At 37.7% G+C, this 144,179-nt stretch overlaps 8 protein-coding genes and 1 pseudogene across 16 annotated transcripts; 3 read left to right on the forward strand and 6 right to left on the reverse strand.

The window, feature by feature from the left end:
- Positions 1 to 24,938: 24,938 nt before the first annotated feature.
- LOC306885389 (KH domain-containing, RNA-binding, signal transduction-associated protein 1-like) lies at positions 24,939 to 39,069 on the reverse strand. Of its 2 annotated transcripts, XR_013785528.1 has the most exons (11): positions 38,637 to 38,927; positions 37,065 to 37,186; positions 33,525 to 33,641; positions 33,142 to 33,288; positions 31,150 to 31,286; positions 30,835 to 31,033; positions 30,657 to 30,724; positions 30,345 to 30,403; positions 29,523 to 29,711; positions 27,421 to 27,482; positions 24,939 to 27,106 (listed from the first exon to the last, which is right to left on the reverse strand). XR_013785528.1 is itself a non-coding variant. In XM_079441858.1 (9 exons), exons 1-9 carry the CDS (start codon positions 38,728 to 38,730, stop codon positions 29,605 to 29,607), a joined length of 1,050 nt encoding a protein of 349 aa, XP_079297984.1. In that variant the 5' UTR covers positions 38,731 to 39,069; the 3' UTR covers positions 28,457 to 29,604. The 2 variants fall into 2 exon arrangements, 1 of the variants encoding a protein (XP_079297984.1); XM_079441858.1 differs by lacking the exons at positions 24,939 to 27,106; positions 27,421 to 27,482 and having other exon boundaries at positions 28,457 to 29,711; positions 38,637 to 39,069.
- Positions 39,070 to 51,021: 11,952 nt separating this feature from the next.
- On the forward strand, positions 51,022 to 56,739 carry LOC306884994 (tetraspanin-13-like). Its single transcript, XM_079441293.1, has 6 exons — positions 51,022 to 51,297; positions 52,513 to 52,680; positions 53,680 to 53,760; positions 54,484 to 54,597; positions 54,816 to 54,926; positions 55,834 to 56,739. Exons 1-6 carry the CDS (start codon positions 51,235 to 51,237, stop codon positions 55,906 to 55,908), a joined length of 612 nt encoding a protein of 203 aa, XP_079297419.1. The 5' UTR covers positions 51,022 to 51,234; the 3' UTR covers positions 55,909 to 56,739.
- A 550-nt stretch (positions 56,740 to 57,289) lies between these two features.
- Positions 57,290 to 59,126, reverse strand: LOC306885864 (anterior gradient protein 2 homolog). Its single transcript, XM_079442657.1, has 8 exons — positions 59,079 to 59,126; positions 58,786 to 58,912; positions 58,472 to 58,535; positions 58,322 to 58,374; positions 58,130 to 58,206; positions 57,800 to 57,863; positions 57,628 to 57,711; positions 57,290 to 57,542 (listed from the first exon to the last, which is right to left on the reverse strand). Exons 2-8 carry the CDS (start codon positions 58,901 to 58,903, stop codon positions 57,493 to 57,495), a joined length of 510 nt encoding a protein of 169 aa, XP_079298783.1. The 5' UTR covers positions 58,904 to 58,912; positions 59,079 to 59,126; the 3' UTR covers positions 57,290 to 57,492.
- Positions 59,127 to 62,709: 3,583 nt separating this feature from the next.
- On the reverse strand, positions 62,710 to 74,921 carry LOC306885461 (serine/threonine-protein phosphatase 1 regulatory subunit 10-like). The gene is made up of 19 exons (XM_079441985.1): positions 74,754 to 74,921; positions 74,273 to 74,583; positions 69,750 to 69,865; positions 69,563 to 69,649; positions 69,346 to 69,481; positions 69,201 to 69,252; positions 69,024 to 69,110; positions 68,761 to 68,889; positions 68,093 to 68,198; positions 67,829 to 67,932; positions 67,614 to 67,717; positions 67,349 to 67,508; positions 67,121 to 67,264; positions 66,692 to 66,938; positions 66,016 to 66,091; positions 65,690 to 65,905; positions 65,471 to 65,606; positions 64,257 to 64,640; positions 62,710 to 64,175 (listed from the first exon to the last, which is right to left on the reverse strand). Exons 3-19 carry the CDS (start codon positions 69,854 to 69,856, stop codon positions 64,051 to 64,053), a joined length of 2,400 nt encoding a protein of 799 aa, XP_079298111.1. The 5' UTR covers positions 69,857 to 69,865; positions 74,273 to 74,583; positions 74,754 to 74,921; the 3' UTR covers positions 62,710 to 64,050.
- Positions 74,922 to 75,289: 368 nt separating this feature from the next.
- Positions 75,290 to 79,132, forward strand: LOC306885776 (small ribosomal subunit protein mS40-like; annotated as a pseudogene). The gene is made up of 8 exons (XR_013785933.1): positions 75,290 to 75,374; positions 75,654 to 75,707; positions 75,760 to 75,857; positions 75,956 to 76,024; positions 76,103 to 76,169; positions 76,251 to 76,319; positions 76,438 to 76,567; positions 78,944 to 79,132. The product of XR_013785933.1 is annotated as a small ribosomal subunit protein mS40-like (transcript).
- LOC306885460 (ATP-binding cassette sub-family F member 1-like) lies at positions 79,012 to 91,042 on the reverse strand. The gene is made up of 28 exons (XM_079441984.1): positions 91,008 to 91,042; positions 90,845 to 90,920; positions 90,294 to 90,340; positions 89,893 to 89,970; positions 89,396 to 89,528; positions 89,279 to 89,313; positions 89,023 to 89,133; positions 87,901 to 87,960; positions 87,550 to 87,651; positions 87,393 to 87,461; positions 86,768 to 86,851; positions 86,552 to 86,653; positions 86,036 to 86,158; positions 85,859 to 85,959; positions 85,664 to 85,749; positions 84,137 to 84,276; positions 83,901 to 84,049; positions 83,703 to 83,786; positions 83,304 to 83,428; positions 83,098 to 83,210; positions 81,492 to 81,663; positions 81,317 to 81,391; positions 81,153 to 81,223; positions 80,994 to 81,026; positions 80,741 to 80,909; positions 80,572 to 80,636; positions 80,421 to 80,493; positions 79,012 to 80,233 (listed from the first exon to the last, which is right to left on the reverse strand). The coding sequence occupies exons 2-28, from the start codon at positions 90,900 to 90,902 to the stop codon at positions 80,067 to 80,069; spliced, it is 2,625 nt and encodes an 874-aa protein (XP_079298110.1). The 5' UTR covers positions 90,903 to 90,920; positions 91,008 to 91,042; the 3' UTR covers positions 79,012 to 80,066.
- Positions 91,043 to 92,532: 1,490 nt separating this feature from the next.
- LOC306885231 (uncharacterized protein) lies at positions 92,533 to 101,614 on the forward strand. The gene is made up of 7 exons (XM_079441631.1): positions 92,533 to 92,763; positions 94,213 to 94,463; positions 96,040 to 96,714; positions 96,927 to 97,015; positions 97,539 to 97,739; positions 97,818 to 97,887; positions 100,198 to 101,614. Exons 2-7 carry the CDS (start codon positions 94,365 to 94,367, stop codon positions 100,339 to 100,341), a joined length of 1,278 nt encoding a protein of 425 aa, XP_079297757.1. The 5' UTR covers positions 92,533 to 92,763; positions 94,213 to 94,364; the 3' UTR covers positions 100,342 to 101,614.
- An 897-nt stretch (positions 101,615 to 102,511) lies between these two features.
- LOC306885757 (large proline-rich protein BAG6) lies at positions 102,512 to 115,154 on the reverse strand. 6 transcript variants are annotated; one of them, XM_079442528.1, is made up of 25 exons: positions 115,023 to 115,154; positions 114,379 to 114,469; positions 114,041 to 114,158; positions 112,747 to 112,976; positions 112,542 to 112,613; positions 112,240 to 112,362; positions 111,967 to 112,118; positions 110,756 to 110,885; positions 110,462 to 110,665; positions 110,149 to 110,377; positions 109,857 to 109,916; positions 108,725 to 109,032; positions 108,332 to 108,410; positions 107,924 to 108,249; positions 107,568 to 107,850; positions 107,315 to 107,484; positions 106,702 to 106,755; positions 106,513 to 106,615; positions 106,033 to 106,157; positions 105,809 to 105,943; positions 105,651 to 105,719; positions 104,748 to 104,942; positions 104,476 to 104,583; positions 104,230 to 104,376; positions 102,512 to 103,276 (listed from the first exon to the last, which is right to left on the reverse strand). In XM_079442528.1, the coding sequence occupies exons 2-25, from the start codon at positions 114,454 to 114,456 to the stop codon at positions 103,181 to 103,183; spliced, it is 3,594 nt and encodes a 1,197-aa protein (XP_079298654.1). In that variant the 5' UTR covers positions 114,457 to 114,469; positions 115,023 to 115,154; the 3' UTR covers positions 102,512 to 103,180. The 6 variants fall into 6 exon arrangements, with proteins under 6 accessions (XP_079298654.1, XP_079298656.1, XP_079298655.1 ...); XM_079442530.1 differs by having other exon boundaries at positions 107,924 to 108,192; positions 115,023 to 115,152; XM_079442529.1 differs by having other exon boundaries at positions 107,924 to 108,192; positions 109,857 to 109,919; positions 115,023 to 115,134.
- Positions 115,155 to 122,006: 6,852 nt separating this feature from the next.
- On the reverse strand, positions 122,007 to 123,308 carry LOC306885222 (visinin-like protein 1; the record flags this gene model as incomplete). Of its 2 annotated transcripts, XM_079441620.1 has the most annotated exons (3): positions 122,007 to 122,204; positions 122,290 to 122,505; positions 123,147 to 123,308. In XM_079441620.1, 3 exons carry the CDS (start codon positions 123,306 to 123,308, stop codon positions 122,007 to 122,009), a joined length of 576 nt encoding a protein of 191 aa, XP_079297746.1. The 2 variants fall into 2 exon arrangements, with proteins under 2 accessions (XP_079297746.1, XP_079297747.1); XM_079441621.1 differs by lacking the exon at positions 122,290 to 122,505.
- Positions 123,309 to 144,179: the final 20,871 nt, after the last annotated feature.

Raw genomic sequence — 144,179 nt, forward strand, 5'->3', positions numbered from 1 at the left:
AAAGATATAATAAAATATTCACAAAAATGTGAGGGGTGTACTCACTTCTGTGAGATACTGTATATTACAATAAAAAAAACTTTGTTAATTATTCTAAAACTTTGTTTATTATCTAGTTTTCTATTTTGAATAAATTTTTTCAGGATTCTTTGATGAACAGAAAATTCTAAATAACGCATTTATTAGAAATATAACTCATTTGTCTTTAGCGAAGACGGAGAGCCAGGGTGACACAGAGGATCCGGAGGGCCAAGGCAGAACTGACGGCTCATGGGACTGGAGCAGAGGCGGGAATCCAGAAAACCGTGGTGGATCCGGAATGATAGAGGACCAAGGCAGAGCCTGACAGAGCCAGAGGAACGGAGGGACGAGGCGAAGCCTGGGGGTTAGGTCCTGAAGCAGAGGCAGGTCGACAACTGACCAAGGTGGAGTCAAAGAGAGGAGGGATCCCAGGAGACTTGGAGTCATGACGGGCCACGGTTGAGACAAGGGAGTATTGCGCCAAGGTGAATGAGTCGAAGGGGTGAGGTGGAGTCCAGGGCTCGGGAGGCTGGGGACAGAGACAGGGGATCCTTCAATTAATAGGTAGCTGGTTACTGGTACCAGCGGGGTCTCAGAGTGTTCATGGCTGGATGGAACTAGTGAGGATAGGAGAAGCAGAAGATCCTCATTTAAATAGTCAAAAACAACCGAGGCCAGCGGCAGTTCACCTAGCAGCTGGTGTGTGGGCGTGGCGCTTATCAGCTCACTCGATTTCAAAAAGGACTCCCACGGCTACACATTGCTGGTCAGACCTCTCGACATGCTCTGGCTCAGAGGCAAAATATGGCTCAGTCACTCTATCTGGCGATGAGTCCTTTGACGCGGCAGGCTCTGGCTCTCCATCTATGGTGGGTGAGCATGATGGCTGGCTGGGTTCTGGAACTGGAGCGGGGCTGGCTGGGTCTTCATCCACATATCTGACAGTGAAAGGCAATCTGAAAAAAGCTAGCACCCACTCAGCAAAACTCCCTTGAGGACCATCAACGGGCAGGCATGCATTCAGCCGCTTACTGAATCATAAAAATGCAAAGCGGGAAGTGGGTAAGACACGCCAGATTCAAAAAGTCCCTTGTGTGGTCATCGAGGGAGTGAGTTGGACGGCTGGTAAGTCCATACCTAATTATAATTTTGAGCGTCCTGTATTCTGTTATGGGTTGTTGTAAAATCAAAGCACATGACGAAGGAGTAGAGACCAAAACAAAGTCCTTTAATCAATATTTCATAAAGAGAACCCTGGAGAACACAGGAGCAAACAAACGCAACCGCTAAACTTCAAATCACAACAATACAGGACAAAGAACCAGGGGAGAACTAAGGACTTAAATACAAGAGGGAACATAATCAACAGAAACAGAAACAGGTGTGTAACAAATAGTAACTAAGGACACCAATAAGGGAACTAAGGCAGGAAATCATATCAGTCAACATAGAAATCTATTGGAGGGAAAATAGTAACAAAGGAAAACTAGAACCAAACAGGAACAGACATATATGTGACAGTATTATATTGTTAGCTTAGCAACATTCCAACATCGCTATTTTAAGAGACTCCTGTACATGAGATGCACTCTTTGTGTTTTTGTGGCTCTAAATCAAACAAAAGGTTTTATTTCAGTTAGGATGCTGCTTTAGAAGGCAGCTGCCTATGTAGGCAGCACACATCAAGGCAGGCTTTGGCACATAGCTAGAGACATCAGTGTCACCAGAATCAGGCCTGGAGGGAGACATGAGGACTCCACACCAAAGCTGGCTTCATTACAGTACATCTGTCACCGTGGCAACAGGGGGCTGTTGCCAGCAGTGATGAAGTAAGGACTTGAGGAAGGCAGTTTAAATACTTCAACATGCCTGTCATAGTACCGCAAGCCAAGGGAACACAAGAAGTCCATTATCACACACATTCTCCTGCTCTCTGTTTCTCTGGTACAGGGTGCTAAACATGACTATATAGAAATGTTCTCAAGATTACACAATGGAAACATTCTCACCGGGTAAAACATTTAACAACACAGTCATTTGGCTTTTATAAATAATGCCATGTTTCATTTTCTCCCGGATTTTTCCAGTTCTTATATTGAGCCATCAAACAGCGCTGTAAAATTCACAGTACATGACACATTCCCATCAAGCAGCAGTTCTGAAATGCGTGAAGTAACCCTCCAAAAATGACTTGTTTTCACTTAAAAAGGCTATAAACGAATGAGACAATGACAATTATTATGAGAATAAGTTTTGCCCAAAAGAAAATTCTGCCATCATTTACTCACCCTCATGTCATGCTGTTCCAAACTGCAATGATCTTTCTTTTTCCTTGTAAAAGAAGAAATTTAGCAGAATGTTCATACCACTCTTGTCTATTAAAATGAAAATAAAAACATATCATTATGTATTTTCATCATGAATGAGATTTGAGAATCTAGGAAGATCTTCAGAATAAGGCCTTAAAGGGACACTTCACCCTAAAATAACAATTTTGTCATAATTTCATCACATGGAAGTATATCCGCCACACAAGAAAAAAAAATAATGTTTTGGTAAATAATTTTACTACATAAAAAGTCTAAACTGACAAAGGCATCATTATTAGTTACAAATTTTAAATGAACATAAAAAGTAAAATGAGACAAAAATAATATGTATTATAAAAATGTGATCATTCTGATATAAAAAGTTAATTTAAACTTTTATGTCATAACTGACTTTATAATCAAATAATTTTGAATTTTTGTCAGTTTCGACATTTTGTGTCCACTTTGTCATAACTGACTTTTTATCTCATAATTTGACCTTATATTCAGTTCAATTCAAGTTTATTTGTATAGTGCTTTTTACGATACAAATTGTTGCAAAGCAGATTTATAGAAAATTTAAGCTTCTGCATTATATTTAGGAGTAGCTTATCAGTGATGATTGTCAAGTTGATGTCCATATCACACAGTTAGTTAATCAAACAGACGGTGAACACAATTAACAGCAATGATTATATGTTGTGAAGTTTAGCAGTTTTGTATGGTGTTTTAGGTTCGACATCAGCTGAGGTCCTCTGGAAGATTGGCCATATCTCGTTTCAGGTCATCTCAGATCTTCGTATGGGCTGGATCCAGACTGAAGCTTCTGTAATTCCTAGTTACCTCGGGATGCCAATTCCGTGGCAGAAACAGAGAAGCAAATAGAGACAACATTAGTGTAGCTGCTGTACCAACCAAGCAAAAAAAATGATAATGTACATTTGATCAGACATAACTGAAGTACAAGGTTATGAGATACATAATGTGAATGCTTGGCTAAAGAGATGTGTCTTTAGTATATATTTAAACAGAGGGAGTGTGCCTGAACCCCAAACATTATCAGAAAGGCTTTTCCAGAGTTTGGAAACCAAATGTGAAAAAGCTCTACCTCCTTAAGTGGACTTTAGTGAGTTTTGCGACCATAGGGAGCATGATGGATTGTAGCATGATATAAGACTAGTTAGGCACGCAGGAGCTATTAAACTAAATTAAAACATTAAGGGCCTTATATGTAAGGAGTAATATTTTGTAACTGATATGGAACTTAATAGGTAGTCAGTGTAGAGCAGGGATCTCCATCCCTGCTCCTGGAGAGCTGCCGTCCTGCAGACTTCAGCTCCAACACACCTGTCTGTAATTATCAAGTAGCCCTGAACACCTTGATTAGCTGGTTCAGGCGTGTTTGATTGGGGTTGGAGCTGAAATCTGCAGGATGGTAGCTCTCCAGGAGCAGGGTTGGAGACCACTGGTGTAGAGACTGTATGATCATATTTTCTTGACCTGGTAAGGACTCTAGCAGCTGCATTTTGGACTACCTGTAGCTTATTTATTGAAGATGTAAGACAACCACCTAGCAGGGCATTACAATAGTCCAGTCTTGAGGTCATGAATGCATGAACTAGCTTTTTTGCATCAGAAACAGGTAACATGTTCTGTAGCTTAGCAATGATTCTAAGATGGAAGAAGTAATTAAGTAATATCTCTGTCTTATCCTAGTTTAATAGGAGAAAATTATTGGTCACACTCTGTTAGTTTAGATAATTTAGAAGTTTAATCTGGTCTTGTTGAAATATATAGTTGAGGATCATCAACATAACAATGGAAACTAATCCCATATTTTCTAATAACAACATGTATACTGAAAATAGCAGAGGGCCTAAGACAGATCATTGTGGCACTCCATACTTTACTGGCGTTAATTGAGATGATTCCCTGTTTAAATAAACAAAGTGATTACAGTCGGACTGGTAGGATCTAAACCATCTTATAGCCTTGTAGTGCCTAGTAGACCAGGACACACACACACAATAATTTCAAGACGGCACATTCCTTAGCAGGAGTTAAGACTTCCACTCCCAGCATCTGCATTTGACTGGCTGGCCGATTTCCTGCTCTAAATCTCCTTATCTCAGGAGACCTCTAAAACCCAGGATAAATTTGAGGGAACATCTGAAATGGATTTAGAACAGAACCTTCGATGTTGTTCCTGACCGGTTTACCATAAATAAAAGTCACATAATCAACAGTACAAAGCATGTGGCATCTGCAAAGGCTCCAGTACAGACCCTCCCTGACATCTCCTGATCGTTTAATGCAGTAATTCATTGATGGTATCAAAAAAGATGATGGTTTTACAACAGATGCCCGAGCTAATAAAATCACCAGATCTCCATCCGGAGTGACATTCCCATGACCTCCCGTTTCTCCCCAGCAGAGAAACGCGCCTTTTCTTCTTATTGGCAGAACCAAGAAGATCCAACCTTTATAAGTGTTCCCAAAAGGACAAATAATAATCGCTACTGCTATTAAAGAAATATACTCAAAAGCAATATATACAATATATTTACAATATATATTCAGGTTGTATTTTATGAAATTAAATTAAGCTTGCTGTGTTATTGGAATCTATGTTAGTGTTGTAATCTCTTGATGTCTAATTTTTCCCGATCGCTATTGTTTAGTTTCACATGCTTGGTGTGATTATTTAGGATTTAGGATCGTTTAATCTATGCCTTAACCACGTAATAGATAAAATTGATATATTTACTTTGGGTATGCAAAATACTTGGTGTTTGATTTTGAATGAAAGCTATTTGCATCAGCAATAATTTAGTGTGGAGGAAAGTTGACTTTTCTCATCGTAATGTATGATTAAAACACTTATAGGAATCTGCTAGGATATGTTCTTCATTTTATGAAATAACTCAGCAAAGGATTTACGCACAGAAAACTGAGCCGTGCGGGGCGGGGCTCCGCCCTACAGAAACACTTGTGATTGGATCAAACAGAAAAAGGGGCAGACTGAAATCAGCCCAATAAAGCCAGACACCCAACTTCGGTGTGCTGTTGCTTGCTGCTTGCTCGCGCGCTTTTTGCAAACCTTGGCTTCGTCTCATTGAGTCGCGCCAAAGCGCTCTCAGCCATTAACATCTGGCCGAGCATTGAACAACTATTAATACTTAGTCAAACTTCTGAAGAAACCCTTGAAAGTCTGAAGCTACGCGAAAGGAACTCAAGGAAGAACTTTGAGCGTCATCACATCACAAAGAAGCCAACCAACCACCAAAGGGCATTCCTTGAAATGCGACACATCAGCAGCCAATCAGTCGGAGGTTCCCTCCGACCCCATGGAGACCACGTGGAAACACCCAGCTGTCAAACTCAACTAAAAGCAAGTAATCAAATAATTCTTCATAATTCTGCTGGAAACTGGTTGAAGTAATTTTAAGAGTAAAGATAGACAAGTTATCTGCTTGAAACTCCCTCAGGGCGAGGTTTCAGTAACTAGCAAAAGAGTGCTGGTTTAAGTTTTCTTCAAGTTCATTTCCTGCAATGTGTGTTTGTGTATATATTCTGTTTTGTGTTATTTTGGCTTAGTAGTGTTGTAGAGTAGCAAATAAATTTTTTGTCTGGTGCTATTAACTATTTGCCAAAGATCGTGTTACCTATGCTCATGAATTTTGATAAACTATTTGGTTTGTTTTATCGTGGGTCACGAATAAGATAAATGAAATTGTTAAAGATATACTGAATTTAACGACTTGCTGGACGAGTCGTTAAAACCTTAGAAATGATACGTTTTGATTAATATCATATCAAGATCGAATCTTAAGAATAGATGCCCTAAAAGCTAAATTAAAATAATAGTTCTAAAGTTACTACAGCCTGCCCTTGAATACCTGTATAGTTTTGTAATCGATCTATGAGTATGTCATGATCTATGGTCCTGTCCCAAATGGCACCCTAAACCCTCATGGTCTTCCACTGAGTCCGCACCTTCGTGACATAATGCCAGTGTTGGGGAGTAGTTAACTACAAGTAGCGACGCTACTAACTTAACTACATTTTTCAGTAGCTTGGCAGTAGCTCAGTTGCTTTTTAAACAGTGTAGCTTTTCCAGTAGCTAACTACTTTTTGCAGCAAGTAGCGGTGTAGCGCGAGCAAAAGCTACATTGCGTTTTGTCGAGCCTGCGCGAATCAGCGCGATGCAAGGATATTCTTCTTGTTTGATTACAAACTAATTTTTTGCCATTACCGCCACCTGTTGTTTAATCACGCATCTTGCGGCTAACGGTTCACTGACGTACAGAAGTGGGTTGACACTTGACACACCCATATTATCCATGATGGAGCAAGATGTGGCGGCAGATTTGGAGGATGGAGAAACAACTAACGTTAATTACCCATGGCCTTATTTGTCCAAGTTCATGTCTCTCAAAGAAACGTCAAGTAAAGGTTACACTTTTTGTAACAGTCTGAGATATTTGAGTGTTGTGTGTAATAAAACAATACTCTTTGAAATCATAATTGTATTGCATTGTTTTAAACACTAAATATTTTACTTAAAACATTCCTCAGACACTTATTCAGTTATTTATAATATACGTTGTTAAAAAAAATCTAAAGTAGTTTCAATGTAGCTAGCTACTTTTTGACAGTAACTTGTAGTGTAGCTAACTACTTTTCCAAAAGGGTAGCTTGACTGTTGTTTAACTACTTTAACTTACGAGTAGCTTGTAGCTTGTCAAACTACAGTTTCAGAGTAGCTTCCCCAACACTGCATAATGCCGCTTTGACTGCAAAGGGGACGCTCGCGAGCACCCTTTTGAACGCAAAAATGACAAATGGGACACCCTACAGTCTCGTGGATTTAACGGACGCACACGCGTCAGCCATTGTAAGTCTGCAAGGCTGAAAGTGCGCATGAAGTGTTCCATTTGGGAAAAAACTAGCAATGAGATGCATGCATAATTTACCAAAGCTTGTCATTTCAATCCTGTATAAGTTTCTTTCTTCGAAGACAAAGAATGATACTTTTAGAAATGTCTGTTTTGTTTTGTTTTTGTTTTGTTTTCTTTTGTTTCATTTAGTTTTGTACAGTTGAAGAACATTGTCTCAACTTTTTGGTTACCAACATTTTTCATTCTTCAAAATATTATCTTTTGTGTTTCGCAGAAGAAAATCATACTGGTTGGAACGACATGAGGGTAGTGAATACAATTTTCAAAAGACTCCGTTGTCAGTCTTTTTAACAATGTAAATGAAAAAAACATATGGATTAGGAACAAAATGAAAGCAAGTAAATGATGACAGAATTTTAATTTTTGGGTGAAGTACACATTTAAGGTCACTCTTGACAGCCTTCCCATTTACATGATAAATACTCATTTTATTCTTTAATTCAGTCCAGCTGGAATAAAACATGATAGCAGACAGTGAATTATTTCATTACTGGTGTGTCCTTTAGTGGGATGGAGGTCTTTCTTTGAGAGTGTGTAACATAATGGCTGGACTCAATCAAGTGCCTATAGACTCAGGTGCACTGAGTCAGCACTTCACAAGGAGAGCTCTTTGTGATGGAGCCAACCAATCGCCTTTGATACCTCTGCACTCTCCGAGTGTGATAACTGCTCAGATGGAGAGTTTAAAGGATGCTCCTTTAAGTAGGTGGGAAATGAATATCCAATCTGGAGAGTGAGGAGTGTCAGGTGGAATGTGAGTGGGGACCAGAAATGCTGCATGTTTGCTGCCTAAGGATAGACAGGTGCCAGAATGCATAGATCGCTTTTATTAACATGATATATCTTCATGAAGTCTCACCGTTTCGCATTGACAGTTCTGATTATATGCGAAAGGGATTACGCAAGATAAAAGCTATCAAAATCAAATAGCACCTGAAAGAAAGGCACTGACCCTAATCTCATCTGCTATAACATCCACTTACTGCTCAGTATGCACAGTCACACTACATGGATTCTGTCACACAGTGAACACGCATTTTCAAAAGAAAAGGTTAGAACTGTTACGTCAATCTGCATAATGATAAAATTACCATTATTCTTGGCATGACACATTAATGTGACTGAAGGACTGATTTTAACTGTGATCATAAAAGTGTCACAATAAGGTTAGCCTTAGCCTATGCATTAGCAGTAGGGATTTTTCATTGATTCTTTCTGCAGGTTACAGTACAGGTGGTGACAAAGGGGTTCCTGAATGAGTCAGAATTCTATTTAATTTTTTCCCCAAAGGAATTGGTTGAGTGAATGATTCAATAGTCATCTTAATGAGTGAGTCACTGAATCATTCATTCTACTGATTTGTTAAAAAACAATTAGACTGCATCTGAAATCACACACTAAAACACAACTGTTTTTTTTTCAGTTGAGTGAATGATCATCTTACAGTAATGAGTGAATCATTGAATTATTCATTATACTGATTCATTCCACTGCATTCGAAATCGCATACATCCCTATATCTTACCAGAAAATGACTTTGGTAGAAGTTGAAGTCACTGTTTAGTGTATTACTTGAGTAAAAGTCTTAAAGTATGTGATATTTATTGTACTTAAGTACAAAAAGTATTTTTTAAATCTTAAAAAATTAATTCAGGAATTCCTCTAATGTGTGTTGCTCGAAGATAAATCACTTCCTGCATTGGCTTTGTTTGGAAACACATTCACTGGCAAAGTGAAAGTACAGTTAGTAACTGGAAATATTATGTCTACAATATACTTTAATCAATACTAAGTTCTTTTTTTACTAAAATGCTGTATAAAAGCAATAATCACACTCGCAACCGTATTGTTGGTCTAAGTATCATCATTGTGACTGTTGACCAACACTGACAATAATTTTCTGAATATCAACATACCTCTATTTGCATCTGTGAATACATAATTACCAATACCTGAAGATGGTAATTGATGCGTTGAGGGAGTGATTAACTGTTCTCTTTGATGACACACTTGAACGTTTCATGAAACACACAAAACACGTTTTCCCTTGTGCTTCATTACACTATAGCTCTACTGTCTATGTATTACCAGCACATAAAGCCTTCTCTCTGCCTCTTCTCAGTTCACAATAACAATCCCTTTAGTTTGTTTCCACACGCCATCACCATCTTTATCTTGTGTTATGTCTGTGCATCTACCATGACTTGTAGCTTTTAAAATACCATAGGGATCTCCTCCCAGGCTCTCCACGCTCAATCAGCAGAGCAAATATGCCGTGATACTCATCGGGCTAAAACTAACCCCACCGCTGTCACTGATGATTCACTAACAAAAGCGTACTTGTGAAATGCAGGTTTTCACCTTGTGCATATATTTATGTGAATACAGCATGAGGGGTGGGGTGTCCAAGCAATGCTTTTTTTTTTTAAGTGGAGAACGTCAACAGGCCACAGACAAAAGGAAGAATTTTTTTGTGCATGAAGTGATTCAGCATATTGAAAGGTAGAGAAGAATAGTAAAGTAAACTAGGTACTTGTATTTTTCCTATACTCTATTTTTCATTCTGGTTCTCTCAGTTCTGTCAAGCTTGCACAAACACAGGTGCTGCTTAAATAATATGCAGAGAGCAATTGCCAAGGTGCATGTGGCATTTACAGGATCTCAGATGTTGGCAAAGAAAATGATGCAGGGTGTTTCTCTTAACGAGGCAATAAATAAACAGAAAAATCATCACAATTTTAATGTTTTGAAAAATTATGTTTTAATTTATATAATAAATATAAAATATTAATAAACTGCATTTTTACAATTCCTTAGAGAAAAAAAAAAATATATATATATATATATATATATATATATATATATATATATATAATATAACCAAAAATATTCTCTCTTTTTCATAAGGGGAGTTCAGAATGGCTCGTGTCATGTGATGCAACTCCCCAGAAACTCTCCAAATATTTATGAATTAATGATTCATGGCAATTGTTAATAAATAAATGCTACCTTGCAAAATATATGTAAATGTTATGGAATTTTTAATGTTTCCTTCAAATGTTTCCTTAAAGGGTCCAGTATGGAACAGCATGAAGGTGAATAAATCATGACAATTCTATTTTCGGGGTAAACTGAATTGTCCTTTTAAGGACAAGTAGAAGACTGTCTCAAAGTGGTCCTGTTACAGTGACTGAAATGTGAATTTTATGAATCCTGGATCTAATTCATTTATTAAGACCATTAGAGTTTATAGGGCTGCGGAATGTAACTTACAGTTTATTACTTTCCAATCCCGGATAATAAAAATGCCATATTCAGTTACAGTGCATTTCAGATAACTTAATGGCAGAAAATTGGAACATAAATCTACAAAAAAAGAAGTCTGAATAGTTTTATTCTGTATTTAATGGTTTATCAGAGCCTATATATTATTTAATAACAGATACCTACCGTCAAGCATACTCTCAAATACGGGAGAACTAAAAGGAGCAGGACTCCAAACTGTAAGAAATGCTTCCAAATGCCTCTATAACAAGACTATCATGAAAAAAGAAATGCCCCAGAGTGAAAGCAGACATCCTTGGTTTAACTGTCCATTCAGCCTTAAACGCTTCTCCAGATGCCCATTTATAGTGTTATGCTTTTCACAACCTTGTTCTAGATGTGTCTTAAACCCATTTAGAAGTGTATAATCATATTCCTCTGCTTTCAAATTAAAATTCACCGCCAGTACATGCTGCTTGGCGTTAATTTTCACTGGCTTTTACATTCCCATGGCTCGGCCTGCTGCTGGTTTTCCCAACCCAGTTGTGCTGAGAGAGTGATTCAAGAGAATAGGGAGTCTAATACTAATGTGTTAAATCCTTCAGTTCAGCCAAGCCTGGACTCACGACAACCGCGGCGTCTTGACACAAGTCGGATTAGGCCCAGGGATTAAGACAATATAAGTCTTGAAGAAAAAGCATCCCCTCTGTGGCAGACCACTCTTGAGGAGATGAAAAGACGCTCTACTGTAGCGTTAACTGTTAAGCACTCACAGTCTCTTTGAATAAAGGCAGTCTTAGGATAATGTACGTGTTCACAGAAGGTCACACAGCCCTGCAGGCAGGCCCAGATGCACTCTACTGAGTTTTTTTTCACAGTTCCAATGTTAAATTAGCCAATGTAGTTAATATTTACATGCACATGGAAGGGCTTGGTGATATAGGGCCATGTGAATAATGAGCTCAGTTCAGATCTCATCCAGCGGTGTCTATGCAGTCAAGTCAATAATACTGCCAAATATAAAGTGTCCCAACTAAGCAAGCCAAAGGGCATTATACACATTTTCTAAAGGCAAAATGCACACAAATACAAACAATGCACTGTTTAAATTCACCTAAATCATAAAAAAATAAAGTAATGTCATACTTAAGCAATGATACGAGCAAAGGTATTGTTCTGAATGACACTCTAATATCCAGACTAAAACCATGACCACAAGTGTGATATTCCTTTTATATAACAGTAACAATCTTTATACTTCTGTTCAAAAGTTTGAAGTCAGTCAGTCATTTTTTAAAAAGAAATGTATACTTTTATTTAACAAGGATGCATTACTTTGACCAAAAGTGACAGTAAAGACATTTGAATTGTTATAATACCGGTAATTGCTGGTCTTTTCATCAAAGAATCCTGAAAAAAAATCTATCCACAAAAATATTAAGCAGCACAACTATTTTCAACTTTAATGTTTCCTGAGCAGCAAATCAGTATATTAGAATGATTTCTGAAGGATCATGTGACACTGAAGACTGGAGTATTGATGCTGAAAATTCTGCTTTACCATCACAGGAATAAATTACATTTGAAAATATATTCAATCCGAAAACAGTTTAAAAATGTCATAAGTTCTTTCAAAAACATTAAAACATCTTACCAACCACAAACTTTTTAACAGTAGTGTATGTTTTAGATCATATTCAGCCAGTTTGTATATTTTTTTTTAAGTGAAAATATTTCCAAAAGCAACATTCAACAGATCGTACACAGTCTGGTCTGAAATGCCACATATACTGACAAGCGAAGAGAAACAACCAGTAAAAAGTCACTGTGCTGTTGGACTGTATATTAGCACACTTGGAACGCCTAGCAGTCAAACAAGTTTGCAATCAAAAATAACCGTTGAATAATTCATAAAGTTGACAAGGAATGATTGATCACAACTTATTTTGTATCTGTAACATGATACATTTCCAGGTGAAACAACTTATGCAACGGCTGAAAAAATAACAAAAACTAATTGATCTATCAAGATTTGATTGTATGGTGAAACTTGTTGAAAGGGAGAGGTTCAAAAAGGGCTTGGTGATGTTAGCTGAGAATGAAACTCATATTGAAATGTACAGAATCAAAGAAACGACAAAAAACCTGGAATAGTCAAGTCAAGTCACCTTTATTTATATAGCACTTTTAACAATACAGATTGTGTCAAAGCACTTAACAGTATCAAACCCGGAGGACAGAGTGTCAGTAATGTATAATAATAAGATTAAACACTCAATTTTCAGTTAAAGGCATTTCATTATTGAATTCAGTGATGTCATTGTCTAGCTCAGTTTAGTTTAAATAGTATCTGAAATCAAATTGACGATAATCGCTAGAAATCAAGTGTCCCCAACTGAGCAAGCCAGAGGCGACAGCGGCAAGGAACCAAAACTCCCTCTGTGACAGAATAGAGAAAAAAATCTTGGGAGAAACCAGGCTCAGTCGGGGGGCCAGTTCTCCTCTGGCCAGGATATTATTGTTTATTTATTGTTTTAATTAAAATTTTGAATGTATTATATTTCTATTTTTATATTGTTGCAATTTCTAACAATAATAGTATTATGTAGTTAGGTATTTTATTATATTTTTAGTTATTTTGTTTTATTTTTAGTTTTATTGTATTTTTAGTCGAGGTCTTCACTGGGGATATGGCTCATCCAGGTGTCTGGCCTCCACCGACGATCAAGGGCGCAGACATCATCTCCCGGCGCCAATCCACCATCTGATCCGGACACGGACTGAGAAACAGAATAAGAAAGAAACAGACAAATATTAGCGTAGATGCCATTCTTTTTACGATGTAATGAGTACATTGTGTGTTATGAGGAGTGTTCCCGGTTCCAGTTGATCTAATTAATGCAGCCTAACAATCCTTTTATTAATAGAAGTGTATTAGTGTGTTATGTGTAAGCCAGGTTAAAGAAATGTGTCTTTAATCTAGATTTAAACTGGCAGAGTGTGTCTGCCTCCCGAACAGTGTTAGGTAGAGTTTGGGTGCTAAATAGGAAAAGGATCTGCCGCCCGCAGTCGATTTTGATATTCTAGGTATTATCAAACGGCCAGAGTTTTGAGAACGAAGCGGCCGTTCAGGACTATAATGTGATAAGAGCTCGCTCAAGTACTGAGGAGCTAAGCCATTCAGGGCTTGATAAGTAATTAACAAGATTTTAAAATCTATACGATGTTTAATAGGGAGCCAGTGCAGTGTTGACAGAACCGGGCTAATATGGTCATACTTCCTGGTTCTAGTAAGGACTCGAGCTGCTGCATTTTAACACTGTAAAAAAAAAGTTGAGCCAACTTAAAATTTTAAGGCAACAAACTTCAGCAGATTTTTGAGTTTTCTCAACTTGTTGTTTTAAGTTTATACAACAAAAAGTTGAGAATCTCCTACAAAAATAAGTTGAGAGAACTCAAAAATCTGCAAAAAGCTGGTTGCCTTAAAATTTTAAGTTGGCTCAACTTTCTTTTTTTTTCCTTTTTTACAGTGAAGGTGTATTAAAATAAATACTGTCTCAATTTTGATTTCAATTAATGAGGGTGTCATTAGAGCTCTGCTTAAGACACGTTACCGTAGCATCTAGATGAGTAGCCATTTCTAAAGCTGCGTTGGACAAGAGAGAACAAGCAAGTGAAATTAGGCCTCACTGTGACTCAATCTTCCCTCGAGCTCCTCACACCACCCTACCTAAACACTTGCAAGGCGTCCCCACCTATTATTAGACAATACAATTGTACAACATCTAATTGTAATGTTGTGAAATAACATCCAGAGGTGCTTATAACACATCCACTGATGAGAAACAGACAAAGCGGGGAGGCCTAGAGAGACAGAGAGAGAGAGAGAGACGCTCATTAAAAGCACGTGTTGCTGGGGTGTGCAGCAGGGCCTTGGAACAGAATCCAATTATCACCTGCCTTTTTCTCAGCACCGCTGCATCAATACTTCATTACAAAAAAAAGCATCCACAGAGATTCACACTCAAACAGAACCGAGTCTCCAGCCTAGCAGTACCCCTACCTGTTCAACTCCAGATCCTGGATGTGTCCCTCAGATCGCCTCATCTGAAAGAACCACTCACAGCTGCCACTCTCTTCTGAGTGTTTGAGGACCCTAAATATTGACATTTTCTTTAAAACAGCTAGATAACAAGGACAGACATAGACATGCCTTTAAAGTTCTGAAAGTGCCTCTCCTATATGCTAAAACTGTAATCTGTAATGCTTTTTCACACAGATTAAAAGGTGCACTTTAACATTGAGTGGATTCTTGGCAGTCAATGTTTCTGTCGTATTATTTGTTTTAAAAATGTTCAAATACTAAAACTTTATTTTCAGGTGAAAATGTGATTTCAGATTTTTCAAACAAAGTATATATAGACCAGCATCATCAAGAAGCAAGATGGTTTATGCGCAGTACTAAATCAAAGCGAGAAAGCCCAGAGTGTTGTTAGCTGTGCTAATTGGCTGCAAAATACATTTCATTTCATACTAAAACACCTATTCTTATATTATAGCAGACTGCCAGTGAAACACTAAGAGCAGCTGTGCTTGTCGCAGAATTGCATCACCTGGAATCTCAGTATTTAAGCTACACAAAGATGAATTCAAGCTTTCAGTGTTGCTTAAAAATAACCTAGAGCATCCAATAAAAAGCAATAGAAAATGTCAGAGTTCAAAGGTCAAAAGCGGCCACATCAACTGTGAGGTCAAGCAAAACGGTTCACAAATTGGATGTTTGCTTTTCAAAACATACACGCTACATAATTGAGGGGCAGCAATTTCAAACTGATCGATTGTGCAAGCAGCTGCTAAAAGGTGGAGGGAGAGAGAGAAAATCTCAGGCACAGAGCTTTTTTCTTTTCTAAGTCTATATTCAAGAGTTTATATCAATTTCTATATAAAAATGTGTGGAGAGCTTGAAACGATGAAAACTGTTGTTGCATTGATTTCTTACAATGTAAGTTGGTGCGTTCGTAAAATGACAAACTGTGAATCTCAGAAGGACTATTTTGATGGTGCTACAGACATGACCCTGCAGACCGGCTCGACTACATCATGCAGTATTGCTTTCTCAAGAGGTAAATTGAAGCCCGACAAGATTATTGTGTCATGTTACTAGTACTGACAAGTTCTAACATTGACAAGTGATAATTACCATGTGGTGCTAATATCTTCTTGGTAATATTTGATAATTCAGTATTCTAACTGTCAAATTAATAGAGCGTATGATGAAGGGTAGACAACGATTAATATGCTCAAAGTATATATTATATACACAGCTCTCAGGAATACTTGAATCTGATTGGTCAGTCACAGCATACTGCAATCATGATTGCTAAAATACCTAACAAAATAAATACATACATAAAATAAATACATAACGACTGATTAGATTTTTATTTTTTATTTTTTTATCTCTTATGCTCATGCACCAGGGCTGCATTTATTTGATCGAAAATACTGTAAAACAGTAATATTGTGAAATTTTACAAAAATGTAGCTGTTTTCTGTTTGAATGTATTTTAAAATGTAATTTATTCCTGCAACGCAAAGCTGAATTTTTAGCATCTTTACTCAAGTCTTCAATGTCACATGAGAACTTCAGAAATCATTCTAATATGCTGATTTGCTGCAAACATTTCTTATTATTATCAACATTGACAACAGTTGTGCTGCATAATATTTATGTGGAAACTGTGATACAAAGCTGTTCTTTGATGAATAGAAAAACATTTTGTAACATTTTGTCTTTAACTGTCACTTTTGATCTATTTAATGCATCCTTGCATCTTTCAAAACAAAAATGAAAACCTCCAACTACATTGGCACAATAATAATGAATTATTGACTGTTAGGAAAACCAACTTCATACTTATAAATCTAACTATAAATCTAAAAAACTAGTCTAGAATATCTAGATGTATACTGGTAATGTGGTAAATTTCCCACAAATTTGGGATCTGAAGTGAAACCTGTAGAAACTAGTTACTTAACAAAACCAGGGATGGGAGTGTATTTTGGTTATGACAGTGAAATATATTGCACACCCAATTACAGAAACTCCACAAACTGCCAAGTGGCTACAATACAAAGGTGCTGATGCCAAGATTCCTTTACAAACGATTAAAACAAAGCCTGGAGGGGTTCAGAGGGAAGGACACAAGAGAGATAGAGAGAACCATCTCATTAGTAGGCAAGTAAGCGAAGACCTCCACCCTTAGTGCGGCGTATCGCCTTGTCATCCTGTCAGACAGTCTGAACGAGAAAAAATGAGAAGAAACAAAACACACAGACATCCAATGTATGTGTTTATTTCCATGGTTGGTCTTGTCAGGAGTTTGAGTGCAAAGTGCCAGCTGTGCCAGTGCTGGTGCAGAGTGTGTGTTCAGCTCAGCGGGAATGTTAATGCCACTATGGGCCACAGAACAGACTCAGCCTGAGGCCCACACAGACAGCGACGCTGGAAGACATAGCACGACAGCATGCTGCTGCACTATTTATGAAGGACAGGGAAAGTAGAGGACAAAAAGAGAAAAGAAACGGCGAAAAAGAGTGAACAGATAGTGATAAGTCAAGTATACACAACTCATGAACACTGTCAAAGAAATATCCTGGCTATATTGAAACCCCAAAAACAAAAAAAAGTTCAAAGAAATCATGTTTTGAGTAAAATAAATAAATAAATACTGTTAAAAGGACAGGGTTAGTGCACCCAAAAATAATCAAATAAAAAAGAATATAAAAAGCACGTGTAAGAAATCAACTTGTGTGCAATTCAAAATCTTCTGAAGCTAGCTTTAAATTCATAATTCACTAAAAGTATTGAGATTCATCCTAGGACTTGTGTAGTTCATGGGATAAGTACTGCTATTTCAGTGAACTGGAATGATTCAGTTAAAAGAAAACAGTCTGAATGATTCATTCATGAATCAGACTGATCCAGTTCCATTCACTGACTCAGTGATAATAGTCACAATAGTTAAAGATTCAGTTTTTCATCATAAAAAATATAAAAAAATGTCATTTCAATGGAAAAGTGTCATTTAATTGATGTGACTAATAGAAATCAATATTTCATAAGTGAATCTTAAATACTATTAATTATATTTTTATATTGTCATGAAAATAACGTCAATGCAAAAAAGGCTTAATTTTGTATATGCTAATTTTGTAAAATTGTATATGCTATTTTTTTTTTTACATTCATGTAGTATAGTATAGCACTTCTATGTGAGCTTCATCTTCCTAATTATTTTATTCAGATGGGGAATAAGAGAGAATTCAAAGTCCAGCTCTTCGCAAACTAGCGATGCTCTTCCCCTTTTGAATCACACCCTCCATTCAGGTCACTGCACAATCGTGGCGGACCTCCCTCCGGTCAAGCCCGTTTCAGACACATGACCCGTGGAACATGTGGCAGAATCCCTACAGAGGCAAAAGCCTGGCCTTCTGCTCACAAGCCCGGCAGCCATTTTATCATCAAAGGAGCTTTATCTTCCACAATAGCCCACTTTATCTGACGAACCGACTGTTACGCAGGCAAGAGAAACAGCAAAACGGTTTTAACTCTACAACATCCCCGCACCCGAATCTTGAATGAAACCCTTGGGCAGGGGTACCTACTCATTGAACGCCGGCAGAAGCACTGAGATCATCAATCACGACTTGGACTGGATTCTCAACCAGCAAAAGAGAAGCCTGCGGTACTACAGCATAGAGCCCCCGACCAGCTCTCTCTCACTAACGAGGACAGAAAAGACTTGAGAGAGATCAATAAAATGAGCGGGCCCACGGGAGCGTGAGCCTGGCCATGCTGCGACTCAGAAATGGGCAGCCTGTCAGACAGGCGCTGCACAAAGAGAGATAGAGAGGGCTAAATGGAGACAAAACAGATAGAGACAGCAGAGCCAGCAAAAGAGCTTAAAACAGAGAGCGGGACGCCGAGAATGATGGGTCAGGTATCCGCGGTGAGCTAGACGAGTGAGGAACGCTACGGATGGAGGCTGAGATGCAGACAGGATAGTCTAGTCGGTGGCTAATGACATCCCTCGTGACAGGTGCTGGCTTTCCCTACAGGCAGCTGGTTGATTTGCCAAACTCATCTCTTCGTCTTCAAAGGAATGAAGAGAGCAGATGTGACTCAATTCGGTTTGACAGCTCGAGAGGGTGGGAGAAAGCCAGGCAGCAACAGTCGACACATTCTATTACCTAAAGTAGGAATATTTCCAAGAGTACATTCTTCAAACCTCTTTCTCGCTGGCCTTGGCGGTGGAGGAGGACGATGCTTTGAGGTGTTTTAGCACGCTCCAAGCATTGATTAAAAGGGTCGCCGCAGCCAAGTCATGTGAAAGCAGGGCACTGCTTCCATGCGCAGTCTTCCAGGGGAATGTATGCGGTTAAATTAAGGTGAAACAACACATTAGCTGTGTCCAAAGTATTGAAGTATTGCAGCATCCATATACAAGTTCTCATTGTGAAAGGCAAATAAACTGAAGGCTTTCAATTTTCATGCTTGCTTCAAAGGAAGAGTTCACTCAAAAATAAGTCATAACTAAATGTACTTTAGTACTACATTTTCAGTAGTGTTACAGTAGTTCAGCTATTTTCATAATAGTCTAGCATTTTCAGTACTACTTTATTAAGCAGTGTAGCACAACCAAAAGCTGATGATAATGTTTTGAGCATCTAAGGGATAATCTAATGCACTTACTTCAGTGGTCCATTCTTACACTCTCTTATATGAAGCATTGAAAACTCGTGAATCAGTTCACTCGGATGATTCATCTAAATGAACAGAGTCACTTTTTTTACATTATGTATTTGGCAGATGCCTTTATCCAAAGTGATGTACATTGCATTCAAGGCATACATTTTTAGCATTTGAATTGCTCCCTGTATATCGAACCCAAGACCTTGGCATTTCTAGCACTACGCTCTACTTGTCTGACTTCATCCATCAATTTGTGTCCTTAGGTGCATCCACAATTGATTCAAGATTCAAGATTTTTATTTGTCACATACACAATTATACAGAGTATAACCAGCAGTGAAATGTAGGTCAGGTCCGCTCCAAGGACAGTGCAATTATATAGAATACAAAACACAGAATGTACATAAATATTAAGAAAAGGAAAAGTAGAAAAAATTAAAAATAATAAAATAAAATAAAAAAAATATAAGTAAGGCCAGTATGTTGTTGACTTAAATAATAATATAAGAAGGAATGTGCAAAAACGTTGTACAGGGTATTCACATAGCAGCAATACGAGGTAGGAAAAAATTATGAATAACTTATTTAACTTGATATTTACATGGAGTCATGTGATGTTATGACACAGAGTTAGAGTTTAGGAGCCTGATGGCCTGGGGGAAGAAGCTCCTCCTAAGTCTCTCAGTTTTTGCCATCAGGCTACGGAAGCGCTTACCAGATGGAAGCAAAGTGAATAGTCGGTTAGCAGGGTGATTAGAGTCCTTGAAGATTTTGACAGCTCTACTTTTGCAGAGTTTGAGGTAGATGTCCTGCATAGAGGGGAGAGCAGACCCTGAGATGCGTTCAGCTAAGCGCACAACTCTCTGTAGTGCTTTGCAGTCCTGATTGGAGCTGTTTCCATACCACACTGAGATGCACTGAGTCAATACACTTTCTATGGTCCCTGAATAGAAAGTTTTCAGGATTGTTGGTGAGACCCTGAATTTCCTCAGCTGTCGCAGGTGGTACAGTCTTTGCCTGTCTTTCTTAACCTGTGTCTGGATGCGTGTTGTCCAAGTCAGGTTCTCAGAGATGTTTACACCGAGGTACTTGAAGCTACTCACCCTCTCCACAGGGGTCCCACTGATCATAAGAGGAGTGTAGGGCTGCTGCTGTCTCTTCCTAAAGTCCATGATCAGCTCTTTGGTTTTTCTCACATTCAGAGAGAGACAGTCGTCCTAGCACCATGATGTGAGTCTCTCTACCTCATCCAAGTATGCGGTCTCATCATTGTTGGAAATGAGGCCCAGAACCACAGTATTATCAGCGAATTTGATAATAGATGTGGAGCTGTGAGAGGACACGCAGTCATGCGTGTAGAGAGAGTAGAGCAGGGGACTCAGGACACAGCCCTGTCTAAGTGCAGCAGCAGTATGAATTACTGGATGTACTACATCTGGCATGCTGGCTTTGTAATGTTACCTTCATCATGGCATAGTGTATTGTAAAGTGTCCATCAGATGCATACTTCAGAATCGCTAGAAGTAGTAAGTTATCTGGGTACTTTTCAAATACTATTAATTTTGACATAGTATTCATCTCACATACTGTTTTCCTCCTGCTACAGTATGAACGTAGACACTCAGCTTGTATATAAATTGTTATTATTTTATCAAATTATTATTAATTTATCAAACACTGGATTTAGCTAGTTGGCTAGTTACCTTTTTTAAAAACGTTCCAATCAAAATATTTCACACCACCAAACCTGAATATGGGTGTAGATATTGCAGACCATATTCTTGTCAATTCAACCATAGTGATCACTGATGTGAATGAGCACAGATTTGCCTCCAATTTTGGGCTTTTGACATGATCTCCATTAATTCTGTCTGCAAAAGGAAAATCAGAGCTAAAATAGGCGCCATTACAAACATACACCTCTCATCACCAAGTCTAACAGTTACGGACCAATGTTTAATACTTCATTGGAATACTTATTGGTTCAAATCCCAAGCTCAAAGTATGAGCAATAGTAATGCTTATCTTAGAGAGCATCATTAAAAAGCACACTGTGGATGATTCCAGACTAAAATGAAATAAAGTTGCAGCTACCTACTGTATTAATGCAAATTACTCAAATTAGCAGCTCTCTTGTCAGTTTTGAACTCAAAGCCCCCAGACATAAACCATTTAACCACTAGTGCTGCTCATCTAGATTAACGGGAATGATAAATTCTGTATTCAAAAGCTTACTGCAGTATCCTGGTTCTCCTTAGGCAAAAGGGAAAATAAGGCTAAAATTGCTAGACCAATAGTCTCCCTGATGACAAATTGAGTATAATATGGTATAAGGTTTAGTGACTGACTGATATACCGACCATTGTTTGATTAATGAGCTATTCAAATCTAATGTAACATTTTTGCCCTTTGCAGATGCTTTTATTCAAAGCAATGTACGCTACATTCAAGCTATACATATATAATTTGAATCGAACCCATGACCTTGGTTTTGCTGGCGTCATTCTATACTGTTGCGGGTATGTAACATTGCTGCATCAAGCACAGTCACTATTGCACGTCGCCTCAGATTGGTAGCTCTTATTGGAATGTATTTTCTGTCACTACAAATTGCTGTCATTGTGACGCCAATTATGCATATAGATCGCTGTTCTCTTGAATGCATCTAAAATACATCTATTCACTTTCTATTTGTCTCCTTTTAAATTTTTGATGGGTATGCAATAAAATATCCATCATACCTCCAATTTACGCTTTCAATTGACGCTCCAATACCAAAATGGCAATGGAATCCGACCCTTATTCTCAGTGAAAAGCTCTGATCTATGGAGAGGTGACTGAGTCACCGCTGCGTCCGCTGGCTGGGTTTGCTGCAGGGAGGCTGATACTGAGGTAACAGGATGGGTAATTAGGTTGGAAGTCTGAGTCTTGCAGAAAGACCCCTCGCCCTCCCCCTGCTAGACTTTCTTCAATCCTACTAAAATTAGAGCTGAGCCAAAGGCAAGGCACAACAACTGCAGAGGGTCAAACATGAGACCAGAGAGAGGAAGAGGAAGAAAACTGCAGGTTGGCAGGAGAGTATGAGCAAGCGAGGTGAATTACTAAGACCTGTAGAGAGCGAGAGAGAGGAAGGCAGAGACAGCCTGCGGTGGTCAGCATTGTGACTAAAGCACAAGGGACGTGTAGGAAGCCTACGGCTCAGTAAAACGCACACTTCCCCACCCCTACACCTCCTTCCAAGGCAACTATTTAACATAAAAATTGATTTATATCGAGCCCTAAATTGCTTCCGAGGGATTCACTCCCGTAGAAGCGCAGACAAGGGTCTGGAGTCAAGTGCGTGAGCTAATGAGGCCCAGGGTTTCCATGTGAACAGGAAAGAAGAGAAGCAGCGTGCACGGACATGTCAGCATAGTCCACAGCAGTGACCTGTGACAGACCGTTTAAACTACATTCCCAACAAGAAATGATCGTTAAAAGGTAATTCCGGGGTTAGCTTGAGGAGGCTGATTCACTTGGAAGCACTAACGATAAAAAACATAAACTGCATCAACTTTCCACATGAAAATGCTCCTGAGGCTTTGCTGCCATTTCAGTCTCACTCAGAGCAAACATATTGGCAGCAGACCAGTGAAGAGGAAGGATGAGAGCGGGCGGATTTGTACCGTCGGCGTGGGTTGTAGGTCAAAATGAGAACAGTTTCCTTTTTAGTCATTTAGATTTGCCAAACTATGCTCTGAAAACACAAGGATGGAAGCAATTACTCATCTATAAATACATGAAGACTCGATGCAAAGGTTCTTCTGAAACACCAAGTTTATCACCAATAATGCCAAATTTACAGTGCAAATGTGGCATAGAAGGGTTTCTGAAGTGGCATTTTGGTAGTTTTATACAGACTGTTTAATATAGCTCACAGATGGCATGAATGCATTTACATGAGAAATTACAATTGAATACTTTGATACTAAGGGATGAGGTGGGTTGAAGAAGGCCTAATTTAGTCTGGATTTTATGCAGCACGGCATCTTTATACTGAGCAGGCACAGAGCATTCATAACTTGACTGTGTGAAGACACCTTAAGACATGATACTTCCTCTAGAACTTAATGCTTGTTGAGCACAGCCGAAAGGCAGACCGGCGCCTACTTCCCTTCAAGCTGTGTAGTGCCCTGCATGTCTCATTGATTCTTATCTGTTGCACCAGATATCAGAGCGCACTCATATTAAACACACATTCCATTAAAAACACCACAATTGCTCAACAGACCCTGCTTACATCAAGGTTTGATCTAAACATAGTTTTCTAAGTGCCCAGCTCATGAAAGCCCATCCTTGTTGTGCATTAAAAGTATTCAAGTCTAAACGGTAGTCTTCAGTTATTCATGAGGGCCGCATGATGCACATCTTATTCATCCTTATTGGTTTCAAAACATGCTCAGCACAGCAACCAGCAGGACAAGTAGTTATTACACAGACTGTCTGAATGTTGCTTGCACTTACAATGGAAGTCTATAGGGAATCCATACAACAGCTGCCTCACATACATCCACTGCAAACACATTTCTGCTGATTTTACAGTCAGAGGTATGAGCCAGCATGATTTTCTGTGGTAATCGGCATGTAACAGATGTTATTCATAGAGCTTAACCATAAAGGTTCTTTTTACTCAGAAGTCTTCAACCCTGCTCCTCGTCAACATTTTATAGTGAACTAGTTAAGGGTTAACTACATCTATTTATAGTGATGTCAAAAACATTGTGGACATTATAGAGTGTACTCATTCAATCCCATAATGCACCTCATGTACAAGTGTACAACCGACGTACAATCAATGGCTGGCCAATTGAGAACACCCATGAACTCTTATTGTATTCCCAGAAGGTTAAATTACCCAACTCACTCGTTTTCATTCGATGGACTATATTAGTGTTGTAATCTAGGGAACTCTTAATGAGGGTATAGGGAAGGGGGTGTTAAAACTCAGTCCTGGGCTACTGCCCTGCAGATTTTAGCTCCAACTTGCCTCAACACACCTACCTGGAAGTTTCTAATATGCCTAGTAAGACATTGATTAACTGGTTCAGGTGTGTTTAACTGAGGTTGGAGCTAAAATTTGGATTGGAATAGCAGGTGGATTTGGATACATCCCAACCATCCTGCAAAGTATATTTGCAACCTGCTTCAACACACCTGCCTATAGATTTTCAAACGATCCTGAAGACCTTGATTAGCTGGTTCAGGTGTGTTTGAATAGGATTGAAGCTAAATTCTGCAGACCAGTAAGTCTCCAGAAACAGAGTTGAAGACCTTTGCTTTAAAGCACAAAGGTTTCATGGCTAAAAACAAAAAACAGGAGACATGCGAGCCACTGACACCTACAATGAAAATGAAGTCAAATTACAGTAATATTTGATAAAGACGGTAGCTGATTGAGTCCATTGCTTCTTTCTTTAGCATTCAAGAAGTTAGACCACTGCATATTTTATACCGATATATTTTACTGTAAACCATTGTTGAGAGTCCATTCTGAAACCCTGAGGAGAACAAGCTATCAAGAGACATGAAGACAAACTTTGAAAGAGACACTTAGGAGCCAATTCTTGAATTCAGTTTCTTTTTATTTTTGACATTGCAAAACGGGTAAAAACATCTGTGAAGTTAAGTATTCTCTTTGTAGTCAAACGTAATATGCAGGCTGTGCGCGAGTGCTCTTGGATGCATCAACTACCAAACAAAGTTTGAATGACTTTCAAATGTAAAGAAAAAGTCTGTCCGCTCCCAAGTCACCAAACGGTTTCTCTGACCCCAAAAGCTTTAGTTTGCGAATACTGAGATAAGGCCAACAGCTAGGTACTTCAATAAGCTCAAATCCAGTTTAGCTGCACTGTGAATACAGGCTCAATCTCCTTAGGAAAACAAAAGAACACAGACTCATGGCACTTATATTTCATCACTAATCCCAAGCAATTCCCATGGTTTCCTGACATTGTGTTAGGTGCGTCTGCTTATGTGGATGTTGGAAAACATGCAATGGAATGTTACTTCAGCGACAGCCAAGGTGGAGGTGTCCAACTTTTAGTCCTAGAGGGCTACGGATTACTCAAGCCAGATTCCACATGGATGGATTCAATTCATTTTCATCACAGCACACTGAGAGAGACCTTTAGGAGGCTTAGTTATTACCAGCATTTCACACTAACGGAGGTGGCCAGCGGCCACGGTTCTCCAGGATGCGAGCCAGAAACCATCACAACTCCTCCCCGTGCACTCAAAACCCTGACTCCCTGGAGTGTGTGTACTAGTTAGGTGTGACACTAGCAAAATAGCCATGCAGGAAGACAGTCAGTGGTGTAAGAGTTTTGAATTTCATTTGCATTCGCAAAGCCATGCTTCCTGTTTTCAGCATGCACAATGTGTGTTAAGAGGAAAGAGCTACCAAGCCACAATCCCCCAGTTTCAGATGGCCACACATGCCTTGCACATTATCCCAGAGGCATTCTCCCAGCAGCTGTAGGCCACGTCCGACGCAAACACATATGACTGAGTAAACAAAGACCCATTAAGTGCACACAGTAGGTTTGAACATTTCCCCCTCCTGGAGAGTAGTTTTCTTTACCCCCTAAGCATCTGTCTGGAAAATTTAATATTTCCATTATCTGCTTTTGCGATTTCTCATTACGGTGAAGCCTGCATACAAACTGGTCAAACTCGTACCCACACGCACCCATTTCAAACTGTTCAATGGCACTTGAGCGGTGGCTAATTCTTATTAAAATCTGTGCCGAGGACTGATTTGCCTCTAATGCAATAAAGAATTAGTCCTGTTAGCCAGTCAGCAACCAGTGGCTGCTCTGCGGGGGGACAGACACACTGTCAGCGGCGGTAATTGGTCAGAATGACGGGCTCGAATCCTATGTGTGCTGGAGGGGAGGGGGAATGAGCAAGAGATGGCAGCTACAGCGATATACACTGACAAACACATACATATGCACAGTGCGAAACACAGCGAGGATTAGAAAACAAAGCAGAATTTACGGAAAGCTCTCAATTAGGGCAAGAAAGACCTTTATCCAGAAGGTAAAAAAACGTTAGTATGATTTAATTTACGTTACGTTAAGTTACGTTACGCTGCAAAACCCTGGAGCTTTTTGTGCTTGGTTCATCAGATGCAAGATTAATTTGTGATTCATACAAACTGCAAGAGAGCTCCGCCAGCATAAACCCATTCAAACACATCTACTCAAGAGCAAGATGAAAATTACCATGGCAATTAACGGACAAAGTCTGTGCTAAGAGATAGGGGCCAGACCGCTCCAAATTAGCATGTACGTTCCTCCAAGCAAGGAACCGGGGAAGACATGCTTGTCTTGCAGAATAAAGCACTGGAGTATTGTCTGAGGTAGATGTCTGGAGAGCCCGGACAGAATTTTTCGAGCTTGTTAAAATGATTTCTTGGCCAACATGAGCAGAAGTAGTCAATTTAAAAATAAACATTTCAAGCAAAGTGTGCTTAGAAAGCACTTGAGGTGAAGAGTAAAGCGAAACTTTCAGTACAGAGAAAATGACCTTGCGTTACGACTGGAGAGCCAATATAAACAACACCAAGAACTCAAGACTTTCCACTTTAACCCATTAAGAGGTTGCTGGTTCAAACTTTAGCCGACATGACCATCGATTTCTGCCATTCCACACTGTTCAGAAGCCGTTCAGTCAGACTGTCCATGGTTCCTTAAAGGCAGCTGGTGTTCAAAGGTAAGATTGCTCCTACACTGCGAATAAACGCTTGCCTTTTCCTGTAGAAGAATTACAAGTCAATCAGCAAAGCAAGCAAGAGGGAGGAGCAAACATACAACTGAGAAATCTAAATCATCTTCCATGATGGGAGTCCATTCATCACATTAAGCCACTGGAGCTACCAGTAATTACAAAGCTGAGAATATAGTGGAAGCCATTTAGCGCTTCTTGCAGAACATACAGATTTGGAAAGCTTTGACTCATCAGAACTAAGATGGACTAAAACTACGAAGAACAAACAAAAGTAACATAACTTTTTTTAATGGACAAGCATTGATACATGTTTGCAGCTTCAGGGGAAAAGATAACTGACCTGAGGAGAGGTCTGACATTCGATTAAATGTTCCATTTCCAGGAATTTCTAGGCATCACAACCTAGGGAAGAGAGAATGCTATGAGCGAACAACCAAACATTGCAATGATAAACTATTTTGTATTGAGGAAGCTCATGCAATCTGCCAAGTTTGAGTCATGCAACTCAAGCTTTTCCAGGTAATTTTTTCCGGTAGGACATTTGAGTTTTTCAATACGTTAAACAATTAAATCGCAAAAGAAAAAAAGAAAAAAAAACAGGAGCAGCATTACAAACATAGATGGATCAAGATTTGACACTGAGCACTTTTAGCATGAGTTGCATTATAATTCTGCTCTGAAATGTTAGTACAGAAATATTATAAGCAAAATCTATTACTGCGTGTTTGTATATATATATTTTTCCACTTTACTTTTATAATTTTAAACGATTGAATCTTTTAAATCATTGCACGCTGTTACCAAACAGTTTTAAGTATATAAATGTAACACTACTCGCGTACAAATTTAGGGTTAGGGTTACCTTTACAATGATGCACTTAAAGTTTAACAGTCCTCTCCTGTCCTCTTTACTAAAAGCAGCCAGCTTGTCTTTGCATCAGTCTAGACAAATATGGCCCCTGCATAACTTAACTTTTAAATTCAAATTTTTTCAGGCTGTAATACATTTCCCATTCTTAGAGAGACCAAAAATAAAATGTCATTCAAGAAAAGTTTAATACATACCCAAGCATCGAATTCTTTAGTTCTCTCTATAGACATTAGGAAGCTATCCAGGTTATTTTAAAGAGCACAGGTCTTACCTCTAGGGTCCTTTTTAAGTATAAAAAGAGAGAGAAACATTAAAGGTGTGCTTTTAATTGTCAAATCAAACACTTTAAACAGACTCCTTTAGTGTAGTTTACGTCTTCAGACTACATGCATTGTTTTAAATTTAAAATCTGTTTTTGAAGAGCAAGAAAGGTTGGAACTGAAGGTTATGAGTTATTTAAAAGGCCATTTCAGATTTTATGAAGACAAAGAAAAATAAACCAGGTTAAAGTTTCATAAAAAACAATCTAGGCTTTATTGACATCTGCTGCAAAACATGTTTTGGACAGATTTAGTAACCTATTTAGGCAAGCTTACACAAGTCATTCTGCATTTTATGGAGAGGATACAAATACTAAATGGCAGTAAAGTACAGTTTGGATGTGGGTTGGGTTTTTTTTTTCCTTTTCCTTTTTTAAATTATGTACAATAGAGTCGGTTTTAGCTGCAGTATCCCTTTACATAAGAAAGAGATGACCCTTGTGGAGATTGTTGTCCAAATCCTTTAAGCAGTTTGTGCATGCAGTTTATATAGCATGGTGCCATCCAAGATAATCTGACTTGTTTGATGATTTTTTTTTTCCTTTTAAACACAAGTAGCCAAACATGGGTTATTCTACAGAACAGTTTTAAAAAGTAACATTATTTTAACAAATTAAGGATTTGAGGACATTCCATCTCAACAGTGTCTAATTGGGCTATATTTCAAAACTCTAAAGATACAAGGAAAAATATTGAGGCCTAAATCTACATTTACAGCTTTTAAGACTATTTAAATCAAATGAGGAATAATCAATGGCTGTTGGAAATACCATTAAAGACATTTTGCATTTCAGTAATTTATACTCCTTATTACAAAACAAACATTACGTTTAGTGTCTTTTTGATATGCTAGTATTAAACAGAATTTTGAAATGTAGCCTACATGGGAATCTGCAACTGCACCTCAGCAGAGTTTAAGGTAACACAAATTAAAGTGGCGTCCTAAAACACATAAAAAGTGGCTGTACAATTGTTAGGCTTTACCTTTCATCTAAATACTTTTTCCAATCATTGGAACAATCGTTTACCATCGACAAATGCAAAAAAGCAAGGGTAGGTATGAGCAGAAGAAGAGATATTGCCAAAAACTAAAATAAATCAAACAAACAAAAAACAAAACAGCCATGTTTAAACTCTAATCCTTCTAAAGGTTATGTTGATTCTTGAGGCATTCAAATGCCGTTCTGTTGAGTTTCTTTAAAAAAGTCCGCAGTAAAAAACACAAAACCAAAAAAACAAACAGACAATTACTTTTGTCGGGTAGCTTAAAGCGTGAGCTGCCATGGGAGACAGTTGTCATGGCGACGCTTGGGTGGCGTTCCACTAATCAGACTTAGTATCGTCCATAAGGGTGTTCCCTTAACCCAGGCTTAGTCGGTCTCTGAGCAGGAGCTTTTCCACCACCAGCAGGGCGCTGGGTCCCGTTCCAGTCATCTTGAGCTATGGAAGCAAACACACGGTGCAAGTGGGTAAAACAACAGCAAGCAAACTATAGCTTACCAAAAGCTATAATGAAAATAAATGAAAAGCCCCACCAAGTCTGTATTAGAATGGTTATAAATGCAAATTTACAAGAATTGTTTAAAATATAAGTCAAAACATTGCTGGTAGGACACTTGTAATGAAATAAGTATAAAGTAAAATGTAAACATCTATGCTATGGATCAAACTATGTGCTGCATCAAAATATGGCTACTTCCCTACTATATAGTAGGTCAAAGTACCTGACAAGTGTAGTATAGCCAAATTCATAGTATTCAAAAAGCCATATTCATACCAAATAGAATGTACTTCTTTAACAGTAACAGTCTCTAAGCAAATGCCTACTAGACCGTATGCGATTTCAGACACAGCCTGTGTGACGGGCTTTTTTTCCAAATACATAAATGTAACATTGGTCATTACTCGTAGGTAGTAATACTTCCATAACCATCTCGAAAAACAGGAACTGTTCTGTTCAGTAACACCAGGGTTATCAATTGTAACATTGTCCACACCCTTGAAGTAACTAGAATAAATGTTTGAAACCATCAGCAACAGCAGATGAAGGTTTGAGGAGAAAACTAAACTTACTGTAGTTTTCATAGCCCTCCTGTGTCTCTCCATGTCCATAGTCATAGTATTCTGGTTCTCTGAAAAAAATATGCAAGTACAAACACTGTTCAAATGAACAACTCTTACATAAGAGAACCTGGCCTGAATTTCCTAAAATAACAAACTAAGCCAAGAACATTGCGCTTTTAAGACACTGGGATGTTTCCAAAAAGCCTCCATAAACCACAGTAATTATAAGATCAACTTGGCTTTGAGGAAACTTGCACTTTCCAAGTACCAAATCAAAAATAATAACAATAATAATAATAATAATTAGTACTATTAACTTACGCTTGTGGCTGACTGTAGTAGCTGTCATAGGATTCATAGCCTGCCTCTGTGTAGCTCTCGTCATAAGGCTGAAAAAATTAAGAAAAAAATTAAATCCACAGCAGCATAAACTTTGAAGATACTAGTGCGCTCAACATCTTCAAAGTAAATTAAAAAAATATCTAATAAAGAAACATACATATTCTTCATATGAGTCTTGGGTCGGGGGTGGTGGAGGGGGCATCCGCTGAGACGCAGGGGCGGGTGGACGGGCACGATTGGAAGCTGCTCCTCTGGGTGGCTGGGCTGATGGTCCTCCTCTACCTGCAGGTGCTCCCCTTGCGACTCCACCTCGAGGGGGTCCTCCACGACCACCACGTGGGGGCATACCACGACCCCTGCAAAGGTAAAAAGTGTTAAGCTCTGCAAGTTTTAGAATCTGAATTCAAATCCAGCTCAAACTAATAGTATCACAATTAGTCTATTAAAAAGGTGCATGCATTAGTGTGGATACCTGGGTACTCCAGGAGGAGGAAGACCTCCACGGCCTCTGATTGGTGGCCCACCTCGGCCTCTGGCCCCATGTTCCTGACCACCATTTAGGAACTTCATCTCCATGAACTGCTCCTGGCAAATCTCATCCATCATGTCCTGTGAGACAGGCACATTGCTTACTAACATGACACTTTCCAAAAGAACATCAGGACATGCAAATGATAGCTGCTTAGAGTTGGACGACAGCATGAGGAGAAACCTAGGCTTGCATAGCTCACATGAGGCCATTAGCAAAGGGCACAAAGGTTAAAGTCATTTACAGTGGAAACACTGCAGACCTGCCAACCTTTGCTGTGGGGCATGGACTCTTTTTGGTTTCTTTTTAGGTCTGCTGCTCTCTCTCTCTCCCTGTAAGTGTCCTCATCTGATGCCATGTTTTTTTTCGGTCACCGAGCACATAACTTTACACTACTTTGCCAACTTAAATGCCTTGTGAATAGGCAAACTAGCTTGAAAATTATGTAGTGATAGGATAACGTTATTCATGTTAGATATTTCCCAAAGGTCTGCACTCAGTCACATACGACAGCTGCACGATTCTGGATAAATTGAGAATCACGATTCTCCCACGAAACAAAATAATGTGTGACAAAATATTATTGCTGCAGTCTATTTAAAAGTGTTTAATTTGAACAAATTATTAAACATTTAAATTAATATGTATTTCTAATATATTTAGTTCATATTAAAATTATGAAAAAGTGGTTTGAATGAATGATTTAATGTCTCGCTCATAAATACTTCACTTGTTTCTTTACTGGATGAATCAGCGTTTTTAAACAAATCTCATGATTCAATCACAAATACATTTTTTAAGTCACTTTTTGCCACATAGTGGCGAAACAATGCAATCGACACAAACGTTATTTGAAGTGCCAGTTAACTTTCAAAAGGTCTACTTTGATCGCTACCATAAACATCAGTGTTTATATCTGAACTATTAACTTGTGAATGACTGTAATACAGAAATAATACTGTAGTTGAAAAGACTGTTTGTGAAGCTGTTACCCAAACACGGTAACTGTCTGCTCTGTCAGCTGCTGCGCGAACGCAGATGTGAATGTTCCGGTAAGACTTTTTAAAGGTTTATTAGACACGGGCAAAGCTCTCAAATATATCAGTATTTATCCAAGTATGTGCACTTTTTTGGACTAAAAGCCCGAATATTAGGACGCTATATTAGGACGCTGTTCAGTGAGTGCAGCTACATGAACAAATAAACCGCAGCAGATCTGACTGAATATGAATGTGTGCTTTTATTCTATTCACAGTTCGTCTAGAATATCAATGCGATCACGTCGACTTCAGAGGATTAAGTTAACTCAACATTTTAACTTTCCACATCCACCCAAACCCGTTTACCTTAGTTGCAAGTACCGCGTGTACTGTCCTCTTAAGAAATCAGACGGTGGGAGTAAAAAAGGTACGAGTCAGAGCGGGATTTTGTTTTGCGGTCTCTTTTTAATGATAAATCTACGCATTTGTCAATCATCCCACTTGCTAGATGGGCAATGAAGCCAGCGCTCTGATTGGTCGAAGTGCCCTTTCATTACTGTTGCTTGATTGCTTTGTGCTGCACAAAGGCGTCACCAGGTTTTTGCGTAGTTTAAAGTGACAAATCGTACCTGCGTACTTTGAGGTCAAAATGCGTGCCAACTACGCAAAATGCATACAGGTTGGCAGGTCTGACACTGTTTTAGTGAAACCTTTCAGTCACAGTTTTGACACAGAAGTGAGCCTGAAAACAACCGATTTATCAGATTAAATATTAATCTGCTGCCACAGGCAGAGCAAGTGGAGTTACAATACAACAACGCAAGCGGTTTGGACTTAAACAAGGGCCCATTTGGAATTCATAAAGCTTAGACAAAACAATATCAGCACTTCACTGCAATGAACATGATCTCTGGGCTGCCCTTCTTGAATCTGGAGCAGATTCCTGAGTACTTACAGGGAACAAGAACTTTTTGATCTCCTCCATGGCATGAGCCATGCGCACATATGCCTCAGGAACAGGAGCAAACACCTCAATAAACACATGAAGCTCCATGGTCAAGTGTGCATACTTTGGCTCTCCACTTTTCCTCAAGCCCTCCTCCTGAAAGACAAAGTAGTTCAGCAAATCCAGTTTACCCTTAGTTTGTCATTTAACCTTCATTCACATAGCAAGACAACCAGAATGCTAAGTATCAAATAGCCTAGTATAATTTTTTTTATTCATTTAGAGACTTTACAGCTTCTTAGAAATCCTGCAACAAAAGCGGGTGCCCCTGGTACAAGTCATTCTTACAACAGTCATTCAAACTTTTAAAACGAACCTCAATAACACTTTACCTTGGTTTTGTCCCTCATGGATCCTTTCCCCAGCACAGAGATCTTAGCACCAGTCTCCTCCTGCAGTCTCTTGATTGTGTTCCCCTGCGGTCCAAGGATCTTCCCAACAAAGTTAAACTGCACAAAGTAACAGAAAATTTAAATATGAAAGTGAAGAGACATACTGCCAAGTATGGTGACCCATACTCGGAATTCGTGCTCTGCATTTAACCCATCCAACGTGCACACACACAGCAGTGAACACACACACACCGTGAACACACACCCGGAGCAGTGGGCAGCCATTTATGCTGCGGCGCCCGCGGAGCAGTTGGGGGTTCGGTGCCTTGCTCAAGGGTGGAGAGAGCGCTGGACATTCACTCCCCCCACCTACAATCCCTGCAGGCCTGAGACTCGAACCCGCAACCTTTGGATTATGAGTCCGACTCTCTAACCATTAGGCCACGACTTCCCACTTTTCCTAAATATTAAACCAGGGGTGTCCAAACTACGGCCCGCGGGCCATCTGCTGCCCACTATCACTCCTGTGGCGGCCCGTGAGGGATTTAAAAAAAAATAAGAATCTGCAGAGGTGGGCAAACTATGGGCGTTTTCATCCAGTCCGTGATGCAGTTGTTCCAATATGCAATATCAGTAAAATCCAATAGATGGCGCTGTAGCCTGTAGTGCAGTATATAACCCCTGATTTACACCATCCCGCCGCTCCAGTCGATCGCGGTGCGTTTCAGAAGCGGCTCTCCACGCGGCTTCACTAAAGACAGGCGCCGCGTCTATTTTTGACGGACACCGCATTCAAGCCGCACAGCGAATACAAAATAAAACGTCAAAATGGCTATATACACTACAAAACTGGCACAATAGTAAATAAGTTACACGTTTTAAAAATGTGAAAGTGTTCATTTGTTTTGAAAAATGCCTTGTATTGGAACTGTTTTAAAAATTATTAAAAAAAGTTTTCACTTTCCAGTATCGGAACAAATGTCAGTGTTATCCTCCTGCTCACGGGTGCTGTCATTTTGTGGGGAAAACATGGAAATAATTTGTCGTTTTGTCTTGCAAAGTTATGATTTCTTCTGCTGTTTTCCACACACGTTTATGAAAATGGATATAGTACAGTTTTTTCTGGATTACAAATCGTGTTTTTTTATCTGAAACGTGCTGTAATTTCCAAGGTGACTTATATAAAGCAATCAAGGTCAAGCGCAAAGCGCACACATCAGGATTGGTGATGAATGAGAAAAGGCAAGCGAGTTTAAATTGTGCATATTTCAGCAACCACGCCGCTAGTTTCAGTTTCGCTTTAAATATTTAAGGCTAGGCGTTTATAATATGTTTATGGTGAATGCCACTATAATTTGTGTTTGTTTTTTACTTATGTTTTCGTTCTTTTTTCTATTCTGAACACTGCTAAATTTACAGGACTTTGTGGAGTGTAGGGAATATAAAAACATGTTTCTAATGTTTGTAAACGTGTCGTTTATTTTACATTATTTCTGAATGAAATGATAAAATGTGTCTTATACATAGACTTGTACACCAATCCAACGTCTGTGTGTCATAAAGTGCTCATAAAAATAGGTAGAGATGGCACAAGAGAAGAAATGCCATGTTCGTACAAGTATACATGGTAGAGTAGTGAGTGTCAATTTAGAATTAAAAAAAAAAATAAAAAATTCTCTAACATTATGCGGCCCCGATTTGATTTTCCACATTAAGTGGAAAATTCGAGTCAAAAAGTTTGCCATCGTTTGAAGAACTCTACAGTGCCTCACTTAGCCTGACTGAACTTGTTTTAAAGGACTAAAAGCTCAATAGTTTTGATCTTCCTGAACAGGACTAGATTAAATGGAATGCATAGACATGAAGTGAAGTGACATACTGCCAAGTATGGTGACCCATACTCGGAATTCGTGCTCTGCATTTAACCCATCCAACGTGCACACACACAGTGAACACACCCGGAGCAGTGGGCAGCCATTTATGCTGCGGCGCCCGGGGAGCAGTTGGGGGTTCGGTGCCTTGCTCAAGGGCACCTCAGTCGTGGTATTGAGGGTGGAGAGAGCGCTGGACATTCACTCCCCCCACCTACAATCCCTGCCGGCCCGAGACTCGAACCCGCAACCTTTGGATTACGAGTCCAACTCTCTATCCATTAGGCCACGACTTCCCCACGATCAAAGGCCAGAGTCGTGCACTGCTCGACACAAAAGCAAGGTGTAACATTAGGCAGTCTGGGAACACACGCATGAGGACACTCGGCTAAAATGGGAGGAAAAAAAAAACAAAACACCAAAGAGGAGTGCCACTCGAAAAAAAGCAAAGAGCTAAGTCCAACATGTAAAAATCAAAGTAACTCAGCAGAGAGAACCTAAGAGTCTGCCGTTTAAATTAATTTGTGTGCAGCTGACAGGTGCAAGTCAAGTCATAAGCAAAGATCTAACATAATTTGCTGCCTTTAAGACATACACTGTCCACACAATGCACATCCTCAGGACAACCCATTTTTTAAATCAAATCTAAGCAAAAGCTTAATATAAGCAGTTCTAAAGAGAAACAGCACTTTCAGTTGGACTTGAGCAGCCTAATCAATCAAGCAAAACTCGCATACCAATCTGACATCGTTGTAATACTAAAAGAAAAAAGCGCTACAGACTGGATTCTGGGAGGACGTGGAGAAAAATAAAATGTTACTTTCAGCTAGTCTCATCTACCAAGCAAACTTTAAAGAATAAACAAGCATACAAGGTCAAAGAAAAACACTGCTACTCCCTCTAAAACAACAGAGGACTCAATCAAACGGTCTGATCGCCACTGGCAGGAACGCTATCACAGGACACGCACAAAAACATGCATTTAGAAAATACCTTAAGCCTCTTCATGACAGATTACAGGCCTTTCACAGGTTTCAACAATCAAATGTTTGCAAAATTGTCAAAAAAATGCCTCTGGTGAGACCAGACCCACTATTTCGCTCCTTAAAAGAAAACTCCACCTTGTTTTGGAAACAGGCTCATTTTACAACTCCCCAAGAGAGAAACGGTTTAGTTTTACCGTTTTTGAATCCACTTTTAGCATAGCTTAGCATAAATCATTGAATCGGATTAGACCATTAGCATTTGGTCATCAAAAATGACTAAAGAGTTTCAATAATTTTCTTATTTAAAACTTGACTCTTCTGTAGTTACATCGTGCACTAAGACCGACAGAAAATGAAAAGTTGCGATTTTTTCACGGAGATCGGCTAAATGGATTCAAAAACTGTAAAACTCAACTGTTTATCTCTAGGGGAGTTGTAAAATGAGCCTATTTCCAAAAAAAGTGGAGTGTTCCTTTAATAGTGCTTTCCAATACTAATGCAATTCTTGCCATGAAATAAGTTCTACTTTCCTTTCATTTTTTGCACTCCTCAAGAATCCTTAGGTGACCTTTGCTTCCACTAAGGTGTTACACATTCATTCAACACCAGATCTGAAGCAGCGCACAAGTAATCAAGTAAACCGGCACAGTATGTGCATTCCTGAATACGACAGTGACACTCACCTTTGGGTACTGTTTGACTGGTATGAGAACCCTTTCCTTCAGTTTGATGTTTTTTTGGGTGAAGAGGTCCAGGTAGCTTTCTGTATCTTTGTCAGTCTCTCCTTTCTCAACCCTCTCAATTTCTAAAAAAGGCACAAAAAAATATATCATCAGGCATCAGATTTGAACATTTAAATGTAAAAACTAGAGCAACTTGATATATTTGACCATACTTTACTTCAATCATTGCTTAACCAGCTATTGCATGCATCACAAAACTCAATCACAAGAAACATTTGCACAAGTTTTGATTTCCACATCAGACAACAGGGTCCGAAATGTTAAAATTAAAAATGGACATCACTAATCATTAGTCATTAACCTACATGGTTACATTTGCATCATTTAACACAGTCTGGATTAGAAACTGATGTTTACAGGCCTGGAACATTTTCTCTAGCAATTTCCAGGTCATTTTACATCAAAGCCAAATGTACTTCTGAGATTTAAATGTTTGCTTCAGGTTGCAAAGAAAAGTGCTTGCCTCAAAGACACTGGCAGCAGACGCCATCAATCAATAGCCTCAGCTTTTTAAAGGGCTTTTCACTGCAAGTCTGATGCTAAACAACGAACATTTACATGCCTCTGCAAAAGTAACTTAAGGAACTGATCTGCTAATATAAACCACAAGATACAGTTAACCTCCCACTAGACTGATGATATAAGACGTGGTGAAACGAGGCCAGGAAAATACATTTCCTAAACCAAAAAAAATCCATTTAATCTCCAGATGCAACACTTCCTACACTAAAGGCACATATGGTCCGGAACATGGTTTTTATTACTACGACAAATCTCAAACTTAAGACATTCAGCCGTCTTCAATTTCATTTGAACAGTCTTGGACGATTTCATCTAAAGCTTTCCAGATCTTTCAGTCTAGACAAACACGATAAGTGCATGTAGGCTGGGACTCGACGCGTACAAAGAAACGCCACGTTGACCCCCTTAAATACAGAGCCCTCCTTACAAACAAACAAGGAGAGCACATCTTTATATAAGAATAAAACTACTAATGCATATGCCATTCTAATACGGCACAGTCATTTTTATACCTTATTGAAGTGTTATCTAATTTTAATAACATTAAAAGACTAAAATACTATGGTAAAGTTGCATGAACCCCGTAATCTGGTTCGAAAGTTTCCACTTCGATAAACGCACAGCGGTTAAACCCAATCCAACCGCTGCACTGGAGCGGAAACGGGACTGCCGCCAAGGGATGATGGGGGTAAAACTCTACAGCACTACGGGTTTAAATGGACACCGGTACAAAGAAACTATATCATCCGGCAAAAGTGGAGTGAAAAGGCATTAACTGCACGCGGAAAATGGCTTCGGCAGCACGTGCCAGGCTCACCCCCCGCGCGCTGAAGCGAGACTTTATAACGGTCGCCCTGCGTCCCGCGAAAGACTACAGTCCATTCCCAGCGTTTCTCTATATAATACTACGATTTATCTACATCGCAAAAAGTTCCCGGGTTGGATTTCCACGCCTCCTCTCCATCGTTTTCACAAAACAACGGTGTTTACCTGCTGTTATAAGTTTCGTGGCGTGCGTGAACGACGCGTCCAGGCTGTCGCGCTCCGCCAGCAGCTGCGGGAGGTATTTGTTCTCATTCTCCATGTTGAGTTTCTTAGTTAAAGAAGGTTTAAAAACCAAACGTCCGACGGCGAAACTATTTCGGTATCCACTTCCTGCAAGAGGTAACACGAGGCGCGGACACACGAGCGGTGGCGGCTGTAGTTACTGAGTAGCGATGACTCCTGTTCTCCGGCGTGCGGCTAGAAACAGATGAACAACAGCTCGAGACCAGCGCAAATGACTTGAGCTAGCGGAAATTACGTCACGAGATGAGATGTATGGGACCGCCCACTTTGATGTGAAAGTTTTTGGTTTGTAGAGTCTGTACAAAATGCATTTGCTTTGGGGCTGCCAGTCCCATTAAGTGAAAAAAATGTGTGTGTGTGTGCGTGTGTATATATGTGTGCGTGTGTGTGTAAATTCACTTTAATGGAAATGAAAAGGTTCTGAACACTTTTTCATCTGAACTCTTCAGATATATATATGTGAAGAGTTCAGATGAAAAAGTGTTCAGAACCTTTTCATTTCCATTAAAGTGAATTTACTCAACCTACACACAGGAACCTGGCTCTTTTTAGAAGAAAATGTCAAACGGCACTTAGAGCCTTTTGTATCTGAACTCTTCAAATACATACAACACACACACACACACACACACATATTTCTTCCAGAATACATGTATATGCATCAGTTTATACATGATTCCGATACACAATATTAGTGGTGTAGTCCTCATACAAAAATGATCTGTGTTATTCCAGTAAATATAAATCTGTTATGCATTAATTAATATGCTGTTTGGTTCTTGGAGACATCCATAAACGTTTGCATAAGCTTCTGGGCTCATATATGTGGTACATTTTGAAGGAATGGTGCACAGTGCATAATATAATGTTTGCTGCCCCCCACTGGAGGAAAATAGAAGATGTTTTACTTTCATGGGTTGGTGGTGAAACATTTGGACAGTATTAATGTGGCCAAATACTAAAACTGTAAACGCAAACTTGATCAGTTGCACATCCTTTGATTTATGGATTATAGTTTAGTTAATTTACATGTTTATTTATTAGTCACAGTTACAAGACAATCCTGGCATAGTCTCATGATCTGTTTTGAATTAGAGAACATATGCTGTACTTTTACTCTGTTATTATTTTATATGCATCTTTCATGTAAATACAAGCATGCTTGTTTTCCTTCATCTCTTGTGCTTCCCTTCTACTACAAACACAGCTTCTATCTGCCAGCGCTGGAGAGCAGTGAGGTCAGCCGTAGCTCAGCATTGCTAGGAGGCCAGTGAAACCTTTTTGTTCAGTGAAAGCTTTCAGAACTGTCACACCTGCTTAGGCCTTTAACACCACTACCACCACCCTCCGCTCCCCTTTTCCCCTCAGTCTCGCTCAAGGTTAACACACTCTTGTTTGTGCATGTCAGACTATTCAAACTCATAACGAAGTGGCTGCTGACCGCTGTGGCCTTTGAGCTTGGCTAGCGTATACAGTATATTCCTCTCTTATTCTTCCCTGCTGCTTTTGTGCTTTGCCCCTCTCTTTCTCTTAACAAGGCCATCGTTTAAATTCACAGAGCCCAGGATAAATAGTTATGCCATAAAGGACTTCACAGAGGTAATGTGGTGTGGTGTATTGCTACTTGATATCTAAAGCTGTCATTTGCCTTAGCATATAAAAATAAATGTCATAGCGTATTGTTTATTTATAAATATGTCGTTATTTATTCCTTGATGTTTCTTTGATATCTTGTTATTTTAAAAGATAATCAGGTGATTAACCCTCACAAGTTTAATTGTAAATTAGAATAATCAATATTTGCTAACTAAAGCTGTCATTTGCTTTAGCATATACAAATAAATGTTAAAAGCTATTATTTACTTCTTTTTCTTTATAATGCTATTTGCTTGTTTATTTCCCTGATGTTTCTTTTACATCTTATAATTAAAAAAAAAACAAAAACTTTTGAATATAATCAGGTGAGTTGTTTCGTATCTCATTTTGTTCCCTTCAAATTTCTTTCTCATCTTCTCAGCACCTGCTAGCAGGAAACTTATGATAAAACACTTGAAATTTCTTTCAAAAGCTGGTGTAACCACACATTTAACAAAGCCCTTCTGTTCTGTTGATAACTGACAAATGGCACATTGATTATGTTAAGAAAACGTACATTCCAAAACAAGTTATAAATTTTAGGTACTGAAATCTATAGAAGAACACAGCTTTAGATACACAGATTGTTCACCATTTTCATACTTCCCAGAGAACTAAGAAGCTATTTACAATTACATTATTCATGAGAATAATGCATGATTAATTTTAAAGTGTAGATCATGAATATCCACTAGTAATGACTCAAGTATTACCAAATCTGTCAGATGGAGTTGCAAATTATTTGGAAATGTATTCTAAAGTGAAAAGCATGACAACTCCCTAGCAATGACTCAAGTTATTGTAAGCTTTTTGAAGTTTTTGTAAGGTTTTGGGGGGTAAAGAATACACAAGTGTATGTAGTTTCTTAGTAGTTCTGGTATGATAAAAAACAGCTAATAGAGTGCTGTTACTAATTAATTAATCAGAGTTACTTGTAAGTTAGTAGTAGTTACTAGAATGTTAATATTGTGTAAAGTTTTGTTCATGTGTAATTAGTGATATAACAGTAATCTAAATCGTTATACAATAGCATAATAAACTCAATGAGCAAGTAAATCAAGCAAAAAGAGAAAGGCTCCCATGGTTTTATTAACTGCTGGTGTGTTGTTTTCCTGATGTTCGAGCTGCACATCAGGCTTTGACTTCACATTGTGAAGCCAATGACTAGTGACTTTTCAAGCCAGTTTAGAAGGCAGATCTCAGTAAGCAATTGATGGACTTTTTTCTCCCAGTGATTCGACATCCCAAAAGGAGGTCATTCTTCATCTTAATCTCTCTCTGTGTTCCTTAAAATGAATTGCATGGATAACACTGAGAAAGCTTCGCAAGGGTTTCTTAAAGTAAAAATCAAGATTTAAAAACAACTTCAATCCAAGCAGTCAAATTGACCCAAAGGGAAGCTGAATAATGGATTATTTTAAAGAAAATAAGTTCAAATTAGCACTCCAGTGTGTTTGATGTGAAATAACTACAGCGCTACTTTTAGAAGGACCTGTAACGGCACACTTTTCCACATGTCACTGTTTCACAGGAGCTCAGATAATTAATCAGCGCAGGGTTTGATTCCCTTTAACCTGCTTAAGGGCCTCAGGCTAGATCTGTTTCCTGAGAGACCAAAAAAAGCGTAAGATACACTAATGATGCTGAAATAATCACTTCAAGCGAACAACATTTTCAAAGCTTTTCCACGCAAGCACACAAACACGTACGCACCGGCTGAGAGTGAAATGCCATGTGTAATGTGCTTTTCACGCTCTCTCTTTGATCAGTTTTGATAAAGACGGCATGCCAGTGAGACTTTATCTGCTGCACATTTGAGCTCTGGTTTCACCAGTAGACCTGTAATGATACAGAGAGGATGCATGGGGGGAAAAATGTACGCTGCAGGTTCAGAGTCCGAATTGCAGCTTTCCTATAATGATACCGACTGCAAGAATGTCTTGTTAATGGTTTGTGATTCCTCAGTTTGGTCACAGCGGTACATGAGGTGAAAGTGCAACGAACACTGGACGTATCGAGCTGAACTTGTGTGGAGGTTATTTGAAGTTCAGGAGAATAAAGGGCTGTTTTTAAAAAGAAAGCTGCTAGAGATGATGAGCACTAAATTATAAAAGATGGTGCCATGAAATTATAATGAGCAAATAGAGAGGAGTGATAAATTGAATCTGTGAGAGCCTCATAATGATTTCAAATCACCATAGTTTGCAAGTTCACTTCTTGTTCAAGTTAGAGGGAATTTCAAGGATATTCCAGCAATTCAATTCAAAGCAGAACAAAGAGATTCCAACCCCAGAAGAAAGAGATTATCTCGATTTTTTTTCCTAGACAGCAATGAAATATATATATATATATATATATATCCTGTGATAAAAAGCTGAAATTTCAGCAACAATTACTCAATTTTTCAGTGATCCTTCAGAAATCATTCTAATATGCTGATTTTCTTAATAAACATTTTGTGCAAACTGTAATATATTATAACGTATTATGGTAACATAATATATTTTCTAATAAAAGTTTTGTGGAACAGTCTTGTGGAACATTATAAACATTACTGTCACTTGTGATCAATTTAATTTCTCCTTGCTCAGTAAAAGTTTTCATTAAATTCAAACAAAGTTATTACACACACAAACTGATGTAATTTATTATTTAATTTTGTTTAATAGCCAAATTCTCCTACTGATCCTACTGTTCTGCAATCATCTGAGACAATGTTGAAATTTAATTGAAGCATAACTAAGAGCAACCTTTTGAGGCATTGTATTGTTTTAATCTCATCTTCTCCGTTTTTGTTCATGTTTGATGGTTTAGTTGTTTAATCTCATCTTTATTTGAAAGTATCCACACACCCTTCCTCTATAATGACTTTGAAACAGTGCTTCAGTTGCTTCTTTCAGTGCTTTTGAGGACATGATGTGTGACTTCACTTTCACTTGTTTGATTGGCTACTATATTCATGAAGTGTTATCTCAAGTCTACTCAGGTGAATTTAACTGTCTAACTAGATCCATCAGGCTTGGCCTTTTGTTTGAGTGAACTCTTGTGTTTCTCATCCACCCGACTCATTCAATACACACGATGTAGACAAGCAGTTTGAGGGAGCCGCGGGCATGACTTGCAGTAAACGGCGTACTGCCAACTTTACTTTGCGCTTCACACATAAACCCAGCCATATGCCCCTCAAGCCATGATTCAGCACATCCCAGAAGCTCTGAAAGCCACGCGTCCTCATACGAACCAACCAAATTAGAGTTAATAGCCAGTAATTTCCGTTTCTTCTTACTTAAAATGTGTTTTAGGTGGCCTCCATGTGGTGTTTGTCATTCATGTCACCCACCGAAGGCCTTCATTGGGCAGCATGCCAACGCATTAAAAGACTTTATAATTACTCGTGCATCAAGATTAGCCCCTTGCATGCCCATCTGAACAGATTTCTCTTCTCCCCGCTGACTTTAGTCAATCTATATGTATTGAAACCAAGTAGACATTTAAGTATCTGCAAGGTCAGTGACATTATAGTTGCGTAGTTCCCTTGAGGGAACCTCTGTGGCTCCGACGCTAAAGGTACTAATTACCGCTCACACGCAGCGCATTTTCAAAGAGCAGAGACCGATGAGATGCGAACGGGCAACAGACCGTGGTGTGTGTATATGCATAATTCAAAAGCTAGGCTGAAAATTAGCCTAATGTAAATCATCAGCGGCCTACAGTGGAGATTAACCAGAACAGAAAGGAAGGAGAGCGCCATGAGTAAACTACGCCACACGCACCAGGCCAGTGTCTGATCCTAATCGCCTGTCAACGAATTAACAAGAGCCCTCAGCACTTGACAGCAAGACCTTGAGTGCGGTTATCACCCTCGAGTCCCGTCTCAATGTCAGGCCGACCGTGTTCACGAGCACATATGCACACCCCCGCGCTCACTGCATGCCAAAGACACAAACACTCGGAGGATGGAGGGTGTAAATGACCTTTTAGAGCAGAGGGTTGAAAGACAGCAAAGAGCGAAGCGGAATATCAAATCATGTGCTCGTTTCACATCCATTGTCCATATAATATGTGTATATTCCAAATATACAAAAAAAGGCCCACAAATATATTTCCATTATAGGCGATACAATATATTTACATAAATACACTTTTTAATAAGTTCATATATATATTTTTGGCCAATTTAAATGTTTTAATATAAAATAATATAAATACACCCATTCAAAGGTTTGAGTTTTTTTATAAATCATTCAGCAAAGATACATAAAATTGGTTTAAAAAAATATAATTGTATGTTATTATGTTACAAAAGGTTTCTAGTTAAAATATTGATTGATTGATTGATTGATTGATTGATTGATTGATTGATTGATTGATTGATTGATTGACCTTTCTATTTATCAAAGAATCCTAAAACATTTGTCAGCACAACATTGATACTAATAAGAAATGTTTCTTGAGCAGTAAATCAGCACAAGAATAAATTACATTTTAAAAATATTAAAATAGAAAACAGTTATTTGGAATTGTAATAATATTACTGTTTTTAGTTTCTTTTTTGATCAAATAAAGGCAGGGGAGCATAAGAGACTTCTTTAAAAAATATATAAATAAACAAACAAATAAATCAATAAATAAAAATCTTGCCCCAAACATGTATTTTAACATTGGAAATGTATTTTCTTGTCCTTTGAAGTACATTTTGTACAATATATTAGCATCTAAAGTTTAAATTAAAAACAAATGGCATCTTTTATATTTTTGTGTTTCATTAAACAATATATTATACATTTTTGTATTTTACCTGTGCAAAAATTGCTGACATGGTTGGCCCAAGACAGCCCATGGTTTCTGTAAATATAAATCTATGAGATTTTTCATTAATTTTATTGTGTGACATGGTGAAAATCCAGGTAAAATACATGCCTCCTCTCCTCAACAAAATATGATCTGAGGTTTCATTCAGGTCTGAAGCACAAACAGCACAGGACAAGTTACAATTCAAAGTTTTATACTTTAGGTTGGAGGTTTATTCAAATATATTTAAGCTTTAGCAAGCACCCTTAATAATGTTGTGTATCGATACATTTTTCAGCTATAACTGGCTGTGATATTGTGAATCTATTCTAGTGGGCCCAAGTCAAAAGCTATGTTGGCACAGAGGAGGGAAAGAGAGGTCGAGGGTGAGCTTTTAAGACTACAGACTGTGTTGCTCATTGTAAATGGATGGTGTCTTGCCTTCTGAAAGATTTTGAAGTCCTCTCTTGATATAACAGGTCTGTAAAAATCTGTGGCCGTGACATAACTGAAAGAATGTGCCGTCAGGGGACTTCTGAGTGCGTTAATGTACCATCACCAGATAAAAAAAAACCTACAGGACCATGGAGAGATGGAGCGGGGCACATCCCATAGAATTCACACTCATTCAGTAGTAGTAGAAGGTTTATTTCAAATGTGCTTGCAGTGCATGTCATCAAAAAAGCATGAAAAAAGTGCACAGAAAGAATCGTGGTAATCCTTTATCTTTATCAGGGGCTCAGATCTGTTAGTGGGGTCTTATTTCAGAAGATTCGCAAGTTATAAAATACTCTTAACTGTTGGAAATTGCTTTACTGGCATTCTGTTCAATTACAGTGCCTTGCGAAAGTATTCATACCCCATCATTTTTTTTTTCATGTTTTGTTTTAAAAAATAAAAAACTTAAATAAGTACATTGCATAAGTATTCATACCCTTAACTAAATATTTAACCGAAGCACCTTTACAGTCTCAAGTCTTTTTTTTTGTTTGATGTGACAAGCATTTCTCATCAACATTTGGCAATTATCTGCCATTCTTCTCCTCCCCTCTTCACCTCTCAAGCTCTGTCAGGTTGGATGGGGGCAGATGCACATTTTCAGGTTTCTCCAGAAATATTTGACTGGGTTTAATCCCAGGTTGTGCCTGGGGCATTCAAGGACATTCACAGAGTTGTCTATAAGCCACTCTTACTGTGTGTTTAAGTTCATTGTCCTGATGAAAGGTGAATCTTCTGCCCAGTCTGAGCTTCTGAATGCTCTGGATTGGGTTTTCATTAAGGCTATCTCTATATTTGGGACTCTGCAGGTGATGAGCAGAGCTGGTTTCCTTCAAACATGGTGCTTAATTGAGGTTCATCAGACCAGAGATCTTGTTTCTTGTTTCTCGCAGTCTGAGGGTCCTTTAGTTGCTTTTCTGCTAATTCCAAGTGTGTTTTTTGAATGGAGAGGATTGAGTTTGGCCACACCGCCATAAAGCCCAGATCGGTGGAATGTTGCAGTGATGTTTGTCCTTCTGTAAGTTTCTCCTATCTCCACATATGATCATGGAGCTCTACTAGAGTGACCATCAGGTTCTTCGTCACCACTCTAACCAAAGCTCTTCTCCATCAGTTGCTCAGTTTGGCCAGGAGGCCAGCTCTAAGAAGAATCCTGGTTGTTTCAAACTTCTTCCATTAAGGGTAACAGAGACTACTGGTACATGCATTCGCGACCCTTCACTGAAGCAGAATTTTTTTCTGAACTCTTCCCCAGATGTGTGGCTTGACACAAACCTGTTTCTGAGCTCTACAGGCAGTTCTTTTGACCTCAGGGCTTGTTTTTTGCTCTGTTATGCATTATCAGCTGTCAGACCTTTTATTAAGACATGTGCCTTTCCAAATCCCATTCAATTGAATTTCCCACAGGTTACCTTCACTCAAAGTGTAGTAACATCTACAAGCAATATGAATGCTCCTGAGCTAAATTTCAATTGTGCCAAACAAGGGTATGAATACTTATGCGATGGAATCATTTAAATTTTTTATGTTTAATAAATTTACAAAGAGGTTAAAAACCAGTTTTTTGCTTTACCATTATGGTGTACAGAGTGTAGATTGATGTGGAGGAAAAAAAGTAATTTAAATCAGTTTAACATAAGGCAGCAACATAACAAAACAAAAAGATTAAGGGCTATGAATACTTTCGCAAGGCACTGTATTCACTGTAATTTAGGCAGACTAGGTTACTGTAAATATGTAATCTTGGATGACAGCACTATTGAGGTTTTTTGCTTATTTCTTATTCAGCATATATTGCTTAATGTATGTATTTAGCAATATAAATGATGTATGATTTTTTAATGTTTTTGAAAAAAAGTTGTTGTTGTTGTTGTTTTTTAATGTTTACCAAGGTTGCCATTATTTGGTAAATACAAAAATACAGCAAGAACAGTAATATTGTGAAATATTATTACAATTTAAAAGAACTGTTATTTATAAATTGTAATTCATTCCTGTGATGTAAAGCTGGATTTTCAGCATCACTACGCCAGTCTTCAGTGTCACACGATCTTTCAGAAATCATTCCAATATACTGCTCAAGAAACATTTCGTATTATTATCAATGTTGAAAACAGTTGTGCTGCTTAATATTTTTGTGGAAACCATCATACGTTTGTGCTATAAATGTCTTTACTGTCCCTTTTGATCGTTTTAATGTATCTTTGCTGAATAAAGTATTAATTTCTTTTTAAAAATCTTACTGACCCATACTTATATTTATATATACAGTATATCCTTAAAGTGGTTGATCAAAGAGACTTAAAATTGTTTATTTTAAGTATGTGTGTCCCATGAAAGACATAATTTTATATGTTGTAAGACAGGCAAAATAACTCTTAGGCTTTAATCTCGCCAAGTTGCTGAACAAGCTCTCTCCCTCTGTTGCCTCGAAGGCAATAAAATAGTGGCCATTTCCAAGGATTATGCTATGATTTTCTGTTAGAGCCAGCAGTGTGGACAAGATTTTGACAGATTCAGGGCGGTTAGTGTGATTTCTTTTTACTGCACCCCTTTATAGTGGCTAAAATAGGACACGCTGAATAAGTATGGGTGACAAATCTAGAACTTATCACCCTCTCAAGGGCAAGCCAGCAACTAATGTGCTCTTCAATCATCGCACTTTAATATTGAGATCAGAAAACAGGGCCATTTTATCACTTTTTTTTCTCTCTGTGATTTTATATCTGCAGAACTGAAGAAATAAAAAGGTGATAATGAGTTCACAACAGCAGCATCACAATCAAGAAGCTGAGATATTGTGACATCTGCAATGTCTGGTGAATCTTAAAGAAAAAAGCCACCAGTCAGACTAATATCCGCTGCTTTTAACGCCATTAACAACACTGACAAGACCATCAGGAGTTAGCCAGGTGTCATGTCCATTTTTTGCCATATAGAGGGTAATTAAATATGTAATGTGTGTTTGTTTAACTAAGTGGGGGGTTTCTCTGCTGAGAAATTGAAAATGAAAGTGGTATTCCTGGCCATGGTTTTATAATTAAGTAAAAAATAAATCCATAAAAAAAATCATTACTTAAAATAAAAAATAAACAAGAATGGAAATAAAATAAAATATACAAAAACTTATTTATTTACTTATTTTATTTAAGATATTTGTCGAAATAACATGTCAATTAATTTAGTTTAATTTGATATACTAAAATAAATCAAACTAAAAAATAAATACATTATATAGACATTTTTTAAATGGCAAAAACACAAAAAAAAAATTGAAACATAATGAAAATTGAAACAAAAAAAAATAAAAAGCAATTCAAAATATTAATAAAAACTATAATAGTATCTCAAAGATACTAAAATAACTGCTCAGGAGGACGTCTTCAAAAACAGATAATGACTTTGCTGCCACCTAGTGGTCAATAGATTAAACCGCTGTTGAAAAAAATGGCAGAAACTTGCTGATAAAATAAAGTTAGGTTGAATTTGCATGGCAGATATTGTGCATTTTGTTTGCTTTATTGTACATCGACCAGTATGACTGAAAACAGGATTGTAACATTTGCAGTATGAAGACCTTCACATACCTTTCATATAATCTTTACAATTTCACTCTTCCATTTCAGCTAAAACAAGCACTTCAGAAGGCAATTTCTCATCCCGTAGACTCTGAGTGTGTAAGTGAGATTTGACCACATCCCGCTTCTGTTCTCTCACTGGCGGGTCAGCTTTACTTCATCTCTCTTTATCTCTTGACTGGAGCAGCCCTCTGGTGACTGCATCAGCATATCTATTAAAGACGAATTTACACGCACGCAACATGTTTCAGATCATATAGCTAAAGGTTTAGTCCAAAAATAAATAAATACAAATAAATTATTTTGATGGTAGCCATTGACTGCCATAGTATTTTTTCTTCATACTACATTAGTCAGTGGCTACCATCAACAATTTGGTTACTATTCTTCACAATACCTTCTTTTATGTTCAACAGAAGAAAGAAAAACAACTAACTATCCCTTACAGTGAAAAGGTCTATATGCTGAATCTAAAACTTAATCATAATCCCAATTTAGAGTTATATTTTTATGCATTTGCTCCTGGGATGTGATTTATATTATGCATTAGCCTATATTACTTCAGGTCATCTATAACGCATGCTACATTATTTAGCTCTAAAGCAGATACCAGAGCTAGTTGTTATATAATATATATAATGGTAGTTCAAAACCTTTTAATTCCTAAAAAAATCATTACATTTTAGATGTGTGATAAACAAGTGAACGCAATAAAATCATACTAGCATCTTCAGACAAGAATCTTATCTTTTATTTTTTGTTGTGTTTCATAAATATTTGACTGTTTAAATTCTTAAAAACGTATAATGGGCTGTTTAATAGTAGCCTAGTTTCCATTGTGACAAATTATTTCATACACTGACATGAGGCATTTTGTCACAAAGGTCAACTTGTATTTAATTAAATATAAAAATTCTGACAAAAAGTCCTGGCCCACCTATAATACATTTCACATTAATTAAGGTGAAAAAAAGGATGGAAGAAAGTTAAACCTAATGTAAAAATATCCATATAATATTTTCTTTCAACACAAACTGTGTGAATACAGTCAATCATTATTCAAGCAAAACTGACCAATCACTGGCCAGTCCCGCCTCCGTACATGGTTGCCAAGTCTGAGGAAAGCCTCCTTGGAATGTCGAACTTACGCATATAAAATGTGTATAAATATTTTATGAGAATAAAAATATAACTTGGTATTTTGTTATGGTATCTGACTCATTGGAAAATTATTGTTTTTAGCGTGTCAAAAGAAAAACAAGATATAAATGAGTAATGAGTTGTTATTATTAGGCATATTATTGTTATTTTTGTTATTGTTGTTGTTGTTATTTCATTTTATTATTATTATTAATTTGCTCCTGTAGTTTTGGAAAGGAGCCCGTCAGAGGAACCTATTAGTGAGAGGGCACCAGTACCAGTATTTATTTTAAATAATCTATGCAGCATATTCATAATGCAATAAACTAATTCTAAAGTAGCCTACAAATTATAAAATAGTTCATTATATTAATTAAAATAATATATAATGCATTATATATTACTTTATACATAACTATAGTCATACAAATTATATAAGTTAAATCATATAAATACAATTTGTTAGTTCAATGGTAAACGTGTGTTTTCATTTACAGTCCAAGGGGGGAGAAAGCTAAGAATTGCTATAGCATAACTATTGTGCATCCATTTTGTGCAATCGAGTAATTTTATATACAGGAACACAAACAACTATTATAGCCTATTATTACATTTGCAGTCGAAATCCACTAGGCTTGAAAACACTAAGCAGCTCGCCTTCATCCAAAAAAGGAAGGGTTTTATTTGGAGATCTGGCAACCTCTCGCGCATCAGCGTTCACTGTGAATTGGTCTGAACCACACGCGTCTTATTTTCTCGTTGCTCAACTAAAAATTCGTCTCTTAAATTGTTCGATTTGCTTGTCATGTAACTGACATTTCCAGAGACATAAATTTACACGGGTGAAAGCTTTTGTCCGGAAAAAAACAATATTCAAGATGGGTTGCGCTGGATTCACCTGCTCCAAGAATTCCCTGTGCGCGCTCAACATCCTCTATGTTGTGAGTAACCAACGCGAGACTGGAAGCAACCATATGGAACATCTTTATCAGCCTTTATCATGGCATCTGCTTTACAAATACTCATACAAGAGGTGTTTCTGTGTGGCTGTACTGCAGTGCTCTGTGTCTCGGGATTCATGTGAATTATTTAGAGACATTCTTTGTGTGGAATGAGGCCGATGAGCGGTTCTGGTTTCAGAATAACATCCCGGTTTCCTCGCAACTCGTCTGTTTTGGCAAAGTCACATCCTGCTTTTGTTCTACTTATGCAGATATCCTGCTTCATTAGTCTGGAGCTGATATTGAGTGCTGATTAAGCACTTGTCTGCGCTCACCATTTGCATTAGATTAGAAAGAAAACATTATTATCACCATACTCTTGTTACTTAATATGTCATTTCTCTTTATTGGTCAATGAGAGCTATATGGACTAACCTCAAAACACTCATTTCTGCTTTAAGGAATGAATAGGCTGAAACATTTTGTATTATAATGTGTGCTTGTGTTTTATTGCTCAAGTGGCACCACAGCTGTTGTTGGGCCATTCGCAGAAAACGGTGCCATTTGCCTGCCATTTGTGTTCCCATGAATCATCACTGACAGAATTAACAGGAACCTGAACCTAGTCACATTATTTGATAGATTTAACTTCAACTGTGTGTGTGTGTGTGTTTCATTTAATTAGTCTATCAATTAGTAACTTTTAGTTTTTCCTATAACTAGGTATTTAAGAATCTGTCGTCATTATTAAAAACATTTTGGAAAAAAAAAAGTTGACCACTTAACTGAATTTTATAGGGCATGTCTCCTTTTGAATCGGGAAAATGTAATGCATAAAATATTAAAAATCAAAACACTTATGTATAATAAAATAAAGTGGAACCTCCTGAGAAGGACTATAATAGTTTTATTAATATTTTTGATTTGGCTTTCGGTCAGGCTTTCATTATATTTTCAGTTTAATGCTTTTGACATTTTTATTAGGTTTTTTCCATTAATATTTAGCTTTCAGTTTTACTTTTAGTAACTTTACTTCAACTTATTTATTTCACTTAGTTTCCAAGGAAACATTTCTAGTTTTCATTTAAATTTGTCCAAAAATTTGGTTTTCCATCTAAATGTGTTTTATGTCTTTAACTTCAAAAAAAAATTCCACTAAAACTATTTTTAATAGTTTTACTTAACACTAACAGTCCTGTTCCTCCCTGTCTTCAGATGGTTAGTTTGCTGATGATTGGCATCGCCGCCTGGGGCAAGTGTTTTGGGTTGGTGTCGAGCTTCCAGGTGGTGGGTGGCATCATTGGAGTAGGGGTCTTCCTCTTCTTTGTTGCCCTAGCTGGACTTATTGGTGCCATGAAGCACCACCAGGTTCTGCTGTTCTTTGTATCCTTTACTACATCTCATTTGTTGGGGGTTTGAATAAATGCTGAATGAATAAATCATTTTAACTGTACTTTTGCAATAATAATGTTAGGGTCTGAAAGTTAACGATGTGATGCATGTAAAACGGTTTGTATCAATCCTCATTTTTTTCTTGTATCCATGCTTGAAGTGTCCAGTTTCTTCCTCTTAAACTGGACACCGCTGGAGACAAACTGTGTAATCAGTCAAAAAATGATTAATTTGAACAAAATAGCTAGGTAATTATATAGATTTTCTTTCTAATGTATCAAAAAGTTTCTAAATGTTCATGTAAGTATTTTAAATGGCCTCATGCAAACAAAACAGTGGGTGCGTTGAATATGTCAGGTCTTTGCATTGTATTCCATGATATGTTCTGTGTTTTTCTTCATTGCTTTTGGAGATGAGACAGGATTATGATCTGCTCATGTAATGCATTTCACTCTGTGACCATAGAGTGGTGCAGTTAACATGACAAATGAGTGTGCACAACAGTGTACCACTTGCAATGTAAAAAAAGGCTCTCAAATGAAATGAAATGAATTAATCCCAAAATGAATTTGGGCCATTACTAAAATGTCCTGGAAGAAGCTTCTATATGATTACACACTGTTAGTCAGGGAGGAATGATTGCATGATTGTACCAGTAGTCTAATAGTAAATAATAGGAAACTATTTCAGTATATTACATTTCATACTCAATAAAACATAAAATAGGTCATGTTTGTATTTTAAGCATAGCTTACAGCGTAATACAATTCTGTATGTCATTGCCATTTCTTTTCAAGAGAAAAACCACAAACAACCACCAAAAGTGCCTTAATTTACTTTATGCCTTGTTGAATCTAATTTGGTTTTATTGAAATTTCTGATATTTAATACAGAACTTTTTAAATTCTGCTGAAGAATTCTCTTTTTAAATTACTCTGAATGTTTCTGCATTGTATTTGATGTTTTAAATTCTTAATTCATTGACAATAGTACATGATCGTCCTGTTCCTGGTGTTTGTAGTTCAGTTTTCAGTGTCCAGTGCGTGTCTGGCTATCAATGAAGAGCAACAGGTAAGACTGACTACTGTACTTCACTTTAATATTCACATATTAATCCACTCTGGTGCTCTTCAGTCTTATAAATGTGTTACAAATATAAAGTACCATTCAAAACGTTGGGGTCAATACAATTGTTTTGAAAGTAATTAATGCTTTAATTCAACATGGATGCATTAAATTGAAAAGTAAATCAATAAGTATTTATAGCATTTATAATATGACAAAAGATTTCTATTTCAAATAAATGCTGTTCTTATTTATCAAAAAATCCTGAAAAAAGATATTAAGCAGCACAACTGTTTTCAACAGTTTGATAAGAATAAGAAATCAGCATATTAGAATTATTTCTGAAGGACATGTGAAGACTGGAGTAATGACGCTAAAAATTCAGCTTTTCATCACGGGAATAAATTATGTTTTAAAATATATTCAAATAGAACAGTTATTTTAAATGATAATATTATTTCACACTATTACTGTTTTACTGTATTTTTTATCAAATAAGTGCAGCCTTGGTGAGCATAAGAGACTCAAAAACATCAGAAATCTCACTGTCCCTAACATTGGAATGGTGTATATATATAAAAATAGACATATATTTGGTTCTCCCAATAAATGGTCTAAAATTAACTTTTTTGCTAAACCTGCCAACTCAGATCTGTATAAACAGAGTCTTTTGCTTTTTATTGATTGTTCCATGTTGTGTTTTCTCATGAGTTTTATTCCTGTGTGTAGAATCACCTGTTGGAGGTGGGCTGGAATAACTCTCTGACCACTCAGAGGGACTTGGAGAAGAGTCTGAACTGCTGTGGTTTCTCTCACATGGATATCAATGGAAGCTGTGCCGCGGTAATTTCCTCTGATTGTGCTTTAGTTATGTTCCTGTAGCATTGCATGTGCTGAAAGATATAAATGACACCTATGTGGGTGATAATGGTTGTGCTACTAATTTGCATGCTGATGATAGCATAACAAACTGCAAGTGTGTGACATGTTAGGCAATGACATAATTTGTTCTATTATAATAACTTGGTGCTCTTGTCAATGTCTTTTTTGCCCTTGTGCAGCCCTGCTTTCATTACAGCACTTGCACCACATGTGCAGCAAAGATACTGGAGCATGCCGGCGAGGTGCTGCGCTTCGTCGGAGGGATCGGCCTCTTCTTCAGCTTCACTGAGGTCAGCCTGCTAAACTAACCCCTGCTTTCTCTTCTTTCAAATTCTTCACTGAATTTCACAACCAGAATGTTTTCTGGATCTTTCCTCATTGTCATGCATCTTAAAAGAGAAAGACTAGTACAGAAAACATGTTAAAGGAATAGTTTACCCAGAAATTTGCTGAAGATGTACTCACCCTCAGGCCATCCAATATGTAGAGGAGTTTGTTTCTTCATCAAAAAAGATCTGGAGAAATTTAGCCTCACTTGCTCACCAATGGATCCTCTGCAGTGAATGGGTGCCGTCAGAATGAGAGGCCAAACAGCTGATAAAAACATCACAATCCACATGATTTGAGTCCAGCAATTAACATCTTTTGAAGTTCATTAAGACCTGTTTAACTTAAAACCGTTGCTTCCAGCTAAAACATGAGACCTCTATCCATAAAATTGCTATGTCCAGTGAAAAAGTCGGCTCGTCTGAATCAGGAGAGAAATATGCAGAGATCAAGCATAGTTTACAAGTGAAAACGGTCCAAAATAATTGTGAACCAAGATGTTGGTGTTTATTGTTTTGGGAGGACAGGGGATGCACTATTCACTGGAGAAAGTTATTTTAAATTATTGAAAGAACCTTGAAAGCCTTGATGGATTTATTAGAAACACACCGCGTTTTGCTTCATGAGACATTAATTGATGAACTGGAGTCATGTGGATTGCTTCTGGATTATTGTGATGTTCTTTATCAGCTGTTTGGACTCCCATTCTGACGGCACCCATTCACTGCAGAGGATCCATTGATGAGCAAGTGATGTATTGCTACATTTCTCCAAATCTGTTCAGATAAAGAAACAACCTCATCTACAAGTTTCATTTTTGGGTGAACTATACTTTTAAATGGTTAACTTTAAGTTTCCTGCTTGTTTCAGATCCTGGGAGTTTGGCTGACATACAGGTACAGAAACCAAAAGGACCCACGGGCGAATCCCAGCGCCTTCCTGTAGGTTTGATCCTTATGATGAATTCTCTGGATTTGTCGTCTGACCACTGGATTTCTCATTGGAGCTGTTAAAGAGAGTGTGCGTTTGCTTTTACTGAAGAGGAGGCCAGCCTGTGTGTTCTTGCTGCTATATATTAATGTGCTTGATTTTTCAAGAGTACAGTGTGACAGCACTGTACTGTACGTTATGAGGTTGTACTTATGCTTGAAGAGTTCCTCTCAATGAAAGAACAGAACACCAAACACCAGTATCCAGCAGCTACACTAATGGGCTAAACAGCAAAGACCACTTGATTTTATGTTAAGAGTTTTATGTGGTAAAAACATTAACAGAAAATGAGCTGCTGTGATCAAACATGCAGTGTGTGAGCATGACACTATTTATGTTGACAGTTTATATATGCTGACAATATCAAAAAGTATCCATACCAATTCCACATCAATTTCTTATATTAAATGCACGTTATCAATATTAGCACAAATGATAGTTAAACTGAAGTTGCTCGGAATCACTATAATGCAAAAAAAAATTGTCAGAATGCTAGATACACTACTGGACTTCATGATTAGTATGAAAATGCAAATTGAAAAAGTGATAGAATGTTTTCTTGAGCACTGTTTAATGATCTCAGATTTCATATTACATATTTATCTGCTTATTTAATTTTCCATTATGTGTGTGTTACTTAGTTTACCAACTTGATTTTGTGTATCGTTTTAGCTTCTTGCATGAATTCCTCATTAAAATGTACATCTATATCCAATGGTTCTGTGAACTACGCTCTCAAGCATTTGAAATCAGAAAAAAAAATAAAGACCCTGAGGACACAATTGTACTTTGGCCAGTTTTGCCTTTGTATAACTTAATTGTTGGGTTTCTGCATTACTTATGGCTAATGCTTTTATTGTCTGAAATCCTTTTTAATGGAGTATTTCAGGAGAGCAACTTCCTCCAACCTCCAACCAATCAGAGACTGACACACAAACCAAGCGCTCATTGTATAACAAAAGCAGCTAGTAACCAGGCAACAATAAGACTTGCTGCCAGTTACTCTGACTCCTCCCACCAGGATACTAGCCGGACTCCGTTAAAGTAACAGTACACAAACTATCTAGCGGTAGCCATTGACTTCCATAGTATTTTTTTTCTCCATAATATGGAAGTCAATGGCTACCAGCAACTATTTGGACACCAACATTCTTGTAAATATCTTATTTTGTGTTCAGCAGAAGAAAGATACTCACACAGGTTTAGAACAACTTGTAAGTAATGACATTTTTCTTATTTTTGGGTGAACTGTCCCTTTAACTGGAAAACCCACATGGCCTCTGCTTTGAATAAACGGTGCGAATATAACAGCATAAACAAATTACCAGGAGAAACGACATTTTCAAACAACTTCATTTATTGGAAAAAAAAAAACATGAAAGAAAGCCTGAAGTCGTAACAATCTACTCAAAGAACTATTGTAATTTTGTACAGGGCTTTACAGTGCGTTTCATGCCGTCAGTAAACAAATGACAGAATAATAGTGACCCTCAGGGAAGTAAAATCCTTACGGTGCACAAAAAGACTGGGCTTTTGTGTTCACAACTCTGTCTTCAGAAACTTCAAGGCTCTTTGCATGTTGCTCAACACTGGAAACAAAACCAAACGAATGGAGCTGTTAGTTTGTTGACGTGAAATAACTCATTTTGGCATTAAAACAGCTTTCAGACTTACAGAGTTTCATATCGGCGGGTTCATATGCGTACAGGCGGTTAGCATAGCGGCCAGTGATGTCTGCACGAACAGTCATGGAGGGATCTGGAGTACACGTTGGATATGAATCATTTATGCATACTTCATAATGTGTAGCATTAGTTATGTATCAGTCATGATTAAATCAACTCACCAACAAAGAGGATTCTGGGAACGTACTGGCCATCAGGAGACAAGTGCTTATCTGTGGTCTCATACTGTAAGATTAATACACAGACTGCATTATACATTAACTATGAGCATTACTTCTGTTGCAGTATTTATAAAGCTTTGTTAATGTTAGTTAATACAAATATTTATACAAATAAAAATGTTAGCCATTGAGTAATAGGCCTATTAATTTACAGTGTTTAATTTCGTATTAGAGGATAATGGAATTATCATGAACTAAGATTAATGAATGCTTTAGAAATATTTGAACTAGTGTAGGCTAACTGTTAACAAATGGTAAAGTGTTACTCACCACCAAGTTCAAGATCACAAAATCATCATCGGCCAGCTTCTGGATTTCTTTATCCTCAGCGAAGGCCTTCTTCAGAGCTAATAAAATAATATAAACCATGTAAAAAATAAAATAATAATACAAACATGAAGCAAAACAGAGCATTTTAAACTAACCAACAGTGAAAATGTCAAAATAAAAGTCAATCCTTACTCTGGCTGTGTGGACAGTCCTCCAGATGAAAGATGACCATGAGGGGCTTGTTCCTATTAAACAGATAATAACAAGTTGTAATATACACACAGACGTATGTATTATTGAACACCATATTCTATAATTCTGTATAATACAAGCATTTCTCACTTGGATCGTGACCAAAACAGAGCTTCCTCGTATGTCTGTGCCCAAATCAGCTGATCACCCCATCCTGAAAGGAAAAGAATACCAAATATGAATCCTAACAACCAACATCTACTCAGCCAATGTGGATGATGACTGCTACTATATCAGTATTGTACAAAGTGAGGCATGAGAGAGCATTTTGCACGGTAAAGAACTAGAATAATTATTTTATAGGCTACTACTCATATGTAGCTTCATTTATGCTATTCTAACAGCCCACTAAAGCAACATCATTTTACAAAAACAATATTTTGGGATGTTTTCATGAAGCTGACCTCTGGAGAGAGTCTGAGGAATCCTCTTCTCTTTCTTGGGAGTGGTCTTCTCAGGCTTCCCGATGGCAGAAGACAAGGTCACCAGGACCAAGAGCACTGAGAGTATTCCTTTAAGCATCGTCACAAGCTGAAAGAACAAAATATTTCGATATATAGTTGTTAGGAAATGACAAAGCATGATTTTTAACATCAGTCCCAACGGTTAATGGTGTTGCACACACTTGAAAGCGACCTGTAGCAAAGCCTCCAGAGAAATATAGCAGCACAAAGTCCCTGTAATGTGGAATCCTCACCTGTTCTCGGCTTCTCTGTTGAGTGTGTTCAGTCTCAGAGTCCTGGTCTCTCTCTCTTTCTCTCACCTGTACGGCTCTTATACCTGTTCACCTGAGGCTCCGCCCACCCCTCTTCTGTTCTGGAATGTGATTCTGCACTTTAATGCTATTCAGCCTTATTTTGCAAGCAAAATTTGCATTAACTCTTTTATTTGGCTCGGCGCCAAGGACAGGTCAGCAGATAGTCGTGATAAGCTATTGAAGACTAGCATGATTGGGCTTTTTGTGATTGGCTGAGCTCTGATCCGTGATCTCAGAGGGGTACATTAATGAGCTCTTGTAATTTGAGGAATGACGTGGTGTTAGAATGAGAAACCTGTTTCTTACGCATGAATATCTTGATGCATATTTTTATCATATTATCATCAAACCCATTGAATTGAATCTACCTGTACAGTATGTTTTTGAACAATTTATAATTGCACCTGAAGTAAATCTACTATTTGCATGTATGAATATTTGGACATTATAACTTACTAGTGCATTATAATCTGTTTTCTGTAATATAAGAGGGTGTGTATTGCATACAGGATTCTTAATAGTCTATATACAATCTGTAGTTTGCTGGTGAAATCTTGTCTTGCAAACATTTGTTTAATGAAGCGCTCAAAAGGAAGTTTCTTGAACACCGTTCCTTCAAAAGAACTGACGTGTCCTTAAGACGGCTGATTATGTATGAAGATTACTTTTGGTGTAACTTTTTTTCTGTGTAACCTTTTATTATTATTATTATTTTAAAAAATTGTTCACTTTATTTTCATAATTCTTTTCAATTCAATTCTTTTATTTTATTTTATTACATTACTTCTACCTCTTTTCCATACCATACTAATTCTAATAAAGGAAAAGTATCACCAGTGATCTTTTATTTTAATAATATTTAAATCTTTTCTTTTCTTTCTTCTACCACGTTTCCGTACCAATTCTAGTAAAGGAAAAGCATCAACTTTTATGTTAATAGTATTTAAATTATTTTATTTTATTTTTATGTTTATTTGATTCACTTCTACAATTTTTCCATACTTATTCTAATGAAGAAAAGGCATCACCTTTATCACCTTTTATTTTAATATTTTTATTTAATTTATTTTATTACTTCTACCAGTTTTCTGATCTAATCATAATAAAGGAAAAGCATCATCTTTTATTTTAATAATATTTAAGATATTACATTTTATTTTATTTTATGTAACAATCCTAATAAAGGAAAAGCATCACCTTTAATTTTAATAATATTTAAATTATTTTATTTTATTTTATTTTTAAATTCATTACTTCTACAACTTTTCCATACTAATCCCAAAAAAGGAAAAGCATCATTTTTTATTGTATTTTCTTTTATTACTTCTGCCAGTTTTCTGATCTAATCCTAATAAAGGAAAAGCATCACCTTTTATTTTAATAATATTTATTTTATTTTATTGTATGATTTTTTTGTACCAATTCTAATAAAGGAAAAGCATCACCTTTTATGTTAATAATATTTAAATTATTTTATTTTATTTTGTTTTATTTTATTACTTTCCCATACTAATCCTAATAAAGGAAAAGCATCACCTTTTATTTGAATAATATTTCAATTATTTTATTTTAATTTATTTTGTTTTGTTTTATTACTTCTACTCATTTCCGTACTAATTCTAATAAAGGAAAAGCATCACCAGTGACCTCTTAGTGTAATCATTTGCTGATATCTGTATTACATGACAGTTGTAAACGTTATTGTGTAACATCCTCTGTCAAGTTACTCAAACGTACAGAGTACAGACCATGTTAACATTTCCGGAGCAAGTCATTGCAGGTGAACTGGAGAGGTGCATGTTTATAGCTGATTTCATCTCTGAAAATGACTTTCTCTGAAACAAAGGCCTGACAAAGCCTCTTTCCACTAGCGGCTGTGGGATAATGTGACGGCGGAGGATCAATGGCGTCTTTGTGCCGAGTGGAATGGAGTCAGGGCCTCCACGACAACCAACACCACTCAGACTCAATGAATCCTTCTCTCCTTCTCTCTCTCTCTGTCCTTCAGCTGGACATTCACTGCCCCTATATTGTGCTGAAAATGACAGCTGAGAATGTGCTTCTAGTAAGCCAACTATTTGTTTGACCTTTATGTCAAAGGTGCTTAACCTTCAGGAAATGTATATAATAATAATAATAAGCACAAAATATATAATAAAATAATAACATTATATTAAATAACACAATAATATGTATTTTAATAATTTAATCTTATTTTCTTATTTTAATAAGAAGTCTCTTATTCCCATCAAGACTGCATTAATTTGACCAAAATAAAACTGTAATATTGTGAAATATTATTAAAATTTTATGTAAATGTTTTTCTATTTTAATTAATGATTTCCAAAGCTGAATTTTCAGCATCGTCAGTGTCACATGATCCTTCAGAAACCAATATAATTTATTAATATGCTAATATGCTAAAAAATATATGAAACATTTTATTATTATTATCAATGTTGAAAGCAGTTGTGATTAACATTTCTGTGGAAATCATGCATTATTGATACATTATTTCTCAGGATTCTTTGTTTAATAGAAAGACCAGAGGACAGCATTTATTTGGAAATTTTTTTTTTTTTACAAATTAATTTAACACACACACTGTATAACATTTATATTAATAAAATGTAAATATAAATATATTTTGTGTTCAGTTTGTAATTTATTATATATGTAAATATTTTGTATAATTTAAATATGATTTAGAACTAATATTATTAGTACTAACAGAACATAATTTAGCTTTTAATGCATATATTTTGTAACAATCTTTACTGTCAATTTTGATCAATTTAGTCCTTGCTGAAATAAAATAAATCTCACTGACCCCAAAACTTTTGAACAATAGTATCTTTATATTCACTTACATTGTTACATTTATTTGCTCCTGTAACCAAAATGAGTTACTTGTCTGAATACATCTTAAAAACCTTGTTTGATTTAGTTCTTTTCTTGAAATAAACATTAAACCGATTAATTCCTTGGAAATAAACGTTGAACATTTGTCAAAAGCAATCTAGTATAGCATCACGATCACAAAACTGCTTGGATATTTTATACACAGATTTTTTTTGTAACATTTTTCCTGTACTGTGGCTGAGGAGGACATACTGAACGCTTGTAAAAATGAAATGAACATTACATAGGATGAATGAATTGCTGAGGTGTCCTTAACTCTAAACGATCCTTCCTGCATCTTGCACGCAGGAAGAAATTCTATGAAGCCGAAGTCAATATTTGTCCTTGAAGGCTGGGTGCACAGGCCACTCCTGATCACACACACTCCAGCAGCCATCTGCACCGACTCCGCCCTGAGAACACGGATCTGACAGACAGGAAGACAAACGCACCGCAAAGAACTGTTAACGATTTGACCAGACTGCCATGAGAGGGGGAGGAAAATTGAGTGGGATAGTGTAGAATCCTAACGTAACCCTGTTTGCCATATTCAAACAACCATGCATTTAGAGGTTAAAGAAGCAAACAGGCACTGAGAGAGAGTGGTCATTATATATTAACCCTTGCTCTGAAAATAAAAGTTCATTTGAGAGAAAACAGCACGTTCCGGTGAATTTCGTAATGTTTATTAATTTACATGTAGAAAAACACCTTCCATTTCTGAATGTGCCTTTTATTGTGTTTATGCGGCGCACTGACACACAGACATCAGAAGAAAAAAAAATCATCAGACTTGTATCAAAATAAAATCATGGGAAAATAGTAAATCCAACAAAAAAAGAAAAAGAAAAATCGAGTCCCACAAGAGACAATGGCCGCTGTTTTCACAGAAAACACCTGAATACGTTTGGCCTTGGTGATTGTAGCCCAGGTTAGGCTCAGTTGAACACTGATAGAGCAGGACAGACCCACACGAGGCCGAGAACATGAACGCACAGCAAATCAAGCCATAGCATCAACATCAAGTAGGAAATCATCACTAATTCTCCTGATTGTCACACTACACAGAACAGTTGATATTTCTTTAGCAGGCTAGGATCACTTTCCATCACAAAGTATCGATTCAAGTATTCAGTGGGACTTCAAAAATGCATAAGGTAGCGGTTCTGAATTGTATTAACCCCTCGCGTACACAGCATTTCCAATTCGGGACAAAAAGAGAACATAATGCCAATTCATGAATACATTTCAGTGCAGCAGAGTATGAGTATTTTTGAAACTAAAAATCGTGGACTGGAAAAAAACAAGGACCATGTGTGAGGCACTTTTCATGCCAACCGAGGGAAAATCTGGAAATTCGAAAGCATCTATACATTTCATAGAAGTACGGTTTCTCCCTCTTCAATAGAAACCTGAAAATAAAACGCCAAACAGAACGGCAACGTCAGGGTCAGAATTCAACCAGAAAATCTTAAAATAAAAGTTCTGTGCTGTAATAACTTTTCAAAGTGTCGATTTCATTAGGCAAAGAATGACTGACATGTGAATTATAATTTAGAAAACTGCCCATCCAGTATCTTGGGTTTTGGCCACCAGGAGAAGCTTAAGGAACTGTATGCCACTGGCTGAAGACAATTATTTACGTGGTGTCCTAGTGGTTCAGAGTTATGTAGCACAATCTTTAGCAGTCAGGTCAGTGCTACACAGAATCACAATAAAAATATACATATCCAGGAGTCACTATTTACATGTAGGCCGCAAAGTCAAGTAATCTGTCTCTTCATAGAGGATCTCAGATCTTCTCCCTGCTTTCCAGATGAGGGAAAACAGTGTAAAATGGAGAAGAAATATTAATGTTCAGATCCAATGAAGCAACTGTACAGTCGGAGGAAGCACGTAGGATTGTGCTGTCACAGACGCAAACGTCCCGTTTCGGTTTCTGTACACGAGGCTCATTTTGAGTCCTGTTGCCCACTAGTGGTGAGTTCAAGGAACAGCAGTTTTTGGTGTGTTAGTGTCCGTGCTGGGGAGAAAGCGGTGGTCCGTTTACACCAGGGTGGTAAAACGCACAGTTAATTTCATACCGACAATTTCCCTTCATCATGAAGTGGCGACACACCGGCCTCTTTGACATGTCTGAAACGAAACAAAAAGATTGTTATTTAGATGCTCACTTTAAATGTTGGAAAATGAAAAGGATTTGGTTGTCAAACTTGCCGCCCATGTTGTTGTGTCCCCCGCGTGGTCCTCCGCGTCCCCCTCGTCCTCTGAAGCCCGGATCTCCTCCTCTCCCTCTCCCCCGGTGGAAGTGTCCTCCCCGGTGTGGTCCTCCTCTCATGGAGTCGTCGCCCCAGTAGTTGCCGTTGTCCACCCCGCGGCCCTGTGGACCGGGCGGAGGACCCATCATGCGTGGGCCACCGACGTTGAAGGGTGGGCCGTGGCCGTGGCCATGGCCGTGGGGAGGAGGAGGAGGAGGAGGAGGATGGTTAAAATGTGGTCCAGGGGGTTTGTTTGGAGGGAAACCACCATTCATGGGCATCGGCATGTTGTTCATGTTGTTCATGTTCATGCCAGGGCCATGGCCAAGCAGACCTGTGTTCACTATGAAGTGAGGGAAATAGAACATTAAATATGCTGCTTAACCATCATGCAGTTACTCCTCAACAAAGCAGTGTTGTTATGGTTAACTAAAACTAATAATAAAAGGCTTCAGTTTATTGCAATAAATCAGAAATAAAATGAAAGATATTAAATGAAAAACAAAAAAAACAAAAAAAACAAATGAAAATTAAGTCAAGTAAAAATTAGAAAATTACAAAATTAAAAATTACTTAAACTACAACTGAAATAAAAATTAATGAATTAATCACCAAAGCATGTTACAAAATTATAAAAAGGTGTTATTTGAAATAAATCAGAAAAATAAAAATATTAATATAATAATGGTATATTATAATAATAATAAAAAACAAAACAAAACAACTTCATTAGAAATACTAATTGGCAACTAACTGATATAAATACTAAGTAGTACCATAATTACTGAAACTAAAACTGAAATTAAAGCTGAATAAATTAATAAAATCAATAAACCAAAATAAAAAATAAATCGAACACATAAAAAAAAAAAAAAAAAATCACGAAATCCACAATTTTTTTTGCTAAGATTGAAACTTAACGTTTTGGTTAACTGAGAAATTAAATAAAATATAAAGAAAAATAGTAAAAATATTAAAATCAGTTGAAGTACTAAAATGATTCAACTAAAAAAAAAAAAAAAAACAGCAAAAAAAAAAAAAAGCAGCTAAAACTTAAATGTAACTAAAAAAAAAAAATACAAAAATAAAAAATTAAATATGAATAAATATTGCAATAGTATATAAACAACACTCAATAGCAATGAAAACAGTCGAAAGAGAGCAAACACATACTTGGCGGAGCATTGGGAGGTTGGTTCTGATTCTGGTTCTGGTTTTGTTGCAGGGAGCCCAAAAGCTGCTTGATCTTATCCGAGAAATCAGGCTGTTTGATCAGGTCCTCTGGAGACTGGTTAGATCCCTGAGCACCCTGAAAACCAAAGGAGATGCTTAAAATAAAAGCCTTTGCACATTCTTGTGGTAAATAACATGTACATATCCATTAAATCTTACCATGATAGATGAGAGCAGTTCCTGCACATTAACAGCGGGGTTGTTACTGGCTGGTGGGGTGTTGCCTTGCGCCTGAGGGCTGCGGCCGCTGTTGCCCAGACTTCCCATGAGGTTAGCTAGAACAGGAGGCAGCTTGGAGCCTTCATTAGAGCCTGAAGAGCCGCCGGAGGCAGCAGCGTCAGCGGGCTCCATGTAATTCTCCTCCATACTGCAGTCCTACAACACCACAGAGCAAAGAGGTCATCGACATGCCACATCTGATACTTCAAAATGAAAGAAAAAAAATGGAAGGGGAAAGCATATGACAAGGTAATTGGCTGTCTTACCTCATCCAGTGGGATGAGACGAGGAGGCGTGGGCTCATACGGCTCGGGGTCTGGTTCATGAGGACAGTCTGGAACACTGCAGAGAGGGAAACAAACCACGTATGTCCATTTAAAGCTCCTAAAGACATTTCTAACCCTATTTAAACTTTATTCACCAATGTGGATGATTCATTTGTGCAAGGGTTTTAAAAATCTATTAAAAAACTTTTGTTAAAAGCTAAAATAAAATATTAGATGAAAAAACTATTTTTAATACATAAAATATAAAAGAAAGTCCTAACAGGAAATAAATAAATAATAAACACTAAATCTGAAAAAAATTTATAAAATAAAAATAAAAAAATAAACCTATAGAGCAAAAAAAATTATAATATTAATAATAATAGCTAAACATTAAACTAAAATTACAATGAAAACTGAGAATACAAAAAAGCTACTTAGTATTTTTAATAAAACAAAATATAATAGCACACAAGTAATACTAATACAACTATTATTCTAAGTTGTAAATAATATCATGGCCCGCTTTTCATGATCCAGTCAAATCCAAATGGATTCCTAGCCTACATGTGGGTTTTTATGTGCGATATTGTGGGCATTAAATGTAGTTTCATGCTGTGAACAATCACTAAACATGACACACTACAAGAGAAAAGGCACCAAAACTTTGTCTTACCTCTCTTTGCTGAGGAAAATCTCCTGCAGAATGCCCATCTCTCGGTCTCTCTGGATCATCTTCTCTCTGCTGCTGGAACCAGGAATGACCAGGCTGCCTATGAGGGTCAAAGGTCGCGGAGGAGTCCAGGGCACCCTCTCCTCCATGGTGTCGTGAGAAAGACGACGAGCCATTTCAAACGTATGCCTGTCCATCATCAGCTCCCGTTTAGCCGCCTCGCCGAAGTCCTTAATTTTATTAACGTTCACTGAGAGAGAGGAAAAAAGAGTGATGATTATTATTGAACAAATCCCACAAGTATTTTCAGATATTAATAGTTTTATATTGTAATGATATTATTTATTTTACTGTATTTTTTATAGAAGAGAAAAACCTTACAGACCTCAAAACTTTTAAACGGCAGTGTAAGTGAAGAAAGTGTTGCTTTACCTCTCTCAGTCTCATCCAGGTCAAAGTAGAAGGACTCTTTGAGTTGATCCTCTTCCGCCCACCGAACACTTTTCTTTTTCTTTCCTTTCTTAGTCAGACCCTCCTCCTCACTGCGAGGTTCAGCCAGAGCATTGGGTTTGTCACCTTAAAACACAAAATAAGGCATTTTAAATTCTTTCATTATTTCATATGGCTCTCTGTGGCCAATTTCTATGCAGCTGGACTCACCGGTTTCCATTGCATCAGCGTCCTCGGTGGGCACGGGTGTGCCGGGCTGCTCCAGGTCTTGGTTCTCATGAGGAGGTGTCTGAGATGAGGGCGTCTCAGGGGAAGACGGTTTGGCCTTTGTACCTGGGTACACCTCTGGCCTGCCGTCAAACGGACAGGGCTGTGGAGCACAAGAGAGATGAGTGGGTTTGTGATTTTGGAGGTCTGGGGAAAATTAAAACCCATGAAGCATAAACACAAATGAGGGTTGTCTGATGTGGCACACCTTGTTAGTGGTAGGGGAAACTGCTTTTGTTTTCTTTTTCTTGATCTTGATGCCAGGCACTGGAGCGGAGTTGAGGGCATCCAAAAATCCAGTTGCTTCCATCGCTAAAAGGAAGAGAAATGGATATTAAGCACCAGTCGGAGAGGAAACTCTACACTCCTTTTTTGCAGATTATCATAATCATACTGCTCATATTGCTGAATGGGCATACTCACGCTGTGGGGGTATAAGTTTGACTTTGATCTCTTTAGCAGAGTTGGGGGTGGTGTTAAGGGGCTTGTATTTCTTCTCCACTGGTGGTGCGTCAGTTGGCGATGTGCTGAATGAACAAAGTCAGAGTTTAACGATTCATTTTCAAACCCTCCGAAGTAAAACTGCATTTAAATTAATTCAAATCATGAATCAAATGAGAAGGGGCCGATCCTGGATTCCATGTGCCTGTTCATTATTTGCAAGAAAGAAATGGAGTGTCCACTTACCTTGGTCTCTTGAGAAGAGCTGGCTTGATGTTGTATTTGTCTCCAAGCAGGGGTGCAGAGGGGGTTTTCTTTACAGGAACTGGAGCTGGACTCTCCACCTCCAAACCTGAAGACACAACATTTAGAGTAAATGTAAACAGATCACTTTTAAAAATGAGTTTTATATATATATATATATATATATATATATATATATATATATATATATACACGCATAAATAATTTATAGTGTTTTAAAATAGCTAAAATATAATAATAATAGTTAAACATAATCATAAATATAAACCTGAGAAAAATTGTTTTTGAAAGAGTTAATAAAATTAAATATTACCAGTTTTAGCAAACAAAATAAAACATGCATTATTTAAAAAAAATTAAAAGTTCAATTTTTGACAACTAACTGAAATAAATGTAAAGTACTAGAACAAAAAAAAAAGAAAAAAGTTGAATAGGAATATAAAAAAAATAAATAAAAAAAAGCAAGTCACAAAATTAGTAAAATTAAAATGTACATGTAATAAAACCTAATTAAAATGAACAAATACTAAAAATATAAAATTACTAAAACTAAAATAAAAATGAAAATATAACAAACAACACCTAATTAAAAATGTAACTAAATACTATAATATTATATAAATTATACTAAAATAACATTGGTGACTAACCTATAGAGCGGATCTTTGCGTGACTTGGAGCATAAGCTTTTGGTTTGTCTTTCTTCTCCTCATCTGCTCCTTTTTCTCGGGGCTTCAGCTCTGGACGCATTTTTCCATCCTCCTTTTTCCGTTTCTTGTCTGATGGAAAACAGAGTTGGGTTATTTGCCAATAATGAGAACCCCACTTTCTAATAATTCACGTTAAAAGTGCATTAAGTCTACTTTAACAAAAAAACAGAGTGACAGAAGACAATGTAAACTGGAAACCCTACCATTGGGTGCCGCGCCACTGGAGACGCTCTGAGAGCGGATAATAGCCATCCAGCCCTCCACCAGCACTGACGCCAGCTTCCTCAGCTCTGAGAGAAAGAGAGGAAGAGTTCAAACCTGAGCTCTGGAAGACAGTAAGCAGACTGTCTGGCATTGATTCATGGAACATGTGCTCTTACCTTCTGTTTCGCCGCTCTTGCTCAGATGTTTCACCAGCTTGGCTGTGTTGTTCTAGCAGGAGAGAAGACGACAGACAGAAAACAGGTGTTAGAAGACTGCGGGGGCATGTGTGTGAGTTTTATGGGCCATGGTGTGGGGAAGTACCTGTTTGAGGTGGTCCACAGTCAGGGGGAGTTTCTGCAAGGTGAGCAGTATGAGCTGCAGCAGGGGGGTGTTAGTGGTGGTCTTTGAGTAGGTGAGCCAAGAGTTCAACAACTTGTAGCCTCCAACTCGAATAAACCTGAGCAGAAGAGATAGAGTTACGCATAACCTTGAGAACAAAAATGTTTCAAATGTTTCTTTTGATGGATATTATTCTTACCGATTAAGTACATCGTGTGATTTTGTCTGCAGTAAGATGTTCAGATACATGCATCTGCTGACCATTTTATGCGAGGCCTTCATGAGACTGTTTGAAAAGAGGGAAATATGTTACAAATAATATAAGTTAATGGAATTAATGGCTTTTTTGAAGGTATCCAGAAAATAAAACTGGTACAGCTTCTCACCTGAAGACTTTAGCAACTCCCTCAAGGCTTCGTAGCTCTCCATCTTTCCCCAACAGAGCTTCAACTCCTTTTAATACCTCTCTGGGGTCCACAGGGCCCACGGCCATAGCTGCTTACTGACAGAGGGAGAGAAAACAGGGGTTATTCATGTGCTTATGCCACTGGGGAAAATCTGGATATGACATGAAATCACCCAGTTAATACAGAAATAATGAGATCATGGCACTTCAAGAGAGCTCACTGGAACAGCACAAGGACAACGTTGAATCTTTGAAAAGATCTGAAATAACTTTGAAACAACGAATTCTGAAGACATTAGGAACAAAAATGGTCACAAGACAGAACAGCTGCTGTCAACTCTGCATGTATGCATTCAAAGAACGGAGAGAAACGTCTAGATGTTTTATATATTGTACTCAATCAGATACGGATGTCTTATCAGTTTTCTGGCTCACACCTGATGTGATTTGAAATCACAAGTGCAATCATGACCACAGAACAAGCTGTGTCCATTCTGTTCACAACAACAGAAAGTAAAAAAGTAATGTCTTCATTAATAAACACACTACTTCAAACAACAGTCTCAAATTCATGTTTCATCACTTAGAAAATTGTTATTATAAAATAAGGTGGGACTTAGATTATTACTAGAAACCCCCCACCCCCTACAAAGGATCCTTCCTGGTAAATAAAATGTTTAATATATGATGCCTGGAGGGCTGTCAATATTTACTGAACTTTCTGTTATTAGAAAGGGGCAGCTGGTACAACTGTTATAGTTTAACATCTGACTGCAGACTGAATTATGCAGCGTTCATGTAAACAATCTTCTACAATAATTGAACAAGTCTGCCACTTATTTAATTATACGAGAAACTCAAACTGGATGACTGGTTATGTGAGCGCTGCATAATGTAGTTCATAATTTGAAATGATGAAAGATAAACAAAAGTAAAATGTTATATTACATGTGTCATGTCACTGTCTTAAACCCACCTGCTTTTCATAAACATTGTACATTACACAAAATAAACATCACAAGTACAGAGGACATGTAAAATAATATAATGGCTGTGATCAGTAATGTGCATTCAGATTATTATATAATTTAAATAATAAGAATTATACAAGAGCAGAAATAAGAGGAAAAAGGACCAAATTAAAATTTGAGAATGCACTTAAGAGTTAAACATAGTTTTTTATAATTTCTTTTATTAGCAATTAAGTAATTTTTATAGTGATGACACTTGTAATCCCCAAGAAGTTCAATTGTAGCACAACTAATAACATTTATCACAAATATGTCAAGAAAAACTATGGAGAGCACAGTAAAAGTGTTCAAATGATTGACTGGATTTTCTTGTTTATCGGAAAAGCATTGTCACACATCAGCTGTAAAGCATACAGGGACTCTGGCATTAAGATCATTTCTTCCTTCCTTGTTAGACATTGCTGTGATCCATCTGTCTATAACCTAACAACAATAGATGAAAGATCCTATAATACAATGAGATGTTTGTAAACACTTATATACCAAAACCTTTACAATATTATAAGTTACACTTATATTATAAAATCTGAATACATGAAAAAAATATGACAAAGACTTTACCCATATTCACAATTGTCATTGTTATGGGGTTGATGGACATAAAATGAGTAGGACTCACTTTAGCTTAAGTGTCTTTCAATTTAATTTTAACACTTAAATTACAAATTTGATACAATGCACTTATTGTGTACATACTTGTTTTTACACTGCACTTATATTTTAAAAATACCTGCATGCAATTATTTTTACCCCTAAACCCACCCCAACCGAACCTTACCAGTTTCCCACCTTAATGCTTTGCAATACACAATAAGTACAATGCACCAAATACATACACAATAAAATATATAAGTACATAGTAGTTAAATACACCTAATATAAAGTAGGACCAATGTGCATACTACTTTTAAACAGTAAGCTTTAAATATTTGTCAATAATACTGCAGGTTTTTAAATCTCAGTACATTAACTGGACCTTTTTATTTAAATTTTTGTTTTAGGTATGTTTTATGTATACAGAAGTCTAGAACCACTAGGTGGGGGGAGGGGGGGGGGCTTCACAAAATGATTTTTGATGTGCCTTAGTGGCTTTGTGAGTCTATTACCTCATTATAATTTTTGCTGTATTTAGCTACATTTTTCTTTATTATGTAATATTACCCCAATTATTTTGTCCATACTTTCATATTTTGGCCACAAAAAAAAAGTGTTAAATTAATTTTAATATAATTTTGAATGAATCAGGAAATAAATATATAATAAAGGAAATACACTCTGAAAGACTTGACTTTTTACTCTTGTGGATCAATATCCAGTTGCAAGAAACTCCTTAAGTGCATAAGTGTATTATCACTAAGGGTTAACTTAAGGGGTTTAGTGCGACCGAGCACAAGACTTTCTAAGTTGTATGTCGCCACCATGTGGTTATTTCTAAACATACACAAGTACAGAAACAGTGTATTTGCCACGCAGCACTAAGAAATGCAAGTCAAGATACATTACAATACAGAAACAAGTAGAATATATGGGGAAAAAATAAGATGGATGTATGCCAGTGATAATAATATCTGACGTAGATAAGTTAATTACAAAGAGACGGGTGAGGGCAGAGTGTTCGTGGTCGAGAGAGAGAGAGAAAGAGAGAGAGAGAGAGAGAGAGAGACGTCACTTGCCCTGCCCACGCGGAGCAACAGCGAGTATATCTGCCTTCAGTTCCTCTCACTACAGCACACTTGACTGGACACCGGCAAGACTAAACAACTAACTACAGCAGGAAATGAACAACGGGGCGAATTACACATGAAATAGAAATATATATATACACCGAATGTATATCGATTTTTAAGCATGCAAGTGTTTAGCAACGCTTCTACATAATTTCCAAGACAGTGAAAATGGTCTAACTTACTAATGTCGAAAAAGTTAGAATTTACTCACTTTTGATCGTGTGAGAAATCAGGTTTTGTCTTACCAGTAACACTGTTGTTGAAGAACTTTTTAAAGTCACAACCGACCTCCTTAAACACGGAACAATACACACAATTCCTGGAAACTCAGTTATCATAACAAGAACAAGTCAAGATTGTACATTCACTGGAAAGAAAAGATTAACATTGTATCTGCCAGGTTTCTGATGGAATGCAGATGTGAAGAAACACATTGTTTAACTTTTAAAGTTTCATTACACCCACCCTGTCCTGTATAAGACTCTTCCTACAGCGCTATAGATCAAGTTCATCAACCTACTTTCACTTTTTAATCAAGTGTAACAAACAGCTGGCATCTTTAAGCAAATTATTTTGTGTTAGAGCTCGTCAACACAAAGCATCCAGTGTTGGTCTCACTAAAGACCAGTAATATGAATGTATGCATCTGCTCAATAGTGGCCACAGGGGGATTTGATCTGCCATCTGTCGAAGTCTCCCTCTCTCATATAGCAGCTCGCCCTGAGCTGACTGCGGCTCCTCTGATTGGCTGAAGTCAGCGGTAAACCACGCCCACTATCTTTAACCACTTGTCTTCGTGAACGGGTGTCTGGTCGCCATCTTTGAATTCCCAACAAGTTTTTAAAAACACAACGGCTATTCCCCCCCCCCGCCTGCCATTTGTCTCGCTCGTTTACAAAGTGCTACTATATTTACCCCGCTAGCGACTCACGGATATTAAGACGATACCTCGAGCTGTATATGGGGAGACATCCGTTCCGAACTACAGTATTTCCCGTAGATCCAGTCAGAAAAACAAAGCCACCATTGCCTCGAGTGATCCGAGCAAAGGACAACCCGTCCGCCATTTTAAAGCAAAGTCGACAAGACAAATAAAACCTTATCTACGCACTCGTTAAGCACTGAACACAAAAAAATGCAATCTTTATACTCAGACTGCTATGCATTTTTATAAATTATCATTGCCTAAGGAGGTTTATTTCACCAAACTAGCTCAACGGGTATCCAGTTCCGCCAACTAAAAACATCTAACGGCATTATGAACAAAATGTTGCATTTCAGTCAGTTTTTTTCTCCGTTCCGCTAAATCCACAGGCGCCACTTGGCAATCTTTATGTGCAGATTGCGTTGATTGTTCCAGTGAGCTCTCCTCTGAAAAGAATGCAGTTTATAAAAAGCCCCACTCCCTAGCTCTGCCTATGGCAATCTTTATGTACAGATTGCTTATGATCAGCGATGGCTAGCTTATTATTCGGTGGTTTATCGTTACTTTAGTAATCATTAGGATTGCTCCGTCTCACACACAAAGAGAAGCAGGGCGTTGAAGCCGCTGCTCGGTCTTTGCGGTGTGAGCTCATACACTAGGTAGCTCTGCCTCGCTTTATCTCAGCATGCTCTGCTTCTAGAGACTGTGGCGCAGTTAGGTCGCCTCGCTCGATACAGATAGGAATCTATATCTGGAATCATTTTCAACACAGACAACTGTTACGTAGTTTCGATTCAAATTGGTTTGAAAGAACACTTACTATTAATACCTCTCCTCTGCGTCTCGGGTTGCTATTAATATATTGTGCTTAACAGCAACAATTTTCAGCTTTTTAACAGTTTAAGAGAAGGTAAACTGTCATGACTTTAGCATTATTGGCTGAAAAATGGCATAATGGGCGGGATTGTGGTGGCTGAAATTGAGCTTTTCCTTCTTGAACAATCTGGAGCAAAAAAAAAAGTAGTACGCGAATGTCCGTTACTCGAGCAGAAAAATTGAGTTTTGGGGGCTTTGATCTTCGCACAGTTGAAAAATCCTCGACGCCAGATCTTCACTGAGACCGACTCGGACCTGAAACGAAACAACAGCACAAAGAAACGTTAGAAAAAACGAATGTTTCCAGACACCGATCAAAAGGTCGTTTTTGCCGATAAAAACTGATGTGGTAACCGAACTTTGGGACAAAAATCGTCGTTTAAATCGCAAAAAGACGGAGAACCGTCCTCCGATATGACACTTACCTCAGACAAATCCAGGAATGCTCGAGAAAGGGTGGGACTCGGTATATATAGTCCTGACGCTTCTCGCGTCATCACGGGCTCGCGCGCGTTTCTTTCCACACAAAATGGCGTCGACGATCACGCGCTCCTCTAGAAACGACCTTCTTCTGTGTGTTCAAGGACGAGCCCATCCCCCCACTCCGCTTTCAGGAACTAGCTATTGTAAGGCAGATTCAGCCTTTATGTAAATCACTGTTACGCTATTATGTTCAAAGTGTGGGTTAAAATTAACCATTCATTAATTTAAATGATAATTTATATAATCCTAAAACAAAAATGCAAAACATTGGCACAAAATGCAGCTGACCAACACGCGGGATCGTTTCAGGAAACGTTTCACATACAAAATACATTTTAAATTGATTTCTGTCTGAAATATTTGACTAGGTAAACTATGTTATAAATCTCTTAAAATGGCAAAAGTGAGAAGAATAAACGCGCACTTCCGTCCCAGTACACTTTAACCTCTCGACAACTTCCTTTGATTCAAAGACAAAATGGCAGCCTCCTTGCAACGCATTGGAATAGTTATCTGCCGCACATTTCCTCTTATTTTACAACGAAATATTCAAGCACAGGTTGGTTGGTTACAGATAAAATATTTTAATTGATGTTTTTTTTATACAGGGTGTATAAATATGTATGTTGTTGTCCACTCATTTCGCGTGCAAACAGCCTCAAACAACATAAAGGGCAATTTACGCGTTTTGTATCGCAGAGAATCCGTGATTTTGGAAAATATGTGCTCCAGTGCTGCGTCTGAAATCTCCTACTTTATCACCATCATCATCATTTAGTGAGTGTGGTGAATGGATAGTGTATTCGTTGTGTGTACCACGTTTATTGTTGGGTGTTCATCAGCTGAGGTACTGTCTAGATATTCAGACAGACCATGGGAATACTTAGAAAGTGAAGGTAAATATGATTGATTAGATGATGGTTTAATGTTGCTCAAATCTCTCTTTAGAGTACATTGAGCGCTATGGATCAAAACCTGTGTGGTCTAACTATAGGAGGAACCACAAGGAGGGCGTCCCTCCACCAAAGACAAGAAAGACCTGTATTGTAAGTACATATTTGTTTTTAAATTTGATTGATTGTTCAGATGATTTTTTTTTCAGCCCATTAAATTTGTATTAATGAGGATGATTGTCTTGTCATAGAGAGGTGATAAGCTATGCGGCAACCCTTGTCCCATCTGTCGTGATCCAAACATCATTGTCCATTACAAGGTTTGTTTTTCGATTCTGTCATCTTTTTATTGTGTGAGGACTATGTTTGGTTTAATAATACACGCTTTTTCTCTGCAGAATGTGAACCTGTTGCAGCAGTTCATTAGTCCTCAGACAGGAATAGTGTATGATCCCACTCGAACCGGTAATGCATTTCTTAATACATTCAAGTGTCACATTTCTGGTACGATCATGATCTGATCAACACTTTTCTCTTCATCTTCAGTTGTTTCCCCAGGTGTGTGTATGAAACCACAGAAACTACTTAAGGCCATTGAAACTGCTAGAGATTGTGGTAAATTGACTTTTTAAGTACCAATGTGCACAAACAAGTCCTTTTATGAAAAGAAATGATCAATTTCATTATTTAGTGCACGAGTGCTTAATGTAATGTGTTTTTGTCTTCCTTTAAGGTTTACTTTCTGCCCAGTTACCTCATGTTGATTACTCTTGAGGACTACTCAAACACTCAAGGTGCTGTAGCACCAGCCCCTGCTCCATTTTCTCTCAGCTCTGGAGAACTGTGGTATCAGTGGTATGGAAGTATAAAACCAGACAGGGGCGGACTGGCCATCTGGCAGACCGGGCATTTTCCCGCTGGGTCAACGTACTTTTTGGGCCGGGCTTATACATCTTCTCATACCATGTTTGTCTGATCGGCCCATAAAACTCATAAAGCCTATAGTTTTTCTGCCTAAATAGTTGACGGCACTGTGGTCTTTGTGGCTGTTTAATGTATTTGTCAAAAAAAGTCGGTTTAGGATTTTTTTCCCCACAGACAGACCGGCCCATGAGACATTTAATCAGCAGCCCATTGGTTATTTTCTTAATTGACATTGGCCTGACCCAATCACATCTTTAAACAACTCCCCTTTTGGGCTCTCTCTCTCTGTAAGTAATAATACAGTACTTTGTTACAGTACTTAAGTATTTTTTGGGAGTATCTGTAGCCTACTTGAGGTTTTTAAATTTCAGCCAACTTTTACTCCACTACATTTCCTAATTAAAACGTATACTTTTACTCTGATACATGCAAACAAGTGCGCGCACAATCGCGGATGATTCATTTTCCGCTCAAAGTGGAGTCTGGGGTGTGTGATATACAGTATATCTTCTGCAATAATATGGTAAGTGTTGTTGTAATGATGTGTGATCTGACATTATCAAGTAGGCTATATCATCAAATCACACACAGAGTGCACCGTTGATTTATTAATGTATTAAAACTCAGAATTCCAGGTATTGTAAATTGTAGACGGCAAAAATGCTTCTGTATGTTTTTTATATTTCTATAACATAGTTAACTTATATATCACACAAAGAGTGCCGTTTTTCTGCAGATATCAGCATAAACACATTTAATAATCATTTCATACAAGTTCAGTAAAGCAATAAGTGACTTACATTTTAGACTTATTGCTTGTTTTTGCTCAATTTTGCCAGCGAAAATAGTTCCAAACAAAGATCACAGCACTGTTTTGCGTCTCTGAGCAATGGACGGTGTACTTATTGAATGAATCGGTTGAATAAATGATTCAGTGATTCACTCATTAACAGTCAAATGCTCTGTTCCTGAATGAATCGGCCGTTTGAATGAATCGGTTGAATCTCAATGACTCACTCATTAATGGTCACTTTCTGTCACCAAAGTTTTTGCTGTCACCTACTAGAAGTTTTAATTTCACATTTTTTTTCATGTTTTAAATTATTTCAAATACCAGTATTCAACGTTTTATGTTAAAAACACAACATTAGGCGTATTTATGCATCTGTAACTGCAGTTTAAATGCATCCATGTCCTCTGTGAGATACATTAACTGTGTAAATGCTTTTAAATGCAGATTCCAGAAATGTTTTCTTATGTTGGAATGAAAGACACCAAGTACCGGATGAAGTGCTTCCTATTCTTACCCAAAAATACAAAATGGAAGAAAGAGCTAAAACTGAACACAATCTTGCTACTAAAGCTGTATGAATATTTTTTTATATATTTATTTGCTTTTCCATTTACTTGTACTTTTACTTTCAATACTTAAGTATGTTTAAATATCATATACTTTAAGACTTTTACTCAAGTAATATTCTAAACGAAGACTTCAACTTCTACCAAAGTACATTTTTGGTAAGATACCTGTACTTTTACTCGAGTATGGTTTTCGGGTACTTTATACACCACTGCGCGCACACACACACGTTGGTTTTTGTGGTTTATGGGGACTCTCCATAGGCGTAATGGTTTTTATACTGAACAAACTGTGTGCTATTGCCCTACACCAATCCTACACCTAAACTTAGCCCTCACAGGAGACTTTGTGCATTTTTAGATTTTCAAAAAAACACCATTTAGTATGTTTTTTTAAGCCTTTTGAATTACGAGGACATAGGCAGTGTCCTCATAAACCACCTTCATATTGTAATACCTCTGCCATACCCATGTCATTATACAAATTTGTGTCCACATACACATGCGCGCACACACACATACACACATAGCATGCCTTCTTATGCTTTTAAATGTTCATCCAAGGAGTTTACAAATTTGACAGATAATTATAAATAAGTTTACAGATAATTTAATATACTATGGGAAACAGTGATCATCTGATCAACAATTTATCATGTCTCTTCCCTTTCTCCCTCAAACACACAGGCACACACAAGATGGATGTCATAACTATATAGGCCTATAGTTTTAGCATTCATCAGTGTGGATTATAGTTTTATTATATTAAACTTTTTAGAAGTTTTTAATGTCAACTCTCACTCTGTCCTACCTATTATTATATGGCTTTAGTGTTTTTATGGAATAGGAGCTGGTATACATATTCAAGGGCGTGCAAAGATGGGTAGTATTTTGATCGTATGTAGTGGGCTGGTCTGGGCCAAAATGCCAGGGCCGATTTTTTTGTCCCAGTCCAGCCCTGAAACCAGATGAGCGAGAACTTGCAAGAGTGAAGCGGATATACAAAGACTACCTGAAACCAGATGTTTGAATCTTGTTTTAAAAGACATTAGAGCAGATGCCATGCATTTTACATGAGAACGAGGCAGTTAGGGATAGACTTACAATCTTTACAATGGCAGATCCTAAACCACATGTAATTTTCAAAACTCATTTATGGTGTTTTGTCTACTGAAAGCTTTTTGGGAAGACATTTCATCAAATGAAAAAAATCGGTATGTTGTTAAACAGCAGTACAACCCATTAAACACTGTCCTTCTATCCCTCACAAACTCATTTTCATTCCTGTCAGAAATGACATATTGTGCTACCCTGACTAAGGTCTATTTAAATAGCGGTTGGAAGTTTGATCCAAATTTTGTTTACATACTTATGAGCAAGAAGAAAATGTGCATTTTCCATTCATGTTGTTACATTGTGTCCATACAAGACAAGCATAATATGAAATCTCAAATAAAAGCTCTAATAAACTTGACTTTGTTGCAAAAAATTGTTTACTTACTAAATCAAGTTCATTCAAGACAGATGAGCTACAGGTAGCATCACTGTTTGAACATTTATAATAGGTTAAACAATTTGCAGCTGGTTTAAAATGCGAGCATAATAATTCTACAAAGGCAGTTTAATACTAAATATATGCATCAGCCACCATTATCAAACTGCACACTTTTAGCCCCATCTATTCACATTTGATAGTCACATAGTATGTTGCATAGCATTGCATCACATGGATGAACAGAGCTGGTAATGATATGGCCTGAATGTAAGCATAATACAAGAATGTCAGACATCATGACTAAAGAACAAGCGCTGTATATATAAATTGTCAGAAAGTAAAAATACTGATATGGAATCAGTCTTCACCTGTTTTAAATGTAAAAGATGTGAAAAACCCATCCTGGTATTGTAGGGTTTGTGTATATCACCCTACACAGTTTGCATGCAGGTGCTCAGCATAATCTGTCAATTTAACAAGAATTTATTTTAGTATTGAAGCTTTAAAAATTAGCAACTTAGATGCAACAAAAAGCCCTTCAGTGATGTAGTTTGACACTCTTGTTATTAATACCAGCCGAATGTTCATTCTTTAGGCTTGTTGACCAGGGTTTCTCCAAGAGCCTCCAGCACTTCTCTCTTGTAGTCTTCAAAGTCTCCATCAATCTGGTTGATCGACTGGTGCTCAACCACCCACAGCGTACACTGGGTCTCCGTGATGAGCCTGGCATCGTGGCTCACGATTAACACAGCTAAAATATTCATATTAAATGTTAATAATAAAGACTTTACCCCCTGGTGTCCAATATCATAATCATTGTATATAGTTTAGAAACCTTATAGAACATCTGGATGGATTTACATGCACACAAGATCATTTACCACAACAAATAAAAGGAATGGCATTTGTGAGCAATACTTTTAAGGGGGGGTATATACCTCCTTTGTATTCATTGATGGCTTCTGACAATGCATCAATCGACTCAATGTCCAAGTTATTTGTGGGCTCATCCTGTACATTTGCACGGAAAGAAATTGTTAAAGTACTAATTTGAATTAAATTGAGAGATTTAAAACCTTTACTCCTTACCAAGATGAGGACGTCAGGTTGCCGACAAGCAAGTTCAGCAAATACCACTCTTGCTTTCTGACCGCCTATAAAAAACCCCCCCAAAAAACCAGGACAAGTCAGAAAAAAAATGTCAACAAAAGGACAGATGACTGAAAACCATACATGATTACATTTCTATAGTGCTTACCAGACAGTTTGGAGATCTGGATGGTGTGTCCATGGCTCTCTAAGCCAAAGCGACCCAGGCACTTCCTGGCATCCTGGTATTGGAGGTTGAAGTTCCTCTGGAGGTACTCTGTGGGAGACTCCTCCATGTTCAGCTGATCAGCATACTGCTGGTTGAAGAAACCTACTTTCTACAGGCACAGGTGGAAGAATGAACCAATTAACCAAAGTCAGGTAAAGGTAAAATAAAAAATGATTTTAAACATCTGCCCTACCAATCGATGGTTCTTCCTCATCTCTCCTTTTGACTACAATGAAGGAAACAAATCAACAAACATGAGGAAATTTTTTTTGTAAATAATGGTTTGTATTAATATAAATTTGCTAATTTTTGTAGCAAATATTAATACTTGATAAAGATAAGCGGTACTTACAGGATTTAATTTTCCAGTCAAAAGCAGGAGGAGTGTACTTTTTCCAACTCCATTGGGCCCAACAATACATACTGAAACAGAGAAAATGAACAACATTTTCTGGTGTATATTTTTCACCATAATTAAACTACTACTCATGATTTCTACAGACATGTGCGACTTACTTCTGGACTCCATGTCTATACCAAAGTCCACATTTCTGAACAGAGGCTTCTGGCCTTCATAACTAAAGTCAACACCTGGGAGTGAAAGAGAAAATAAACCAAACTGGTCATCAACCACCCAACAAGTTTGATAAAAATAAGATGCTACAATGAGCAAAAGTCATAAAAGACTTACTGTGCAGGCCGAGAATTGGCGGTGAGAGCGGAGGAGGGTTGGGGAAGGTGAATTTGACTGTATATTCTCTCGGTCTCTTGAGGAGCTCTGTGGCCTCACGGCTCCCCTCCTCCTGGCCGCTCTTCTTCACTTTCTGCTGTTTCCTCGTCAGGACCTCTTTTGTCTGTTTCTCCTGAAAATGAATGATGGAGAATGAGTGGAAGGGTTTGAGAAGACTAGGCAGAGCCCTGCACGGGCCTCAAATTTAAGCCCTAGCCCGACAGCTTATCATAATTACCGGCCCGAGTCTGACCCGAGCCCGTCTTTTTTTCCCTCTTCTCTCAAAACAGTTTATAGTACTGTTTCAACTATTAAAATAGTTCAGTTTTGTGTGTAATGGCAAAATTATTATATTTCGTTTAGTTTTTTTATTAAAGTTAATTTAGAAAAACGTTTGGAGCATTTTTGTTCGTTAAATAGCCTATAAGTTTTTTTTTTTTTTTAAGTAACGACCAAGCGGCCAGCGGCATGAGCTGATCATAGCCTATGTTTGATCAATTTATCCTTCTCATATCATCACGACTTACCTAAAATAAAACCTATAGATATACTAAAACAGTTCAAATATATAACAATGTTTAAACGTTAAACCTGCTATAATAATAATGTGCGCTAGCCTATATCTAAGTTTGTGCGGAGAGTGGAAGCTAAAGCGCGCTCTGGAGGACATGGAGGCACCAGCTTTGGATTTTTTTCAGTGGAAACACATTAAAATAGCCTACGCCGTAATTTTTTTATTTTTTGATAAAGGTAAGAGTAATACATCATTCGGACCTGTAAAGGGTCTACTTGTATTTGTGTGCACTCAGAATACCAACAAAAGGTAGTTATTTTATAAAACAAAGAAAACAAACATGATGCGCTTTCTGCGTCTTGAACAGGAGCGCTTCACAAAAATTAACCGAAGCTGAGCGAATACATGCCTCACAGACATGATAAATATATCTATAGAAAGCTTTAAATGATCACTTAACGAAAAAAAAAAAAAAATCAAAAACAAAAACTCTATTATAATCTTAATCATAATCAATAAAGATGCATTTCTATCTAAAGGCGCGTCTAATGAGGAGACGCGAGTCAGGATCAGCAACTTCATCCTTGCGACACAGACTCAGAAAACATTAGTTTATTAGTAAATAATTCAAATATCTCCTTACTATTTCCCGCAGACACATTCATGGTTATGTTTGCTGGGGTTTTGCAGCAAGCTTTAGCCTATTGCATGCATTTGAACGCAGAACTATTCAGCTGCGCTGAAGTCACTTGCGCACCTGCTGCGGGACACTAAACACCATCGAGCTGCTCTCAGTCGCGGCACGGTCTTGTGTTGTTTCCACCAGCGCGACAATTTTTTCATCACTAATCGATAGACGTCTACAATATAAAATAAGGAGAAACCCAAAACAGGCCCGATGCCCGGCCCGCCTCTGAACTATGACGTGGAAATTGGCCCCGAAGCCCGGCCCTAGAGGCGTAAAAAAGTCGGGGCCCGTCGGGCCCGGGCCGAAATGCAGGGCTCTAAGACTAGGACTGTGAAGAAATAAAAAAAAAAAAGTCAAGGACTTACAGCTTGTTTGGTGGACTTTCCTCCAGCCTTCAGGTCTTTGAGCTTTTTCTCTTGTTTCTCATACTGCTTCAGGAGTTCTTTCTGTTTCTGTGTGTACATCTTCTTAAACGTCACTAGGAGACATTACGCAAACATAAAATACAGTAAGATGATTATATGTCTTTCAGAAGATTTCATCTGTGTTGCTGTTCAGAAACGAAACTCACGGTAGTTGCCCCTGTAGTAGTAGAGTTTCTGGTTGTCCAGGTGAATGATATCTGTACAGACGTCATCTAAGAAACTCTGGTCGTGGGACACAATTAGAAGTGTTTTCTTCCAGCTCTGTAAGTAGCTGAAGGAGAAAATATGAGGCGATTCGTCAGAGAAGAATATAGCATAAATGTGCGACTTATTTTCTACTGAACATGCAGCAACAAGATTAAAAACACAGGAGCCTGACACTCTTTAGTGATGCAATCACTGTGTGACCTCTCCTTAAATACAATCAAAACACACCACCAACTGGGAACATTTACAAGTAGGCTATTTATAATTAGCATTCAATGTAAACACCAACTAGATGGGTTGTTTTCCTTAATAGTATTGCTTAAAGAAAAAGTAATTACTTGTTAAGCCAGATGACAGCGTTAAGGTCCAAGTGGTTAGTGGGCTCATCCAACATCAGCAGAGTGGGCTCCATGAACAGTGCTCTGGAAAGAAGACAATTTTTCTAATTTCTCTTGTCAATGTCATGTCAGAGCAGATTTTATTTTACATTCATAAAATTATTTAATACATGAATGCATTTTCCTCATTGTGCCCACCTAGCCAGGGACACTCTCATCCTCCAACCACCAGAGAACTTCTTAGTAGGTCTGTTCTGCATCTCTGGAGTGAAAGACAGACCAGCCAAGATCCTACGAGCTTTAGCCTCCGCAGCTGCTGCTCCAATCGCTCTCAACTCCTCATAAACCTGCGAATGAAACACACACGGGGTTATCTTCCACTACTCCATGGATCAGCATATTTAGAGAACCTCAGCAAGCTGCTCTCATCTGACCTTGTCGAGTCTATCAGACACACCGTCATCTCCTTTCTCCAGCCGACTCTGTAGCTGCCGTTCCTCCTCCAGGAGCTTCAGTCTGCGCGTGTCGGCCTTCAGCACCGCCTGAACTGCAGGAGTGTCGTCCGCCACCACCTCTGAGGAACGACAAAGAGAAAGAAGTCAGGGATTGAAGTACAGCTGGATTTACCATATTATATCTTGCACAAAATAGTAGGACTGCCCTACTAGTAGACTGCCCTACTAGTAGTCAACTAGTAGTTGTTCATTTGAAGCATTAGTTGACTAATCGGATGTTTATTAATAAACTATTTTAATCATAATACAGAGCCTTTAATTGCCTACATAACCTAATAATCATTTAAGCGCACCCATAAAGCTTGCCACAGCACACCGGCAGAAGAAATGATTACTAATGTGTCAGGGAAAAACAGCAAGGAGACTGCATTAACATTTTGATAACTTATTGATAAACTAGTGCGTTCTTTGTTCTCGGTCTAAGAGATGAAGTCGGCGACACTGACTCGTCATCTCCGCAGTAGTGGACGTGCCTGTATGTATGTTACGGATCACATAATCTGAAAATATTTGTTTTCCATTTGAATTGGTTTATTTGAAAGTAGACATTTCACTCTCGATAGATATATATATTTGCTATGTCTGTAAGGCAAGTATACAAGTATATATAGTCTTTACAAATATATAAGCAAAAATTAGTATTTTAAAAGCAAGTGAGCACACCAGCACCTCCATCTGTCACACAGTGAGTGCTACTGTTCAGCTTCCACACTCCTCAAAGACATTTGAATAGCGCACATTTCTCGAGATGGTCCTCACTGCAGAACACAAGATCCAGGGGGAGTGGTTGGATCTAGACCTTACATATACCTATACCTAAACCTACCCGTCTCCACCCCCTGATCCCTAAACCTACCCATCTCCACCCCCTGGATCTTTGTTCTGCAGTGAGGGGCTACTGTATTTCTCTAGGTTAACATTAGATTGAGCGGCCATGTTAAACTGCTTATACTTACATATTTCAGATGATAAGCCATATTTGAGGTCAATGACTGATATAGGCGAGCGTTTGGATGTCCTGCCCTTAACGATCTGCATGACTTCACCAATTTGGATTTTATTTATTTTATTTTTTTCCTGCAACTAAGTGGCTAATAAAATTTTGGTCGACTATTAGGGGGCAGCCCTACAAAATAAACTGCTAAAATAATGAGGATAATTTTTTTTTAAGTTTATTACAGCTACTAATGAAAACTAGAACCATAAAAACATTTGTCACTTGAATAAAAAAAAAATAAAAAAAACATTTACTGAAAAAGAAAAAAACTTATTTTATTTGATCTAGTTTAGGTTAACCTGATGCACAAACATAACTAAAAATGAAATAAAATGAATAAATCCAAATCTCTACATGTATAAAAGAGACCATAAAAATGACAAAAACACAACAAAATGACTAAAATATTAACTAAAATGAAAAACTAATTTCACTGGGTTGTACTGTACCTTGCTCACAAAGCAGCACATCAATATTGGGAGGAATGCTTAGAGCTCTGTTGGCGATGTGCTTTAGTAGAGTGGTCTTCCCTTTCCTGATTCAAACAGGAGTACGGAAACAGGTTTTACTATCATAACATTTCCAAACTGATCAAAATCTTATGTGCAATGTAGTAATGTGTCAAATTTAAACCATCAACCCACCCATTTGGTCCAACCAGACCGTATCGTCTCCCAGCAACAACCAGAAGGTCTGCGTTAACAAACAGCTCTTTACCATGGGCTGAAATGCTGAATCTTTCCAACTATAAACATATATCAGAAATTAGTACATAGTACGAAGCGTTTTCAAATGTCTCAATCATCTCCCAATCGTCTAACCTTGATGTCAGAAGCGTTTTCCAGCATGGCCTGTCGAGAGGACAGCTCAGCCTGAGAGACGGAGAAGTCTCCCTCTATGGCGTTCTGAGCTTTTAAACTAGCCACCTGCCGCTCATACTCCAGCTGCACAGCACAAGAGGAAGTGTCTACAATCAGTGTTATAGTCAACTAAAACTATTATTTGGATATATATAAAAAAAAAAAATATATATATATATATAATAATAATAATAAATATATATATATATATATATATATATATAAGAAAACCCTAAAGATTAGAAACATTGCTTTGGAAACTAACTGCAACCAAATAATCTTAAGAATAAGTTGAAGTACTAAAATTACTTTGAATAAAACCAAAACTAATTAAAAATAAAAAAAATAAAAAACACGAAAACTAAAATCTAATTGAATATATTAAAAAAGTAACTCAAAATATAAATAAATACTACAATAATATAAAATAACACTTCTATAAAATACATTAGAGTATTCAAAATTTGCATACGCTACCCTTTTCTTTTGCTGCTTCTTCGCTTTTTTACTCATATTAGCAAAGGGGTCGTTCTCTTGTTTCTCTTTGGCCTGCTCAGCTGCGAGGACATCCTCGGCACTCTATGGGACAGGAAGCAGGGTATCAAGAAAATGAAGACAAAGAGATAGGAAGTGGATGAATGAGCACTTTGAAAATAGGAATATTAGGAATACAAAAAGAGACAATTATTGTACCATCATTGTGTCATTTTCAGCACTCTTTTCCTCCTCTTCTTTTTCATCATCATCACTAGGAGGAGGGCGAGCAGGCTTCCCTTTCTAAAAATCACAAAAAAGACACTTTATGACAAACGTATTTAACTTAGAACATTTTACTACAATACTTATTTTCGTTCACCATATGCTGATTTTCTCTGTGGAACAAAAAAAAAAGATGATGTTCTGAAGAATGTATATTAAAGCATATTTTTTTAAAAGAAATTAATACTTTTATTAATCAAAAATGACAGTAAAGACTTTTATAATGTTACAAAATATTTCAAATAAATCCTGTTATTTTGAACTTTCTATTAAAAGAAAAAAGTATCATGGAGTCTACAAAAATTAAGCTTTCAACATTGATGATGAGAATATAAAACATTTTTGAGCAGCAAATCAACATTTTAGAATAAATTCTGAAGGATCATGTGACACTGAAGACTGGAGTAATGATGCTGAAAATTCAGCTGTGCATCAAAGGAATAAATTACATTTTAAAATATATATTTAAAATATAATAACATTTGAAACTGTAATATTACTGAACTCAGACTCAGTGCATAAATATATACATAAACACACAAAAATATCTTAATCTGACCTTGGGCTGTTCCTTTTTGCCTTTCTTCAGAGACTTCTGTTGTTCTTTCTCTTCAATTTCATCTTCCTCCTGTCAACATTAAGAGGCCCTTTAGGTTGCACACAATTTAATTTTTTTATACAAACAAATCGTATCCATCAAAACAAGAGTCACACACCTTAGATGCTTTAGCAGCGACTTTCTTGCCATTCTTCCCTCCCTTCTTTTCATTCTCATTTTTCTTCTCCATCTCTTCATCTTTTTCATTCTCTGAGGCCTCCTGTGTTTGAGAGAAGAGAGTAAACCAAAAATCCTATAGAAAAGATCAGAGCACCGCTCACCAATCAGACAGTGTTAGTAAATCATACTGGAATGTACAGAAAAGGGTTAGTTTCCATGAAGAGCGAAGCACTTCCGTCATTTAGCAATAAAGAAAAAAAACTGCAAGGTGGGAGAAAGACAGATGTCGTCAATTTGGAAGAAAGAAAATAGTGAATAAGAATATAAAGAAACAATCCCATGTACCCACCTTTATTATTTTAGGTTTAGCCTTATCTTTTTTCTTGTCCTTGGTTACCTTCTCAACTTCCTAAATCACATACATACATGTACAGAAACAGGCACAAGTGCTTATGAACGTAGAAATGTTCAAAATGCAGCCCAATATGTTTTTTCCTTCTGTATGACAAACAATGTGACTGCATGCAATCTTGAATGTTTGAAACAGCCTTGCACTATAAAACCCTGAATTAATTACATGATTCCATTAAGAAACTTCACTTTTAAATGACTGAAACGATGAGCGCACTGGCACTGATCTGGAAAAGAAATGAATGAACACAAATGGAATGAATTCCACTGGGAATGTCATGAAGAGAGAGAGAGAGAGAGAGGACATGAGGGATGGCTGGAATGGGACTGAAAGAGGAATAAACGCAATATTAGAGAGGATGAGTTATGGGGTGTGTGACGCATATGTACTGTGGTTAGATGTATGAAATCTGATGATGCTGTAAATATAATATCATGAACAGCGATAGTACAGATAGCCACTAAAAACTATTGAAACAATATGTAAATATGAATTTAACAAAATGTCTTCCATGCAATTTCTCTTTACAAGAAAATAGTACTAGTTTAGCAGTATAGTAGTCATTTAAATTCTTTTTTAAAAAGTTTCAGAAAACCTACTTATACTCCATATTAAACTATTATAAACAGCATTTTGCCAATTCAATTAGTTCCTATTTGCTACAAATTCATTTTATGGCTTAATATTCATTTAGAACCTACATGGTATATTTGTACTTTAAAAATGTGTTATTTTAAAACTAACTAGTGATTTTTAACATTTTAAAATGGCAAAAAAAAAAAAAAGACGAATGATAATATACTAGTTATAGAAGGCATTATCAATTTTAAACTGAAATCTAAATAAAATAAAAAAATTCCATGGATATGAAACTAATGTGATACTCGCACTGATCTGATTTAACTGTAATGCATACAGCATTTATATAAATAAAACTGACTTATTTCCCATAAAACTAAACACACGTTTATGTCTATTTCACATATGTGTATATAAGTCTATACATATAAACTAAACCTGATACATAATGACTGACTGTGAAACGGGAAGAACACACACCTTTGAGCTCTTCTTGCTTTGGGGTTTATCATCAGCATCCTCGTCATCACCTGCATCCTCTTCATCGTCATCACTTTGCCCTTGACTCAGAGCAGCAAATATGTTGCCACCCTGACAGAAAGAGAAGGACAAAAAAATGCTCTGTGGATATGGATCACGACTTAAATTGCACTGTTCTATATTCATAGCAATAATTCTGTCCACAAAGTGCATCCCAGTGAAGAGAAGTAGCGGATAGTATATCAAAGCAACTCACTTTGTTTTTCTTTCCTCCTTTGACTGGAGCAACTACTGCAAGATTAAAATAAACCATGATGTTAAATATGTGGTGTGATGTGTGACATACTGGCGCAAACCAAGTTTATGACATTACCCTCTTCCTCTTCTTCATCACTTGGCTGGACTGACAGTTTCTTGAGGCGCTCCATGACCTCTGCATCATCATCATCATCATCCTCAACGTCTCCTGGTTTCCCTTTCCGCCTGTCTTTCTTTTTCTTCTGAGGCTAACAGTAAACGAAAAAGCAATCCAAAAACATAACATATTTGACTGCAATTAAATGTCCTTTAAATTTAATTAAATATATGGTAACACTTTATTTTAAGGTGTCCATGTTACACGTTAAATGTACTATTATAATAACTATTATAAGGTACATGTTCTATTATAATAACAATAAATTATGCACAATTACATGCAAGTAACCCTAAGCCAAACCATATATTTAAGTACATGTAGTTAATTAACACTCAGTACTGAAATGTATAATTACACTGTAACAGGGACACCTTAAAATAAAGTGTAACCAAATATATTTTTTACTTTATATAATGCATTTATAAACATTGGAATTAATTAAAATAATGCACCTGTTTCCCTTGTGCCTCTTTCACTGGTGGCTGCTCTACGCTCTCTGGTTTAGTATCTGATGCCAGCTCCTCAAAAAACTGTCAAGATAAAAATAAGAATATGCAGAAATATGCATAAAATAATTCCGATGTCAGAGGTATGGGTTTTAAAATGTATTTATCATCAACTCATTTTTGCAATTGCGTTTGGTTCTGTTAGAGCTGGTGCAACTGAGGAAATATTATTAAATAAATTCAATATTAATAGGGGTAACAATGTAAAAAAAAATCATATATTGCTTAGATAAAAATAGTTTAGTTTTTGTTTGCACTTGAATGAACTCTTGATTTTAAGCATAATGATGTTTATAATGAAAGTTATAACAGATCACAGTCTTGAATTAACACAAATAAAAACTTACACTCTTCTTCCCCGTCTTATCCTTCTTTCCTTTTTTGACAGGTTTAACTAATCGAAGGAAAATCATTATGTTAAGCATTTTTGTACACATAAATACACTCATTAAACAGACTCAAATGAACAGCAGTATGACAATGCGTATAGGATTTAAAACAACAGCTTTCTCAAAAAAAAAAAACCTACCTAGACAGCATATTTGAGCAGCACAGGCACGTTCCCAAAAAAATTAAAAATGCTGTCTAGGTAGGCAGCTCGCTATAATAGCATTTAAAGCTTGCGCAGTTGAAAGATGGATCAAAAAGCGAATATGGTTTTATATTATATCAGGCTGACAAAATGATGCAATGCCAGTGAAATATCAAACTCCGCATCACCTCGTTGGCTAATGGGTTACGCAAAAAATAACAACATTATAATAAAATCACAACTTCTGTCAAAACAAAATCACTAAATAACAGAGTTGTCATCATGTAAACTTTTTCAATAATCATATATTCATGTCGTTGCTATTAACAGAGTGTGATGTAGCCTAATAGAAACCTATAATCTTACCTGTTTGTGGTTCATCATCACCCTCCCACTCAGCGACTTCTTTTGATTTCTTTGGCATTTTTCTACTAAACGTTTTCTGTCACAAGGAATGAAAATAAAGTATGTTAAATGAGACTCGGGATGTTTCACAGCTGACAATAAACTCGAGCACACTGTAGCTCACATCACATGCGGACAGGATTTATTCGCGACAGCGCCACTCCCTCACTCAGGCCGCCCGAGGTATTGCACTGGCGCGACCTAAAAACGAGTGATTTCAAAGAAAAAGCGTAGAACATAAACAAATACAGTACAGTAAGATACAATACACATCAAGAAATCTACCTGCAAAGCTACAGTCCTGTTAAAAGTCACTTGTGGGGAAAAAAAAATGCTGTAAAATGAGGATGCTGTCAAAAATAATGTCATAAATAGATTTTCTTTATAAATTAACGTCTATGAACTAAATTAAATCAACATTTGGTGTGACCATCCTTAAAGCAGCTTTTGCCCTGGGGCAGGGATAGGCAGCTTCGGTCCTGGAAGGCCAGTGTCCTGCAGAGTTTAGCTCCAACCCTAATCAAACAACCAAAACAAAGGACAGCGGCCCTCCAGGACCGAAGTTGCCTATCCCTGCCCTATAGGGCCTAGGTGCACTTGCATAGTTTTCCAGGTAGCTTTGCAGGTAGGTTTCTTGAAGCATCTTGGAGACATTGCCACAGTTCTTCTGGATTTTTAGTCCATTTCCGTTTGCTCTGTTTCTTCATGTCATTCCAGACAGACTGGATGATGATGAGTCTGTCTGGAGCACTGGCTGTTATCAGACCCCTTGTGCAAACAAAAATCACTGGATCATTACAATTAATGGCAAAATGAATGTTTGGAAATGTAAACTGTTATTTTTCTACTGACACACTACAACAAAATATAGAAATAACTAACTTCAAACCATTTTTAGCTGCTGAAAATACCAGTGTTTAAGAATTTTGTCCACCACTGTATATGTAACACTTTATTTTAGTGTCCATGTTATGTTAAATGTGTTTACTATAGTTGTAATAAAAAAAAACTTCTCTAAAATAATTGAAAGTTGTTATTGTAGATCAGGGGAAGATGTCCTGCAGAGTTTAGCTCCAACCCTAATCAAACACACCTGAACAAACAAGCCAATCACAATCCTCAGAATTACTAGGGCTACAGGCAGGTGAGGCTTTTATTCAGGGTTGGAGCTAAACTCTGCAGGACATCGGCACTCCAGGACCGACGTTGTCTTCCCCTGTTGTAGATAATATAATATAATGTAATATCATGTGATATAGACAACACTTTATTTTAGTGTCCTATGTTACACATACTTACTGTAGTAGTAATAAAAACGTCTATCTACACAATATTACAAGCAACTACCATAAACCAAATGCTGATGTTTACTAAACATATATTGTTAATTGATATAAAAGTGTGACTTAATATAATATGAATATATTAATGAATAAATAAATCTGAATATAAAATTTTAGCTCTATCCATGGCGCTATAATGACAAAGTTTTTTTTATTAATATTTTGCAAGTAACATTTTTAGTTTGAAAACATACTTTAAGGTACAAAGATATTTGGATTTTAATTTGGATAGTTTTGGACCTTGCGTTTAAGACTTTTATTTTGAAAAGAGAAGGCCGCCATGGTTTATTAGGGGCGTGAGCCGCTGGATGCCGCTGTAGGCAGATCCCGCTTCTAGAAGGCGATTGACGCATGCGCAGTTGCGCAGACTGGCGCAGGGCAAGGACATAAGGAGTGACATTTGTGTAACGTTGAAAACAGATTAATATTCTTTCTAAATCGCACAGAAATTTCTCTCAATCAGATTTGGATACACTCTCGCATCTCTGCACAGTGAGCTGACGCTCCACAGCATTTCATCAGATTCAGCGAGGACAGGTAAGTTATGCATTTCATGTTTACAAGCAGGACAGCTAACACATGACTGGCATGTATAGCTGCTAGATATGAAGACTTAACTAATAACTTATGTGTCCCACCTAATCACACAGGAAACGCTTTCAGCAGAAGCCCTATCTTTTTGTAATCGTTTACTGTAATGTTTCTGGTGGTCAGCTCAGAGTGAAAATGTTGATTAGTAAAGTGTGACCAAAGCGTGATGTTCATGTGTCAGGCTGTAAATACTGCCTTGCTGTAAATATAAGATATTTCTCTAATCTAAAACGTGGATGCGAGGCTCTATTTAATTCAAACGGTTGATTGAGCAATATATTACACAATTCCTCTCTCTTTTATTATATATTTCTGAATGAAAGTCTTGTTAGCATTTTTGTGCATAAAGAAATACAGCACGATCATAGGTGCATATTTATACGCTGCAAAATGCTATTTATATTGGTAATTCACTAGATTTTGAGACACTGTCGTGTTCAGCTTTGCCCCTTTTCTGCCTCACATTTGTTGCTGCCACTCACTCTTTAGTGAGCTACCTGCCCAGACAGCATTTTTGGACATCTAAATGTGGTAACATCTAGGTGTGTAATAAACGCCTATTATGGCCAAACTCCTGCTGCCTCTCTGCCTGGCAGTAATGTAGGTCATGTACTCCTGCTGTACGAGAGCTAATCTCTCACCTGAGATGTAAAAGTAACATTTATTTAATGTAGTATCGCCCATGTATCACATTTTACTGATCTTAATTTTTTTTTGTACATTGTAAGAGCACTTATGACTAATAAGGTTTGCCTGTACATTACCATTCAAAACTTTATAGTCAGTAAGATTTTATTTTGAAAGAAATCATTTTTAATCAGCAAGGGTGTATTAAAGTGATCAAAAGTGACAGACATTTATAATATTTCAAAAGATTTATGTTTCAAATATTATGTTTTATATTTATCAAGGATTCCTGAAACAATTAACAAGAAATAAGAAATGTTTCTTGAGCAGCAAATCAGCATATTCAAATCATTTATTAAGGATCACGTGACACTGAAGACTGGAGTAATGCTTTCAGCTTTGAACCACAGGAATAAATTACATTTTAAAATCTATTACAATGGAAAACTGTTATTTTAAATTGTTATAATATTTAACTGTATTACTGATTTAACTGTTTTTGATCAAATAAATGAAGAGACGGCTTTTAAAAACAAAAAAAATCAAATCAACCTCAAACTTTTGATTGTTAGTGGAGTTTAACTAGTAGAGCAATGGCATGAGACTCCTTGGCTGATCACAAAATAAAGATTAAAATTTAGACATTGAATACATTGTGAGTTGCTTTGTTTAAAAATGTCTGCCAAATTCATAAATGTAATGAAGATCTGAATATCTGGTCATGTTAGTGTGATTTAAATGTTTTTTATTTGTATTTTTTTGGCCCAGGTTAGGTTTTGAAGGACAGACGTTTCTCTGTGGATGAGTGAGTAATCCGAGGCAGCGGTGGATGGGAGAGTTCACGTTTCGTCCTCTTTGAGTAGCTTGATAATGTCATCTTACTGAGACTCCATCGAGGTCACCTCAGCACCCCGACTTGAATGGCTGTGTGCAGAGGGGGTGTCTCTCTTTGGGTGGGGTGTGTCAGGAACCATGGCGGCAGGCATCCGATGACGAAACAGTGCTGGAAGTTATGTCAGGTACACATTGTAAAACCTTTTACCATGAAAAATTTATTTAAAAACAATTTTGAAAATAAGGGTTAAAGTGATAGTTCACCCAAAAATGTAAAATTAGCCCATGATTTACTCACCCTCAAGCCATTCTAGGTGTATATGACTTTCTTCTTTCAGACGAATACAATCGGAATTATATAAAAAAATGTCCTGGCTTTTCCGAGCTTTATAATGACAGTGAATGGGAGTCGAGATTTTGAAGCCCGAACAAGTGCATCCATCCATCATAAAAAGTGCTCCACAAGGCTTCGGCGTGTAATAAAGGCCTTCTGAAGCGAATTGATGCATTCGAGTAAGAACAATATCCATATTTAAAACATTATAGACCTAAACCGTAGCTTCAGTTAATCGTCATACGCGTGTTCCAGCGGATGACGGAGGATGTAGGCATAGCGTAAGCAAAGACAATAGAATACCCAAGACGTGTCACTCGTATAGTATTGAATGGGGAAAAATGCAATGCTCAATATGGCTGTTCTATCAAATGAAGCCCCGCCCTCTAAGCAAAAGAACCAATCGGTAAAGTCAGCGCGTCACTGCAGCTACAGTTTGAAGTCCCGGTTTCTATAGAAACAGTCAGCGTTCTGAGACGTGTGCTCAGGACTGCGCATGCGCACTGGCCGGTCTAGCCTGAGAAATAAGCTTTTTTTAATGCTATTTGAGCAAAATAAACAACATATGAGACAGTTGTTGTCAGATTTCATTGGTGATATCAAATATGAAATTTAATGTTAAGCTTGGTGAACAGTTTTGGAGAATTTGATGTTTCCCCTTTCAAAGAGATTGGAGCTGCACTTGGATGCCTGAGAGGTGTCACCGAGATGGCCACCGAGTGACATGACTTTGGCATAAGCACCAGTGAGAAGTGATGAACGTGAAAGCAGAGGAGAGAGCAAGACAAAACACCTGTCACAAATTAGAAGTACAAAACGAGGATTTGTAAAGAGAAATTTTGGGAGATTTCAATATAAGCCAAGAGGCTTTTCCTTTGCTGTAAACAACTTTGTTCTCACCAAAGCTTGCACTATGCCTACATCACCCACATGATGACTTGTGAACACGTGTTAGCAGATGCAAGAGATTATGGTTTGTTAATTTTTAAATATAAATACACATGTGATTATCATGCGCATGTCGTCAGTAAAGCCAGTTCTGTGATTAATAGTTCACTGACAAGCTACGCAATCTCGTGTTCATAATCGATGGCGATTCATCTGCGATTATGAACGCGATATTGCAAAGCTTGTCGGTGATCTACGGCTCTATGTATTAAATCCCGCTCCATCTGAAAGCATGTGATGGAGATTAACTAGGCATTTTTTAATATAACTCTTCTGAAAGAAGAAAGTCATATACACCTAGGATGGCTTGAGGGTGAGTAAATCATGGGCTAATTTTGATTTTTAGGTAACCTATCCCTTTAAGATCTGTACACCCAAATATTTTCAAAGTGTAAAGAAAAAAATTCAATTAATCAAAATCAAATGCTTTGAACAATTAGATTTGTCTGATTTCTAATCAGATTCTGTCTGATTTGCAGACAACCGAATTACACTTGAATGACAACTGTAGGACCCTGAGCAGTGCATCATGGGCCTTGGCTCCTCCGAACAGTCTGCGTTACTTGTCTATTAAACAGCCATCCCTGTCCCATCCCTTCCACCACGCATGCCAGCCGAACCGAACGGCCAGCCTAGAGGAGGAGGAATGGGAGGAGGCCATCAGTTTGCCTGTCCTGCTCAAACCTGGAGAGACTGATGAGCAGCACATCGTGGTGGAAGTGCCTTTTCTCAGGCCGGCCAAACTAAGCGATCTCCTTGCTTTGGGACCCAACAGACCCTTTGACTTGCTTTTTCCTTTAACCACTGTTGATGGGAGCAGAGAGGATGATATTAGCATTACCAGAAATGTAGGGACTGAGGAAAACCAGCTGACGGAGAGAGGCTCTTTCAGGAGTCTGTTTGAGACCGAGGTATGCCCTGCGCCTTTTACGTTGGGATCTCGCTTCTTTTGCTTTCACTGCCCTGGGATGGAGTCTGTTTCAGAGATTGTGGACAAAGCAGGAAAGGGACAGGACGAGCAGAGCTTCTATCCGTCCCTCAATGTCACACATTACAGCCATGCTGAGACTGCGAGGGTGGACAAGAGCTCCAGCCAGAGAGACATGGAGAATGAGGAGAAGCTGGCCCTGATGCATGAAAAGCTGAGGGTGGAGGTAAAATGAGTTTAAGGGGGATGAGATTGACCACTTGTAGAAAAATGAATGGGAGAGAAAATGCTTGATATGGAGGCTGTGGGAATAGAAGTCCTATAGCCTCCAGCTAAAGATATAAAATGTATGATACCTTTGTTTTCAGATTGTATTTTTGATTAATGTTATCCCAATGTAATCTCAACTAATTGTTAAGGTTCTACATTGTGTTTCAGCTTCCCAGATTCTTTGTGAAAAATCATGACTACAGCATATACTCTGAAGATGTTGAGTTCATCAATGGTCTTCTGAACACCAAAACAAGGTAAAGGGTTTCTAGGTGCATGTTATACTGGTTTTTAGGCCTGAAATAAGTTAAACTAGCTGTCAGTGAACCGCTGTGACTGTTGTTGTTCAAACGCCATTGGTTACATATTGCCAATAAATGGGTGTGGAAAACTCAGAAAATGATAACAGCTTGTCTTTACTGCTTATAGACAAGTCAACAACACTATTACAAATTTTGCAAATAATTTTATTTATTAATTAATTTTATTAATTAATTGCAAACTCAAAAACACTTTTTGCAAGCACATCAAAAAGTTTTTACCAAGAAAAATGTTTTCAAATGCAGAAAAAAAAAGTTTTAATATTTGATCTAAAAATGTTTTGAGGAAAACAAATGATTTGTGGCTTTGTTTGCTAATTACACAGTGACAGTAGTGACCCTCATGTTCCAAAATGTCAGAACTACCATTGAATGGCTGGTTTTGGCTTGTTACTAAAGTACCGGTATATTTGATACGGCACGGCTGACTGGTATAATACCTGTTCTTCTATCGCTGAAGGGGTCGTGTAGCATACCAGCTGACTCTGACGCTTTGGCGACTGATGTGTCTGTGTTACTATGCGGAGGCTCAGCTGGAAGTGCTGAAGCTGACCAAGCATCCAGAAGATGGCTCCATCAAAGCTCGCTGGAGAGTCAAAGGCCTGCCCTTCCACTCCATTCTGGTCTTCTTCTACAAAAAAGACAAGAGCCACCTCTACAGGTGATGCATACTGTGACAGCCTATCAAAAACTTGCTCTGTGCTCATCTTTGTCATCTTAATAATTTTTTTCTGTTCAGAACATATGATGCATTCTCCACCTTCTATGTTGGCTCTGATGGACGAATACACCGGCATAAAGTTGAAAAGGTAATGTTTGCTTGCAACTAAATCTTTTCAGAATATCATTGTTTTCTATATATATATATATATATATATATATATATATATATATATATTTTTTTTTTTTTTTTTAAATTAAATGGGATAATAATTAAAGTTAAATAGTTATAAATAGTTTCTTATTATTTTCCAAGAAAGTGTCAGTGAAAAGAAATTTCTGAATCATATTACACTCCTGTTTAAAAGTTAGTCAGCATTTTATTTATTGATTTTTATTTATTTTCTGTTAATAAAAACTTTGCCCTCATTAACTGGAACACTCATGGATATTTCAGAGTGCTTTCCCTCATTTTGAGCAGATCAAAGCTGAATTTTCCAGATATATTTCCGTAAACTGATGGGGATTAGAAGTGAAAAACAGTTTTGTTTTAAAGCAGTGTGTGAAAAACCAGGAAAGAGATGTGAGTGAGGATTTGGAGATAATAGTAGCAGTGTGATAATCTGCACAGTGTCTGTTGTCTTGTCATATTAATATAGTGAAATACAAAGAAAAATAAAATAATCAGGAGGAGCAGAACACAGCTAGAGGACTAAAAATAGATTTTGTCACAGATAATCTTTTAAGACTAATGTCACATTGAGATAGCAAGCTTTTTATTATATTCCTGACAGATAAACCGTGTTGGGAAGGTTACTTTGGAAATGTAATAGGTTACAGATTACCAGTTACCCTATTTAAAATGTAATAAGTAGTGTAACTATTTGAATTACTTTATTAATGTAACTGATTACATTTGATTACTTTCTAAATTTCTAATGAATGTTTTCAACTGATCATTTTCAAACATTTACTCAACACTGATTACTGTCAGACTTTAAGAATCCTTCATCATTTGAATTAAGATTATAATTCAACTATTTTTAAAGCACAGCCTCCACAAAATCAGACTTTAGCACCTCTTTACTTTGAGATCATTCTGAGGTTATTTACAGATTCAAAACCATAACAAGTAATTTAATAGCTGTGATTGTTTTTGAAATCAAATCTTTGCGTATAACAGGAAACACAGGCATCTGAAAACACAGTTAATCTTAAAAAAAATAAAGCATATACATAAACCCAAATAGGAAATAAAACTGTTATCGTATAAACGTGTCCTAAACTCCTGAAACATTGGTGTCTCATATTTTAAAGCACTATATAATCAGTTCAATCTGTATGTGTGTGAGAATATTCAGATGTAATCCCCTTTATAATCGTTAACATTTTTGTAAGTAACTTAAGTACTTTTTTTTTCTGGTTACATTTATTTTGTAAATAAATTACATAATTCCTTTACATGCAACTAGTTACTCCCCAACACTGCAGATAAATTTCAAGAATGTTGGAAAATGTCCAGCTCATTCAATCAAACAGACAAATCAGGATTATTTGTAGTGCAGCCTTATTATTTGAAATGATTGGTTATTTTGGATGGAAGCTCCCTAAACTTGAAGTACCACCCTTAATTTAAAACTTAGTAGACTTGTTTGGAAAAAGGAGATACCGAACAGATACTGAAATCTGAAAAAATGGAGCAAGATTTTACATCAGTGAGATTTTACTGTGGTCAGAGGCAGAGCTACCCCCCCCCCCCCCCAAAAAAAAACAAGTATTATAACCTTTAATGCTTGTCACTTAATTGCGGTATTTCTCAATCTTTTTGACTTGAAGGCCAACATAAAATTCAATGATACTTATGACGAAGCTTCTTTTCAAACAATTAACAGAAATGGTGTTAAATTAGTTCAACAAAATTCATTCTGGGATTCCACAAGTTTCAAGAACTGTATTTCATTAAAAACAATAGTTTTTGAAGATGAGGAAATATTACATATTCATTTTACATCTTTAGTTTTTTTTAACAATTTAATTTAGAGTATGATTGTTCCATATATTAATCATCATTTATTAATTGAAGTACATTTTAAAGGGACAATTCACCCCCCAAAGAATGAAAAACCTGTCATTATTTACTTGTTCTTTTTCTGATGAACACACAGATATTAATGTTGGTGCTGGTCCCGTTTACTTCCATAATATGGAAAAAATAAAATAATATCAGCAACGTTAGTTACCCACACTCTTCAAAATATCATCTTTTATGTTCCACAAAAGAAAGAAACTCAAACCGGTTTGGAACAACCTGAGGGTGAGTAAATGACAGAATGTTCATTTTTGGGTGAGTTAAGCCATCCTGCGGCCCCCTTGGACATCTGCTGAGGCCCTCTGATTGAAAAACAATATGTTATTGTGTCATCTCTGGTTTAAGCTTAGTGTTTTATCTATGTTGGCAGGTTATGGAGGCTCGTCCTCCCTTGCTGCCCAAAGTGACCTCCATGCTGGCCGGGGCTCTGGTGGCACTGGGCATTCAGGAGCACCGGCCCGCCCTCAACCTGCTCCCACTCCTGCTGTCTTCCCTCCGACAGACCCGAGCCTGAGCCGCAGCAGAGCAGGACCAGAGTGTGGGCGCGTTTGGTCACCTTTAAAAAGACTGAAAAAGATGCAGCGCTGTATTGTGTGGGTTGAGTGAATGAGATATTGGTAACTAGTTGTTTGGGGGGGAAATCCGCAGGAACAAGAACAAATGAGTTAAAACTGTTCTCACTTGAAACAATCTTCTTTAATTTCCATTGTTTGAATATATCACCAAACTGGTTTGGATCATAACAGACTATCTAATACACGAGGCCATCACTAACTAGGAGATTAACTAACAGGTTTTGATGACCCAGTACGTTACAGGTAAATGCATTCAGGCAGCTCGGCTGTAAAACTGGCTTTTAAAGCACATGCCAGATAAAAGGTGAAGAGGGTTCAGCTCACATTCACACTAATGGATCAACAGAGGAATTGGTCATGACATTGAAGTCTTGATCAGATTGCATTGTAATAATTAATTATATATTTTTTTGTATTTATATATTAATTGGAGTTTTCATCAGTTGCATTAGTTTAAATGTTATAGAGGAAGGTACATGAAAACCAGCCGTTTCATTTAGTAGCAGTGAACGTCTTTAGGGTTGCTGCCTTTTTGGTGACCTTTAAGGGAAAGTGATGCCAGGGACTGCCTTTGAGTGTAGAGAGTTTAGTTTCCTATCTGGACTTGTTCTTGTTTGCCCTTACTTCCCATGTTTGAATGTGCAAGTCACATGGTAGAAGTTATCAGCCAATATGGCTCCCTACATAATTACATTGCCAAATCTGCACTGGTCTTTCCATGCCGTCCATGTAAATTAAGCACTCTTATATGAAAGACACATGCTTTCAAATTCTTTCCCATTGAAGTATATTCAGAAGTGTATTTGCATCTGCAGAGCAACGCGTGGGTTATTTTTCTCCAGGTTAATTGGTCAGTTTAGCTCAGTAATGACTGTCTCCGTGCATTTAGTGTGATAATACATGCTTCACCCATAAGAACAGTTCAGCTGCCCTAGCTTCTTGTGGTAAAGACATAGACCAAACAGTTTAATGGACATCCTGTGTCACAAAGTAGTCAGAACACTTGTCTCAATAGCTTGCGCTTTTAAATGGACAATAAAAGCATGAAACGCTATCACTCCACAATCTGTGCAATTCAAAGCCGAAAGGTCAGAACCTGTTAAAGCAGATCCATATAAACATGGCTGAGTAATTGTTCTGGTGATTATTTCTGCGCGTATTACCCAAAAACCTGTGTTGAATATGTTGTGTGACAAATAAATGCATACTGGCACTATTTTTGGTCTCCGTCTTCCGTTTAGGTATTTGAAATTTGAATTCTCTGCAAAATAATGTTTTTGTTGCATATAAAGGCATTTTCCAAATAGGATATAGTTGCAATAGTTCCATATTGAATATAGTTTAAATCTCTGTTTTTGTTATGGTACACTACCTTTCTAAATTTTATTTATAATTTATTTTTTGAAAAGTTTTTTTTTTTTTTTTTTAGCAAAGATGCATTAATTTGATCAAGTGACCGTAAAGGCTTAAATTATTTTAAATAAATGCTGTTTATTTTAACGTTTAAAAATGTATCATGGTTTCCACATTAAGTAGCACAACGGTTTTCAACATTGATAATACAAAGAAAAATGCAAATCAACATATTACAATGATTTCTAAAGTATCTGAGACTGAAAACTGATGTAAAGGCAGTGTTGCATCACAGGAATAAATAACATTTTGAAATATTTTTTTTTAAATAAAGTGTTTAAAATTAACATTTTATACATTTACCGTTTTTACTGTAATTTTGATCAATAAATGCAGCCTTCGTAAGCATTCGAGACTTATTTCAAAAACATAAAAAAAACCTTACCAACGCTAAACTTTTGAATGATAATGTTCTATTTTATAGTAGTTTTATTTTTTTATTTTTCAGCTGACACCAAAGTTTGAGTTGAATAAAGATTAAATAATGTCAGTAAAATATGGGTAACGGTTGAAAATTTACCATAAATTAAATCATTGTTCAGCTAGCACTTTAGGGACCAAATTTCTGGTTTATAGTTATTGATAACCAACCAACCAAAAAAAAAACCCCAACCAAACATGGTTGAGACAATTTAATGCAATTAACATTCTTTCATGTAAGTGGCCAAACAAGGAGGCAGACACAGCTGTTTCTTTAAAACTAGAAGTGATTCTAGACTTGAACCATTTATTTTGTAACGGCCACATTCATGAACATGATGGAGCCAACAAGATGTTTTTGGCATGCAAGAAATACTTACAAATAACAGCTCTATGGCATCACTATGACTAAAACTCTCCCAGTCCTCAGTGACGAATGTGCAGTGCTGTACATATAATCACGTTCAGCATGTCTGGAGCTTGTAAACATCAATCTTGGCATCTACACACAGAGCAGGTCAAGCTGGAACGAATTAGGTTTTCTTCATGTATATATGCCTGCTATTATTGTCATTATTAAAACAACTTATTACAACAATGTACAGCTAATTTACAATGGACAGGGTCATATATGAGTCCTGTCAGAGTAAAACTGAATGTTTTGACATCTAAGATTATAAGATGGTGCTTCAGACAAATGGATGCCATGTAGTGGAAAGAAAGTCTAGTTTCTTCTGCCTCCATGAACGGTCTAGTTCACCGGCTCTATATATTTAGCCACTATCCACAGATTTGACTATGGCAGACATCTGAGATATGTGACAGCCGCCGAGTTCAAAACAGCTGGAACCCCTCAATGCATGAGACGCTACTGGTCGTCTCTTCGAGACGTCATGGTCATGACTATGTTTGACAGATGAAAGGACAGTAAACAGAGCTGTTGGGTTAGGAGTCCTCAGAAAAAGCTCTGTGAGTGTTGGGAAAGCGCTGGTGGTTGTAGTCTGGATCATCACTCAGTCGTTTCTTTATATCTCTCTTCACCTGGAAGACAATGAAGGATGCAAAAGGTTTCAAAATATTCAATGCAGTTCAGAGAGCAAGATCACAATCTGTATAGTCTGCATTCCTATTTTCTAGCAAAACTAAATTTGTAACTTTAATAATGTGGGATTGTGGAAATGGGACCTAAACTGAGTGTGTATATCAGGGGTGGCTAACATCGGTCCTGGAGAGCCACAGTCCTGCAGAGTTTTGCTTCTTCCTAATCAAACAAACCATCTGAAAGGTTACAAAAAAAAGCTCAGGCAGCTGAGTTTTATTCAGGGTTGGAGCTGTGCTCTGCAGCCCTGTGGCTCTGTAGTGCCAGAATCCGCCACCCCTGGTGTATATAATAAAAATAGTTAGAAATATCTATTACTATACCATCTTATCACACTGCAAAAAGGGATGTTCTTTAATATTTTTGTCTGGTTTTCCACTCAAAATATTTTAGCATAAAAAAAAAAAAAAAAAATCTACATTATTGAAATATGAACTAAATTAAAACGCAAAACAAGTTTTCAGTCCCTACCGACAGATATTTGCTGTTGTTGTAAGAATAACAACTTGTCGGCACCAATAACCCTGTGGGCAACACAGCTGCCCTACGTGCGCTACGGGTGTCCAGAGTTCAAATCCCAACTCGAGCACCTTTCCCAATCTCGAAAAAATGAAGTATTTATCTTCGAGTTCATATCTTCATTTTGCATCTAAAGTTTATGTATCTTGCTTTAAGGATATTTGTACTGGAAAAAAAGACAAAAATACTGAGGAAGTTTTTTGCTGTTCGTGCAACATTTCATGTCATAGCTTTATCAAAATACTTTCTGCTCTGATTTAAAATCTTGTGAGGCCTTTATTTGTAAAAGGGCAAATGAGGACTTTTTAAGACCCCTGAATAACACTGGTCTACGCAGGTGTCTCAGGACAGGTCAGGTGCGATTTTAGTTTCTTACCTGTTGTGTATACGCTTCCTGCAGCTCTGGTGCCTCCAGATCCCCCTGTAGGCTGTCTGGGGCAGTAACAGATCGCACCCCTGCTGTCCTGGCAGCTCGACTCACGGCCTCAGCGAGAGAGAGGTGAGGACCGTCCCCCTGCGCAGTCTGTGAAGAGAGGAAAGCAGTTCTAATTGAACTGTTCATTTTGCATTGGTGATCTCTGATAGCGTTCTAGTTTTAAGTGAATGTAGTTGGCGCACAGACCTTCCTCCTCTTAGCTGGCATCCCATGCAGATAAGCATCAGACAGCGGCGGCTGTGCTTTCATCTTCCTCTGGGTCAGCATATCATGTCTTATGATGGGTACCCATTCCTGATTAACATATTTAACACACATTATTATTATTATTATATACAATATCAGTTGTTGTTTTATTTTTGCTGTCAACTTTGAGCTCATTTATATGTCAGTGTACTACAAATAGGTAATAAACATTTAGCAGATACACTAAATCATAACAGACAATGGACTCTCACAGGTGGAACAGTTGCTGCCCATGGCTCCGCCTCTCCAGTTGACTCGTCCCGGTCTGCGGGTGCCATGGCTACTGCTCCTCGTGTCTCCTCTAACAATGGCCTGCCAGGTGGTTCATCACCATCAGCAGTGTCTCCTGAGGATGCCATGACTTCCTCTGCAGTGGTGGCAGGAGCAGGAGACAGACCCTCTTCCATCTGTAACATATAATCACATATTATTATCATGACATACAGTTTATAGTGCAGACAAACATCCAGATGTGTTCAAGGCCTAAGGGACAGGAAATACACAAAGGACAGTTGTTTATGATGTGTGTGTTATAGTTAACTAGACTAATATTTTTTGAAACTTTAACGGCCATTAACTGAAGTTTACACAGAAATAGTAAGAATAATAAAAAATAACAGAAATAAAAATAAAGCTAAATATTATTATTAAAAATTTTAAGGCTTTTCTGCTCAAGACTGTATTTATTTGATCCAAAATACAGCAAAAACAGTAATATTGCACAAAATTACAATAAAAAAAGAGATTTCTATTTGAATACATTTTAACATTCAATTTATTACCGTGTTGGAATTTTCATTCTAATATGCTGATTTGCCACTCAAACTTTTATTATTATACATTTTATTATATTTTCTATTTCAGATAAATGCTGTTCTCTTCAATTTTCTATTAGTATTTTTTTCTCCTGACATTGAATACTAGAGTAATGATACTGAAAATTCAGCTTTTCCAACACAGGAATAAATTGCATTTTAAAATATATAAAAAATAGAAAACAGCTATTTTATATTGTAATGATATTTCACAATATTACTGTTTTTGCTGTATTTTGGATCAAATAAATACAGCCTTGGTGATCAAAAGAAACTCAATCTCGTTCAGTTAAAACGTACCTCAACACTCATGTTATCTGATTGCTGGCTTGCATGTGCGTCTGACTCTGTTCTTTGAGACGACTCGCTCTGTACGTAAAAAACATAATAGAAGCGTATTCATTTCTGTATTCTGTGGTTCCTGATGTGGGAGTGAATCCTGATGAGAGGGTGAATACCTGCGTATAGATGACGTAATGCTGGATGTGGTCTTCAGTGACTGGATTGTGCTCTAAAATCACATGCAGCCTCATAGACATCATACTGGTCAACCAGTTCACCAGGCTGGGGTTCACTTCAGCTGACATTCTCCTCTGAGTGAGGAGTAAAACATGAACGTTTCAAAAGATGCATTCAGTGCAACACCAAACAACCTTCATGAGGATGAATCAATGAATCTTACAATTCGGTGGTTGATGACAGTGATTAAAGCTCTTTGCTCTCCTCTTAAGCAGTAGAGATTGAGAGCCAAACACTCAAACAGACCCTGGGTGCACATATACAGCAAGCGCTGGCCAAATGTGTTATCTGGAGAGACACAAGAAACAGCGTAATTGTTAACAAAAATATTACAAATAGTTTTCATTATTTTAAATAAAGCTGAATAAAATAACATTTTAGAAAAAGTACAAAGTACATAAACTGAAGTACAAAAATTATTAAAATAAAAATTCAATAAAAAAAACAATGACTAATAAGAAAATGACACTGAAGAAGTCCACAGAAAATAGATTTTTTATGTTACATATTGCCAAGACAGTTTCCATTTGCCCTTTGTATCATATCTTTTGAATTCTTGATTAATTGATTAATGTATGTCGTTTGAATACTGGGGTCAGAGCAGTTTTTGGGTCTGTGTCTGTGTGGATAGTATGGTGGTCACCTGTACAGCGCAGAATGTGAGTAGCCATGCGAGTGAACTGTTGTCTCAGGAAGGATATGTTGGTTTGGATGATGTCCACTCCCTCGCGAACAGTCACAGAGGACTGAAACAGATCCAGCACAGAGACTATCAGTTAGCGTGTATGATGAACAGATGGTATAGGATAAATCAGGTGCAAAAAAGACTTACAAAGCTCTCTGCAATGTACTCCTCTAGTCCATTGATCAGATCCTCAGCAGCACTCTAAACAACAAAAACCATACCATTAGTATCATTACCACACATTAGTTCAGTGCCGGTATTTACATTTAGTCATTTAGCAGACGCTTTTATCCAAAGCAACTAACAAATGAGGACAAAAGAAGCAATCAAATCAACAAAAGAGTTATGACAAGTCTCGGTTAGCCTAACACAATACACTTAGCATGGTTTTTTGTTTTTATATATATAAAGCTCTTTGTATATATAATTTTAATCAGTTTAACCATTATACAGCATGATGAAAATATGACTAAGATTTCATTGACTAAAACTAGACTAAAATGCTCAGACATTCAGTCAAATAAAACTTGACTAAACAAAAACAGGCCAAGGTTGATAAATAGGATAATAACTAAAAAGTACATTTGACACAGGACTAAGATTAAGTAAAAAAAAAAATGGCTGACAAAATGAACACTAGTGTGTAATATGTATCATCAATGAGAATATCATAATTGAACCAAATTATCGAGTATGTCAATTGAGTATGTAACTCATCTGAAATGAAAGTCATAAGAAAACAGTATGAGCTCAGACTCACAGCAATGTTGGCGTCGGTGGGCTCTCGGCCTTGCAGATAGTGCTCAGTGAAGAAGGCCATGAGCTGGGGCTGGATGCGGCTCAGAGGCTGAGGATTACCATGAAGCAGCAGAACCATGTCTACCATTGAGAAACTCTGACACACCAGAGACAGCAGATCTCCAAAGAACCCTGCCAAACAAACACAGACAGTGAGTCAGTGCTAGTACATCAAACGCAACTTTGATTTGAGCCAATGAAACACAGAAACTGACCCACTGCATCTCCAGTTCCAGGAGTGAAGAGGTTGCTGGTCTGGGAAAGTCTCTGAATAAACTGGGCGATGCTCTCAGTGTTGCCTTGACCAGCACCCAGAGAGCCCATCATTGTGGACAGGACACCCTGCACGATGCCTGTGAAAAGCTCAGGGCTGAGGGTCTCTCCACCTCCACTGGGAGGCTGAGGGGCGGTAGTGTGGGCGGCTCCTGAAGGGGCAGAGGGTGTGGCTTGTGAGGGTGGAGGCTGCTGGTTTGGTGGAGGAAACACAGGCTGGCCAGACTGCAAAGAAAACAGGACGTTCAAATGAAAACATTTGGTAAAATCAAACCCATTTGGTTAGAAAGGCACCAACCTGAATGAACTCAGACAGGCCCTGGATAAATGCAGGGACACCTGGAACTGTCACTGTAATGGAGGGAGGACCTCCAGACACCCCTCCACCAGTTCCAGCAACTCCTCCCAAAAGTGAGGTCAGCAGCTGAGCTAGGTTATCTCCTAGGCCGCCCTCCTGGGACTGACCAACGGACGCCGTGCTGGTGGTGTGGGTGGATGTCTGACCGGATGTGTTAGCAGAGGATGGAGGAGCAGTGGAGGAGGAGATAGAGGAGGAGGAAGGGGCAGCTGTGGAGGTAGAGAAAGAGAAGGAATGGGACGATGAGGTAGTGGACGTCTGGTCACCTGATGATGAAAAACATGGAATGTTTATAAGCTGTGTGATGTTGGATCTTGCACAGGAACTGAATAGGTAAGGACCACTCACCTGTGTGCAATGGCATCAAAAGCTGCCCTACCAAACCACTGACCATCTGTGTGAGAGGAGAGGACATCATAGGGTTGCCCTTGATTGAAGAACAAAAATGAACTAGTTTTATGCAAAGAGATTAGATATCACCCAAGCCTGAAATATAAGTTTTTTAAACAATATTTGAGCATAAAACACAAAATGAATGGGATTTTGTTACTGATTTGCAATAAGTAATTTAAATATGAATGTGGCAAGAAAGTTTTTCAGATTTCAGGATTTTCTTATTCAAGAAGATAGGACTTGAAATAGATGACCAGAGGTGTTGCAAATATGGCCACCAACTTTCCTTGAAAGGGACTTTGGTTTTGTGTCTCTCCAAAACATGATAATTATCTTAAAAGTTCATACTTGGTTAGTCTGTTGTCCTGCTGAGGGGGGCACTGTTGCCCGCAGGTTGATGGTGGTCCCTCTGGTGCTCATGGGTTGGAGGATGCGTGGAGACAAGGTGGGCCGTGTGATGACCACCCTGGCCTGAGGTGGCGGAGGAGCCGAGCTGTCTGCACTCTGGGCACCTGTGCCTGCAGTGCCCTGCTGCTGCCCCTGGTGTCCGGCAGAGGCTGTGGTTGCCATGGCAACAGCCTGCTGGGAGATCTGATGCATGATGGCCTGCATGAACTCCGGTGGCAGTCCTGGTACATGGATGGGTGCTGTGGTGCCTTCAGAGAACAGATGCACAGAATTCAGTGAAAAGTGACTACTAACACTGCTGGAAATTGAAACTGCAAGGTCTGAATTTTACACACAAGACTACAAACAACAGACAAACAGCAGCTGTGTTACATCCCAGTGCAAAAAATAGTACTTTAACACCACTCAAATGAACAATTCTGTCATCATTTACTCGCACGATGTTCCAAACCTGTATGACTTGTTTTCTTCCACTGAACACTAAAAAAGGAAATTTGAAGAACGTCCAGAGCAGTGTTGATATCAAATTAAAACTATTAAAAAACATTTTTGGTAATTAAAATAAATTTGAATTTAAAGTATTAAAATGATCATTAACTAAAAATAAAAACTATATCAAAAACTAAACAGAAATATAAAAAGCTAATAAAATTAATAAAAACACATAAAACTATTAATAAAACTATAATTACTAATTAAAAATATAAAAATAAATGCCAACTCAAAAAAAATTGTTCATGGATCCCTAGCAACCCCATAGGCAATGCATGTTTAAAGACTACAATGTACAATATGGTGAATTTTATTATGATGATGACGATGTCTGGATCACTTTAGCCTCAGTCCCCCTTTAATTTGTTGCATGGAAAACATGCACACTGTAGAAATTCTGCAAATATTTATTATTTCGTGTTCAGTGTAATACAGTAAGTCAAACTGGTTTTGAACGACACGAGGGCATGTAAATGATGAAAAATCGTAATTTTTTGAGTGAATTTTTTTCTTTCAGACACTATCACATGTTAATGTTGGCACGGCTGGTTACTGACTATAGAGAGAGGTGGAAACTAACCAGTCTCTCCAGCAGCGCTGGGGTTCTGTTGCCTTTGGCCCTGCGCTCCACTGTCTGAATCTGCTGCACAGAAATGCACAGATCAGTGGTCGGCAGTTACACTACAGCTATTCCAGGTCTCAAAATTCCTTTTTTGAAAGCAACCATTTTAAACTGTAAAATCATATCATGATATCATGATGAAGAAAAGTGTTTGGAATATTCTGAAATGTAGCAGACCAGGAATGGGCAGCATGGCTAAAACACAGTGCTAAGAACACTGGGTTTCTAATTGGGTGGGTTGGTGACATACCATCCAGGTTCATCTGCATCATGACCACTGGCTCCATGGTCTGGTGAGTGATTCTGATCACTCTTGGAGTCCCCTGACCGTGACCCGTCTGTTGACTGGCTCCATTTGGTGGAGGAGGAGGTGCCTGACCCTGAGGCTCTGATTGGTTGCTGGGCTGTGAGGTTTGGGCCTGACCCTCGCTTGTCTGTCTGCTGTTTGCCGTCATAGTCACAGTGGAGCCCAGGTTCATCTAGAAGATGACATATATTTTGAGGTTAACTGTTTGATACCAATAGTATGAAAGTAATTTGGTATGTATTGTTGGTTAGCTCACCGGAATGGGAATATGGGGCGGTCCACTCTGCAGCACAACAGGGGAAGTGTAGTGAGACATGGGCCGCACCACATGTAAGTGGCGGGGTGGCTGAGCTGATAAATTGCATCGGAGGTCACTCAGAGCCACCAATGTGTTGCCAAGGAGATGGAGCGACTCTCCAATCAAATTGAGAGTGCGCTGATCCTCCTCTCGTTCTTGAGTCTGTCCGAGAAACCAATTTTCAGAAAATGAACATTGCCATACTTACAGCGCATATGACAATTATGTAACATTAAACTATCTAGGGCATACATTGTTATTGTAGTCAGCGGAACTGGCAGCTCCAAGGATGGAATGTGTTCTCTCCATGAATGGACGGAGGCATTCCTCCACTCTTCGCACCTCTGACAGAACCTCCACCAACTCCAAAGGGCTGGGGTGACTGTTGAGACAAGGAAAGAAGTTACACTTGTACATGTAAAAAAAAAAAAATGTAATGGGCCAAAGACATGATGATACACCACCGCTCAACATTCAGGGACAGTGTGTTTTTTTTTTTCAACTCTCAAAAGGTTTGACTCACCAAAGACAATGGTTTTAGCTAAAAAAATCTTACTTATTGTTCTACTGGGAAAAAACAGTCACCTACTGTACCAGGATGGCTTGAAATTAAGAGTAAATTAAGAGTAATTTTTCATTTTTGGGTGAACTATCCCTTTAATGTTTACACCACGAGACATTTTTAGAGGCATTAAATCAAAATATTCTTGAAAAATTATTTTTTTTTTTAACCTAGATTGTTAAAAGCTTTTTCCTCATCATGGACTATTTTTTTGTCCTAGACCTAGGGATGGCTGACGTGAAACTGACGTTTCGACACGGTGTCGAGATCCCAAAGCGCAGGTGTTTTGAAACACTGCTCCGAAGCGTGATTCGAAACACCCATGTCACGTGACTAAGGCGATTCGAAGCATCGGGGCGTGTCACAAGTGTTTAGAGTGGCATACCTGCCGATTCTGCGTTTGAAAATCTTTATATTAAAAAAAAAAAAAAAAAAAAAAAAAAAAAAAAAACATTGTGGCTTGATGTATTTTATTGTCTATTTTTCATTACCAAAATAACACTTATTTATTCACAAAGAGTTCATTCAGATGTCAGACCGATGTTTCAACACTTTACAAGAACAGAACTATAAAAACACACATTTTAATTGTTTATTATAATTTTGTGATGATGACTGCTTCACCCAGGATTTGAACCCAAGGAGACAGCATTCCAGTGGAGCATACTCACCACTCCCCCAAATCACTTGGTGGATCGACTAACACAACAATCGTCAATTCCCTTAACGGTTTCTTTGTCAACGGTGTTTCAGAGCAATACTTGAAAATGACCACTAGGTGTCACGGTAGAGACGGGTGTCGAAATGTTTCGAAGCCTTGACACATTTGCTTCGACTGCTTCAGTGTTTCACGGAGCATCGCTCTGCCCACCACTACCTAGACCCTAATATTTTCTCTTACTTGGGTCCAGAGTGAGTTGCTCCTTCTGTCTGAGATGCTGAGGATGAGGAGGGTGGAGGTGGGGAGCTCTCCATTGGCTGTCCTGGGAATGATGATGATGATGGCTGAGGATGTGGTGTCTCTTGCTGAGATGACGGTTCACTTGACTGACCCTGAAACAAAAAGTTCAAGTTACTTTTACCTGAAAATATGCATCAAGCTGAATTACTTTTTTATAATTAAGAAATCCAAAAATATTGTTTTATTTGTTGGATGTAAATATTTGTTCTGCACCTCAAGTCTGTGGATTAAAGCCTGCGCCTCTCGCAGCAAGCTTTCAGCCAGCTGGAGCCTCATCCTGGGCTCGCTCTGCACTGATTGGTCCACGTTGATATGGACATCCACAGAGCCACTGCTCTGTGAGAGAGGAATTAAATAACTGTAGATGTGTCCAGAGATAACCTTTCATTTTAAACGACAGACTGTGACCAGACAAAGCACAAGTGCTTCTAATTCAAACATTCAGTACAATGCTGATAATGTTCATAATTATGTAAGCATGATTGGTGAAGTTAGAGGACGCAAGGATGACTCACTCCTGTGCTGGTGCTCACTCTGACATTACGCCCCATTTCTCCAACACCAGCCAACATCTGCTGCACTGACATCTAGAGGGGTGAAATTTAAATTTCTTTTAATAACAGGACCCCTAACACATGTATTACAGTGGCTATTTGAGGTTAAGTGGTCACATAGCCTATTGCAAACATGCGTCTCTTCACATAAGGAAAGCACTGTAACCTGTATTTGCTGTGGGTCCATGATGTTCACAGGCAGGTTAAAAGTGCCCAGCATGACATAGTTGTTGGCATTACGGTCATGTGGAGTTCCTGGAAAAGTAGAGGATTGAGAGGAGGTGGATCCTTCATCCGTTGCACCTGAGCCGCCAGAAACTCCACCTCCTCCACCCCCAGACTGACCGCTCTGAGGAGGTGCTCGCTCCACAAGATGAATGACTTTCCCATCAACATCTGAAATAAAGCAAAGATGTTTTTTATCATTAATATCCACAAATAAAAAAAACAGATTTAATTTACTTAGTCTTAAAAAAATCTGAACAGATAAAAAGGGATGCACAATAATGATTAAAATGATAATAATGATCGTTTCGCTCAAAAATTATAAATCACAATTGCTCAAGAAATTTAATTTTACATTTCATCAGAATTATTGCACTTAAACATAAGCACAAATTAAGAGAACATCAACTCTCTGAGAGGGTTTCGTTGCAGATTTAGATGCAGCAAACAGCACAAGTGGAAGTTTCGTTGCAGATTTAGATGCAGCAAACAGCACAAGTGGAAGAAACAAACTGGCTATATTACCCTTTCATTTGCCATAAATATCTTAGTAAAACTTGAACTTGCATAGTTGTTTGTATTATTTTGAATTGTATTATTTTCAGATAATCAGCACTTTTTGGTGGGGTTTTTTTCCAGTACTGAAAGAGCGTTTACTCATGGTTGCCAGGTTGGGAAGATTAAGCAAAACACTGGGTGGAAAATGTAAGAAAAAAGCTCTAATTGAGGAATTTAAACTTTAAACCAGTGCAAGATGACAGAAATGTAAAATAAATCAAAAATAAGGACAAACAACCAGCTATTATGCTTAATTAATCGAAAGAAACAGAAAACATAGGCTAATCCTGATGAAAATACTATTAATCGTGCAGCCATACTTTGTCTTACCTTTTCCAATGAAAATATTTACAAACTTTAATTTTTTAATTAACCAACGACTTATATAGACATTTTGAATTAAGAATCACATAAAACGTCTATTCCTGCCATAGAAAAATGTGGTCAAAAATAGGAGAAGTATGCTGCTCCGAATTCAGCAACAGTCACTCGTTCAGTTCCTGAATTAATCTGTGTTTGGAACAAAACGGTTGAGTGAATGTTCCAATGACTCACTAAGAAAAACTGTCCCTTGTCACCACCTTCTGGCTGCAATGCACCAAAAACAGACATGCAGAGTCATATGCAAACCGTTAACAGTTCCAATGCGAAAAAACAGATATGGAGAAGTGACTCACTGTATTCTGTGAGTGTCCTCTCATCCTGCAGCACTTTACCCTGGTAGATCAACCTCTGTTTATCCACCGGGATTTCAACGGCAGAAGCGATGTGCTCTTTAAACTGCTTCACTGTCCACTGAGAGAAAGTAAGAGAGGTTACAATCAGATTACGAAGGCAAACCTAACTGGTTTATCAATTTAAAGTGTATTTAACAGCCTCTCAATATAGCGGTCTGGGTTATACTTTGTTAAAAGAGCTAGATGGGTTACATACAGAATAATCTTAGTACAAACAAAATCCTCAAAAAATGTTTTTGTCCATGACTGATAATATGGCAAAGCACACAGAAACACACCTCTCCCCTGACAGAGAACGTCCTGCTTTGGGAATCCAGAGTTTTCACGGTCACCTCTACGGCTCCTGGTTCCTCCATGACTCTCAAGTTTCTTTAAAAAGGCGAGAAGAGTAAGAATGCTTCCAAAAATGACTACAAGGGCTAATGTTAGCAATTAACCTCTATGAATCAAATCATCTAACGTTACACTGCTAGCGAAAAAATCTGATCTCATTGTAATCAAAGAAGCTGACTACTAGTTTGACCGTGTATTATGAAGCCTTAGAAACATCATACACTTGCGGTGTAGCTTAAGTAATTATAACAGGAGCGTCTCGTTTTGTCTCCATAGTAACGTTAGGCGTTACTAGCACTGTAAATGCTAACAGTACCGATAACGGACATCGTAACACACATATAATATACACAAGCCATATTTAAATACAGTGTATAAGCAAAATAGCGACGCCTATTATTAAAAACACTAATTTACCAGGGGCCATACATAATTGTTATTGTTCAAGACCATTACTATATTAGGTACCAGGCTAACAACAGTCAAAGCGATTCGGTTATGAATTCAAGAAAAAAACTAACGTTAACGTTACATATGAATTGCAGCAGAGTATATATGGGTTGGAAATGCAAAGGATTAAACACCTTACCTTTAAGGGATAACTATGGCGATTTAGTGTTTAATTATATTTTTATCCCACACAACAGTTAAAGGGACATGCTAGCTAAACTGCTAGCTAATCCCAAACGCTGCTTTGCCAGGAAGTGATGTCACGTTCTGCAACTAAACTGCGATTTCAAAATAAAACTGCATTCATAGCCAAAAATTGGCGACAAATCTAAATACGAAAATTTATATATTGTTTGTTCCGTTTATTATACAACCTGGGTTGTTGTCATTTAAATGTATTAATTTATAAATTATGTTATAATTTACTCCTAAATGTTGACAAAACTAACAAAATACCTTTTAATGCGACCGACTGACAAGCATGAACGAGTTTATCATCAGTAAAGGAGGTTTATAGACAATGCAAGGGAAAACAAAGCAGAAGCCTTGCCAGCTGTTTTTTGCCGGTGGGCGGGGCTAATGTGCAAAGTGTGCAATGTTATTGGCTCAAACTCACCTTTCGCTTTGATTTCAGCAAATCCCTGTGGGCGAATGCAGTATTAATATTCATGAGACCATTAGTCTCAAATCTAGGCACTGAAAAAACAACCTACCTGATGTAATCAGCGGATAAAAACATTTAATATTTATGTAAACTCATTTTTATTTACTTATTTCAGAAACCCTGAATGATAAAAAGATGTCTCAAGCTCCAATACCAGTACAGGTCCTTTTCAAAAAATTAGCATATTGTGATAAAGTTCATTATTTTCTGTAATGTACTGATAAACATTAGACTTTCATATATTTTAGATTCATTACAACACAACTGAAGTAGTTCAAGCCTTTTATTGTTTTAATATTGATGATTTTGGCATACAGCTCATGAAAACCCAAAATTCCTATCTCAAAAAATTAGCATATTTCATCCGACCAATAAAAGAAAAGTGTTTTTAATACAAAACAAAAGTCAACCTTCAAATAATTATGTTCAGTTATGCACTCAATACTTGGTCGGGAATCCTTTTGCAGAAATGACTGCTTCAATGCGGCGTGGCATGGAGGCAATCAGCCTGTGGCACTGCTGAGGTGTTATGGAGGCCCAGGATGCTTCGATAGCGGCCTTAAGCTCATCCAGAGTGTTGGGTCTTGCGTCTCTCAACTTTCTCTTCACAATATCCCACAGATTCTCTATGGGGTTCAGGTCAGGAGAGTTGGCAGGCCAATTGAGCACAGTAATACCATGGTCAGTAAACCATTTACCAGTGGTTTTGGCACTGTGAGCAGGTGCCAGGTCGTGCTGAAAAATGAAATCTTCATCTCCATAAAGCTTTTCAGCAGATGGAAGCATGAAGTGCTCCAAAATCTCCTGATAGCTAGCTGCATTGACCCTGCCCTTGATAAAACACAGTGGACCAACACCAGCATCACTGGCTGTGGGTACTTGACACTGGACTTCAGGCATTCTGGCATTTCCCTCTCCCCAGTCTTCCTCCAGACTCTGGCACCTTGATTTCCGAATGACATGCAAAATTTGCTTTCATCCGAAAAAAGTACTTTGGACCACTGAGCAACAGTCCAGTGCTGCTTCTCTGTAGCCCAGGTCAGGCGCTTCTGCCGCTGTTTCTGGTTCAAAAGTGGCTTGACCTGGGGAATGCGGCACCTGTAGCCCATTTCCTGCACACGCCTGTACACGGTGGCTCTGGATGTTTCTACTCCAGACTCAGTCCACTGCTTCCGCAGGTCCCCCAAGGTCTGGAATCGGTCCTTCTCCACAATCTTCCTCAGGGTCCGGTCACCTCTTCTCGTTGTGCTGCGTTTTCTGCCACACTTTTTCCTTCCCACAGACTTCCCACTGAGGTGCCTTGATACAGCACTCTGGGAACAGCCTATTCGTTCAGAAATTTCTTTCTGTGTCTTACCCTCTTGCTTGAGGGTGTCAATGATGGCCTTCTGGACAGCAGTCAGGTCGGCAGTCTTACCCATGATTGCGGTTTTGAGTAATGAACCAGGCTGGGAGTTTTTAAAAGCCTCAGGAATCTTTTGCAGGTGTTTAGAGTTAATTAGTTGATTCAGATGATTAGGTTAATAGCTCGTTTAGAGAACCTTTTCATGATATGCTAATTTTTTGAGATAGGAATTTTGGGTTTTCATGAGCTGTATGCCAAAATCATCAATATTAAAACAATAAAAGGCTTGAACTACTTCAGTTGTGTTGTAATGAATCTAAAATATATGAAAGTCTAATGTTTATCAGTACATTACAGAAAATAATGAACTTTATCACAATATGCTAATTTTTTGAAAAGGACCTGTATATATTTATCTAGGGCCTGTTTAATGTGAACAATATGTACTTGCATTCATACATGGTCGCACACCAGACCAGACTAACCTTTCTGTTAGACCAGCAAAGCAGTTTAGGTTGGTTGAAGTCAGCAGGGTTGTCAAATTTGTGAGATTAGGTAGCCAGAAAAAGACCGATGGCTCAGAGCTCAGAGTTAGCTTAAAGGTTGAGTGTATCAATTTGTTGGGAAATTGCATGTGAAATGAGTGTCCCTGATGGAACGTCAACTCTCCCATCACACTTCAGATGTGCTACAGCCCTGCTGCCATGACAACAGCATTTATCATGACATCACCTCCCTTGAGTGACTCATACTGCGCAGGTCTGAAATATTTGTGTGCATGACAATGAGAGAGAGAGAGAAAAGGAGAGAAATTGATGAGTTTGTCTGGCAGCATTTGCCTAATCAGTAAGGACGACAAACACCACACAGCCGGAGTTGATTCAGTAGACATCCACATATTTAATTCTCTATGTAACAAAAATAATTACACATCTTTGTTCCAGGAGCTTTACGATATTGAAAAAGTGAACAGAAACCAGACATTTAGAAATGCACAGCACACATACGGTACAGAAAGCATTGTATTGCACGACTGGACACAATTACTCCCTTTTCCATGTTATCATTTTGGGACAATAGCAGAATTTGCAGTGAAAGGTTACACACATTTTAAGCTGTAATATAAATGTTAATGCAATCACATGTTCAATAAATCAATGCAAATACATGTTCAATAAGTGGGTGCAAGTTCAGAACATCATTGTGCGTGTGAATACATATATATATTTAATATATATCTTAGTTATTATCCAATTTTATGTTTTATAGAGTCTTTGGCACAGAAATTCTCATATTGGACATTAGCTCAGTGGCAGATCAGCACATTGCACAACATACACAAGACCAAGTTTGCACTTCCCATAATCATTACCCATGACCATTACTGCGTTTATGTAATCTAATCACAGTGATCATTAGATAGTCAGATGGACAGTCTGAAAGATTGCAGAACATATATTGAGTAACGCTGGTACAGCTCTGAATTGTGGTCAAATATAAAATTCAGTGACAGTGACCAATTAAAGTTGATTTTCCCTGGTGAAAAAGAAGTACACTTTAGCATACTTTTAAAAAGAGTAGGCTACTTAATATACTTAAGTGTGAACTGAATGTAAAGTTTTTGGACACTTAACTACATGTTAATTGCAATTAAATGAAATATTGTTACAGTTTAAATTAACATTAAATGCAATTAGCGGAATTTTATAGTTATTTATCTGACCCACTTAAGTAGGACTTAAGTACATTGTTGTATTACATGGATTTATATTAATTATTTAAAGTAAAAAATTCTATTGAAAATGTTGTCACATATTTAAATAATTTTGTAATTATACATTTGTAATGATGAAGTTGCAATTTAGTGCTTTTAAAATATATTAACCAAGTATTTTACATGCACTTTAGTATGTTAATAAACACATCAAAGTATGTCTTCAAAAGCATGACAAACGATTATTAACACATAATGATTAAAAATGTACTTTTTAATTTGAAATGATTACAAAGTGTACTTAAGTGTATTAAGAAATTAAGAAGTTCTAGTTATAAATGTAGAAGTTATAAAAGTATACTTTCTTTAAGTGGCCTTTTAATTCATTAATATTATATTATTGGGAAATACAGTTTTTTTTTTTTTTAATATACCTAAAAGATTTGAAGTACACCACAAGAGCACATTAAATACAATTAAGCACACTTCTTTTTCACAAGGGGTAGCACAGTTTAGTATGAAGAAAGCTACTATGTGACATAAATAAGAAAGAGATTACACTTGCCGCTCATGAGCAGAGGTGTAAAGCAGCAGCAGAGGTGTGTGAATGTGACAGGAAACACATCCCACAAGGATTTCACAAGATTATGAGTAGTGTAAAAGCAGTTGTGAAAAAATGTGCGAGTAAAGAAATAGCTTAAACTGCTGCTACTGAAGATGTAACATCACAGGATATGCTGCAAAATGAATCACAGGATTAATCTGAGTATTGCTAATGAAAAATAAGTCACTTGGATAAAGCTAAAAAGATGTCTAAATACAAATAATCATTGCTTTTTTTGTAGCACAATGTTCCAGTAAGACCCTCTTCACTGTGATCTAGAAGCATATTTAGGTTTTAAAAGAGAAATCTGGAGAAATAACATCATTTGCTCACCAATGAACTGGATGAAGCATTATTATGACTCGTATTTTGGCAAGAAGCAACAGTTTGAAGTTAAAATGCCTTAAAATGCCTTTTGCTTCACAAGATGTTAATTGATGGACTGGAGTCGTGTGGATTACTTGTGGATTGTTGTGATGTTTTTATCAACTGTTTTGACTCTCAGTCTGTTGGCACCCATTTAGTTGTCAGCAAATTGTGAGCTATTTCTTTCAAGGGGGGTTGCTACTAAAATTCAGAGAGACTATATCACATAGGGAACTTAGTTGGACCCTTTCGACCCCCTGATAGCCCTGTGAAATGGTAGTGTTTGAAGATCTGGTGCTAAAGTTAACTGGGCAAGTTAATTAACATCTTTCACCACAGGGAGGCAGTCTAAAACTAAAGCTGTATTGCCTCTACTCACTACTTAGTGCAACAGTAATCTCATGTTAGTAAGTATTGCGGCATAGTAACATTGACAAGTACTACACATTCTGCGTCTGGTTTACATTTGTGTCCACTTATATTACAAGAGTAAAGAAAGGTAGTTCAACATTGACAATATTCATACAATTAAAATCCCCTTGGATGACACCTGCAAAGCTTATGAAATAAGAGATGAACTAATAAAGACTGAACTAAAGCTCTCATTACAAAAAAAACTAGCTCACCGGCCACACCAGGTAACACCAAACACAGCGTAATACTCCTAGCACTGGCGTGAAGATAATAAGAAATAATTAATACAAAGGTTGAGGCATTTGTGTTCTCTTATGTGAACTCGCACACTCACACACCGCAGCTTTCACACCACATTATAGTGAAGAAAATGCACACACTAGTGTCCCTCTTCCACAGACAGACCCACATACGTAAGTACAATAAGGTTTTTTTGTGTTAGCACACAAATCATTGCAGCCGTGTCAGATTATGAAAGCAGTTCTAAGGTAGAGAAACATTTACATGTACATATTAAGCATGTGTATAGGCATTATGTACAAAATGTCATCATGTACATATATTGTCAGCTCTCTAGCTAACACCACTCCTTGTTTTCTGGCATGACCCGTTACGAAATATCACCCTTTTACTCAGCCATGGCTTTTCAGTTTTATCTCGGCCACTAACGCAATTAGAAGGCTATGCTTCATGATGGTATCGTCAGATTATGGCAGTGCGTTCAAACTCCACTGATGTGTCAGTATTAGTTGCTGGAGTGTTATCTAGTGGGGTAGAGCTCTGTATATGAAGGCACCCACAAATGTCAAAAGGATTCAGTCCTGCCCTGATCTCTCTGTAATTCTGTAATGCTCTTCCTCTGGCACAACCTGTAACCTGGCATGTTGCTGTTCTGACATTTTCAATCTGGGCAAAAAATAAATAAATATATAAAAAATGAATTATTGGCCGATACCGATAAGCAGATCATTTTTGTTATGCGCAAAAATCGATAAATTACGGAAACCCTATTTCTTGTGTTCTTGCAATCTCGACACTGCTTCTGTAGATAAATTAATAATATATCAATTATTTTCTATTTTTTTCTAAATAAATTAAATAAAAATGTACAGTATGAAAAGTGGAAATTAATTTGCTAAAGATTATATTTAACAGTGTTATTAAATGATTTATGTTTTTAAAGATTAACTTCAAGTGAGTGTTAAGCGACAGCAAAGATAATCTAAATGTAGAAATGGGGGAAATGAGTATGAACTATTAAGTTTCTCAAATACCCGGTAATTTCAATATCCACCAATAAAAAATAAAATAAAAATCAGTAACACTAAATAATATGATTTTTTGTATTAAAGATTAATATTTTAGAATGTTTTATGTGAAATTCTATTTCAGTCTTTCTACTTTGAAACTTTACATTTAATTCATGTCTTGTTAACCATTTCTTTGTGAAATTTCGGAGTGAAAATTGTTTCTACACCATATTAATTTTGATATATTGTGTATCCCTAATATCATTTCAGGCCTAAAAATGCTAAAATCCTTTGCGTTTTGTATCTTTAAAAAATCTTGAATTAAAATGCATTAAAGTGGATCAGAATTAAATTATTATTTAATTATTTATCATTATTATATGAAATTGTTCAAATATGCTTCTAATCCTAAAAGAGAGTTAGCTGACTCAGAAGTGACCTTTTTGAGGAAAGAAATGTCTTGTATTAAGGATTCAATCTTTTGAACTTTCTGACTCTCTCTAGAGGCTGGAAAGCAGACAGAATGTGTAATAAGTGATACAGGGTGGAAAACACTCTCTCTTGCATTACTTTGACTAATCATTCCAAATGGCCATAATCATTCCCTTAACATTCCCAAGATTATCATGCAGTCTAACTTATGTTCAACTGTATGTACATTTTCTCTCATTATCTATTACCTACATCTCTCTAGAAGTCTGTACATGGTTCTCCTCCCCTCCCTACACCCCCCAGCCCATTTCACTCATCTTCCTCCTCTCCTTCCTTACTTCTGCATGTCACACTGCAGTAAAAGAACAATGGAGGGGTCGCTCTTGGCCGCCTCTTTGAACTCCTCCAGTGTGATCTCATCGTTGTGGTCCTTGTCCATCTTGCTGAAGATCTTGTCCACACGCTGTTGTGGGGTCAGCCCGTCTTCGTTCATACGCATCATGATCACCGTCCCAACCATCTTGTAGATTGCCTGGAAACAAAAAATGGGATGAGCACACTTCTAAAGCAAATACATATTTGATTATGTGATGCAATGCCTTCTCTGAATCCCTCACCTCAATGATCTCCAGCATTTCCATGCGTGTAATCTTGCCATCTCCGTCCAGGTCGTACATGTTGAAGGCCCAGTTGAGTTTCTGCTCAAAACTTCCCCTGGAAGTGATGGAGAGCGCGCAGATGAACTCCCTGAAGTCAATGGTACCATCACCGTTTTTGTCAAACGTCCGAAAGGCATGCTGGGCGAATTTTGAAGCGTCGCCATAAGGAAAGAACTGAAAGACACAAAACATATACAGCATCTGGCTTTTTAGTAACTTAATTACATAGCCCTACTTAAGGGGACAGTTCGCCCCAAAATGATAATCACCATTTTTATGATATTTTTATAGTGACCGCTCACAATTTTTGTCGTTTTACAGTCCCTAGTTTTAATATGATCTCATTTTATGGAAAATATGAAGGTCAAAATTCTGCTTAACATATTTTTTGTTTCACATAAGAAGAAAGAAAGTCATACTGGTTTGGAACAGCATGAGTGTAAGTAAATCATGACAGAATTTCCATATTTGTGTGAACTAACTTTAATATTCAGGTTATGTTTTGAAGCATAGCAGCTGGTTTGAGCTGGTCCTGACATATTCCTGAGCAGGAACTAGCTGCTTAGGACCATCTTTGGACCAGCACATGACCAGCTTTAACCAGCTAAGGACCAACTATAGTCCAGCTTAAACCAGCTCAAACCAGTGTTATGCTTCAAAACATACCTAACCAGCATATGCTGTTTTCTTTTTCAACAGGGAAAGCCTTGGCAATATTTTTCATTATGTTTTTTTTTTATTTCCTTCATGTACCTGAGGGTCACCCTGATAGTTGGTGTATCTAATGTGTAAAGCATCCCTTTGACTTCCCTTACCTTGACATAGAGTTGCTGGAACTCTTCCAGATTTAGGATGCCAGATGGACAGTCCTTCAGGAAACCCTTATACCACTGCTTCAGCTCAGCTTCGTTGAACTCTGTACTCTTGGTCAAGTCATCAAGCACCTCAGGAGCAAGCTTGCTGTTGTGTTTCCCCATCTTTCTACACCTCTCTGTGGACAAGTTGGGCGAAAAGCCATTAAAATACATTCATGCTTTATAGATTGACAACAGCAATCAAAAACAGAAATGTATTGTAGACAGTAGGTCTATTGACAAGATTAAAGTGAAGGAGTAATGCAACTGAGAATTGCACAATTTCACACCTTTCTCATTACGTCTGCCTCAAGTATTGGAAAAATCAAGAGAATAGAGCAAGATTGTATCATTTTCAAAATCTTTTATCATTAACAAAGACTTTTGTTAATTAAATGGTATTGCATGTTCTCTCAAGTCGAGTTCCCATTCATTTTCTCTATAGAGAAAGAGATAAAACGTTCAAGGCACACTTAACATTGAGCTCTGTGGTTAATAATCAATGATATATGTTTCTGTTGAAGCCATCAGTAAGTGCTGTTTCACAATTTTTGTTAAATTGTAAATAAATTCAAGTGAAGATCTACATGACCATGATTCTTTCTTCCTTTAATGTTTTAGGTAACTTTTGTGAAAATAAAATGTCAACATGTGTGAAATAATGTTGCATTGTCATTTAGTGTAACAAATATGTTTATATAAAATTGAAACAACATTAAAGATGGTTTGATTTAATCCCATGGAGCAAATGATATAATACTTTTGAAACCAATGAAATAGCGGGTGTTCACTCTTACCCTCTGTTATGTGAATCAACCATCAGACTGACATGAAAAACAACCAATCAGTGATTGGCAATCACAGCTAGCTTTTTGCGTAAAAGATGAAAATTAAAACAAATGCTGAACAATTTCTAAACTTACAGATAAAATATATATGAACAAGTGAAACAAACTAAACCTAACCTGAACCTTAAAATCATATATAATCACAAAAATAAAAACAAGTAATTTTTTTTTTCAACACTATCCATCTAATTTTAAAGGGATGGTTTACCTAAAAATGAAAACTCTGTCATTAATTACTCACCTTCATGTCGTTCCAAACGCGTACGACCTTCGTTCATCTTCGGAACACAAATTAAGATATTTTTGATGAAATCCGAGAGCTTTCTGACCCTCCATAGACAGCAACACAACTATCACCTTCAAGACCCAGAAAGGTAGTGAGGACATCGTTAAAATAGTCCATGTCTTGAACGTGTCAGTTAAAAAATATCTTAATTTGCTTTCCGAAGATGGAGGTCTTACGGGTTTGGAATGACATGAGGGTGAGTAATTAATGACAGAATTTTAATTTTGGGGTGAACTAACCCTTTAATGTAAGAGCATGTGCGGCCATTTGTAACTTGAAAGTGTCTTTTGCTTCCAGTTATTTTAGCTGAACAAACCAGTTATGCTGCTTGATATTGTAAACTGGTATTTCTTATCATATTATTTTAATGTAATGTTGTAATTATAAACACACTGATTTGCAGCGCAAATAGTTTTACCATTTACTGCGCTTTGTTATTCTTGTAGTTATTTACCTACAATGCTGTGTAAAGTACAGACTGATTAAATCTAGTCACAGTTGATGTTTCTATTTTTCTGTCTTCTGTTAGCAGCTGTTGCCTGCTATTCTTTTGGGATTTTACACTTTGTCATGACATTATGGCTTATAACATGTCTGCCTCTGGCAGAATCTGAGATATATTAAACCAAATCCAAATTGCCCTGGGCTGTGAAAATGGATATATTTGGGTGCACAAATGACAAATGAGGCACTGCGTTAATGAGTCATTATCCCCGCTCTCAGATTATTAAAGTTCATTAAATATTGAACAGGTCTAAATAGTTGACGAGGGGCACATGACGACGGAATATAGCAGTAGCAGCAGCAGCTTTGCAGAGGAACTCTGAGACCCGGTCGCCCACGGCGCTATTTTCTCCCCCTGACGGAAGGTCATTTTAGTGTGATCATGATGACTAATCAGAGGTGAGCATTCATCTCCTCTCTTTTTCTCTTGCTCTTTTTCACTCCCTCTCTGTCACTGACCTTTTTTGGAATTCTGTGGTCTGGTGGCTTTGCTAATCTTGGCATCTTTCGGATTAGTTAACTTTAGACAGGTGGGTTTAATTAAAGATCTAAGTGGTTAATGAACTGTATGGCTGACAACAGGCCTCAAGGCTCTGGAAAGCTGATGCTTTGGGGCTGGTGAGACAATCCACAATTGTTTTCAATCAGAAAGGCTTCCATCAAACTCTGCAAGCACTCATGCCCTCAGGCCGACCTTTGTTAACTCGTTTGTAATGAGTGACTACTCAAAGAACCGGCGTGCAAGAGGAAACAAAATCTGTCAATTATTACTCCAGAGTCCTCCATGAAACTGCAAAGGAAATGAAGAACGGCTCAAATTGGAAAGCAATGTTGGTGGAGGGGCTTATTTAAGTTAATCTACACCCATATTGCTTTGGAACCTGTGAGCGAGTTGTGTGGTTTCCTGGGAGTTGTAGCATCAAGTTGAACACACTTTGTGGATTTTGTTGGCCATATAGCATAATATCCTACAAGCGAGGACTCGTAGCTCATTTTTATTAGAACTTCCAGATACACACTAAACATTTTCAGGCACTACACATATATATAAAGACACAACAAAACGACTTTGTCCCACTGGTTTTGGATTGTTGCAAAACATACACTACAGACAATAGCAGCTTAGCAGCATCTGCTGTGCATACTTATTAGACACACTGTAACAAATTCCAAACTTTGTGAACATAAATTGTTCAATCAGTAGGGAAAACTATGGGTAAAATATAGATTTTTCCAATTAATTGCAATCTTCATTTGAACTATCTCAATATTGACTCTTGAAATCACTAGATTGAACTTTACTCTATTTTCAGTGGCTGTGTGAAAATGTATTTGCTGCACTTACTGTTCTGAACGCACTAAACTCACTAAACTGTGTTGCCTGGACCCTGTTGTTTATTCTTAAAATTAATATTTTCATAATGTGAAATAGGTAGTTTCCTGTACCACTTTTCAACAGTAAAAATATAAAATGATGGATGACTCTTTTGAGGTGGTTCTTTTAATGAATAGTTGGTCCCACTTTATATTAAGTGTCCTTAACCACTATATACTTACATTTAAATTAATCATTATATACAATGCACATATTGTGTACATACCTGTTTTTACATTGTATCAAAAATACATGCATGTAATTACATTAGTAATTAATTTCTGTAATTACACTTATAATTACACTGCTGAACCATTCCTTACACCTTAACCCACCCTTTAACCTACCCATACCACCAAACCTGCCCCTAACCTTACCCGTATCCCACCTCAATAGCAGCAGAAGTGTTTTTCAATACAACATGAACACAATAAGTACACTCTACTTATTTTTTGATGCAAGTACATACAGTACATTGATTGATTGATTGATTTATTGAGTGTGTTGCAGTTCATTATGGGATTGTATTTAAAGTCAGGAAAGGAGAAAAGGTTGGGCTTATGTCTGCACACCATGGTGCACACCATGGTGCAGGTGCTCAAGGAGTTGGATGAGGGCGAGGGATTTAGTGTGGAAGACATTCGTGTAGCTCCGCAAAACCGCTGATTTGTCTCTCCGCGCCACCAAGGAGACCGTCGGGCGATCTGTGGCAGCCCTGGTGGCGGCGGAGAGGCATCTTTGGTTGTCAGATTTAAAGAAAAGCAGCGACAGGGTCTTCCTTCTGGACGCCCCACTTTGCCTTCTGGCCTTTTCGGTGATGGGAGGCAGGCGGCGGCGTTCCAGCGGTATCTCCCTCGCCGCTCTCTAGCTCATGGGGCTTCTGGGCGAGAGCAGCCCCTGCCGCGTACTAGCTCCTCGTATAGGCAAGCTAAGAAGGGTGCGCGGTCAAAGACCTCCTAGCCAAGCAGCCAAGTTAATTATGAATGATCTCAGCCATACCTTGCAGAATGTCTTCAAGTTGCTTCCTTCTAGTCACAGATATTATGTGCCTTTATGTAGGACCAATAGATTTAAAAATTATTTTATGCCAGCTGTCATTGGTTTCCTAAATTACAAATGATCTTATGTATATTATTATTGGAAGTCATTGTTTTTGTTTTGGTTTTTGTTTCTGTTTGTTTTGTTTGGTTTTGTTTGTGTGTTGTGGTGTTTGTCGTTGTTTTCTGCTGGCTGTGAAACAAATTGCCCTTCGGGGATAATAAATTTGACTAAGACTAAGAAGCCCTGATGTGAGTGGATTAGGGTTTATGAGGGTAGCCCCGCTGGGGTAGAGCAACGATCACCGCAGCGTACGGTGCTCGTCTTCCCCCAGTGCCCTCAGGAGATCGATCTGCTAACCCTGCCACATATGGTGTTCCAGGGCGCAGTGGTCTCCAGCGAGCACACATCTCACTCTCTTCCGCCTGGAACCGTAGTGGAGTTGAGATGCTCGCCACCCTTTCGGGGGTCTCTGGAGCAGCTAGTTTGGCTGTTCCCTGCCGGTGTGCCGTTCCAGGGCACCGAACTAGCCGCTCTGATTACACCAGAGGCCAGTCTCGAGAGACTGGTTCACTTAGTAGACTATTTCGCAGCGTGGAACTACTGCCAAATGTGTCTCAGTGGGTCCTGCGCACTGTAGAGAGAGGCTACAGAATCCAGTTCGGTTCTCGTCCGCCTCAATTCAACGGGGTGAATTCCACGTTAGTGGGCCCCGAGCAGGCTCTGGTAATGGAACAAGAGGTAGATACTCTCTTAAGGTAGGAGGCCATCGAGGTGGTCCTCCTCACGAAAGACAGTCCGGGGACTGGTTTGTCACGTAGATCTAAAAGACGCATACTTTCCCGTCTCCATCCTTCCCACTCACAGGAAGTTCCTGAGGTTTGAACCCCAAGAAAAGTGTGCTTTCTCTATTACAGAGAACCACTTATCCGGGGGTGGTGTGGGATTCGACCACGGTGCAGGCACGTATGTCTCCTGCACGGATCGAGTCAATCCTCACGAAAGTCAGGAGGGTGAAAGAAGGCCAGTCACTCACTGTAAAGCAGTTTCAGATACTGCTGGGTCTGGTGGCAGCTGCGTCCAACGTGATACCTATTGGCCTGCTGTACATGAGACCCCTACAGTGGTGGCTCAAGACCAAGGGGTTCTCCCTGAGGGGAAACCCGCTTCGCATGATCAAGGTCATGTGGCGATGCCTACGTGCCTTAGACATGTAGGAGACAACCTTGGCTTTTGTCCCGGTGCTGGGAGCTCCGTGTTGCCGCATACGCTAGCGACGGACGCATTCCTCACCGGTTGGGGAGCGGTTATGAGTGGCCACCCTGCCCACGGTCTGTGGAGGGGTCATCATCTCGCTTGGCACGTGCTCAGGCTCGAGATGCTGGCCATGTTTCAGGCTCTGAAATACTTTCTCCCTGACCTAAGAGGTTGCCATGTGTTAGTTCGCTCCGACAACACATCGGTGGTCTCTTATATCAACCAACAAGGAGGTCTGCGGTCGCGTCCCCTGTACAGGGTGGCGCACCAGATCCTTGTGTGGGCTATAGGCCGAGCTCTCCTTATTGGTCGAGCTGGCATTGCTCCCCTCAACTTAGAGGGTCACCTTTGAGCATGCCGCTCCCTTCTGAGCGTCTGAGTTCCCTCTCATGCTGAGAGTTAAGTTCTCCGCTCTCCAGAGCTCTGCCTTGGTAGAGCTAGCATTGCTCCCCTCACTATAGAGGGTCACCTATGAGCATGCTGCTTCCTCCCAGGTCTCATGTTGGTCGAGCTGGCATTGTTCCCCTCAATGTGGGAGCAGACACCCTGTTGAGACAGGGGCTCTTGCCCGGGGAATGGATACTTCACACCGAGGTGTTGAAGCAGATCTGGAGAATGTTTGGCCAGGCTCAGGTGGACCTCTTCGCTACTCAGGAGACAGCGCAATGTCCCCTCTGGTACTCTCTACTTCATCCAGCTCCGTTGGGGCTGGATGCCATGGTACAGACGTGGCCGAGGCTTCGTCTGTACGCCTTTCCCCCGATTGCTCTGCTCCCCGGAGTTCTGGAGAGAGTGCGCCTGGACAGAGTCCGGCTGCTACTAGTAGCCCCGTTCTGGCCGGGCCAAGTATGGTTCTCGGATTTCAATAAAAGAGTGTTAGACTATGTGGAAAAAGCTGCAGCGCATTGAAATAGACACTGAATGATATTTAATGTCAAATGTTTGTAAAGTCATTTAGCCTACACCCATGAACCTTTCATGCTTAAAGCTTTACCTTGATTGAATTGTGTTTTTATACTTCATTTTTAGCTGCTGCCACGTTCTTGTTTCTTTTTTCTGTCTTTTTCCTTTTTTTTGGCCATGGGATACCATTAAAATTAATATTGGTTCAATAATTTACAGTTTTCACCTCTGATATTATAACAGTTATTAAGTTATTGACAGTTATTAAGAATCAAAGTTACGCAATGACTCAGAAGTACACAAACGTCTTTTTGGCGGGAGCTGTTGCCATGGTGAATCGTAATTTTGGAGTTCCACTGATCATGACTTTTCATAGTCGTGGTGCACGCGCTAAACTCAGAGTCAACCTACTCAGAGTTGAATAAACTAACACAATACAGCCATTCTAAAACCATTCTGAGTTTCCCATCTCACTCAGAGTTAAGTCAACTCAGAGTTCAAGTTTAAACTCAGAGTTGGTTGAACCTCCTTATTGAAACGGGCCCCTGATATTAAGATGCGCTTTCAGTCACCCATTACCATATGTTTTAAATGCGTCTCCTGTGACCATGCGTCTCGACCCTCCCCACTTATTTTGTCACACTCTACATCACTTTCACGTGAGCCACAAGTATGGCACACAAATACGACTGAATAAATCGTTGTTTACAAGCATTTGGGTAAAGATACAAATGGTAACTGATTTTAATTGCTTTGGCTCAACATAGCAAATGTGGAAATGATTGTCTTGGTGCGCTTTTATTGTAATAAGTCACATGTTTGGTAAGTGGGTGGCGATTAGGCGGCACATGAATACAACTGAATAAATGAAGCCATTACGGTGCTTACAATTAATTGGGATTGATATGAACGGTAACCGTGTTTCAATTGTTTTGGCTTAACATTCACTTTCATCATTTTTGACTTCCTCTGGAAGTGGTCGAAAGTGGACGATCTCAAAACATTTTAGAACCCATTTATGCCTGTATTTAATGTCATCGACTATTGATCAGATTGACGAATACCCATCATAATACCAGGTTTAAAAAGGGCCTTTGAAGTCTGGAAGGTGAGGGAAGTGTTAAAGAGGGAGAGCAAGAGTGGAGGGGTTTTTTAAGAGGGCCAGACGCCAGCTGTGTCTGGTGTCCAAGGTGAAGGTTGGACAGAGCAGCACCGTCCTGAGCCATGGACAAGGCCCAATTTAATGCCTGTCAGGAAAGCAAATGTTGTAGAAAACTGAGCTTCCAAAAGCACCTCAGCTGATAAGAAATATGGGCAGTTTAAAAATGAATGGAAAAAATACAAACACCAAAAACCTATAATCTTCTTATTGGCTTGTGTTGAGAAATAATGGTTTAATTGGGTCTTAGAGTTACAATGGAAACTTTGTCTTCTTTTCCCAGTTGTTTGCTGTGGAATAAAATCTCTCCTGAGTTTCTGTCTGATGAGTCAGTTCCTGCTTCATTAGCCACCCGGGAGGACGTTTCTGCTTATCAATGAATGTTTGCGTTTTTGTGGCTCCAATAGGATTATGACGGCTGCTTGCGGATTAGTCTATAGCGATGCTGAGAGAAGAAATGTGCGAGACATTGTAAAGGTGCTGCCATCACTACGTCGCTTCTCTCTCTTTGAGCAAAAGTGATGCTTATCTGTGAAGCTTTGCAGATTAATGCTTCATGTTTTAAGTTGCCAGAACCACATGCAACTGCCCTAGAAGTTGCTGGCTAGTCAGTGAAAAGGAAACTTCTGAAGGGCAGCCAGACAGGGCTACATGGTTAGCTTTAGGCTTCCGAACAGGTAAATGATTGCTCTGATAGCTTTCTAACAACTGCTCTTTCAAAGCAAACATTAAACTCCTCTCAGGAAAATCAAAACAGTTAACTGGAAGTAGACTCAACTCTATGGAAGTACACTCAAAAATCAAGATTTTAGATTCATATTTACATGCACGTATAGGGGAAAATGTCTGGTTTTACATGCTGTAATTGGTCATCTTTTCTTTTTTTTTTACACCTTTTATCTAATTATCTATTAATTTATTTTGCCTTCACTAGTTGAAAGCTATCAACCAATTTAAATGAATTTATGGATTTTTAAAAAACCTAAAAATATTATTCTCAATAAAAATCAGTCATAAAATGGCATGTACACTAATATATATTTTTTAATATTATATAACAGTTTTAGAAGGAATGTCACACTGCATTTAAAATGTTCTTTTATGTATAAACTTAAAGTCAACATGAAATTCCATTTGCATATTTTAGCTCAGTAATGTGATGCATTTACAAGAAAAATATTATATACAAATAGTATAAAAATGTAGAATAGAAATAGATTTTGTTGGGAACCAAGATGTGTCTGAGATGTTGAGCCTGAAGATTTCCTAAAGGTAATAGATTTATTTATTTATTCTTGGCTATTGGTAGAAGTAATAATAGTAGTATCAGTATTAGTATTAGTATTTGTACTAGTCTGCATTATTTTGGCTATTTGACTACTGGTTATTTTCCCTTTGCTAACTAGCTGACATCTGGTAAATATTGTTTTATTGTTTCTTTAGAATAACTTTCACAATTAACTTTAAGAAAGTAAATATAGTCTATTTTGACTTTATGTTGACTTTAAAGACCATAAAATATAAGAAAATGAATAGCTATCACAAACTTCCTGTGACAAGACCAAGAGGTTATGCACATTAATTCTGCGTCATGTTCTTTCAGTGATTTTTTTTACAGAGTCACGCATAGCTGTTACCTTCCCGTCAGCAAGAAAACGGAGCAAATGACTTTTGTGGCCTTGTTTCATGGCCTCTCCTATCAGATTCTCTCTTTCATCAGTTCTCCATTGTCACTCGGATTGATTGATGGACAGTGATTGCCTGTGTGGTCACTGCTGATGTCCAGCCACCATATTCCAGCCACCTCAGTTTGTGAGTATTCCTTTTAAGAGCCACCAAATGAGATGAGAACCCTTGGAGTCGAGATGTGCTGGACACTGGGATATTGGCAGTGGATTAATTCCACCACAGCACATACACATAGACACACGCGCACACACAAACACAAATACACACGTAAAAAGACATACAGGTCTGGTGCTTAAATGGATCCCAGGTGGGAAAAAATATATTTTTTTCAAGGCTTGGACATAGTACTGGCAACTGTCAGAGATTGAACGAGAAAAGAAGAGATGACTCAATTTGAGTCTCTTACAGACTTTATTCACCTCAGTGACCCTCTGCAAACTCTTTCAAGATTGACACACAGAAATGACAGAAGGAACTGAGAGATGAAAGAGTAGTTTCGAGATTTCTAGATTTAAACCCTGAGAAACACACAGAACCTGTCATATAACAATGGAGGTTATTTGGAGGCCAGATAGTAGTTTACCAGTTTGGCAGCACTGGTTCACCTGCTAGACTAGCATTACCCAGACATTAGTCTGGTAAATTGTAGTTTGCATTTTTAGCATTCGTCTTAAAGGAATAGTTCACCCAAAAAAGAAAATTTGCTGAAAATGTACTCACTGTCATGTCTATCCAAGATGTACATGAGTTTGTTTCTTCATCAAAACATATTTGTAGTAATTTAGCATTACTCATCAATGGATCCTCTGCAGTGAATGGGTGCCGTCAGAATGAGAGTCCAAACAGCTGATAAAAACATCCCAATAATCCACAAGTAATCCACATGACTCCAGTCCATCAATTAACATCTTGTGAAGAAAAAAGGTAGTTTTTTTGTAAAAAAACTACTTTTTTATTCAAATGAGTCCTCTATCAACACTGTTAGACATTTCTGTAATTTCTACAGTTATTTACTGTATATCACCCAGTATAATACTGCAAATTCCCTTTACAGTAAATAACTGTAATACCCTTTGCATCATGGGAATGTTCTGTGACGTCAGGCCCCACTTACTGTATTTTTACAAAAATTGCTGTATACTACTGTATTTGCTGTAACAGCCTCTTTGTTGTAACGGTCTCATTCTGTTGAGGTTGTTTTATTTTCCTCATTTCTTACATTTGGATTGACACGATTTGCCCTACACTGTGTCTACAACGCCGCAATAGCTTGGGACTGACTATACTGGATGTGTTAGATCGCTTCTAATGATTGGAAAATCCATTTGTCCTTCATGTTAGAAACAGTGCGAGCGCTTGGAGTACAACTGTACGTCAGAAATATATCGGGGCATCACTTTACTGTCCGCATCCAATGTAGATAGTATATATAATGGGTTCTATATTGTCTTTGGTCAAGTCGCGCCGTGCCACTCGCTCCTGAAGAAGACACGGAAGTAGTGCGGCAGCACCACGGGTTTTGCCCGGGGATGAACCTGCGAGAGTGGAAGAGTAAAAATATTTCTGTCATGACAACTCTCAGAAGGACTGGCATGATAATGTACATGACAATGTTAATGTATTTGGTCTTGGAAAGATTTGCTACGCTGCTGCTGCGGCAGAGCAAGTACCGAGACTTGCTACTGCCAATACATCCACAACATGCTGCCGTGAGCATGTAAGAAATACTGCTGCTGCACATATAACACAAATGAATAACCCTCATAGTATACATGAATCACCTCATAGCAGATCTATACAGGTGGAGCTGGGGAAGGTGGAGGGTTTCTGAAGTGTGCTGCGAACTACTACAGCAAACAAAGCCAGGTATTTGAATATTGAGCAGTGAGCATATTTCTCACTATATATATTCACTGTGCCATGTGATAATGATGTCATTAGGTCAAATTGAGTTAGACCAATCGGACAGCGCCATCTAGAGTTTCATGCCAGAACTCTGTATATGTAACGTTACGTTTGTCTGTGTGTGTTTTTGTCAGATTTTTGCACACCAGTTTAACCTAGTAACATTTACATGGAGGTAACAAACTGTACTATGGTAAACTGCGCTGTCGTTTCAAACTACTTTTGTAAGATTTAATTAAAATAATTTTTACGAGCAACGCTTATCTTATATTAACATTAGGTTAACTAATGTGAAATTTTGTTCAGGTGTGTTAGTAGTATAATGTTGGTCAGTAGCCTACTGAGAAAATAAAATCGTATATTAGCTAGGTTAAACAAGTTTTATGGCAAGCTGCCTTTTTAGTTTTACAATTAGTTTGTTAGAGTTTTTAATGGAATTTAAAATTTACTGCGTTTTTTTATACTTGTGTTTTAAAGGCAACTGCAATAAAGCATCAAGAAAGACATGAGCATGCCAGCCACCCTGAGACTGATAATTCGTGGTAAGAGAACAACTACGGTTTTGAGAGGTTTGTGTATTCTGTATGGGGTTTGCCTTTTAAAAGTGTGCCATTTCTACTTCTTGTTTTTCAGAGAAGACATTTCTGTCACTAACAAAGTGGATGGTGAGCAAAGGTGGTGGCCACGTTTTGGAGCGGCACCTGGGTTTTGCAGATGGCTATGTATTCTTTGGCTACTTGTCTTTTTTCCCCATTATGTTTCTGTTGCCTAAAGATTCTTTGTGAGGATAGATCCAGAGGATACAACATAATGCACTACAAAAGTCCTAAGATAGGAGAAATTGTGAAGATGCACTGTTCCAGCATTGGAAGACTGTATTTTTTTAGTGTTGTACATGCAATGTTTTAAATAAAGGATTTGATATTTGTAATTATTGTGTCTATTATAATTGAATACCAGTAGAGTAAAAATAAAATGAATTCTATATAAACAATTATAAAATCTAATGAAATATATATTAAAATTAATGAATTACAGTAGTATACTGGTGAATTGGATTTTTTTTACAGTAATTTACTGTAAAACAGTACAGTTTGCAAATCTTAATTACAGTAATTTACTGGCAACAATGTTATTATGGATTATGACCTCCAATTTTGGCCAGAAGGAACAGTTTAACGTTAAAATGACGTAATGATGGATTTGCTTTTAACAAACATGCAGCTTTTTGCTTCACATGATGTTATTTGACGGACTAGAGTCATGTAGATTACTTATTGATTATTGTGATGCTTTTAATCCGCTGTTTGGACTCTCATTTTGATGGAACCCATTCACATTGGTGAGCAAATGATAGCACTTCTCCAAATCTGTTCTGATAAAGTAACAAACTCATCTAGCCTACATCTTGGATGGCCTGAGAGTGAGTACATTTCCAGCAAATTATATTTTTTGGTTTAACTACTCCTTCAAGACTGCTGACCTTTCATTCCAATAAAAAATACTGTGGCGTCTCTTTGAGTTTCTTGCATGAGCGCATGTGTCTCTGCTGAGAGCTTCCACTGATTCCAGTCACCGCTGTCTTCCGTCATTGCCTTTAACTCTCTCTCTTAACTCCCTGTGACAGCTCAATATAACAGGGGCCATGAACCTCACAGGAACAGAAACTGGGTTTTATCTGCATAGTCAGACGTAATAGATCAAATGCACTGAAGTAGCTGTCATTTAAACAAATGGAGCTCCAAATGAAGGTTTGGAAGGGGCATGTTCATCTAATTCTGTCAATCACAACACAGGGATAAATGGCTGCTTTCCTTGCTCCTGTAATAATTTTTGTGGCATCGTTCCATCATCATTGCCTTTTATTTGCATTACTTCGATATAGTTAGATAACTGATTAAAATGTACATTTAGTGTTTTTGAGAATGCATCAGAAATCATGACATTTATATTGTTATTGTTATATTGATGTACTTACAGATGTCATTATAGATGTTTTTAGCAACCAACATGGGTAAAAACAAATAAAAAACAAAATTTCTATAATCTGAAGAGAGATTACTAAAATGTATTATTATTAGCATATACAAAGGTGAAACAGGACACACATACTCATATGCACCAGTCCAGCACATAAACACACATCCGATTGAGCGTCACTGACCTGAATAGAGAGGGTGCTTTAAGTACCCTGTAAGGACGCTAGCCTTTTCACAACAATGTTCCGGCCCTTTTATGGTGGACAAAAGTAGCATGTTACAAGTGTGCTTTATCAAAACCCTGGGATGATACCACTGGTGAATAATTGGTTGTCCTGGTAACAGACCAGGAAGCTTTCACAACCCGTGTGTCACAAAATTCAGAAAATAACAACTGGTTAGAAGCTATGCCATGGATGGATTCGGCTTATTTTTGCATGAAATAGCAAAATACTATTTTCTCTTCAGGGCTGGTTTGCAATTTTAATTTAGTGGAAGCAATATCTCAAGTAAACGTAATCAGTAACTCAGCAAAAAAAAAAAAAAAAAAATGGGGATGTAAATCTTGTAATAAAGATTATTAAAAAGAATAATACATATTTAAGATTCTTCACTATTTCTCGGTTACTAATAAAATGTAAGCATTACCGAGGATTTGAAGCTTCAGTCTGGATCCAACCCTTAAATGATCTGAGATGACCGAACACCTGAGAAAAGATAATGCCAACCCCTCAGAGGACCTCAGAGGATGCCAACGCTCAGACAACATACAGAATTACCAAATTTTGCCATAAATTAAATATATTAAGGTTCTGCAATATATAAATATATTGTGGAAACTTAAATTCCTGTAGAGCTGCTTTGCAACGATTAGTATCGTAAAAAGCGCTAGACAAATAAACTTGAATTGAATTGAATTATGGATGTATTTCCATTTAGCCATTTAGCAGATGCTTTTATTCAAAGCGACTTACAAATGAGGACAATGGAAGCAATCAAAATCAACAAAAAAGCAATGATACACAAGTGCTATAACAAGTCTCAGTTAGCTTAACATAGTACACGCAGTAAGTTTTTTTTTTTAAATTATATAATAAATAAAAATAAAACAATAGAAATAGAAAACAGCAAGTTTTGCAATAGTTTTTTTTTTTTTAAAGAAAAATATGCAGTTAATAAATGAATATCGTGCAAGTCTAAAAGGGGCAAGTTTTTATTATTATTTAAAAAAATATATAATTAGAATAGAGATTGCTAGAGTTAGAGGGTCAAATAAAAATGGAAGAGATTTGTTTTAGCTGATTCTTGAAGATGATTCAGCTGCTCGGATTGAGTTGGGCAGGTCATTCCATCTGATATATAACAGCATTATATCAGTTATCGACTAATACCTAGAGTTTCCTCCTATTTTATTTATTTTTTTCTAATTCAAAAATGATACTGTTTTCCATAGCTGATGTCATAATGACTAAATTCACTTGTGCAAGCTATATATTTGTTTTTGTTTTTTTCCCTGCAAAGTAGAGCAGTTTTTCTGAATAAGTTTCAGATTAAAATACTATACTATTCTGAAATTACATTTTCCCCAAAAAGTTTTCAATTAACATTACTGTATAATATAAGCAATATATACAATAAGTTGGAAAAATGCTAAAATCATGCAAAATCATAATCAGCAATTGTGGTCAATATTATGATCCTTCTCTCAATCTACAAAAGTTTTATGGATGTTTACGTCACTCCTGAAGCTTTTTATGCCACCTTCTCATGACTGCAGTTCAATTACAGGTGAGTCATATAATTCTCCACTGACTCATGTGGCGTAACAACCAATAGTGGGCATAAATAATGCAGCTGTTTGGAGATATGTGCGCTAAAGGTCAGCCATGCTTATCTGGAGTCAAAGGGGCACATCCAAAACTGTCAGTCATCATCATCTGCCAAAGGAGCTTTTGTGAGCAAAAGAGCCAGCATAAAGGAGATTCTTCAATTATACATGAACAGATCAGTGGGGAAAATGCATAGTCCCTTTATTTTCCCCTGTCTCTGTCAGTAACAACAAACCTATCTGTCTCTAACTGTACTTTTTCTCACAGCCACTAATGCACAACACTCACACACACACAGAGCATGGTTCAGGGCAGTAATTTAAGGTAGTTGCAGTAGGCAAGGGGCTGCTGGGTCCCACGTGGGGTATGGGGCAAAGACAAACAAATTACTTAGCAACTGCAGGACTGAAGCTATGCTCTCCAGCTGGGACACTAAAACGTAGTATCTTCTAAAAGCATCAAATGCCTAAACAGTAATAAAATAATGATTGTAGATGCACATTGATTTTTGAAGAAGATATTTTTTCCCTGTGTTTTTGTTTATTTATGAAGGTCCAGCATTCTTTTGGACCCCATTATCTTTCAATGTATGGACAAAAACAGTTGAAACATTCTTCAAAATATCTTGCTTTATGTTCTGCTGAAGAAAGAAAGTCATACAGCTTTGGAACGAATTTTGAGCGAACTATCCCTTTGGGTAAAAGACTCTTTCAAAAACAAGTGCTCTGTTTGACAAAATATCAAATTCTGAAATCAAGTTCAGAAATTTCAATCTGAATTCAAGCATTTCTCACAAAAAAATCCAGGGTCATTTGTTTGAGCTCTTTACTATGCCAAAAAGTCAGATTTGTGTTTATTTTTTATTTCTTTTACATTAAGGACTTTCACGAGAAACATCTCAGACAAAGTTGATACTAAAATGCAACATAGCTGAGAATCCCGTCTCCTGAGCTATGAAAGTGCAACCCCTAAGCAATAATTTTGTTTTTCTTTGGGTTAAACAGCTAGTCATGTTTACTGGCTCTAAACGAGTCCCACAGCATCATGTTAAATTAGACCCTCTGGTGTTTCTATAGTGATGTTTCCCCACTCCAGTGATGAAGAAACATATTCTCCTCTCTCAGGAGAAGAGGGCAACCCAGGGAAGGTCACCGCACCTGCTCTCTACCTCTCAAAATATTGTATGTACTAAGTACTGTCATTTGTATCTACTAATGCAACACTGTTGCAGCTGATGGCTGGAAATACAAAGAAGCATAATGCTGTATTTTGAGGAACCTAAAAGCACTATAGTTCCACTCCACAGAAAACAATGAAACTCCCAAATGCTTCCTCAAAAACCAACTGTATTATGTTCTGAATAAGAGATAATTCTGTGCAAGGAGCAAAAAAGGGGTTAATAGTAATTCCAATTAGTGTTATTGCTAGGGCACACAGGGTGAGTGGTTTGAACCCCTAATACAAACGCAAACTGGTCCCAAACCGTGAAGCTTGTTGAGTAGAGGTATGCTATTTCTATAAGCATTTAGACTTTTTAGCTGATTTTCACCTGTCAAATGATGTCAGATAAAAAAAAACATAGATTTATACAGAAGTAGGAGTTTAAGTCAAATCTAAAGACGATGATATCAGAGACTTGAGGGTGGGCTCATTTCACTTCGCCAGTAAACTACCAATTAGATCACCTCAGAAACCACCTAGTAATGCCCTACACTTTGCAAAGGCTTTCATTCATTTACATATATATAAAAATCTGGTAATAAATCTCATACAAGCAATATAATATTAACATTAATATTAATTTACATATTATAATATACTGTAAAAGACATTAAAGGTTAAAATATTAATATTATAAAATATAATATTAAACATTAAACAAAAAAGGTAAATAGTTCACACTGAAATGAATATTCTGTTATTGTTTACTCACCCTCAATTTGTCCCAAACCTGTATGAGTTTCTTTCTTCTGCTAAGCACAAAAGAAGATATTTTGAAGAATGTTGGTTACCAAAAAGCTGACAGTAGCCATGGACTTCCATAGTATTTTTCCATGCTTTGGAAGTAAATGGCAATGACCGAATTTAAATTTTTGGGTGAATGATCTCTTTAAGTTCATTTCCTTGTATAATTTAAAAATTATACATAAGATGGTTGTCAGATGATAAACTAACCTCCAGCTAAACAAAATGTTATAAAATCATTAAGCTTGGGGTTTAGGAAACAAAGTTTGAAAGGTCCTGCTACTACAGCAACATTGTAAACAGTTGATTTCAATAAGCTCATGCCATCCATCTCTGTTAAGCAGAACAAAATATTGTACCATTAAACAGCTGTTCCAGATGCTGCAATAATACAACTTGAGCAAAATCAGTATTTAGTATTAAGAACGGCATGTCACACAGGTGCACAGTCTTTCTGGGTTCATTTTATTGTGCTGCATTTTATTTAAGTGGCTTGGCAGGCTGTATTTGAACTGTGCCCTCTCAAGGATAGTACTTGGGGGGGAAAATAAATGGGATTATGAAATATGGTGACCAGTCTGGGCAGTCGATGTAGTAGTGCTCACTGCAATGCCTCTGAAAGAAGTGCACAACATACAATTGGTTGCATCAGATACGGTTACAGTGAAAAAAACCTGTGCAAATCAATTGTAAACATCAAACATTTGAAATATCATCTCTGGGGAGGTGCAAATGTTACATATATACTTAGTTTCTATTGTCAGTTCAATGTAAAATCTATTTGTGTTCAAATCAATAGGCTGGAAACTGACAAGCAGTCAGATCCTAAAGGATGTGCTGCACATGCTATCTATAGATTGGAAGCACAGTGGGCGCCATTCTATGCCAACACTATGTTTGCCATGGAACAGTCAGTCCTACTTCTCAAAATCAGCCTTATCATGGTTTGAATTTCATATCCTGCCTTATCTATATGCTGTAACATATTGAGTAAGCGCATTGAACAATTTGTTTCTAACACCCCGGGGCGTCATCCGATAACTCCAGCTGCTAAATGTATCTGACAGCATCCCCCTGTTATGACACTGTACTTGCCTCTCATTCAAATTCAGAACAGGAAGCAGAGCAAAGAACAACAGCAACAACAACACCAGAAAAAAAAGATTAACCGAAAAAAACAAGCCAGAGCGCTTCTGTTTGACATGACGAACATGCACAATATTAACAGGATCCTATCGGAGAGGGGAACAAAACGCAACAGTCCTCATTCGTTCTTCCATGCAGGCATTCCTTTGTTTTTCCATATCGAGCCGCCTGGAGGCCATTAGATCGGTCCCGCCAAAAAGCTGACAACTGTGTGTGGCTTTCAGAGCTCAGCCATTTTAAACCTGCCATCCATCGCCATGAAAACCAGAGCATGTGACGTAGGTAATCAGTCAATTGGCCATACGTGTGAGTGTAGTGCGATACTGCCCAATGCTACTGTTGGGGACAAAATCAAGGGGACGGCTGGACGTGTGTGTGCTGACCCTATGACCCATCCACAGTCTAATACTACTACCTTTTAGTTCACCTAAAAAAGATTAAATAATATTCGATATGCAAATTTCTGAGGTTAATCTGATCAAAACTTGTTGTACACAATCTTCTACATGCCTCCTGTCACAGAATTGATAGTTTATGGTTTTTTAGCAAGTAAAAGGCCTTTTAGTGTAATTCTTGTGCATTTTGCTGTGGACGTTTTAACGGATTTTTATAAGTAAAAGTACAAATAACTTTTTTATTGTTAGTATATTTCAATATGAATACTTACTGGCCTGAAGCAAGGTTTACTTGATTATCTGTACATCGCTTTTTAAGAAAAATCGTGAAAATGTGAGTTTTCACAAGAAAAGTTCATTCTTAAAAATAAAGGTTCTGTACTGGTATCTATGGTTCCATGAAGAACCATCCATATAACCTTTCTATTGCACAAAGGTTCTTTGTAGTGGAAAAAGTTTTTTTTTTTAGATTTTTAAAATGTTCTTCACACTTAGAAAAAACAAATATTTTAAGAACTGCTGACTGAAATGTCCTTTTGGAACCTTTATTTTAAGAGTCTTTTTTGTACATCTTTCATTCAAGACTGTATATATATTGCCATCATTCATGTTCAGATATGAGCTGCATATTCTACGATATCATACTATATGGACCTGATATATCAAATATGGTACTCAACAAAAAAAAACATGCAAACTTTTTAAAATATACTCATTTTATTTGTCAAAAAGTTAAATAAAATGCTTTAAAAATAATACATGTCAGGCTTTACTGAGTTAAAGGACAAAGGTGCTGCCATGCTCCACCACAACAGGACAACTTTTCAGACATTTCAAACTAAGTATGGATTTCACAGTCACCCTGAACTTCAGCAATTGAAGTGTGTCACGGTCAGATGAAGTAATGAGGCCGTAGTCCTCCACTCTTTTCACCATTGAAACCCTCTGCCGTGTTTCATCTAAGCATACATAATCACTTCTGTATCCATTCATTATTTGAGCTTAATGAGCAGTGGCCGTGAGACATACTGAGCTCATTGAAGCTTCATGGCCACTCGCAGGCCCATCCAAATGGCAGCATGGATGGAAATAGACGTGGTGCCAACACGCCGATGCTCTCACAACTCGCTGCTGATCATTTTAGTGACAGTTCAGTGGTGAGCACTTGGTGACCAGTGAACAGAGCACTCAAAGAGCAGTCAATTATTTATTAAAGTTGAGCGTTTATATGCAGATTGTTTACAAATGTAAGAGCACGAGCACGCATTCACAAAGAAAGAGACGGGATGGGATGTGTTTTAAAATTGCTGTTTACCTAGACAGGCTCTTTGGTGCCTGATGCCTAAAAATTCTCTAAAAGCTTATTATGACTAAAAATGCTTTGTGAGCTTATGATGTCCAAAACTGCAGCAGTGTCCATATCACAAAATGCTGCATGCATCCATAATGCCCAAAAATTATCTCTAGAAATATGCTTTATGCACCTATAACGCCCGAAATTGCTGCAACGGCCTATAATGCCTAAACAATTCTGCATGCATCTTATGTTGCCAAAAAACATGGCATGTGCCTATGATGCCAAAAAAATGCTGCATGCATCCATGATACCCAAAAATGATCCCTAGAAATAAGCCTAAAATATGCTGTATGCACTTATAACGTCCAAAAATGCTGCAACGGCCTATAATGCCTAAACAATTGTGCATGCATCTTATGATGCCAAAAAAAAAAAAAAAAACGTGGCATGTGCCTATGATGCTTAAAAACGCTGCACACATCCATGATGCCCAAAAATGATCCCTAAACTGTGAAATATGTCTAAAATATGCTGTGCGCATATGATGTCCACAGTGAGCTGCACAAGTAATGTCAAAAATGCTGCTGAATGAGAAAGGCTGCACACATATGTCCAAAAATGCTTCAAGCATATATGATGTCTAAAAGTGACGCACAAGTCCGTGAAAAATGCCCAATGCACTATGAATGATGCATTCATGATCCCCAAATATGAGCAATTAAATATTCCTAAAATATAATGTATGAACCTGTGTTGCCCCAAAATCAACCCTAGGGCAATGAAATATACCTAAAATATGCTGTACCTACATGATGCTTACAAAAAATGCTGCCCAACGAAAACGTTCAAAAATGCGGCAGGCAAGATTCCCAAAACTGCTGCAAGCACCTATAATGGCCAAAAATGCTTCATGAGTCCATGGTGCCCAAAGACTATACATACCCAGAAATGATGCCCAAAATAAGGCACTTCTTTTGATGGCCAAAAATGCTGCCTAGGAAGACAGCTGTTTTGAGACACAGCCATGTTGCCCCACTCATACATGCGTGGCGCAGACACAACACTGACTCACATCCATGCATCCATCAACTTTTCTGGCAACAAACCTTAACGCCTCAAGCTTGTGTCAACAGCACAGGCTAATAAATGCAACAGACCAAGTCGTTAGTAGGAACCACAAGCCAACTTACCACTCATTTGAATATAAGACCAAATGAACAATTATGAGTTTATTATTGGCGGCGCTCAAATTTGTTCACATAGTCCATTTTGTTTAATCTTACTTTAATGACATCAGTATGAATGCAGGATATAGCCATGTATGACTAAGATGAAACAACATAGCAATGTTTTTTAAGTGAAAGTTGTAAGGCACATTATTGAAAAACATTTGTCCCTTTATAGCAAAGAAACAAGTGA

Source organism: Barbus barbus (genome assembly GCF_936440315.1).
Source record: "Barbus barbus genome assembly, chromosome: 19".
Taxonomy (NCBI): domain Eukaryota; kingdom Metazoa; phylum Chordata; class Actinopteri; order Cypriniformes; family Cyprinidae; genus Barbus; species Barbus barbus.

Bases quoted from the DNA above. Each gene is read 5' to 3' on its own strand.
- LOC306885389 (XM_079441858.1), bottom strand. From the start codon at position 38,730: ATGGAGAATGAGAACAAATACCTCCCGCAGCTGCTGGCGGAGCGCGAC. The intron at 30,725-30,834 runs GTATGTTTCTTT...TAATTTTTTCAG, and splicing joins AAGACTCATATGAAGAATAT to CCTTATGACGAGAGCTACAC. The intron at 29,712-30,344 runs GTAAGTTTAGTT...TTGCTTCCATAG, and splicing joins GGAGGGCTATGAAAACTACA to CTCAAGATGACTGGAACGGG.
- LOC306884994 (XM_079441293.1), top strand. From the start codon at position 51,235: ATGGGTTGCGCTGGATTCACCTGCTCCAAGAATTCCCTGTGCGCGCTC. The intron at 51,298-52,512 runs GTGAGTAACCAA...CCCTGTCTTCAG, and splicing joins CGCTCAACATCCTCTATGTT to ATGGTTAGTTTGCTGATGAT. The intron at 54,927-55,833 runs GTCAGCCTGCTA...TGCTTGTTTCAG, and splicing joins TCTTCTTCAGCTTCACTGAG to ATCCTGGGAGTTTGGCTGAC.
- LOC306885864 (XM_079442657.1), bottom strand. From the start codon at position 58,903: ATGCTTAAAGGAATACTCTCAGTGCTCTTGGTCCTGGTGACCTTGTCT. The intron at 58,207-58,321 runs GTAAGGATTGAC...TTATTTTATTAG, and splicing joins GGACTGTCCACACAGCCAGA to CTCTGAAGAAGGCCTTCGCT. The intron at 57,712-57,799 runs GTGAGTTGATTT...CGTGTACTCCAG, and splicing joins TCCCAGAATCCTCTTTGTTG to ATCCCTCCATGACTGTTCGT.
- LOC306885461 (XM_079441985.1), bottom strand. From the start codon at position 69,856: ATGGCCGTGGGCCCTGTGGACCCCAGAGAGGTATTAAAAGGAGTTGAA. The intron at 67,509-67,613 runs GTGTGCCACATC...TGTGCTCCACAG, and splicing joins TTTCCCCTACCACTAACAAG to CCCTGTCCGTTTGACGGCAG. The intron at 64,176-64,256 runs GCAAGTTTGACA...GTTTCGTTTCAG, and splicing joins GGGACACAACAACATGGGCG to ACATGTCAAAGAGGCCGGTG.
- LOC306885460 (XM_079441984.1), bottom strand. From the start codon at position 90,902: ATGCCAAAGAAATCAAAAGAAGTCGCTGAGTGGGAGGGTGATGATGAA. The intron at 86,159-86,551 runs GTAGCGTATGCA...TGTGCTGTGCAG, and splicing joins AGAAGCAGCAAAAGAAAAGG to CTGGAGTATGAGCGGCAGGT. The intron at 81,392-81,491 runs GTAAGTCTTTTA...TTTCACTCCCAG, and splicing joins GCCAATTCTCGGCCTGCACA to GTGTTGACTTTAGTTATGAA.
- LOC306885231 (XM_079441631.1), top strand. From the start codon at position 94,365: ATGGCTGTGTGCAGAGGGGGTGTCTCTCTTTGGGTGGGGTGTGTCAGG. The intron at 97,740-97,817 runs GTGATGCATACT...TTTTCTGTTCAG, and splicing joins GACAAGAGCCACCTCTACAG to AACATATGATGCATTCTCCA. The intron at 97,888-100,197 runs GTAATGTTTGCT...CTATGTTGGCAG, and splicing joins ACCGGCATAAAGTTGAAAAG to GTTATGGAGGCTCGTCCTCC.
- LOC306885757 (XM_079442527.1), bottom strand. From the start codon at position 114,456: ATGGAGGAACCAGGAGCCGTAGAGGTGACCGTGAAAACTCTGGATTCC. The intron at 110,886-111,966 runs GTAAGAGAAAAT...TTGTCTCAACAG, and splicing joins GCAACTCACTCTGGACCCAA to TCACCCCAGCCCTTTGGAGT. The intron at 106,616-106,701 runs GTAAGTCTTTTT...GATCTGTTTCAG, and splicing joins AGTACATTGCAGAGAGCTTT to TCCTCTGTGACTGTTCGCGA.